At 40.3% G+C, this 144,179-nt stretch overlaps 1 protein-coding gene, 1 non-coding gene and 1 pseudogene across 2 annotated transcripts; 2 read left to right on the top strand and 1 right to left on the bottom strand.

The window, feature by feature from the left end:
• Window positions 1-33,464: 33,464 nt before the first annotated feature.
• Armc2 (armadillo repeat containing 2) lies at window positions 33,465-143,612 on the top strand. The gene is made up of 18 exons (XM_026389622.2): window positions 33,465-33,579; window positions 39,447-39,707; window positions 41,975-42,047; window positions 51,619-51,787; window positions 58,365-58,572; window positions 72,245-72,321; window positions 77,612-77,710; window positions 82,868-83,043; window positions 87,694-87,796; window positions 89,865-90,088; window positions 103,913-104,058; window positions 108,587-108,686; window positions 123,164-123,482; window positions 132,620-132,742; window positions 133,179-133,292; window positions 135,289-135,421; window positions 135,895-136,055; window positions 143,455-143,612. The coding sequence occupies exons 2-18, from the start codon at window positions 39,490-39,492 to the stop codon at window positions 143,610-143,612; spliced, it is 2,601 nt and encodes an 866-aa protein (XP_026245407.2). The 5' UTR covers window positions 33,465-33,579; window positions 39,447-39,489.
• On the bottom strand, window positions 103,070-103,440 carry LOC113183339 (transcription initiation factor TFIID subunit 13 pseudogene; annotated as a pseudogene).
• Trnaa-agc (transfer RNA alanine (anticodon AGC)) lies at window positions 112,346-112,417 on the top strand. Its single transcript has one exon. It is a non-coding gene; the product is annotated as a tRNA-Ala (tRNA).
• Window positions 143,613-144,179: the final 567 nt, after the last annotated feature.

Here is a 144,179-nt window from a genome sequence, read left to right as displayed (position 1 = left end):
AGAGCCACCATTTGCTCCTTCCATGTTCTCTTTTCCCTGTTTTATGATGATTAGCAAAGTCCAAGATGCAGGGTGCCCTTTCAGCTTCTGCCTGGGCACTGGAACAAAGACAACTTGGTGTAGAGCCAGCGCTGACTCACAGTCCACATGGCTCATTAGCATAAGCAAGCACTAAACCTTTGTTGTAAGCCACTGAGATTTCTAAGATGCTTGTTCTCATAGCACAACTCAGGTGAAGTGGACAGACATATGCCTTACAACCCGTGACTTAACCATGTTAAACCTCAGTTTCCTTGCCTATAAAATGGGGATAATAATAGTACTTACTTCACAGGATCCATGTGAGGTTAAAATGAGTTAATTTCAAAGCACGTAGCATAAAGGATGTAGTCCACACTAAGAACTCAATGATAGAACTGTCTTTAAATAGGCATAGGATGGGGCTGGGGTTGTGGCTCAGCAGTAGTGTGCTTGCCTCACATGTGTGAGGCTCTGGGTTCGATCCTCAGCACCATATAAAAATAAATAAACAAAATAAAGGTATTGTGTCCATTTACAACTGAAAAAAATTTTTGAAAAAATATGCATGGGAAAATGTCTAGAGGAATGTTTGCCAACCTATTAACAACAGATCTCCCTTGAATGTGAGATTATAGGTGACTCACTTTCTATTTTACAATTTCTTTAATTGAGTTATTTATAAAGAGCATATGCTCTTTTAATAATCATAAAAAGTAGATATTTCCACTTTGGAAAAACAAACAATAGCTCATTTTGCCATCACAGTGCCCATCACACCAAACTTGGCTCCTTGAAGGAAAGGACTGTGTGTTGCCCCAGGATGCTCACATCTGGCCCACCAAATGGGATAGCATCCGCCTTATTTATCTGGTTATTCTGGATCACTGTTTTGAGGTTTTCAGTTCATGGGGGTTGATTGATCTGGATGACTGGGTGAATGGTTGGTAATGACCTAGTATTTCTAAGATGAGAAATACAAAAAGACTGCTATATGAGGCACTCACATATTTTAAGTGGGTAGCTAGAAATGTGAATTTGGAGATCAGAAACAGAGACATGAATATCATCCAAACAGAGGTGATTGGCCAAAACTGTGGGTATAGAATGGATAGTGAACTTAACCTTTTCAAGGAATTTTGCTGCTAAGGAGAGGAGGAAAGTGGTAGCTAAAGAGAGAGGTAGGAGGTCAAGAAAGTATCTTTTCTTTGTTCAAGATGAGATAAATTTCAGTGGTCTGTATACGGATGGAAAGAATCCATTTGAAAGGGGCAAGTGGGTGATGCAGGAGAATAAAGAGGATGTTCTGGTGCTACAGACTTGGACAGGTGAAAGGAAAGAGGATCTATTGCACAAAACAAGAGAGTGAACTTACGGGAGGTTCCAGCTTACAGTTCAGAGAAACAGAAGAGGGAGACGGGGTGACTGGACACAGATGCAGCGGGGGGAGTGTGTGGGAGGCGAGGGTGCCTGTTGTCTACTGACCACTGCTTTTTCCTCTGGGAAATAGGAAGCAAGGAAGGTCAGCGGCTGAAAAGGTAGGATGAGGAAAGGGGTATTGGAGATTTGAGCAGGGAGGAAAAGGCATGAACTAGTGACCCCAGGAAAGGGAGAGGGGGATGGTCTAGCTCAGGGCTTGAGGTGAGGCAGAAAGGTGGGGCAGAGGAAAGCAGCTCAGGACAGGAGAGAAAGCTCTGCTCACCAGGTACAAAACATAAACCCGCAAAGTCATGCTTCTCGTGACCTCCTTCTCCAGTCACACCCTCTCAGTCTATAGTTAATGCCCAGTTAATCCTTACCTGTGAATCAATTCACTGATGAGGTTAAAAACTTTCATAATCTAATCTTTTCACCTCTGAACATTCTTGCGTGGTTCACATGAAGTGTCGGGGGACACCTCCCATCTAAACCATAACAGGTAGGTCGTTTCATCAAAGGAGCAAAGAAGAGAATCAATAGTCTTCTAATAAAAAGGGAACCCCACTTTTATGTAACATAATTGCAGGGATAGCATGTGTTAGTCAGTCTTCCATTATTGTAACAAATATCTGAGATAAATCAACTTGTAAAGAGAAAAAAAGTTTATTCTGGATCACTGTTTTGAGGTTTCAGTTCATGGTTGGTTGGTCCCCACACAACACACAGAGTGGAGGAGGTTCCACCGAGGTGCAAAAACCAGGAGGCAGGGATCGTTGGGGGCCATTTTGGAGTCTGTCCCAAGGAGAGATTGATGAAATAACAGATTTTGAGGAGGAAAGGAAACTGAGGGGAAAAAAAAAAAACACAGCACATGGTCCCCTTGCCTGAAGACACAGGAGAGTGGGTCACTCACCCACTGGAGGGGTGGAGGGGGAGCCTGATGAGGAGTCCACCGGAGAGGTCGGAGATTTCTGCACTGAGGGCCCTCACGGGTTAGGAGGGGTGGGTTTGCTGTGGAGCCAACTGGCAGGGAAGTAATTTTCTCCAGCAATAGATGGTGGCCCGATGTTAGTCGGAAAACAAAACCAAAAGCTCAAGTGACTCTGAGTCATTTTTCTACTTCCGACGTCCACAGTCCTACCTCACCAAATGGTGTGGAGAAGTCCGAGCCTAGGTCATCCTGGCTCTGTGAAGGACAGCAGTCGGTCGTGATGCTGACAGGTTCTGGAGGAGTTTTTGGACGCCCTCCTCTGGGAACATTACAAAACAGAAGCTCCTTCTGTGGAGCCAGAAGCCCCTTGGAGCCTCAGGGTCTCCCTCCTGCCTCCCCAGTGTTTCCTGGTGTTTCCTTGGGCCCTGGTCAGGCAGCTCTCTGGTACTGAGGCCTACTCCACCTAGGCCTCACCACCCTCATCCTCTTCTTCAGCCACAGTGTCCCGCAGGCCCTTTCTAGACACGGTTTAGGGAGAGTTTTTGTTTTGTTTTGGTACTGGAAATTTAACCTGGGGCCCTTTACCACTGAGCTGCATACTCCCCCCACCCCCATCCTTTTTGTTTTTTTTATTTTGAGGCAGAGTCTCACTAAGTTGCTAAGTTACTGAGACTGACCCCAAATTTGTGATCCTCCTGCCTCAGCCTCACTGGGATGACAGGTGTGAGCCAACACGCCAGGCTCTTAGGGTGAGTTCTTGACCCAGTCCATTCACTGACCTTGAATTCACAACTCATCAAGGAAGTTAAAATGCTCAAGTAAGTAGAAGATATACCAGACTTCATTTGTTACGAAATTTGATTCTCCTGTTTGTAGGATTCACCTTTGACTTTTTCTTGACCATGCTGCCGTTTGGGTCTGGTTCTTGGGCTGTTGAATAGCACTAGGCCAACAGAAGAGAACTGTCCAGTGGCCTTTGAAGGTCAGTCTCTTGGGCCTCCTTCCTTTGAGCGAGGATGGTACTTATAATAATAATCCTATGTGGGAAGATTTCAGAGGAGGAGATAAGCCTGTGGCTGCAAGTAACTCTGATGAGTGAGAAGTATTTTATTTAAAGCTTAGCATAAAAATAAATGTTTCTTGCTTTAGAAAATTCATAGAGAAAGCATCAGTAATTCCCACACGGATAGAGCTATGTTGTATTCCATTCATCTTGGTACACCCTGAGCTCCATCCCATAGTGTGCAAACAATATTATATTCGTTCAATGAGCATTTGTTGAACTGAAATGAGCTGATCTAAGGGTGGGACATTAGCAAATCTGAGTCATCCCTGAATAATGTCAACGGAAAATGAGAAGAATTCCAGGTGCTTCTAATAAGAAACCAAATATTAACACACAGGAGCCTGGCTCCTAGGTGGATTTCTTTACAGTATTTCTATATAAGAAATCGCTTTTTGAAAACACATCAGGAGCTATTTTTAAGACCACACTTTGGATTGAAATGTTTTAAATGTATACAAATATAGAGAAGAAAATAGATATTACCCATATTCCCATCATGTATCATTAACTTCTATTAACATTTTGGCACGTTTGCTTCCAGCTTTTTTTATTCCATATTCTGTTTTTAAAGCCTATTACAGTGTAGTTATGGGCTGAAAAATATAAAGCATATCAGTGCTTGTGCATACACATGTATTAACTGTGAACTCACAAATACATGCTCCCCCATCTATGGCTTCCTGTTTACCCTTCACGAGGGTTTCTGTGCTGCTTGAAGTTACTACATTACAAACTGCTGTGGTAATAATGGAATCATGAAGCCGTGATTTTACACGCCAATGCACAGATGTGCTAATCAAAGAATATACTTTTAAAGCATAAAAACTGTAAGTAATGCATAGACACAATAAAAAAAAATTCTAACATGACCCTCTGGCCTTCAGTCTTTCGGTTTTTCTCTCTAGAGACAACTAGCATTGCTAATTCCCACAAATGTTTCCAGAAATATTATTTGCATATACAAACACATATTTTCTATCTTCCTACACAGATGGTAGCATATGATATATATGGTTTTGTCCTTATAGGATTTCAAACATTTTCAAAGTGCTTCTGAACAGCAAGCTTTCTGAATGTACAGATTCATAATCAAGGCCTTTCTTTTGTCCACGGTCTCAGATAATTAACTCAGGGTGGTCAGACAATGTCCTCCTCTGGCTGAACAAGTCCCTTCAAATCACAGATTCCCATGTCAATGCTAGACAGTTAGTTCTCGCTCACTATGGTTGAACTTGCTTGTTTAAAAATCTACCAGATAACTCTTTTATATTTTTTTGGTAGCTAAAGCAAAAATCCTGCAGAACACCACAAAACCAGAGGGAAATTTGGGGCTCTGCTTAAAATACAACTGGGCAGGCCCACACTCAGTTTCTGGAATAACAACCAGTTGGGAGGGCTAAATTTAGCCTGGAGCCTTAAATCCGGTCAATTCTGAGGTCTGCAACCTCCACGTGAAGAACTCTGCCCCAGTTCCCAAGTTGGAAGACAAGAGGAATGACAATATTTGCTTGGAACACTGGTTTTGTGAAAACAGTCTAGTCAATCTTATGGGATTTAATAGGCTGTAAAAGGTGTGATTTACAGCCGATCGATAGGCAAACATTATGATTTGTTGTTCAGGGAATGCAGAACTGAGGGACTAGTTTAAGGAGAATAGTAATGTTGAGTCTTCATTTTGATTTTTAAAAAGAGGATGGAATAAATTGAATGTAGAGGTGGGTTCTGTCCTAAACAAACAAACAAACAAACAAACAAAAAAAACAAACACAGACAGAAATGGTCTCTTACTAGGTGACCTACTGAGAACCCTCTTCCCCAGGGAAGGGCTGCCAAGGACATGGAGTCCCCAAACACGAGCTCAAGTCTTGATTGAATGATTTGGTCAGCCTCAGTTTCCTGGTTTTTTGAAGGGATGGGGTTGCATCAGATGCTCTCTGGTCCCCAGGCTCCAGATCTGCTATCCTTGCTACTCTGTGTCTCCTGCAACTACCTGTAACCTGCAGTTCTCCACATGCCCACTCTAGCCCTCTCCCACCCAGGGGCTATGAGTGCCTCCAGGAGAGACCATGGTTAAAAATATAATTTGGTAAGGGAGGGACATGAGAAACCTGAGTCTGGCATCTTCCCTGATCCCAAAGACAACACCAGGGACAACCTGACAACCCACGCATCATGTCAGGTGTAACCTGGGCTTCTCCCAGAGAACCATGCCTTGTCGTTTATGGGGAATAAACAGGACGAGGATGCCATATTTAGCTTAAGTGGTACCCAGGGAATAGCAGGACTTCTAATTCACTACACTCACACATGCAAAGAAAGTGCCTGTCATGGTCCTCATGAGCCCCCATGCCCTGGGTAGTAATAATGAGAAACTAAACTGAGTCCAACCAGTTGAAGACTTAATTGTGTGCCATGTTGGAATGCCATGTCTTTAGCATTACTTCAGCATCTGTGGTTGAACTGCTCAGTCTCACACACAGTTTCCTCTCCTCCTTCCTCTGCACCTCTCTGAGAAGGTGCTTGGAGGAGGGCAGAGGCTTTACAGGATGTCATGGTGGCTGAGTGGGGAAGGGCCTCCTTGCCTTATGCCTGTGACTGTGTATGAGTGCGCTTGGTGACCCCAGGCTGTGGTGGGGCTGGTTTGCTGTTCTGTCTGTGGGCTCCTGATGTGGTCTTTCTCAGTCTATTTGGGGGCCCACTGGGCCTCCCTGTGGTCTGACTTCCCCTTGCCTCTGTCATCACAGGGACATCTGAGTCTCTGTCTCACTGTCCCTCTGGGTCCTGAGCCAGGCTGCCCCGGAACAGGGGTATTTGACTCCCAGCCACATTATGGCTTCTGGCTCATGAACACAGAAGGATGCTCTAGAGTTCACAGTAGACCTCTTCCTACCCTCCTGAGAGTAAAGGGCTGCCTTACTTTGACCTTCCCAGCAGCTTCTCCGAAGGCCCAGATGGGGATTAGGGCATAGCCCTGCCACCCTCCATGATTCTTTCCTTCTGATTGATAGCAGAGAGTGGTGAGTGGAACCCACAGGGACAGCCCTTCCACCTCCAGCCTTTTCCTCAGGGGCAGAGGGATGAGATTTTCTTAAAATCCCCATTCCTGTCTACTGTAATTTCTATTATGTGAGAGTTCATAACTGAATGCTCAACACACATTGCCCTCAATATGTTAAACAGGAGTTAACTTTTTAGAAAAATCTCTTTCTTTCTTTCTTTTTAAAAGTCTGACTTTCAAGCCTGTTGTTTGGTTTCAAATCTTATTTTGGATACCAGAAGCTAGATATTAACTTTTTTTTCCCCCTGTTTGTATTCTTTCTAAAAATTCTTAACCCCCTACTCCAGACTAGGAAGGTGTTTTCTTTTTTTTTCATTAAAAGAAAAAAAGAAACTTATAAAGCACACTAATAACTTTTGAAATATTATTCTGCATAGAATTTTTATGTGTTTATTTAACCAACATCTGCCCTGTTAAAAAGCACGTTACTGAGATGGGAATGGAGAGGCAAAACTTTAGTAAATCGGCCTAAAATATTGGAATCCTAAGGAATGTGGGGAAGGTAAGTCTGACAAGGGGAAATTCCAGGCTATAGCAGTTGGTTGGGAGACGGTGGAGCTGGTAGCTGATGATATACTTAGGTTTATCTCTGAAGGAGTCCCAATCATTAAAACTTTGGCAGAGGCTATGACTCCACCCGGGTAAGGGTGTAAGTAGAACACTGGTTAGCTTGTCATTTATCAGCTCCTGAGGCAGGACTTCTCAGTCTTACCTGGGCCAAAGTCACCCCGAGGTCTTGCAGAGATGCACATTCTTTGGCTCTACCCCAAGTTTCTGATTCAGCAAGTCAGAGATGGGATCCCAAGACTGTGTTTGTAACAAACTCCCAGGTAAAGAGGAGGGTGATGGCCCCTGCCCTCCCATTTGGGTGGCCCTGTCCTAACGAAAATAGAATGGAGACCAAGACAGAGACGACAGGTAGCCACAAGGGTTAGTGGGAGCTGCCAGAGTTACTTTAAGATTCCATTCTGACAAGGAAGGGCAGTCACTTGCCTTACACATACTGAAAAGAGAATAAGACAGTGCTGGGACTTGGATCTGGAGTGTCCCCCAAAGGTTCATGTGTGGAAGGATGGCCCCCCAGCCCATGGTGCTATTGGAACCTTTAGAAGTGGGGCCTAGTGGAGGGAAGCTAGGTCTTAGGGGCCAAGCCCTTGAAGGGGATATTAGCTCCTCCTCCTCCTCCTCTTCCTCTTCCTTTTTTTTTTTTTTTCCACTTCCTGGCCACCATGAGGTAAACAGTCTCTTTCATGCACTCTGCCATGATTTACTATGCTACAATTCCAAACCCACAGGGTCAAGTGACCTAGGACTGAAACCTGTGAAACCATGAGCCAAAATAAAACTTTCTTCCTTCAGGATGATGATCTCCAGTATTTTGTCATAGTGACAGAAAGCTGACTAATACAGAGTCAAGGAAGTGGTCCCTGTATCTCTGGAAGAAGGATAAAAATCATTAAGCCAGATGCTCTGAGTAAAGCCCTCTGTCAGGAGGATTTTCTCCTGACACAGTCTTTCCAATCTGAGGCAATATGGGTGGGTACAAGGCAGGGCAGGCAGCCCCTTTCTTCATTCTAATGAGTCTCCGATGACCTAAGAACCCTTTTCAGAAATATTAGCCCAAAGTCCATGATTTTGAAGGGTTTTGCCTGGGTCCTGGTTATTTTGGGAATGAGATTCATAGAGCAGACTTTCCCCAGAAAAAGACATCCTCCTTCAGCCTTGAATGAACAGGGGAGGCCGCAGAGGGGCCCTTAGACTGTGCTTCGGGGTGTGAGTCCACAGTATCACAGACCTGGCTTCTACCCCAGCTTTGGGTGTGGCTTCAAGCAAGGACCTTAACTGTTGCCTAAGAAGGAGAATAATCCACATCTCGTAGCAGGAGATGTAGTGGTAGTAAATGAGATATTTCTGCAAAGCTCAGAGCTTCTGTTCTGAGGCAGAAAACTGGTGTGTAAAAGAAAGCAATGTCTTTTGCTAGCTAAGCAGGGGGCTGTGGGATTGCTCCCTAAGAATTCCTGTCTCAGGCTGGGGATGTCGTTTAGTGGTAGAGCACTTGCCTCACGTGTACAAGGGCCTGGGCTCTATTCCCAGCACCACACACACACACACACACACAAAAGAATTATCATCTTGACCTTTACCCACCTCTATGCAGCACCCTGCACTTGGGGCGTGTCCCAGTTTTGACTTTTCTGAGTCCTTTATTAATGTTTCCATGCTTGAAATACCACTCTCTGATTTGATCAGTATGTCATTTTAAATAGAGCACCTTTATGTTACTTCAATTAACAACTTTTTCTGGAGATGAAGTAGATTTATACAGTGATTGATCAGCATTAAAATAAAGAGGGTGCCCTCCTCCTGGGATCCGAGGTAGTATACAGAGACGAGCTATGTGCACCAAGAAGATTGGAATCGTCACTAAATTCCCTCTCAGGAAACTGGGGAAGACAATGAAAATCAACCTGCAGCCCAGGACCCTTGCTCCTTCTGTGGCCATACCAGATGGAAGGTGATTGGCACAGTGGCTCCCATGTGGACCCTGGACTGGTGGACCCTGGACCTACACCAGCAGAGCACAGTGTGCCAGAGAGTCTGGAGTAAACTAAAGGAACGTTTGAAACATTGGCCTATAGGAAGTGGGTTAGTTTATATACCAAAGAACCTGGGGAGGGGCTGCCAGTGACCTAACTCTGTCTTCCTTGGGCCAAAGGCCCCAGGGCATACCTATTTGCCTCAGTCTGGCTGGGCACAATTCAGGAGCCACTTGTCAAAAGAAATGAACTTTATTTTTAGAACCACACATGCCAAACAAAACAGCTCCTCAGGAAAAACCCTCAGAGCCCAACTGCCACCACCGGCTTCCCACAAGCCTCTCACACCAAAACACAAGCCTCTCCTACTCCCACAATCCTCCTGCTCTTGAGGCCGATTGGCTGGGTCGCGTGGGCAGAGCCAAAGAAGTCCCCCAATGAGCAGCTCCATGGTCTGAAAGGGCAGGGAAACAGCCCAATGAGGAGCCAATCAACTAGATGTTGCTGGGGCCGCTGTGAGCCAATCATCAGCTGGCAGTCTGAAAGGGCGGGGAAACAGCTCAATGAGCATCTCCAATGAGCATCACTGCAGAGGAGCCAATCAGCTAGATGTTGCTGGGGCCGCTGTGAGCCAATCATTAGCCAGCAGTTGGAAGTTTGCTGGCAGCTAGAAGTTTGCTGGGGCCCCTTTGGCTGTGGCTCTCAACATGTTCTGTCCTCAGTCCTCTGAAAGTGGACCTGGTAGCTCCCTATCTGTGATGTCTTCTAGGTCCCTCCTCTATCACAAACTCATCCCCCCCCCCTTTTTTTTTTTTTTTTGTACTGGGGATTGAATCAGGGGCACTCAACCACTAAGTCACACCCCCAGCCCTTTCTTATATTTAATTTGGAGACAGAGTCTCACTGAATGGCTCTCTTTGAACTCATGATCCTCCTGCCTCAGCCTCCTGAGCCACTGGGGATTACAGGCATGTGCCACCAGGCCTGGCTAAACTCTCCACTTTCCAACCCCTTTAATTTCTCTCGACTACCCCAGGTGAGCTCTCGACCCTTTAGCCATGTTATATTCAAGTAGGGGGATAAGGTAACCAGTTTATTCCCTGGTTATTTTGCTTCCTGGATATCCCGAGGTGAACTGGCCTCCTTCTCCGTGCATTGTGCTGTGATTTACTGTGCTGCCATAAGATAACCACCTCATTCCCCAAAGTGCCACTCTGCCATGCTTGTGTATTTTATCATTAACTAGAATGAAAGGATTTTTCTCTCTTCAAAAGAGTCCGATGACTCAGTAGGAAGAGGTGGATGTGTTCCATGGTTGGGGCAATGGCTCTGGGTCTGTAAGTGTTCCTAGAGGTGTTCCAGGCCCAGGTGCTGACCTTGTGGCCCTCAGGGAACCTTGGACTGGGGTGTTAGAAGCCTGATGGTCCCACTCCGAGTGTGACCCAGCAAGAAGGGGACCTTGTACCAAAAGAGCTAGTGCAAGGAGACTCCTGACTCATTATGTCTCTTCCCCACCTAAAGATGCAGCCATCTCCTTCACTGGTCCTTGCCCTGTCTCTGTCTAACTCAAGACCCCAAGATGCATATATAATATACGTAACATTTGTTTAGATCATTCTTTCCTGGTAGCAAACATCCTGGCTTTATTTCCTATCCCATGTTTCCTCTCCACCCCTATGTTATTTTCACCTTGTCTAATAAAAATGTCTGAAAAGAAAAGGTGTCATTTAAAAATCACCTCCTTTTTTTAAAAAAATTATTAACAGAGGTGTTATTTTACAGGAAGTCACAGCAGGCATTTGGGGTACCTAAAGTGTAGTATTGATAATATAATCAGGGCAAACTGTTTGGCTTGAGAATAGGCATTCAAAAGAGAATTAGAAACATTTGTTTCCTTAACTTCAGACTCTGAAGAAGTCAAGGAAACAATTTAATTGAAGGGCTATTCCTGATGGGGAATCTGGTCATGTCAGAAAAGCTACAAGTCAGAGGGGAAATTCAATAAAATAAAAGGAAGCTTGTTGTGTAACAATACTATTAAAATGTCAGCACCCTTCTTGGAGGTGGACCCAGGCAATCAAACGAAGGCAGGGAGGTTAAGATGTCACATAGCTGAGCTAAGGGGACTGCCCTCCCAAGCATGCTATTTGACTTCTGGTTACTTCTCTCTAGGATTCAAGTTATTTATGTGCCTTGTAGAATCAAAACAAGGCCATGATGGCTCAAGAATAGACTGGCTCATTCTCAGTTTGCTGCAGTGGAAGTTGGGATTTGTACTTTTTTTATGGTTTTGTCATAAACCATCTCAAATTCTAATTGGGAATACATGGTGTCTAAATAAAAAAAAAATCAAGCTAAAGCCAAACCAAGTCACCTCCTCTTCACAGTGCTTGACTGATTTCATGGCATCCCTCTCACTTTGACTTGAAACATTTGTATTTTCTTACTTTTCTGTTCACCTCTCCACATCCACCATCTTCCACCTCCCATATTGTAGGCTGTTGAAGGGCAAGAACTGGGGTTACATATCTTTTCAATCCTTCAGAGTGCTTAGAATAGTCCATTCTACACAGTTTACACTTGATAAATACTTGATAAATATGTGTTGATTGATGTGAGGTTAAGAAAGTAACTTTTGTAGTGACGTGGGAGTCTAAGGCAAGATGATCACAAGTTCAAAGTCAGCCTCAGCAATTTAGTGAGGCCCTAAGCAATTTATCAATAATCTGTCTCAAAAATAAAAAGGGCCAAGTATGTGACTCATTGGTAAAGCGCCCCTTGGTTAAATCCCTGGTACCCCAAAATAATTAATAATAATAATAATTTTTATGAGAATATCAAGAAACGTGAGCCAAAACCATTTATAGAAGTTGTCTATAAACACTCTTTAAGATCTCCAGTTCTTCTTGCCAAATAAATATGTGTACTCGGGGTATTAAAAGACTATCTAAAGAGAATTTATTTATTTCCCCCACCTTATGCCCCAAAGGACTTGAGTTTGCTTTATATAAATACACATGATGTATCAAACTGAATACAGACAAAGAAAGAGGGCAAATGGAAAGTAAGGGTGGAATAGTGAAGACAAGACAAAGTTAGTATACAGAAATACATGTAAGCAATTTTTTTTTTTTTTGATGCCGAGGATTGAACCCAGGGGTACTTAACCACTGAGTCACGTCCCCAGCCCTTTTTATATTTCATTTAAAGACAAGGTCTCACTAAGTTGCTTAGGGCCTCTCTAAGTTGGTGAGGCTGGCTTTAAACTCACCATTCTCCCGCCTCAGGCCCCTGAGCCACTGGGATTACAGGTGTGCATCACCACCTGGCATGTGAGCAATTCTTGAACTCCTAAGTTCAGTGCCGAGTTTCCAAGGCAAAGAAGAAATCATGATTGGAAGAGAAAGAAAGAAAGAAAGAAAGAAAGAAAGAAAGAAAGAAAGAAAGAAAGAAAGAAAGAAAGGAAGGAAGGAAGGAAGGAAGGAAGGAAGGAAGGAAGGAAGGAAGGAAGGAAGGAAGGAAGGAAGAGAAATTCCACTACAAATTCCACAGTGTGTTGAGATTAAAGCCTAGTTCCTCCATGCCCGTGTGCCACAGGCTGGACCATCAGTGATTCCCTTGTCAAAGGGTTAGTGAATCTGGTGTCCTGTGGCAGGGGAACCCTCATTCCACCTGAGGTCCAGCTCTCTGTAAGCACAATGCCTGTTCTCTGCCTGAGTCACCACACAAGGCTAGCTTTGTTAGAAGACCAGAAGAAGGACCATTGTGCATGGCCGCACCACCAGCCAGCTTTCCAGCAGTGGTCATGACAGTGAGGGTTGCCACCACAAAGACCCCAGAGAAGTCCAAAGTGGCAAAATAGTCCCTAGCACCTTCTTCACGGTCGATATCTTCCCTTTGTGCCCTCCAGAAACCAAACTATTCTCCAGTGCCTAAAGCCCCCTTCTGCTTCCTCCAGGGTCTTTTACCAAATGGCCCTGGATCCGCAGCCGCCGCCTCCTTCCCTCCCAAGACAACACAATTCCCCCTGGCTGGGCTGTTAGAGGAAAGCCATATAAGCAAAATCCTCACGACCCTGATGTGCATGACTGATGATAACCCTCCCAGGAATAGATTTTATTTTTTAAGAGTGGCTTTTTAACTCACTTAAAACTCTAATTAACTGACTAGAGGATTGATTGATTAATAGATTGAGTGTGTATAGAACAGAGTTAGAGATCTTTAAACCATGGCACTTTGTCTCTTGAAAGCCTTTAGTGACCCCTTTGCCATCCATCAGAGGCAAAAGACTTAGCAATTTGACCTCTAACTTCGAAAAATGTACAACCATGGCCCTGTTAAGATGTGAAACATACTGGAGTCACTTAGGCCAGGTACCTCTCTGAGGCTCAATATCAGTTGATAAAGAGAAATAATGATAGGAGTTATGTTAGGACATTTGGATGTGAAGGTAGTTAGTTGACATATAGAAAAAAATTTCTCTTTCTTCCTTTTTTCTGTCATTCACCACTTCTCTTCCAACCTTCTGTCAAGTGTAACAACTTGTTCTATGCTTGGGATCATATGCTTTGTTTTAAACCTTTATTTTATTTATTTGTGTATTTAATGTGGTGCTGAAGATCAAACTTAGTGCCTCAAAAGTGCTAGGTGAGTGCTAGACCACTGAGCCACAACTCTAAGCCCCAAGGGCCTAGGTTTTTAAAAGGACTTTTCTTCTCCCCCTGCCTGTGGTTGCTCTGTTTTTCCAGACAGTGTATCTGCCCCTGGGTCCTTCCACTGTCCACCTTCCACACAAATATTTTCTATTGATTCTGTCTCATAATTAAGGCTATCCACCTGCTGATAGACTGGTTATGACAAGAAGTAGAGTACTCACTCTTGGTCATCACTGGAGTAAATGGCAGGGCTGGGGCTGTAGCTCAGTGGTAGAGTGTTTGCCTAGCACATGTGAGGCACTGGGTTCTATCCTCAGCACTACATATAAATAAACAAAATAAAGTTTTGTGTCTTCAATGGAATACAATTTGGCAGTTCCTCAAAAAGTTGAATATAGAATTACCATGTGATCTAGGAATTCAACTCCTTAGTTTATACCCCAAATCACTGAAAACAGATGCTCACAGAAATACTTGTTCACACCTATTCATCGCAAAACAACCAAAATGCCCCATTAACTGAGGAATGGATAAATAAACTTCGGTATATTCATACCATTGAATATTATCCAGTCATCGAAAGTAATGAAATACTGATATGTGCTACAACTTGGATGAACCTTGAAACATTGTGCTAATGGATTAGAAACTAAATACAAAAGATCACACCTTGTATTATTTCATTTATGTAAAATTCCCAGAGCAGATAAATTCTAAGAGATAAAAAGCAGATTGGTGGTTGCCAGAGGCCGGAGGGAACACAAAACTCACAGAAAGTGGGTTTTATTTTAGAGTAATATAAATGTTTTGGAAGTAGATAAAGGTGATGGTTGAATAACATTGGGAAGGTAACAAATGCCACTGAATTGTTCACTTTTAAATGGTTTTTTTTTATGTCATGTAAATTTCATTTAAATAATTTTTTAAAAATTAAAAAAGCATTGTGTCTGTCTACAACTAAAATTATTATTTTTTTTTTAAAGAGAGAGTAAATGGCACATGCCACCTAACCCAGTCTGCTTTGACCTATCACCATCCCATGGGCCACTAATTTGTTAGCAGCAACCCTTGAGAGAAAGCATGTCTGCATGCTTTTGTACTGTTGCCCAAATTATGCTCTACTTTGTCTTATATACAGGTGGATTCCAGATGTAAACATCTGGGTAACTTTGAGCTTTTCAATAAGAAATTCTCCAATATTGAAAAACATACTTTGGGGCTGGGGTGATAGCTCAGAGTGCTCGCCTAGCACATGCGAGGCACTGGGTTCGATCCTCAGCACCACATAAAATAAATAAATAAAATAAAGGTATTGTGTCCAAATACAACTAAAAACAACAACAACAACAACCATACTTTGGGTTGGGGCTGTAGCTTAGTGGTAGAGCACTTGCCTAGCATATGTGAGGTCCTGGGTTCAATCCTCAGCACCACATAAAAATAAATAAATAAATAGAATAAAAGTATAAAGAAAAAAAATACTTTAACATAATAGATGGTAGCAGTAGACTACTGTGTTAGACAAATCTTTCCAAATAATAGTTATGATATCTGAAAAGAATATATAGGTCTGGGATTGTGGCTCAGTGGTAGAATGCTCGCCTAGCATGCATGAGGCACTGGGTTTGATCCTCAGCACACATAAATGTAAACTAAAGATATTGTGTCCACCTAAAACTTAAGAATAAATTTTTTTTAAAAAAATAATATATAGAGATGATTATTACAAACCTATAAACAAAACCCCCAAATCTGAAGAAAAACGAGGTAGGAATCTACCTCAACGAGATTCAATAGTTTGCAGGGGGTTTTTGCTTTAGATAACTTCACTTTGTGTGAGCAGTAGAAACCCAGGGCCTTGCTGAGATGAGGAGTCAGATGCCAGAATTTGTGAGGAGCCAAGATTTAGCAAGGGAAGGAGACCCAGAGGTGGCACCTAAGGGAGATCCCATGGCCCTGGTGACAAAAACAGCAGCTGAAAGCTGAAATTTAGGTTATTTCTTCTCTCTCTCTCTCTCTCTCTCTCTCTCTCTCTTTAGACAGCTTGAATTTCCGTGGCTGCCACTGCAGGAAAAATAAAGTTTGAAATTTGAGTCCAGTTATGTTAACTATCTCCTTTCAAAAAAGCCACTCTTCAGAGTAGCATAACAGAATCCAGAGGCTCCACAATGAATCATTTGCAATGTTCCATATTCAATTAAAACATCACTAAATATGAAAGAAACAGAAAAATGTGACCCATACCTAAGAAGAAAAAGTTAATCTGTTCCGATACTAAGAAGAGCCCAATGTTGCAATAGCAGCCAAAGACTTTAAAGCAATTATTTTAAGTATGTTCAAAGTATTTTTATTTATTTATATATTATTTTTATCTGTATGTTCAAATATTGAAAGGAAAAAATGTATATATACAAAAGAACAGATGGGAAAACTCATCAGGGAAATAAACTATAAAAACAAAACAAGTGAAAATTTGTATGTAGAAAATTCTAGCAACTGAAATAAAAATTCATTATTATTAAATTAATAGTAGATTGAAGTCATCAGAAAAAGGGCCAATAACTTGAAGCTAATTCAATAGAAATCCAATCTGAAGAACAGAGAGAAAACATTGGGAAAAAAATAGTCCCAATCAGAGACTTAAGGAATAATATCAATATCTAACATATATGTAATTGAAGTTACAGAAGAAAGAGAGAGAGAGTGTGGAACATAAAAAATATTTGAAGACATAAAGGTTAAATACTTCCCAATTTAGTTAGGGACGTCATTTCACAGATCCAGGAAGTTGAAAAAACTTGAAGCGTCATAGAAAACCATAGCCATGCACTAGTTATGGTTTGGGTTGAAAATACTCCCACAGAGCTCGTGTGTCAAAGTCTTTATCCTCAGTGCAGCAGTGTTCCTAGGTGGGGCCTGTGGGAGCTGATGGGATCACAGGGCTCTGACCTTATCAATGGGTGAATCCATTTATGGATTTTTATCTTAATGGACTATTTATTGGGAAGTGGTGGACACTTTAGGAGGTGGGGCCTAGTTGGAAGAAGTAGGTGATTGGGGGGGGGTACAACCTTGAAGGGTGTATTTTGTCCCCTGCCTACTTCCTGGCCACTTGGCTGAGCATCTTTGTTTCAACATGCACTCCCTTCCATGTTGTTCTGCCTCACACAGTTCCATAAACAACAGAGTCATAGGCTGAAATCTCTGAAACCATGAGCTAAAATAAATATTTCCTCTTTTTAAGTTGTTTATGTCAGGTATTTTGTCACAGTGACAGAAAGCTTACACAGTGTATAATACCAAAGCTCTACAGTCCAAAGAGAACGAAAAAGATTTCAAAAGCTTCCAGAGTAAAACAACATGTATCACAGAGAGAAACAATTATACAGATGAAATCTTCAAACAAGAAGCAACAGAGGCCAGAAGACAATAGAATAACATATTTAAAGGAATAAAAAAAAAAATTCGCTGAAGTCCATCAAACATTGAATGAAGTAATAGTATCTTCTTTATGCAAAATTCTTCAATAGAAGGAAAGAGGAAACAGGAAGAAGAAATACCACACATTTATGAGGCCAACATAACCCTGATACCAAAATCTGACAAAGGCACGAAAAGAAATTAATCAATATACATCATGAATTTGATATAAAAATTCTTAAAATTATCATGACAAGGGAGGTTATAACCCAATTATGCAAGGTTGGTTTAACATTCAAAAATTCAACAAATATATTCCACTAGAGTAATGGAATAACCACACAGATTATCACAGTAGATGCAGAAAAAAACATTTAACTCATTCATGGTTGAAATCAACCAACCAACCAACCAACCAACTCAAAGCTCTAAAAATTGAAATAGAAGAGAACTTCCTCAATCTGGTAAAGTGCACCTCTGGAAAACCCAATTAATACCACATCTATTATTGTAAAGATGAATATTTCCTCTAAGGAATATCTGTTCTCCACTTCTACCTAACATTATGCTGATGTTCTTCACTATTGTTATCAGGCAGAAATTGTTATAAGGCAATAAAAAACTGTAGAAAAAGACATGAAGGAACTTTCTGGAGAGATAGAAATGTTCTATACCATGGGAGAAGTGTTGGTTACATGATAGTATTCAATTGCCAAAATTGTACAGTTAAGAATCATACATCTTGGGGCTGGGGTTGTGGCTCATTGGTAGAGCACTTGCCTCGAATGTGTGAGGTACTGGGTTTGATTCTCAGCACCACATATAAATTTAAAAAAAAAAGAATTATATACATCCTAAAGGGTAGAAATTTTACCTAAAAGAAATAACAATTTAAAAAATGAGAAGTGTACATAGCTATAGATGAAACAAAAATGGCAGAATATTTATAATTGCTGAAGCTGAAGATTCTGTCCAGGGGTGCTCATTGTACTATTTTTTTGTATGCATGAATAATTTTCCATAATAAATGCCGTAAAATATAATAGTCAACATATAATTCCTTTTGAATACAAGACCCATTGAACATTACTTAATATTTTAATTGGCTGGAAGTTAAAAATGAAAAGCTAAGTGACTTGCACCATGGATGGGTCTCTATTTATTGAATAACTTTCATTTGTTTCAATGTTCAAAACAGAAGAGAGGATCCCATTCCTGTAAGGCAGTTTTAGCTTTGAGCTTCATAAACATTTCCTCAAAGAACAGACCAAAGACTTGGGTTTTATTTGAAAATTCACAAATTCTCATGTTAGCAAATGATACAAGAATATGTTTGATAAATTCAAAATATTAAACTGCCTAATTAAAAAAAATCCACTACACTGTTCATTTAGAAATGAATAAGATGGTACATTTTATGTTATGTATGTTTTTTACCACAATTTTTAATAATTATGTAAGTGAAAAAAAATCCTGATAAAGGGATGAAATAGCTTTTGTTTTTCTTCCACATCCTCAATATTTATTTTTCTTGCCCTTGGATGTCACATGGTATTCATTAGTACACTTCCTGGGAATAAAAGACTTTAAAAAAATATTTCAAATAATTGTCCTCAAGTTCCCAACAAGCAGCAATCTGGAATATCAATATTCCCTGAAATTTATAAATATAAATGTTTCATGAACAGTTGGTTCCTCTGTACACTTCTTGGTTTGTTTCATTTGAGCAGCTTGTTTTATATCAGCCTCTTTTACAATTTAAACACCCCAATAAAAATGGGGGGGGGTGTCCAAGAAGAAGAAATAGGATGGAGTTCACATATAAGGAACACTTCAATATAAATATTCACTGAAACAATCCTTAGAGAAAGAGATGGAATTGTAAAGCAGAGTTTTCATAAGGTTCTAATTTGGATTTTCTTCAAGTGTGTAAGCTTCCACACTGGAATGTCTCTGGCGGGGCTACTGGAAAAGGTTTTGAAATCTCTATCTCCTGAGAACATAGTGGTTTTAGGAATAGCAGATATCCCTCCAGGGCAGCTTTGGGCAACCAGGCAGCTGGAACAACTCAGCAGTCTCAGTCAGGTATTAAGGCACAAAGGGAACGTTCTGGAATGAATGGACATCCACAACTATTTTTTTCTTTGTTTTGGAAGGGGGGGTGCATCCAGGGTCCTAGGGACCCAGGACCTCACGCATACTAAGTAGGTGCTGTAGCCACGCCCCCCAGTTCCCCACCACTATTTGCTCTCCTTTTTTCTATCCTTGAATCACTTGGCTAGAGTTGTAAAGTTTTGAAAGAAAGTCTGGCCAATTGACCTCAGGTCTTGAGCCTGCTCTTGGCTGCTCGGAGTTGACGGGAAGTATCTGCCAGAAGAACTTCCAGGAGCTCCTCAGCCTTGTCAGTGGTAGGGCACTTTGTTTTCAACTGCTCAATACAATGTAGGAAAGGGAATCCCACATAAAGAAACAGGGTGCTGTTGTAGAGGGAGAACAGATGTTGGGTTCACTTCTGAGAGGGAAAGCTGTTTAGAAGGGACTTTGTGACTACGGTCCATTTTATTTTCACCGATAATAAATAAGACTGCTTAGGCCCAAGGAGAGGTCCATACATTATGTTCCTGTCTGTCACAATTGTCTTTGCAATTCTGAACCCAGTGTGAGTAGATCAGTAACCAGAAAAACTCAAATTTGGCTTGCTTGAACAATACACGAATGTATGATTTCACATAAGAAGTAATGCCAAGACAGGATGGGCACAGATTGGTTGATTCAGTGGCCAAGTAAAATCATTAAGGATTCTGATTAATTCCATCTCTTTGCCTTGCCACATTCCAAGTGTGCTCGTCACTGAAGGGCTGCCCCAGCTCCAGGCTTCAAGTCCCCGTATACCACCATCCGGAGACAGAACAAAGGAGTTATTATGTCTTTATGTCTCTTTTTAAGGACAAAGAAACTTTTTGGGGGGGAAATCCCTCCATGATGTGTCTTCATGAGTCATTGATCACAATTGGGTCACATGCCTCTTTGGTGAGTTACCATCAAGGCAAAGGGAATTTCCACAATTGGTTTCATCAAGATAGCTGGGAGTGGGGCCAGCTTTCCCAAATAGTAAATTGGACAACTGGACAAAGTTTGGTGAGGTTTTGTTAGCAAATGGTGGACATTTGTGGCTCCCCATATTTAAGGAATTTCCCACATTGAGTCCAAAGATAGAAGCAGAACCCACATTCCCAGTTGGCAGGTGTTTTGGGGTGCAGGTGATCTACACTCCCTCAATCAGACACACCTGTATAAGACTTGAGTTCAGAACCGAGCAAGTGAGCAATTAGATGCTAGGCAGAACTCACTTCCTGGTGAAGGTGAAACAATGGAGAGTTTCCAGAGACAGCTGAGAGGTCACATTGTGTGTATTACCTCTCCATTGAAAGTGGTAGTGGTCCTAGGTGTCCCCTGGAGTACTTGAGGTATTATTCCAGGTTCTGTGGCCATCAATCTTTATTTTCCAGCCTTCCAGGGAATTTTAAGCTCATTATGTCCCTGAATAAATCCCTTTCAGGCTTAAACTAGCCTGAATGTGTCCTGTTATTCATTACCAGGAATTCTGCAAAGAAGAAGTGAAGAATTGCAGTCTCCTATAGTAGATGATCAGTAGATGTTTTGTCACAGCAAATGTGACATGTTGTCTATGGTACATCTCAATGACCCTCTTACAGGGAACAAAATATGAAATTTACCCCAGAAGTTGTTCCCCGCTGTCAGACTCAGTTTCCTCTCAGCCTCTACCTTCCTTGTGGTGGCTCAAGGAACTTTCTCTGGAAGTCTGCTCTTCCTGTCTCTCTTAAGTTATTTCCACTGAAGAGCTTGGCAGCCTTCAACCACCCCATGGGTAAAGTATCATTTAATAATGTGTGGAAGCAATCACAGACCAGTGTAGCCAAGTCAAGCCTAAATGTTAAAAGTTTCAAAAGTGAGATGCTATAGATGTGTGATTTCATATCCTCTTACATGTCACTAAAAGGGAATGGATCTTCCCTGCAACTGATTTAACATTGTTATTAAACAAAAAATATTATGGAAACATTAATGATACTTTAAACAATGGAAGAAAAAACTATCTTTACAATTCAGCTCTCCTGCCTCTGCACAGCTACTTGTGCTGTGCCTCTTAACACGGTATTATTTGTATATCTCAATGTCTCTGCTTGCCTTTATCTTATTTAAATGGGCACAATGTTTTGCCTAACTACCACCCTTGCTAGATACTTAGGAGGCTTCTGGCTTACAAATATTTTTATATAAATTTTATATTAAACAAGCATATCCTTTTTTTTTTGGATAATTTAGATCACTAAATCACATAAGTATTTCCAATGTCTTTGCCTGGCTGTTTTGCACTGCTATGTGCAATGTACATGTGGACAAGTTTCACTATGGCACAGAAGGCAATGGGTATGTTGATTTAGTGGAAGGAAAATGAGCCTTATTGCTGGTTCATTTTGCAGATTTTAATTATTACCGAGGTTTTCCAGTGACTTTGACTGTGAAGACTCCTGAGTACAGGATTGTCAGTCTTCCTCTGCTTTCAGAGTCAGCACCAGGCTCATGGGTTGTAAATATAATAAAGACGTGCACGTTATCAAGAATGTTTCAGAAAGCGCCATGTGGTTTTCTTCGGGAGCTGGTTTTAGGCAGAATTAATCCTGTTAGAGGGTTATTATATTGGATTGTCCTAGTTATGTCAAAGGAGGGCCTGGGGGAGGGGATTTCTTCATTTGTCTGAACATTGCTGAACATTTAATTTCAAATTTTCTACTTAGTGCACAATGAAAAATGTCCACCAAATTTGCGGTAGTAAATGTAAACCGTAGTCTTGACACTTGAAAAATTTTAAATAGATTAATATTACAAAACTACATCAGTTCTTTGTGACATCTCTTTGCTAAAATAAAATGGCTATTTTTCAAATAAATTACTTTTCCTTTTTCCCCTCTTATTTCCTCTGCTACAAATATAAGCATCACTTTTTGGAAAAAAAAAAAGTCACTGAAAAATTTACATTTTGGCAATCGTGGCTTAATTTTAAATGCTGGTATAGAATTTTCAACAGAAAGCTGTGGACCTGGAAACAGAATGTTCTTTTTTCAACTGCATTTTGAAAAGGGAAATTAAGTGTAACTCTTGCCTTTCCAGGCTGTGTGATCCTGGAGGAGGACAAGAAAAAAGTAGCAAAAAAATTTAGGGCTCCAAGCACCACCCATGGAAAAGCTGACACCCAAGACCTCTTAGTCCTTTTCTTCTAGCAAAGAAGTGACTCCTCTAGTTTCAGCCTGTACCCAAGTGGCCAGTTAACATACTCCCACTTGGTACACATCTCTGCTCTGCCCCCTGGTGGCCATACGCCACTATTGCTGCTGCCTCAGCGTAGTCTGACCCTGATACTGTCACTTCTCTGGTCACTCTCCCACCCTTGTGCTTTGCCTCAGGTATCTGCTGAAACTGCTCTGCTGAAGAGAAGAGGGCTTTCCTCCTCACCCCATTACAGAACCACTGTGCAGCTACTTTGTAAGAAGCCCACACCCTTCGGATCTTCTGACCCCTTTTCCTGAACAATTCTATGCCAGTTTCCCTGGTACTGGTACTGCTTTAGAGGATTTTTTTTTTCTTTTTGTATTGTTGCCTCAAAAAAGCTTCTCCCCTTTTCAACAGCTGGGACAACTGGATCATCCCAAGCAAAATAATGAAGTTTAACCATTACCTACACCATGTATATGAACTTTAAATCAAAGTGGATCCAAGACTTAAATTTAAGAGTTAAAGTTATAAAACTTTAGAAGAAATCAGGAGAAAATCTTCATGACCTTGGATCGACAGTGAATTCCTTAATATGAAAGCACAAGCACATGTATTCCTGGGAGAAAAAAATGAGGCTTCCTCCAAATTCAAAATTCTTGTTACATACATCAAAGGACACTACTAATAAAATGAAATTAATGACTACAGAATGGGAGAAAATGTTTACAAATCATATGAAAGTGGTCTAATGTTCCAGAATACATAAAGAAGTTTTATGACTTAACAACAAAAAAAGACAAACATCCCAACTTAAAAATGGCCAAAGAACTTGAGTTGACATTTCTCCAAAGAAACTACACAAATGGGCAACACACATGAAAAGATGCTCAGTTATCATTAGTCACTAGGGAAATGCAAACTAAAACCACATTGAGATATCACTTCCCACTCACTAGGATGACTATAATCAAAACCACAGAAAACAAGTATTAGTAGGATCTAGAGAAATTGGACCCCTCACACATTGCTGATGGCAATGTAAAACATGCAGCCACTGTGGAAAACAATTTGATATTCTTCAAAATGTTAAGCAAAGAATTATCAGAGAAAGAAATTTCTCTGACCTTCTCCCTCCTCCTTTCACCTGCTCCTTTTCTCCCTCAGGAAGATCACAGAAACTAAAAATATATTCTAATCTTCCCCTGCCTCAGAGCTGGCTGTAAAGAAATTCTGGACCTATCCTGTCTGATAATAGATCTCAGGCCTCTGTTGCAAAAGGGGTCCCATCCATACCTTCAAGGGGTAGGGCCAAACACAAAAGGTCACAGAGAGACCAAGAACACTCTGAACAGAGATTTCTCTGGGTTTTCCCACTTGCTCTCTTATCCTTGGATCAGACCCTTTCTGTCCAGTTACATTTCTACACAGTGGTCCATGCTTCAGTTGTGTTTATGAATGGCACCTCCATAAAACTCCCAAAGGATGGGGTTTGATGAGCTTCTGGATAATTGAGCACATGGAAGCTTGCAGGAAGGTGAATAAGATCCCATCTACACACCAGAAGCACATAGGAGGAGAAACTGAATTTGTTTTTTTTCTCTTTATTCTCAGACCTGATCCCAGCCCAACACTGATGCATCTTTCCCAGAACACAGCCCATCCAGTGTCTGGTCTCCCAAAGCCTGAACATCAGCCCCAGAGGCCATCCTTCATGTTCTTTCACAAGTCTCACTGGGTGAATGGAACTTGGAAGTGGGAGGGAAAATGCCCCGTGGGTCACTCAGGTCTCACCACATAATGGAAGAAATGATTCCCAAATTAGCCAAAATGGAGAATTTATGTAACCAGGGAAAAGAGTAAGAATGAATGGTCAAAACAGACAGTCAATGGTTTGGGGTTTGTCCTGTTAATTGAGGAGGAGAGGAAAGCAAGAGAGGGAGGGCAAAAGAGAAAGAAAGAAACAGACAGGGGAGGGAGGGAGAGAAGGAAGAAAAGAAATGATGCAATGAAGGAAAGATTTGAAAAAGAGGAGAGGAGGGGAAGGAAAAGAGAAGAAGCAAGAATTCAAGTCTTCCTTTCAAACCCCAAGGCTGAACAGTCCGGTCTACTTCCTCTGTCTCGCAGTGCGGGGGTCATCCCCCACCTAGTTTTCTCTTCCACCCCATGCAAATGCAGCCCATTCCAATTCTAGGTTAAAGTTTGAAGACAATGCAGAAACTTCTGCATTAACATTGTGGAGACTAAAGAGTACTGTCTTTAGAATCGGCTGCAGTGTGGCCAGCCCTGCCTAAAAGATGTTCTTGGGCCCTGCGCTGGCTGCTCAGTCCCTGTGGCTGGGGTTGGAGGCCGTTGGTTTCCTCCGTGCGCAGAGCTATGTGCCCTTGCTGCCTCTCCTGGCTGATCATTGATCTCGCCACCCCTGCTTCCTTCCGTGCTTCTTGCCTTCGCTTTTTTTCTTTCAAATATCTCTCCATTCCACAGATCCGCCTCTGAGCCCCGGGAGCTCTCAGGGGTTGTCCATGTCACCGTGGCTAAGCGCAGAGATGAGGAGCTCCCCTGCCCTCCAGGCCTGCTGTGGCCCCTGGCCAACTTAATTCACTCTGGGCTTGCAGCCTTTACATCTGGGAGGCTGGGGACCCCTGCAGGTGCCTGTTTGCAGGAGAGATTTTGGTTACAGCTGAGAGAAAAGGAAGGAGTTTATTGGGGGCTATGAGGAAGAAATGGAGAGAAAAGAAAATGCAAGGGGTGGAGGAAGGTCTGTCTGTCCTTAGTCTGGGGGGTGGGGCACGATGCTGAGGGCTCCGCTTGTGGATGGCTTTGTAAGACTGGGCAGAAGCAGAGCGGCCTCAGGCGGGGAGAGGTTGTGTGCACACACTCAGGACAGCCCCCAACCACTCCTAGCGCTGGGCAGACAGGGAAGGACAGTAGAGATGTTCTGACGTAAAGGAAGGGCACCAGCAGTGGGGGCACTGAAGGGCCCTTGAGATGGGAGTAGGAGTTGGGAGCGGACTGGCTCCTGAGCACAGGTATGCACCTGTGGGGTTCACAGCCATGGGCACACCCAGAAATAACTATTACTATGGGAGCAGGAAAGGTTAGCCGGTGGGTGAGATGGTGGAACTGGATCCCTGCACACAGAGTTACACATTATGAGTCTGGCTCGGAATATCATACTCTTGAGGACACACTCCCTTGTTCCTTTATTCAACAAACTTTTATTGAGCATCCGGGTATTCCAGCCATTCTCCTATTTAGGATACTGAAGGAGAACAAGGAGGACAAGAATCTCTGCTCTCAGGTGTCCTCCTTCCACTGAGTTTTGCATTTCCATTCTCTTCTTGAACTCTCTCTCCTCTCTGTGATCCCTATGAACAAGAAGTATAACATGGAGTGAAAAAAAAACAATGACCTAAAAGAGATGGTGTGGGGGCAGTTTTGGAAGCTTCCTGCAGAGACATGACACTTTCTTTGGGACGAGGATCTTGAAAGCAAGGTCTGTATCTCTGTAAGGGCCTTCCTATACTCTGTGAAGGCCTTCCCACATTGAGTGCTTAGTGAACAGGGAAGGATGCTGTCCTGTTCAGGAGGAGCTTGCCTCACTGCTGACCGTGACCTTAGGGTGGTTTCTGGCAGGCGACCTGCAGTGTGCGTCTATCTGGAGCTGCTATAGGAGACCAGCTGGCTCACAATACAATCACACAGCTTTCTAAGAACATTAAGCCACCCAGTCTGGCAAGCTCCTACATTGGGGGATGGACTGCAATGGGAGGGAGGGCACATTACATGTTGGGCAAGCAGATCACTAGGAACTTGGTCCCTACCACTTAATTAAAGGGCAGGGGAAGGCAGGACCCATGGAGGGGGGTGTCTGAGGCAACTGCAGCCAGTGGACAGAGAGTGGTGTGATTCCAGATGAACCAGGGATCTGCGTTCTGGAGAGAAAATGAGCTACTCTAGACACTGCAATGCCAAGAATTCTTTTTCTAAATTTGAATTTGAGCCCTCAAAACCAAAATGAAAACAGAAAAATTTGCTTCCTTCCATGCCCTAATAAAAACAGTGATTGAACTAGTAGAAAAAGCCCAGAAAGAATAATTTCACAGAATGACTGTCTGCACTGAAATTCAGTTTTCCTGGGCAGTTAAGGCCAGGTATTGTTTTATCCACACTGCATCATGGATAATCATTCTCTTTGTTTCTGAGGTAACATTTCCTCTGTGTTTGCATTGCAACTTTTCACCCACAAGCCTTGCAGATGTGACAAGAGGAAGTGAGAGAGCAAGTGGTTTGTTTTAAACTTTTTCTTTTGATATCATTATAGATTCACGTGCAGTTGTATAGAAAAATGATATATAGAAATCGCAAGAGGCCCTGGGTAAGTCTGCCTAGTTCCCCCACTAGCAAAATCTCTCAGGGCTATAGTGCAGTGTCACAACCAGAATGTTGGTGGATGCCATCCATTATCATGTGTGGATGGTCCCTGTTTCACATGTATCATGCATGTTGTTTAGTTCTATGAGATCTGAAGTGTTTTGAGCTCTGGTGAAGAAAACTGCCTTGCAAGTGTACAGTGATTAGCAGGAAGTTTTAATTTTTTTGTGGCTATTCTGCATTCTTGGCAGATAATTTTGTATACCCTATTTTTGTAATAACCTTTATCCAAATAATACAAAGAATTGTATGACTATTCTCATATCAATGAACATGTGAGCTTAGCTCTTTTTCTCATCTTGCTAATAGAGGCCCAGATATCTTCAGCCAGATCTGGGACCTGAAAGGATTCTTTCTGTCTGAGTATTTAAACCTGAAGCTGGACTCTTCCCTGAGTGTACATTTAAATTAAAACTTTATTTTCTCTGTTTAAATTTTCCTCCTTTTTTTTTTTTCATCATATTGCCAAGGTACTGTATTCTTGGAGCTAGAAACTCAAGAACATAAGTACAATTTTTTTTTTTTGAGAAAAAAACTAAGGTGTGATGATGCATGCATACAATCCCAGGTACTCAGGAGGCTAAAGCACAAAAGAAGAAAGAAGAAGGAAGACGAGGAGAAAGGAAAGAAAAAAAAAAAAGAAACCCTGAATTTGAGAATGCCAAGATGGTCCAAAGTAAGTGTCCTGGATGACCTTGGGAAATTCAATGCTCTCATCACCCGAGGGAATGGGGAGACACAATTTTCCTTTAAGGCCTTAAGCCCTAGGGGCTGCATCTTTCTCTGTGGCTGCCGATTCTGGGAGGTGGCACACATAGATCACTCTGTACACAGGGGTTATTTGCACAGCACAAGGATCTTGAGGCACAATGTACTAACAGGTCAGGCTTTCCTACCCTCTGTCCCCTCCTCCTCAGTGCCTCCTCTGGCCACCTTGGACCTCCAACCACCCTGACTTTCTCCAAGAGAGGAACCAGCCCAACTACACTTTGAACTTCATTATCTGGCTCTCACATCTGAGCCACCTTCCAAACCCAGGATCCTCAGCCTCTTCTCCGACTATGACCTCCTCCCAAGGGCCTTCCAGAGCTCAGTGTAACTTGAGGGTCATTTAATTCAACTTCATGATTCAGAGGAGAGTCACAGCTATTCAGTGCCCACAGATACACGATGGAAGGTAAAAGAAGCAACATTTAAATTAAGATCTCCTGAATTCCAAATCAGGGCTCTTTCCAACTAAGCACACTTCCCACTTCCCTTTACCACTGTGCCTTGTCTGTCCTTATACCTTCACGTGACCTGTCTCCTCCAACTTCCCCATAATGCTTCAGGCCATCACTTCCTCTCCCCTTCCTTCCCTAACCAGCACAGCCCTGTAGCCTTCCCCTTCAGACCCCCTGCTTGGGCTGTTCCCAGTTCTGGTCAGCCCCTCCCACCACTCCTCCTCCTGGGTCATGGGGCATTCATTGCTAAGGAAGCCACAAAAGGTAGATGGCACCTGGATCCACCACAAACAGGAGATATGAAGGAATAGCAGATACAATTGTTTCTCTGTTTCTTCTGTGGACTACATGGGGATAAGTGCCTCTTCTGAGCAGATACCCTTGCTGAGTGTCTGGGGAGAGGGACCATTCAAAGCCACAGGACAAAGGTAGGAAGATACAGGAGTGTTTGAGGGATGGCAGTGGTCTGGTTTGGCTGAGCCTATGGTGTCTATAGGACTATGCCTCCAACAAGCTGAGTTTGAATCCTAGATCTCCTGCTTTTACCACCTGTGTGGCCTGGGTAAGCAAAGAAACTAAACTTCAATTTCCATGCCTGTAAAGTAGAGATAATATTAGTTTAAGGTTAGAAGAGTCACTGATTTAAAATAAGTAAAGCACTTAGCACAGGGTCTATCACATATAACCCCAACAAAATCCATGTTATTACGATAAAATAGAAATGCAGGCTGTCCTGCAGATGGTGCAGGATCTGAGATTTAATTTGGTGGTCAATGGGCTGACATCGAGAGCTCCTGAGCAGAGTGCATTCCAGACCATGGTTTATGGCACTCACTTTGGTTGAGTATAGGGTAGTCTTGGGGCCAGTGGGTAAAATGTGCCCCTAACGGGGGGATGGGACAGGAGGTGACATGTCCAGTTGTGAAGGTGGCAAGAAGAAGCCCCTGAAACAGCTCAAGAAACAGGCCAAGGAGATGGAACAGGAAGATAAGGCTTTCAAGCAGAAACAAACAAAAAGAAAAAGGAACAGAAGAAACTTGAGGAGCTAAAAGCCAGGGCTTCCTGGCCATCGGTGGAATTAAGAAATCTGGAAAAAAAAATTATTGTTAAAACAATAAATGTCCTTAGTATTTAAGTTTCTTTTGATGAAATCTTCTGTAATTTGCAGCTAAAAGCTTTCAAAAGATACAGGCATGTTCAGTAACATGTCATATATGAGCTAGTCAAATAGGAGGTTTTTGATTCTTGGTCTCTTTTAATCAAATCAGGTATTGCAGCAGATATTTAGTGTGAAAAGATTCACAGTTAAGAGTCCTACTGACTCACTCCCTGAAGACTGGAACTCCTTCCCCTTCAATGAAAGGCTAAGTAGTTAGAACTCTTTATAGTCAATTGGTAATTAAATGGAACCTTATTCATTAGTATCCTTGTCAACAGCTTGAGTTCTGTGTTGCACAGTGGCCTGTGATGGTGGAGAAGATGTGGTAGGGAGAAAGCACTTGAAGGTAAAGTCCTTCTTAAGGTGAGCAGGTACTAGCTGAGCCACATTAAGTAAATGATTTTCATGTAGCTTTTCAGCTGATAAATTTTAGTTCAATTCTGCATTCCTATGTCTAGCTCCATGAAGTTAGTTAATTTTCACTACATTGTTAATTTCCACTGAGTTGCATTTTAATGTACTTGTCCTTTAAAATTTTATGCACAGATCACATCGGCTATCAATCTGATCAACTCCTCACAGGGATTACATAATAAATATCACTGAATCGCTGAAATTCCACATTGACACAAACAGAATGTCTTAAGGTGAATATTAGAATTCTAAATTGGTGAGTTTATTATTCTATCACAGAACAGTCTTTCCTGTAAGTCACATCTCTTGTTATGGCCATAAAAATCAAGGGGAGATTGTGAGCATTAATGAGGTGTTTATTTGACTTGTGTCTTTTAAAGAATACATCTAATATATAAATTAAGATAAGCTATAGATATGAGATGTGGGGTATGTGTGATATAAACAATATAAGCTACAAAATCTACTAAGAGAGACTACAGATAAAAAAGCATCATGAGCTTATCATTTGGTTGCATTTTTGCACCAGATAGTGTATAAGATCATATTATTACCCAGTCTACCATCCATATCTAATTCTCTTCTTAAAACCCCAAAGCCAGAAGACATTTTCAAAAGAATGTACAGAAAGTTCCTCTTGATCCCTGAAACTCCACTCAGCCTAGGAAGTACCTCTTATTATGGCAGATGAGAGGCCTTGGCCTGAAAAATTATATTTATTCATGGACAATGGCAAGACAGCACACTGGATTTGGGCATTAAGAATATCAGGTCTTGGGGGATGTGGCTTAAGCAGTAGCAAGCTTGCCTGGCATGCGTGGGGCACTGGGTTCGATCCTTGGCACCACATAAAAATAAAATAAAGATGTTGTGTCCACCGAAAACTAAAAAATAAATAAATATTTTTTAAAAAAGAATATCATGTCTCAGAGACTTTTTAGCAAAAACTGTATGCTTCTGGGCAGATCACTTAACCTCTCTGAACCTCCACATTTTCCACTCTCAAAATGGGATAATAATCTTTGGAATTAACTTTTCTGGCTTATCATATAGACTCCAAATAAGACAACAGAAATAGTGTCCAACCAGAGATATGAAAAATTATGCTCTATATGTGTAGTATGAATTGTAATGCATTATACTGTTATATATAACAAATTAAAAATTTAAAAAAACAATAAAAAAAGACAACAGAAATAAAATGTTCTAGGTTGGACATATAGCTTAGGATAGAGTGTTTATCTGAGGCCCTGAGTTTGAGCCCCAGCACCAGGGGGAAAAAAAATTCCAAATGAAAGCAATTTGGAAACTATAAAGTACTTTATAAGTGTCAGATACATATAATTAATATTTTGTCTTCTTTGATCTTAGGTGTATGAAACATGCTGACAGTCTTGTCTCTGAAGTAAGTGTGTTTACAAAGCTGATATGTAAAATTCTGTTAGGAACAGCCAGCTCAGTGTATCAGGCTACTGCAGTAACAGCCTAAGTAAATTCCCAAACAGTGGCCTTTGAAGAGATAAAATCCATGACTTTATTGCTTCAAATAATTATTTCCTATAATTTACTTTGTCATTCTTTTTAATTGTTCAACTTGTCATTCTTTTCTAACTTGCCTGGCAGTCATCTCCTGGCCTGCTGTGCTGGCTAGCTTCAGATTTCAATAGTGTGTTCATGAGGTCTATTTTAGACTAAGATCCCAGTTGCAAGGCCATAGCTAGTCATTAACCGTATAGCACATTTTTCAGCTGATGTTTCAACCAAGACGTACATGTATAATCATCAGTTCCAAGTGAAGGCTAGACAGAGTCCAGAGGGCAGGGTACAATAAAAGCATATCAACCCCATCTTAATTCGGGACCCTTTGCCCAGGCTGAGGCTGAAAATAAGAAATCAGAGAGTGGAGGCGGGTGATGTGTAAGGAAATTTCTTTGGAGAAAGGAATGTGGAGAGCTACCTCTTTGATTTCAAACCAGTGAGAGGGTTTTCCCAGGTGGGCCTGTTATCCTGTAGCAGCAAGGAGCATGGGTGGCTTTGAGATAAGCTTGCATGCTCAGAGTCCCTGGGGCAAGAGATATGTGGGTTTCTCTTAGGATTCATCTAAAGGGACAGAGGAAACTGAAGTGAACAATGGATTGCTGGGTGCAGGAAAAGGGTCAAAAACAACCAATTGAATAGTACTGCATCCACCTGAGTCAGGAGTCTCAGAACAGGGGTCCCCATGAGAAACTCCAAAAAGCCTAGGCAAGACCCTTATGAGTCAACTTAACCATAGGCCCTTACAGCAAGCTCAGTCATCCAAGGGAGAAGTTCTTACTTCTCCCCTTACTCCACTTCTTTCCTCTCCTACCCTACAGGACCTCTAGGCAACAGAGGAGGAGCCAACAAAGCCAATTGCATCTTTTCCGAGAAGGCCAACAATAGACCTTAAGCCTGGGATGGGGACAGGGCCATGAAGACAATTTCATCTGAAGTTTGATACATTTATGTCTTGCACCCAACATAATCTGAAACAAAGCTGAGGTTGAAACTTAAGATCAGACTGCCCTTAATCTAAGAATGCGCAGAAAATTCAAGGTCTCTGCTAACTTTCTATTCAGGGACAGAAGATAAACAGCATAGAATACATTCTAAAATGATAATGAGAGACCAAAATAAAATTGCATTTTATCACACAAGTTGTGCGTTTAAAACTAGTTATGGTTTTATATAAAACAGGAAAAGCTTCCTTTGCACAATGAAGTCCAGTGACTAGTAAATGGGACTTGATATGATAATTTATGCTGAGTCAATGGAAAAGATTTCAACCTTGAAGAACACAAATATTTTGTTTCAGGTGCTAAAATGAATCGACAAGGACATATTTATTGTCTGTTACGTGAGAAATCTTAATGGACACTTGAAGAGTATTTACATTCTTTTAGTTCAGGTTGGAATAATTTCTCACCAAGCACATAGTATGTGTTCAAATATGTTTTCAATTTAATTATTCTTTACAAGGTACTTAGCACTAAGGCATGTGGTGTATTTTTCCCAATGTTGACAACAACACTTCAGCTGAAAAGTCCCTATATTTATAAAATGTGGTGCAAACCTGAATGGAAAGTGATTATGGTCTCACTTGTATTTAACACTGTAAAGTGTTACTGAATGATCTAATAGGAGAGAACAGAATTTAAACAAATGGGGTTCTTTTTACTATTCAACTGTGTTGATGCAGTAGGGGGCAAAAAGGGGCAAAAAATGACTCGCCACGGGGAACCTAGGCTCAAATCTCACTCTGCCATTCGCCAGGCCTGGGGCCCCCAGTTCCTCTTCTATGAATGGGGTCACCAGGCTACCAGCCCAAGAGTCTCAAAGACTCTCAAAAGAGATATATGAATACCCTTTGTAAACCCGGACGATAGCCAAGTTTATGTTCATTAATTGCCGTGTGCATCCCACTTTATATTTATTTACTCATCCAATCTGTCTAACAGCCCGATCTGCCTATTACCCTTCACTTTACATAGGAGGAAAGGAGAGATTAGGGAGCTGGTTCCAGGACACATAAAGCCGCAATCGGAACCAGTAAATCCTCTTACCCTAAACACAAAGCTGCCGTCCTACCTAGTTGTTTAACAGAGGTGAGAGATCTGGTAGGGGCTCGATAAATGTGGTTCAGTAAATTGCTAACTTAAAAGAAGTCTCCTCCCCCCGATGCGCTCCAGGTGGGAGCCCAGCTCCTACTGGGCCGTTCCGCTCCAGCCCTCTGGCTCCCGCACCTGCAGCGGCAGCGCCTCGGCATTTCTACGCATGCGTTGGCGGGACCGGCGCAGGCCCAGTGGCTGAGCGGCGCCGGGGGCCGCCCCGCTCCGCCTCCACCTGCCGGCTCCGACCTGGCGGTGGCTGCTGTAGAAAACCCAGGATGCGCTAAACTCCGCCGGGCTCACTGTCTCCAGCGCTCATCACAGGTGCTTTGGGTCAGGCCGAGAGCCACCTTCCCTCTGCCTCCTCCTAGCTCATTCCCCGGCCCTCTCGGCTCGCCCAGCAGCGGCCTGGCTCTGCAGGCTGGCGGCCCCCGCGGCGGCGGGAGGTGGTTTGTGTACGGTTACCATGGAGACATTGGCTTGCCGGGCAGAGCCGCGGTGCTGGGGGGTGGCTGGCGGGATGAGGATGCTGTTGCAGTGTGTCCTGGCTTGGGCTGATGGGGGAGCGGGCATTGCCCGAAATGGGGGAGCCGGTGCCTGCGCTGGAGGTGAGGCGTCCAACCCCGGTTCACTGGGGATTCCGCCTGCAGTCGTCTGCCTTTCTCTCCTCTGATGGAGGGAGAAGAACTATGAGCGTGCTGTCTGGGGTCGGTTGCAGCTATTTCTATACACGGAGCATTTACCAATTGCCTGGTACTTAATAGAAGCTCAGTAATATTTGTTGAATGACAGGGTGGGAGAAAGAGGGCCTGTGTCTAAGCAGGTGACCTAGCTAAGGTCAGACAGATTGTACCTGGGCTAGTCTAGGCTGCAGGCAGGGCCTTAACAAATAGATAACATGTATATGTAACAGTATTTACCATCCATTAAAATAATTCATGCTTTTTATGATCCATTACAATGGAGTATCAGCAGGTCTTCCGTCCCACCCAGACTTAGGAATTCTTTTTTTTTTTTTAACTTGGTAGAAAAGCAAGCTACACTCTTAATTTGTATCCTATTTTGGGAATCTGTAAGATTCTGATTAGTTGATTTTGCATAGCTGATATTCAATAAATAATATCAGTTCTTTGCTTTCATAAAGGAAAGCACCTCCATTTAGAATTTAAAGCTTATAAAATACATGAAAATGCTGAGCAAATGTCATTCTATTTCTTTTGCAGTTTTTTTTTGTCATTCTATTTCTTTTGTAGTTTTACATTTATGGGAGAATTTTTTTCTATATCCCTTTATCACCTAGCAGCAGGACAATTGTTGTTAAATTGTTGTTTTTTAAAGGCCAGGCACCTGCTAAAGTACTTGACATAGATCACTTAATTTAATTCTTAAAACAATCCTGTAAGACAATTATTATCCATATTTTACATAAGAGGAAGCAGTCTTAGAGATGTTTAAGGCCTTGCCCAAAGTCACATAACACTGAATTTTTAGAGGATTTAAGCCCTTATTTCAACACCTAAGCTCTACTATTGCCTCTTTGGATGCTCATATTAACCCCAAAGTAATTTAAAGTCAGGAAAAGAGTCTGGAGTATTTGATTTGCAGGGAAAAGAGTGTGCAGATCAATGGGCGGGGTTATGCATGCCTGTAATCCTAGAGGCTTGGGAAGTTGAGGCAGGAGGATTCAAGTTCAAAGGTAGCCTCAGCAACTTAGCGAGGCCCTAACCAACTCAGCCAGATCCTGTCTCTAAATAAAACATAAAAAGGGCTGGGGATGTGGCTCAGTGGTTAAGCACCCTTAGATTCAATCCCTGGTACAAAAAAAGAAAAGAGTGTGCAGATGACCGGCCTTTCCCCTGTTATAGATCCCCTGATTTCATTTAGCAAGGAGGCTCTGACTCAGGTAGCTATTAGCAAAGCTAAAGGGAAAGTTTTATACTTAGGTGTAAACTTCTATAAATGATGACTCAACTTTCTCCAAAAACAGTAAGAAATAGTTTGTTTAAAAAAAGTTCTGGGCTGGGAATATAGTTCAATGACAGAGTACTTGCCTAGCATGTGTGAGACTCTGGGTTCAATCCCTGGTACTACAAAAAAAAAAAAAAAAAGTTTGTGATACTGGAAATGCTGGGAATGTAGTCAGTAGTGGGGCCTTGCTTAGCAGATGTGAGGCCCTGGGTTCCATCCCCAGGAGCACAAACAAAAAAACAACAGAGAGCAGCTGAGGACCTTGTGGAGTTGAGATGAGGGACAGAAAACTCAGGTGAGGAGGATGAAAAGTTCCTTGAGGAAGTGCCCCCTAAGAGTAGAGTTAGGTAAGAACTAAGTCTATATAACTTATATAAGAATTGCCTGATTTCACCACTTCTAGTCTTTCCTTCCTGCCTGCCTATCCTTGCCAGATCTCATTATCTCTTTAAAAATTTTATTTGGTCATCAGCTTTAATTTCTTTTTTTAAAAAATATGTATTTTAATTGTAGATGAACATATAACCTTTATTTTGTTGGTATCTGTAGGTGCTGAGGATTGAACCTAGTGCTTCATTCATTCGAGGTGGACACTCTTACAAATGAGCTACAACCCCAGCCCAGCTTTAAATTTTTTTTACCTGCCATTTAGTGCTTTCTGTGGTCAGCTCCAGTCATTGTTTTTGCAGTTCACTCTTGTCCATACATGAACATGTATTCTTGATGTTCGTCATGTGCTCACCTCACTCATTGACTTTGCTGGAACTTCTTTCTCTACTCCAGCCCCAATGCCAGCCCTGCCACTTGCTCCAATTCAATCCATTTTTCAGAACCTAACTCAAGTACTACCTCTACCAGATGCTTTTGCAAGATCAGAAATCTCTCCCTTCTTTATAATCACATGATACTTCATCTTTATTTTTATTGCCAAATCAATTTCTTCCATGTATTAAAATCATTTGAGTACAAGTAGGGCTAAAATTCAGCTTGTACCCACCAGCTCTTGTAAAAATATTGGGGTGTGTCTATGTTGATGGGGAAATCATTGTAGCCCATGGTTTCCAAATGCCCTGCCTCCTACCACCCCATCTAGTGGGTAGTAGTTTGAATATCACCTCTGGACTCATGTCATGGCTTTTCTTTTATTATTGCTTAAGACTCTGTATAAAAGAATTGTTATGGGGATTAATTGAGATGCTATGCTCAAGAGTACTTAGCACAGTGTGTGGCCTTAAAGTAAATGTTTAATTAGCATTAGAGTGCATTGCTGAGAGTGAATACCATGCTTTATTCTTCTCTGTGTCCCCAGAGAGCCAGGAAAAGAACTTGTACATGGGAAACAGTTGATTAATCTTAGTGGAATGGATTTGTTCCCATCGTCAGGAAAATTTTATAATGTTAAAATTTTCGTGGTACTATTGTGCTATGGTTTGAGGATGCTTTACAATATAAGTAGACAAGCTTTCCAACTGAGTGATTATTTTTCAACTTGGCAAAAGCCATCTACAATAATTTGTAACTTAACCAACATAAAGAAAAAAAATCCAACCCCTCAAAAAGCACCACTTCTAACCAGTTCACTGGCATTAGTAAACATTTCCAGATTTGAGCTAATAATAATATTATAATAATAGAATAATGAGTGCAGATCTTACATCATTGTAAGTGAAAGTGAGATTTGGGAAGAAGAGGAAAGAAGAGGGATAAAGTGCTAGAATTTGTGACAGACTTTTACAGACAAAAAGATTTTCAAGTCCATTGTTTACATTTTTTTCACCAGCATTTGGTCAGTCTAACCCCTATATGTCCAAATAATTTACAGAATCCTTCATGTTGACCTGAGTAAATGTTCCTGCTTTATTACTCTATGAAAGACTGTCCTTTTCAATGCAAACTAAAAGATAGTGGGGGAGAGCCTTGGGTCAGGACTCATACATTCTTCCTCTCTAAAATGCTTTCTCTAATTTTTATTAGGTTTGCCAGATTACCTTTGGACAGTTTAGACTTATTAGTGCCATGTGAGGCCAAAGGAATAGAAAACCTGATTTAGACTCTGGAAGAAAGCTCTTAGTTGTTTAGAAACTTCTTAGTATATGGCATGATCTTACTGCAATGGGTCTGTTGTTGTTGTGTTTGTTGCTGGGGATCAAACCCAGGGCCATGGACATGCTAAGCACTTGCTCTTCCTCTAAGCTACACCCCCAACCCTGCAATAGATCTTGTGAAAACAAACCAAAAAGCCTGTCATGGCCATTTAAATTATATGTTGTGGTGCTGAATTTATATTATGCATTCAAAAATAGTATATGTAAATGTACAAGGACATATGTAAAAAGTTTTATGTATATTTTAAATGATGAGCCAGTGTGGCAGATAAGTTAGAAATAAAATGCACTAGCCTGCCATAGTTTTTTGTAGTTGTGTCTATGTATATAATTCTATAGACCTTACTTAAATTCAAAATCCTATATCAAAAATTCTTAAAAGTATTGCTTATCCAGTAGCTTTTTACTGTTTCAAGTAACACCTGGCCTTTTCATATGAAAAGAATGACATATTGTTTGTAGTTTTCATCTCAGTTTTTTCCTGAGAAACTCTTGGGGTGGGGCGTGGGTAGAACTAAACAAATGTTATTGTTGTCTGTTGTTATGTAAAAACTTAACATATAGAGTCATAATATAGTAACTCTTCATTTGTCTAAAGAATCACTTGTTTGTCCTGATTATAGAAATGGAATCTTTTTAGTTTATTTGAGCATATGTCACAAAAACATTTTCTTTTTTGCAGAAGTCATTCTAAAACTGAGCAGCTGAAATATGTGAATAATTACGTAAATTATGTGAACAGTACGTAAATAGTGTGGCCTGTCACTCTAGAGCTGCACTAGGCAAGTGCCGAAGAGATGTGACATTTTAATAGGGTTAGAGGTTGCTAAATTCTTTTTTTGGGTTAAAGATTTTTTTAAAGAAATAAATACCTAATACCATATACTAATTAGGATTAAATTTTGAACAGTCTGTACTATTTTAAAGTTAGATCAGTCTTCATGGGACAGACACCCCAGCATTTGAGAAGGATCTGCATTCTCATGGCCCTTGTGTGTGACTTTATTTTGTTACCTGAGTAATATGAGCTGGGAAAGGAACATTTGATATAGATATTTGGTATTTGTTCATCTGGGGAACTATCTCAAATTGAAGGTGATTTGAATCAGTTCATTCAAAAATATTATGGACAAATATGAGACCAAACTTTTCTCAGATTTGTTACAAAAGCAATAGGCTGGGAATGGTGCTGCATGTTTGGGAGATTGGGGCAGGAGGATTGCTGGTTTGAGGCTAGCCTCAGCAATTTAGCAAGAGCCTGTCTCAAAATAAAAATTTTATAAAAGGAGTGGGATGTAGTTCATTGGTAAAGCACCCCTGGATTAAGCCCCCAGTACATAAAGGCACTATCTGTTTAATATTTAATCTTTTATTAGCATTTTATGTTAACAGCAACTTGGATGAAAAGGGGACTTTAGTGAAAATTTTTAACTGAACCCCATTGTTTTCTTGTAGGTTGAAAAATGCAAGATGAGAGCTGGGTGTGTAGCTCAGTGGTAAAGCACTTGCCTAACATGTGGGAGGGCCTGGGTTTGATCCCCCACACTGATGGTCAGGGGGAGAACATGAGGTGATTGTCTCTTCCCTGCATCTTTCCATTGATGATTGCATTTTGGCACAACTATACAGCATTTGTGTGTGTGTGTGTGTGTGTGTGTGTGTGTTGCTGGGGATCCAAACCAGGGCCTCCTGAACAGTAGGCAGGTGGCATACATTGAGCTATATCTCAAACTCATATGGAACCCATATTTTTTGAGAGCTGGTCTCCTGTCTTTAATCTCTACACCACTTTTTCCCCCTGTGGATTAAACCCAGGATCTCACACATGCCAGGCAAATGGTCTCCCACTGCTCTATCTCCAGCCCTTTTTAATTTTTATTTTGAGACAGCGTCTCACTAAATTCTCCAGGCTGGCCTCAAACTTCCAGAGTAACTTGGATTATAGGCATGCATACCATGCCCAACTTGCTTGGATTTTTAAATTGGAAATTGTTTGTGATTTTTTTCAAACCTAATATATAGGAATGATTTAATATATGGATGGGCTTGTAGTAAGCACTGCTTTCTCTAAAGTACTGGATGAAAGTACTTGATGTTTATTGTACTGTATATTTGCAGGGTGTCGTGTCTATCTGAAGAACACTGTATTTTAAAAGAAACGATGCTGTCTTCAAATGATAAAAAGTTAGGAAAACTGGATCCATTTTATCCATCTTTGGTATCCAAGCCGAAGACCAGTGCAGAAATCATAAGTGAAGCACGAAATGCATTAAGAACAGTTAGAACCCAAAGACCATTTACACCTCGGGAAGACCAAAGGAAGCTATTTGGACCTGCATCGTCAAGAACACCAGAAAACAGGCCTCCTTCCTCCTTCAGGTATATGACATTTTACTTTTGTGTACACTCAGCTAGTTAGGCCACCAGATTATATTTCCCCTTAGTTGTGCTCTGCTTATTTATCTCTCCCTTCCCCCAACCACTGATGGTTTTACTATACCCATAGTTTTGCCTTTTTCAGAATGTCATATAATAGGAATCATACAGTGGAAAGCCTCTTCAAACTGGCTTCTTTCACTCACTGATTGACATTTAAATTTCCTTCCTGGCTTTTCATGGTATTATAGCAAATTCCTTCTTGATACCTTCTCATATTCCATTGTCTGGAAGTACCTCAGTTTACCATTCACCTACTGAAGGACATTTCAGTTGCTTCGGTGTTTTGGCAATTACAAATAAAGCTGCTATAAACATTCAGGTGCAAGTTTTTATGTGGACATAAGTTTTCAGTTCCTTTGGGTAAATACTAAGGAGCACAGTTGCTGGATCATATGGTAAGAATATGTTGGGTTCTGTAAGAAACTGCCAAACTGTCTTCCATAGTGACTATACCATGTTGATTTTCTATCAACAATGAATGAGAGTTTCTGTTCCTCCATATCCCCTCACCAGCATTTGGTGTTGTCAATGGATTTTGGCCATTTTAAAAGAGTTATAGTGGTATTTCTCTTTCTAATTTACTATTGGGCTTCAATAATTCTTTGAGTATTTTGGATAACAATCTTTCATCCTATATGTCTTTCACAAATATTTTCTACCAGTCTGTGTCTTGTCTTCTTACTTACTTGACTATCTTTTGCAGAGCAGACATTTTTAATATTACTAGAGTAGTTTTTTTTCATGGATCATGCCCCTGGTGTTATATAAATATAAGTCCTCACCTTGGAATGGGGCTGTAGCTCAGTGGTAGAGCATTTGCCTAGCATGTGTAAGGCCCTGAGTTCAATCCCCAGTACTGAAAAAAAAAAAAAAAAAGTCATCTTATCCATGGTCATCTAGACATTCTCCAGTTATCCTGTTATCTTTTAGAAGTTGTATAGTCTTGTGTCTCATATTTAGGTCCATGATTGAATTTGAGTTAATTTTCATGACAGGTATAAAGTCTGTATCTGGTTTCGTGTGTGTGTGTGTGTGTGTATGTGTGTGTATGTGTGTGTATGTGTGTGTGTGTGTGTGTGTGTAGATATCTAATTATCTCAGCACCATCTGTTGAAAATGTTATCTTTCTGCATTGCACAGGCCCTGATTTATGTTGGTTCTACCTGAGATTTTTTTTTTCACTCTACAATGATGCAAAGTGACATGCATTCACAGCAACTGGACTTTGAATTTTGATCTTTTTTTGGGCTAACCATATGCAGTTGGATGCTCACTGTGATGCTGGGCAACATCAGTGAGTTGTAGCTCCCAGTCAGCCACAGGATCCCACAGGTAGACATGAATACTCTAGAATGTAGAGTGGGTTGCTAAGCTGTGATACTGGTAGGTTAGTGCATTAAATAAGCTGTCATCCCTTATTTTTTCCAGGAGTTTTTTGTTAGTTCTTTAGGATTTGCTACATAGATGATCTTGTCATCTGCAAAAACAAAAAAATTTTATTTCTTCACTCCCTATCCATCTGCCTTTCATTTCCTTTTCTTGTCTAGCTAGGACTTCCAGTATGATCTTGAAAAGCAGTGGTGAAAGGGGACATCTTTGCCTTGTTCCTGATCTCAGTGGAAAAGCTTCTAGTTTTCATCAGTTAGATGTTAGCTATAGGTTTTTGTAGATATTCTTTGTCAAGTTGAGGAAGTTGCTTTTATACCTACTTTTACTGAGAGATTTTATCCTAAGTGGGGTTAGGTTTTATCACATGCTTTTCTGCATCTATTCACATGATCATATGACTTTTCTTCTTTAGCTTCTGCATACTCTGGGTTATGCTAACTGATTTTCAAAGTAGTTTTTTTTTAAGTTTGACTTTGTTCAAGATCTTAAAGGTAATTCTAGACTTTGGGTTCAGGAAGTTACTTTGGAATGGAGTGGTTCATAGTGATTGTCCTACCAACTTTAAAAAGTGATGTGAACAAAGCTTTTTTAAAATCACTACATACATTTATTCTTTTTGTTACTTAATCCTCCTGAAAGTAGCGAAAGACTTGCTAATAAAATGTTTTAAGTACTATGACATTTTTTAAATGCCTTTTTCTCATGGTTTATGCATTGACTGCTTTTACTTGTTTTTCAGCTAGACTTAACTAACAAATACTAAAAATAGAAGCAATAATTATCTATAGACTAAAACTCTCCACCGTCTCTTATGTTAGCCTCCATGCGTCCAGTTTTGAGTTATCTGACTCCAGGCCTATATCTGGCACTCGTCTCAGTCCACTAGAACTGGTGAGTACTTACTTGGCCAAAACCACTTGGAATCGTCACTTATATGTGCTAAGGAAATTATCACAGAGACCTAAATGTACACTAATCTAATGTGAAAGCAAATTCCTTTATATTTTTCCAAACATAATGATCAAAACCCAATGAAACTCTTCTATAATTTACCTATAGTTTGATAATGAAGAACATTTTAAATGCACAGTAATTTCAGCAAACATGTTTTATATTTTTGTTTCCTAAAAATAGTTATAGATATTGTGTTCTTTTTAACAGTTTTTAAATAAAAATTGTATATGAAATTCATGTTTAAAAATTATGCATGCTCTTTATATATTCAGAGAGAGACAAAGATTTGTTACTAAAAACAACAGCAGCAGCAAAAACATAGTGGTCTCCTATTCTCTTACTCCTCATTATTCCTTCCCCAGACCTCCCTGTAACACATTCTTTTGGTATTTATATCCATGTTTCTAAACACACACATTGCCTTGTTGCTGTCTGACTCAGGAAGCTTGAGGAATCAGCTAATGACTTCTCACTAAGGACAGTGAAAATTCAGGTCTGTCCCTTCACCTCCAAGTCACAGCATGTCCCACGCTTTCTGTTCTCACTGCTGTTCCTATACAGCTGTCTCATAACTTCGATTATATTCTAATCAAAGTTAGTTTTCTTAGATTGTGATTGTGTAAACCCTGTTCATAGCTGGGCCTTGGATTAGTGGGGACCAATGATGACAACTTTGCCTTGCATGCACCACTGTTTGTCTTCTCTGGTGTTAATAATGCCTTGCCTCTCAGTTTTACTGTTTCAACCCCAAACTGCCTCACAAATCTAAATTGCCTTTGTATGATCAGGCACATGAGGTGTCCTATCAGTGCACCTCGTTAGGGAGCTCTTCAGATGCCTGGCCAGCCACTTCCCTGAGTGCCTTGTGCATAGATTTCTTCAAGCACCATTCGCTATTATCCTGAGAGGCAGCTCCTCCCTCTATGTGGGCTTTTACCTGTTTCCTGAATCCCATGACTTTCTCTTTTTTATTCACTCTGATTTTAGTGAAGCCTTCCTCCTATAGCTTCTTCAGAAAGTGTGCCTAGGAAATAAATTGAGACCTTGATTCCTGTTTGACCTCTCTGAAGTTCGAAGGATTTTTTCTCTTTGCTTCTAGTGTTCTGAAATTTCATAATAGCCCTTTGGTGGCTTCTTTTCATCCATTATGCTGGCACTTGAAATGCCCTTTTAACATGAAATTTCACGTCCTTAAGCTCTGGGAAGTATCCTTGAATAGTTTTAATTGTATCTTTCCCACTTAAAAGTTTTTTTAATCAACATATTAATTGTACATACTAATGGAATTCAGTGTACATGCATATAGTACGCACTGATCGATTTATTCAGATGTAGGATCTGTTGGACCAGTCTTTTCATTTTCTTATTTTCTCTTTTGTTGTACATCTTATTGAAGAACTCAGGTTCTTATCCCTTTCTTGAGTTCTTTTCATTTCTGTTATGCTATATTTAATATTCCAAAGTTTTCTTTTCCCTCTAAATTGTATTTTGAGTAGTATTCTGTTCTTGTTTCATGGTTGCAGCATCTTATCTGAAAATATTAGTGATAGTTTTCATATTTTTAAACTAAGTTTTCTTCTCCCTGCATAGCCTCTGTAGCATTTCTATGTTTTGGTCTCTGTTTTGCATACCGTGAGCACACTTTTGATGCCTCATGCTGCTTGTTAGCTTGTGGATGGGGTTGACCAACCTATCAGTGATCTGTACCACACACTTGCAGTTAGGGGATCTGGCCTGGCAGAGTTGTTGCCAGCACCCCCAATGGCTTATCCTAGGCCTTCCCTTATCGATTTCAGATTTCCTGTAGAAGAGGTGCTTCCCAGCTGTTTCTTGAGGGACAAAGTCTAGGTGCTAGCTTTCAGGAGCCATGTGAGGAAAGAAAGCAGGAGTACCTGGCATTCAGTACGTAAATATTCAACTAATAGTCATAACTACCCTGAAACTCAACAATAAATACAGTTATTATAAGGTACCTTACTTATTGACCCCCAATTAGAGATATTCTGTTTTACCCTCTCTGAAGAATCTCATCTTTTACCCTCATCTTCTCCTGGGTTCAGGAGCCTAACTACATAGAACTGAGAGGGAAGAGTTACAGAAAATCTCAGCCAGCCCTCCTTATTCCAGCCACACTCCCCTTAGTCCTCTGCTATCAAAAGTACTTGGGCCAGGCATGGTGGCGCATACCTGTAATCCCAGCTACTCAGGAGGTTGAGGCAGGAGGATCACATGTTCAAAGCAGGCCTGGGAAATTTAGTGAGACCCTGCCTCAAAATAAAAACTAAAATGGGCTGGGGATGTAGTAAATTTGGCGAAGTACCCCTGGGTTCTATCCCTAGGACCACAAAAATTAAAATTAAAAAAAAGTACTTCTTGGGCTTGGGGTTGTGGCACAGTGGTAGAGCACTTGCCTCACATGTGTGGGGCATTGGGTTCCATCCTCAGCACCACATAAATAAATAAAATAAAGGTATTGTGTCCATTTACAACTAAGATTTTTATTTTTTTTAGAAAAGGTACTTCTTGTTACCAGTTTCTTAAATGTTCATGGAGATGGTATCTTAGCCATGCTGCTTCTCAGCTTATATTACCATGTATTTATGTGTGTGTGTTTGTTTTTGATGAACTATTTGGGAGTTATAGACATTATGATACTGCATCTATGAAGATTCATGAGAGTGCATCTCATATGAACAAGGACAGTTTCCTGCATAACCACAATAGTATCATCACAGTTCAGATAATCAGCATTTCTTAGTAATATCCTTAGTAATGTATAGTCAAATGACCCCACTTGTCTCAAAATGGATCTTATATTTTTAAAATACTTATCATAATGCCTCTGTGGAAAATTGCACTTGTCCTTATATTGCAAATGATAAAAATAAGATCCCCAAAATATTAAGAATAAACTAATATGCAAGAAGTAATTTGCCAGCTGTTATTGATATATGGCTTTTTGCATCTGCAACCTTGGAAACCACTTGGGTTTTGAGGAAGCTGTGGCATATTACTGTTGATTTGGGGAACTCACTCAATGTTCCTAAACATCTGTATTTCTAGAGTTCATGTGGTTCTTGTCAAACACGAGAAATTCTTAGATTGTAGGATTAGGTGTTAGACAGTATTGGCATTTACCTCTGTTTGGGACCATGAGTAATAAATTTCTTTACTGCAGAATGATTGGGTGCTGTGTTCAAAGAAAAAATAGTCTAAAAAATTATATGTTAACACCAGGTGTGGTAGCACACTCATGTAATCCCAGTGGCTTAGGAGGCTGAGACAGGAGGATCACAAGTTCAAAGCCAGCAACTTAGTGAGGCCCTAAGCAACTTAGTAAGACTCTGTCTCTAAATAAAATATAAAAAGGACTGGGGATATGGCTCAGTAATTAAGTGACTCTGGGTTCAGTCCCTGGTACAAAAAAAAATTGTGTTAAGTAAAATAACTGCTGTAGTTTGAAATTCTTTTGTTTCAGTAGATTACTTAAGGATCTTAAGTATATTTCCTTTTTGTGTGGGGAGTACGGGGGACTGAACTCAGGGGCACTCAACCGCTGAGCCACATCCCCAGCCCTATTTTGTATTTTATTTAGAGACGGGCCTCACTGAGTTGCTTAGCACCTCATAGTTGCTGAGGCTGGCTTTGATCCTCCTGTCATAGCCTCCTGAGCCAGAGGGATTATAGGTGTGCGCCACCGCCACCGCACCCAACTAAGTATATTATTCATTTTAATTTTTTTTTCTGTTTTGGGGATTGAACCTAGGGCCTCTTGCCTGCTAGGCAAATGCTTTACTACTGGGGTATATTCCTAGTCCCATATATTTCATTTCAGTAACGAAAATCTGAGGTTCTCAATGAAAGTATTTTGAATATGGCCTCTGCTATCTGCCCTTCTGCCTTCTTTTCCCCTTTTCACTACACTTTTAAAGAACCCTTTGACTCTGGTACCCACTGAATTGACAAAGGCAGGGAATAAGGAGGAATTGGAGTGGAGGAAGGAGAAGTGGAGAAAAGGAGACAACTGAAGAGAGACAGAAAAGAAAGAAGGAGAAGGAGGAGGGCAGAAGGGAGGGGAGCATCTCATAGTTAAAGGACACATTTGCTGAAAGAGTTTGTGAAGACCTAACCAATCACTTTTTGGATCTAGGACCCTTTCTTAGATGACTTTGCCTTTTAATAATTCCTCAACCAACAGTCAGTCAGGAAAGAGAAACCCAGACACAGCCCATTTCAGCTCCTGCATTAAACAAACGACCCAAACTCTTTGTTCCCAGATATTTACCTTCTTTCTATTGCTCCCCTGCCTATCCTCCCATCTCCTCCAGCAGACTGTGGGCTGCCCACACTCAGGAATGCCCAGGGCTTCTGAGAACCATGGAAAAGCTGATGTTCCTGCTTCCTGGTTGCTCAGGCCTTGGCTGCTGGCCTGATTGGCTCATAGGGTTCCCGTTGGCACCTGTGACCTTGTAAGACAGAAGAAAAGCACTGTAATTTGTAGCCTTCCATGAATGTTTACATCTACCTGCTGTGTAGGTACATCTTTTTTCTTTCTTAGCTGCTCCCTGCCATCTCACAACAGTCCTGAGACATAGGGCAGTTGGGTGGTAGTTATTCCTATTTCTATTCTGCTACTCTATTAACTGGCATTCAAATTTGTAAACACAGGTTACTTTCAGCCAGGCACAGTGGTTCACACCTGTAATTCCAGTGACTTGGGAGACTCAGGGAGAAAGATTGTGAGTTTGAGGTCAGCCTCAACAATTTAGCAAGACTCTGTCTCAAAATAAAAAGGAAAAAAGACTGGGAATGTAGTTCATTCCCAGTCTTTTTGGTAAAGTACCCCTGGGTTTGACCCCCAGTACCAAAAAAGAAAAACAACAACTGCTCTTTAACTTTAAACTTAATAAAGTCAAAAGAAATGTAAACGTGACTAAACAGGAAATTTTGACTCCTAACATTATTATTGTCAAAACAGCATTCTCCTTCAGTTTCCTAACCTTACAAAGCACATTTATTTATAGTCCCAAATATTTTTATGCAACTTTTTATTGCCATACAGAAAAGACACGGATCACACAGAATGCAACTTGATACATTTGCACAAACTAAACTTAGCAGTGTTCAAAAAGAAAAAGTGACATCATCACAATCTCAGAGAGATCTTTTGTGGGGTCAGGAATGCCCACCTCTTGGTCACTGCCTCCCCAGGGCAGCAACTATGTTGACCTCCAACAGCATAGAGAATTTGGAGCCATTTTCAGTATTCTACATGATCCAAGCTTCTAATATTTGACATGTGAAACAAAATGTAATATGTTTTAAAATGAAAGGGACTTTGGAACTCATATATAACTTGGGGCAGGGTGATCCAGGGTTAGAAAAAGAAGAGTGAGAAGTCAAAGCAGTTTTTTCTTTATATCTGAAGTGCATGGTAACATTACAGCAGCAGGTCACACACTGTGAGTGACAAAGTAGTCTGGAGGACCTGTGGATAAGATTGTAGTAATAGAAATGCACTCAGAGCAGCCATGTCTCAAAGGTCTAGGGCTTGGGAGAATTTTTGATATTTGCTCTCTGCCTTCCTAGAGTTCTTGCATCAGGCATGATTTTGAGAACATGCATGTATTCATGTGTGAGTTGCTTTACAAGTTGTTATATCTTGAGAAGCTTTCTGATGTGGGATGTCACTGCCCCCTTCCAGGGCTAAGAGAGACCCTGCCCGCTCTCTGGGGCTCTGAAGAGTCAAGGGCAGTAAATGGCCAAGGTCCATAGTGTTGGGTGAGCCTTGGCCACCTGGATTGCGTCTTCCTGGACTGGGTTGCTCTGTGAGAACAGTCTGTTTTCAGTGAACTCTTGCAGTTTCATCAGCTGGAACAAATCATAAACTCGGGCTTCTCTGGTGTCCTTGATTATGTTCAAGTCCCCAGTTAGCGTCATGAAACAAAGCCTGAGGGAGGGAAGGTTCTCAGGCAAAGATTTAAACTTGCACCATTCTGTGCTTTCTAAAATTATTTGAATTTTATAAGAAAAAGTTTTTTTTAAAAAAAAAAAAACTGATTTTCTTCATAAAAATCATTTTGCTCCACAAATGGAAGAATGTTTTACAGAACCCAGCATGAAAGAAATTGCTAGGCTGAAGATGTATCTCAGTGGTAGTGTTTGCCTGGTGTTTGTGAGACCATGGCTTCAATACCCAGCACTGCAAAAGAAAGAAAGAAAGAATTTTGGACTCATGTAGTAGTTTTCTCTTGAAGAATTAAAAATGCTTTACTTGTATTTCTTTATTTTCTAAACAGTCTAGTAAGATGTGTGTTTAAATGAGATAAACAATTTTTAAAGGTCAGTAGTAACCTCGCACAGTGCCACACATCTGTAATCCCAGCGGCTTGGGAGACTGAGGCAGGAGGATTGGAAGTTTGAGGCCAGCCTCAGCAACTTGGTGAGATCCTATCACAAAATAAAAAGGAATTGGAGTTGTAGCTTGGAGAGTATCCCTGGGTTCAAACCCCAGTATAAGAAAAAAGGGGTGGGACAGGAGGAAAATGGAACTAAATTTTTATTATACAACTGTTACTAATTTTATACTAGGAAAATAGTGCCTTCTATCAAAGAGCAGTTATGGCACTTTATCTTGCTGCCAGAGATAATTTGGTTACTCTCTTTGGGGGAAAAATTGGCTTTCCAGACTATTTTTTCCATTTTTTTAAAAAATATTTATTTATTTATTTGTTATTGGCGGACACAACATCTTTGTTTGTATGTGGTGCTGGAGGAGCGAACCCGGGCCGCACGCATGCCAGGCGAGCGCACTACCGCTTGAGCCACATCCCCAGCCCCCTATTTTTTCCATTTGTAATAAGCTCTTGTATTTAGTATCCAAAATGTTTATAACAGGGGTAGAGGGTCTGTAAAAGGGGCCATTTATTTGATCTGTATCATTATTATTTGGCCAACTTCTTGATCTTTATTTCAGTTTCAAGGTACCTATAGAAAATAGACATACTGAGATAAGGAAACCTTATATCAACCTTCAGTATTGAGGTTATCCTTATGTATTTTGTCTTTCCTCATTATGTATAATGCACTTATTTTCCCCTATTATATTCTTTGCTTTTCTGTTACTATTTAGTTTCATAGCCTAAGTCACATTCTTATGATTATTTTGCAACAAACTGGGGAGACTAAAAGGTAAAGCAACTATGTATTGAACAAGTATAGCACAATTTATGCAGACAAATAAGTGTTACCTCCTTCAGAACAGACCCCTGAAGCATCTGTGTCTTCGGTCTGAGTGTGGTGGCACACAACTGTAATTCCAGTGACTTAGAAGGCTGGGACAGGAAGATCTCAAGTTTAAGGTCAGCCTCAGCAACTTTGGCGCAGCCCTAAGCAATTTAGCAAGATCTTGTCTCAAACTAAAAAATGAAAAGAACTGGGGATGTAACCCCTGGGCTCAATCCCCAGTACCAAATGGGAAAAAAAAAAAAAAGAATCTGAGATTTAATTCCAGCTTGATTGTATCAGGCTGTAATTGTATTGTGTCAAGGCTATAACCTTGACTTTTAGGAAGAGTTCAAATTAACCGGGAACCCTCCCTGTCCCTGCCACACACACACACACACACACACACACACACACACACACAAATCAGGTTAACCATATCTACTGAGACTTTGGGTGATTAGAAATGTAGCTCAGTGGTAGAGCACTTGGCTAGTATGTGTGAGGAACTGGGTTCAGTCCCCAGCACTTCAAAATAAACAAACAAATGGGAACCAAATTTTATAAATAAGGAATATGCAGTGTGTACAGGGAAGGGAGCTAGGATTTATGGAGCTTTCGTAACAGGAAATGTATTTATGTCAGCATCCTTATAAAATGGGTTTCTTCTTTCCATATCGTAGCTGACCAAGTTCAAGAAGCAAATGGCAGGTTCACATAACCAGTAAATGGATTCCAATCGGGTTCTGTTGGATCCCAAAGTGATTTACTCTTTCTTCTATGTTCTGCTGATTATATTATTAACCTTTTTCTAACTGTCTCTAAAATGTATCTCTAAAATCATAAAACTAATTTTGGGAGTCTGCTTTGTAAACCAGATGCAAATAAGAGGAAATAAAAAATATTGTTATAGAATGGCATCATTATTGAAGTAAGCAAATTCTTGGCGGGAAAACTCTAATGTCTATGTCTATGTTCTAGTAGTATATCTGAGAAAACCAAGTATTTTGAGAGGATGCATCATACATAGTAGATGATTTTTCCAAATTATCTGACATGATTTTCACACTGGATTTTTCAAAGATGTGTTAATTAACTTATTGGACAGTGAGTCGTATCATGTTATGTAAGTGACTTGAGGAACTTTAACTTAATTATTCCTGGTTAGAGCACTAGAAGCGCTTGCTGCCATATGGCTTCTCTTTCATAGACAAATACTTATGCTAAAGTTAGAGGTAAGAAGGACAGGACCACCTGGTAATATTGAAACTGGAAGCTTAGTCTCCTGTGAGGCCCTGACATGGAGCTGGAGGCCATCTGGAGGTTAGACCAGCAGGAGCTCTGGCTGTCACAGAGTTTGGTGCAGGTTTTTTTTAAAAAAAAAAATTTTAAGGAGCTAGGCATGGTTTTGTGAACCTGTAATCCTAGCTCCTCAGGAGTCTGAGGCAGGAGGATCACAGGTTCATGGTTAACCTGGGTAACTTAGTGAGAACTTGTCTCAAAATAAAAATATAAAAAGGGTTGGGGTTGTAGCTTAGGAGTAAAGCACCACTGGGTTCAATCCCCAGTACCACATACATACACACACAAAAATGTTGTTAAGCGATTAGAAATTTGTCAGTACTGTTCCTTTCCAAAGGATCATCCATACAAAATTCTTGAGATGTAAAAAATAAAACATTTCTATATCTTATGTCCAAGCTAGCTTCCTGCTTTTGTGTTTTGTGACTTTTTAATCCAAATCATTTTAAAATTTTGGCATTATTTAAAAAATACTTTTGTCCAGGATATGTAAAGGTAGCATTTATAGACCACATAAGTCTTGGCAAATAAAGGGTCCAATAAGTGTTTTCTGAGCTAAATTGAACACAAAACTTTGCAAGGCATGTTGAATGTATTATACATAATTTTACATACAAGTAATATCTGTTTGCCAGCATGGGTAACTTGTTTTTTCAAATATGCTAAGCAGTACAGCAGAATGGTTAATACAATTGACAAAAACAGTTAAAACACTATACACACACACACATACCCACATATACATGTAAATATATCATGTTATATATTTAACCCATTTTAATTAGTGTGTACACACACACACACACATATCTCATGTTGAGTAAAGTGGGCCAATGAGACAGTAGAATTAGGGGGCCAAGATGAATGAAGTCAAGCAGAAAGCCCTGGTTTTCTTCTGGAAGGGTTGGGGCCAGCTCCAGGGTAGTGAGCCTTATTTGAGACACAGAAACTCATACCAATCATTTAAAAAATCTCTTTCCAGAAACCGAAAGCTCCGGCATCTCCCAGCGCAGAGGAGGATCCTTGCTTTTCCTTTCCTAAACCCCCCGTGGACCCTGTGAAGATTAGAAGAATAAGCAGTGCCCGGGCGCGCTTATTCAGGGCAGCCTCCCAGGGGGCTCTTCTGCCGGACAGATCCTTTCCCGCCGAGTGTAAGGCTATATAACCTCCTTTAAACCCTGGGACAGGCATGCTTCTTGAAAGTGTGCACAAAAAATATTTTTATATAATTTTTCCTGACCCCCCAGGTGATTTTTATCTAAACTGAGAATACTGGGCAAAAGCTGGCTAAGAAACATACATTTTTCTAGATATTTATAAAGAATTTCTAAAAATATCACAGTTCTTAAAAAATATCACTTGGTAGGAAAAGAATGTTAGGATAAGGGTTTCCAAATGGATGGTTCACAGTGGTGAAAAGAAATAATTTTAAAGTTAGAGTTCAAAAAGTTGTTAATTTCATTCAAAATTAATGAAAAATTTAAGAATTTTACAAAGTGTACTAAGCTTAGGTTTTAATATCATTCTGATTCCCTGTGAATATAAGCAAAGCTTGAATGAGACTCTTGTTCCTGTCACAGAAGTGCTGGCAGGTAACTAGACCTGGAGCAAAGAGGCAAGGACCTCACATTCTCAGGAAATCACCCCCGCTCTAGGGCACACTGAGGGTTTTCCAAACTACAAGGAAGAATCCATCAGTAGGACAATAATCAGTGTGGTAGATCACACTTTTAAAAAGGAAGTAGAATAGAAATAATAGGCAGCATTCTACAGTAGGGTAGGTATTGCTTCAGGAGACTTCTCTTCAGTGGTGAGTGTGTGCTCAGGGTCATATTATAAACTGGCTCTCACTATGGAAAACTACCAGGAGCTGGCAGAACCAGGCCTCCCTGCATCATCAAGCATTGCTGAAGAGCGGCAGGTACAGTCACAGACAGTCTGAAGATGGACCTGGTGGGCACAATCCTCCACCTGAGCTTCGTGCTTATTAGACATATAAGCATTTTCTCTTTTTCAGTTGCCAACATATAAAAAGTAGGAGACTCTCATAGAAGAATCCAGATTCATGACCTCTTATGAAAAATCAAGATCTGGAGAAACTGGGTCCCCATTCCAATGAAGAATGATTGGAGCGGAGTAGTGCCCATCCTGTCGCCTAGAATATGGCCTGCAGTTCACATGTGCCCCAGTCTGCTTCATTTACTTGCCTGTGTGATCCCTGACATAGAGGAAGAGGTAGAATCAAGGAGCAAGGAAAAACAAAGGGAGGTGCAGGTGCGCGCATCACACCATGGCACTATGACCAAGCGAACCATCAGGCAGCTTCTTTACCTCAGTGTCCCAGTTTGACATCTCAATCAGTCTGATATTTATTGGGCCTCTACTAAGTGCCAGTACCATCCTAGGCCCTGAAAGTCCCACCGCCAGGAAGCCTTCTGTCTAGGGAGGGGAGAGGGATGGTAACCAGAGAACAAATAGGACAGTTGAAGAAGATAAAGGAGATGACTACATAGGGAGCACTGTGGCAGGGGTGATAGTTTGCTGTTGCTGAGGGGACTCTGTAAGGTCTGTTAGAGGAGGTGACATCTGAGTTGACCTGTGAATGATAGGAGGAAGCAGCCATGGAAACATCTGTGGTTAAAGTGCCCAGGTTGAACCAAGTACCAAGGCCCTGGTGGGCACCATCTCTGGTGGAGGTTGCAATGGCTAGCATGGCAGGAGGCAGCTAGACAAGAAAAGGTGAAAGGAACTGGGACCAGAGGGCTACATAAGGCCTTGGGACATGGACCACGGACTGGGCTTTATTCTTTATTCCAGTGAAAAGCCAGGGTTTGAGTGAGGCAGAGACAACACAATTTCTGCTTCTAGTTCAGTAGGGCTTCTCATCTGTAGCTGCAGTCACCTGAGGAGATTTCCCAATGTTCTAGCACTGGAGTCCCATCCAGACCATTTAGATCAGAGAGAACTGATAGTGCTTGCCAAGACGAGAGGGGACAAGCTCTGAGCCCCCGGTCACTTCTGGTGAGCAAAATGTTTTTTTTTTTTTTGGTTCTGAGCGTAAATATTGCTATGAGGCATTGAACTCCCAGTTGCTCACTTTTGAAACCCCTGCTGCTTGCTGACCTGTCCACCTTGACGTGAAGATGACTTCGGGATGCAAAGCGTGCCTGGTGCACCGTCCTCATCCTCAGGGCCCTGCCCTTGTTTGTGTGACCACAGCACCTTCATTTCCCAGCAGGACGCCGCACCTCCCAGATGCTCTGAAGCCAGTCTTTGTTACAGTTCTTTTATCCACCCTGTTGGCAGTGGATTGCATCCCTGCGGCCTGTGTCAGCACTCAGGAAATAATGGCAGTAAAAAGTCACGGTCATTTTAAAAGCACACATCAATTAAAAAAAAAAAAAAAAGATACTCGGGCTCTCCTGTCTCAGAGTGCCTGTCATTTGTATCAGAGCTGCCTAAGTTTTATTTTGGAGGCTGTCTACTTTTTAGAAAAGTTAGGCTTTGTTGGGTAACAGGCCAGAGAGACAACTGTGCCTGGAGATAGAGCGTGAGGCCTCTCCCTGGTGTGAAGTCATTTGTAGCTGACACAATCTGGCAGTCAGGGCTGGGGTGTGGTGGCAGGTTTGGAGTTCCTAATTTAAGAAAATGAAAGGGGACGAAGTGTAGGTAGGCATCCCCATAGGGCCAGTAGTTTAATTGCTTTGTGTTCAGAGAGGGTTTTAGGCAGGACCTGATGCTGTGGCTAATGCCTCCCCAGTTACTCAGACCAGAGACTTCGTGCAGACACCACCTTCCTACCAGCGCCTGTCCCTCTTTCCTTCATGAAGCCTTCATGAAGCCTTCATGACTTCCTAAAGACTGCTCAGTCCGTGCTCCTTTTCTGCCACTGCCCTGCCAACTTCATCACCTCTTGCCTCCTCCCTGTCTTTCCCCCTTATCTGCCCTCAGCCCACCAGGGTTCTGCAGTTAGGATGCAGGAGGGTGGACACAATGACCCTTAGCCTTTGGAACTGCCAGCAGAGCCTGGGGAAGCCAAGCTCCCAGCAGGATGTGACTGCGAGCAGCAGCAGCCTTATCCTTTTATCCCCATGACCCACGGAAAATGATGGCATTCTATGTCTTCCATAAAGCACAGAGGTCAGAAAGCAAAGGAATCCGATTGCATCATCCCCAGGCTGAAATCTATTCAGAGCCCCCCTGTGCCTCCATGAGGATTGGCCAAACTGAGTTCCAGGAATTCCAGGGAACATTTCTAGAAAAATGTTTATAGCTTTTCCTTGGAAAAGGAGCCTAGTATTCAAGTAAGTCAGGGAAGTGCTACCTAATCCTTGCCTGTTGGATGGACTGGGAAAAGCCATCCAGTAAAGACATCTGTTTGATTTTAATTCAACCCAAACCTGCCTGACTTTGAAATCTCTCTCTTGGGAACACGGTTTGGGAAATGCCAGCCTTCCACAGAAGTGAGCAAACTTCTTCTGTCAAGGGCTGGATAGTAAATATCTTCAACCCTGTTGTCCATGTGGTCTCTGCACAACCTATTCAGTTCTGCCATTAGAGTGTGGAAGCAGCCATGGCCTGATTTATAACCACTGAAATTTGAAATTCATATAATTTTCACCTCTCATAAAGTATTCTTCCTTTGATCCCCCCCACCACTTAGCCATTCAAAATTATAAAGACCATTCTTGGTTCACAGGTTATACAAGAACCAGAGGCAGACCACATTTGGTGGAATTGTAATTTGGTCTAGCAGATAAAGTCCCAGCTCCTTTGCATGCACAGCTCTGTTGTGATCTGGCCCCAACCTAATGTTCTAGGCCCTTTTCTCTCCTCTCCTTATGCCCTTTAGAAGTCAGTGCACCAGAAACACAGACCCCCCCCCCACCCCCTTACATTTCCTACATCTGTCCAGCTATTTCAAGCCTTGGGCAGGACCCACTATTTAATTTTTTTGGCTTAGTGCAAAATGAAAATGGGAGACTCTTTTTTTATAAAATAAAGAATTTCAAGATGGTAACAGCAGAGCATTAAGCCAGGGTGCCCCTACTCCCTGCTTATATGGGTTGTACACACATGAAACTGCCTTTGACTCCAATGTTTTGCTTCTTTTTCTTCTGTTTGCCTCCTCCTCATCTTTCCAGATACTTCATCACCTCTAGAATTTTGCCCTGACCAATTTCCCACCCCTCAAATCCTCTCCATTCTCTGTGCCTCCTCATTACCTGGCTGGTGCCACACACTGTACTACACTGATCTCCTTACAGATCCGCCTCTCTGTCTCCTCTACTATATGGAGCAACTGCAATAAGAAAAGCAGTCTTCTCCATTTGTAGCCCAAGAACCTAACAGGTTGTGGTGTGTAGCAGGTATGCAAGAAACGTCTGTGAAGGGAGCTTTGCCTTCATAGTGATGCTGCAGGTGACTTTTTGTTTGTTTGTTTAAGCTTGCCCATGGCCTGTTAGAGAATTAGAACAATATGATACAATATTTGCCAGGGAGACACTAAGTGTCCTACAATGCTCAGTTTGATGGTGGACCTCCATCAGGAGTCAGTGTGAGCCCCAGGGCAGCTCTCCACTACACATTGTAGTAACAACTGACAAGCTCACCCTGGTAGACTGTGAAGATAGAGGGTGCAGCTTCTCTACTTGTAAGTACAGTTGGGTACCTCCCCGCTTCTAGAAACTCTGTGATGCCTAGGACTTCTTTGTCACCACAGGCTCACTTGTGCATGGAACCCTAGCACATAGTAGTTTTAATAAACATTTGTGGAGTGAATGGATGCAGGAAAGAAATGCTAAAATATAACAATAGGCTGAAAATCCCTTGCAATCTAAAACAGGATGTGTGCTTTATAATTTACTAGTAAAGTTATTTAAAGTGGCATGGTGCCAAGCAGAGAGCCATGGACTAGAAGTCAGGATGCTTAGGTTCTAAGAATAATGATGACAATAAATCCTAAGTTTTGAGTTTTGCTAGCATTATGTAAGTCACATCATTGAATTCTTACCACATCCCCAAGATATGGCATCCACTGAAGAGGTGAGAGAGCAGTCCCCTCCCCATGGCAGAGCTGGTTCTTGGGTGCCTTCACTTGAACCCTGGTCTGGTGGAATCCAATAGCCTGTGCTCAGCCCACCTCCACCCCTTCTGGCCTTCTTGGTGCCCTTAAAGTTCATTTAACCTTTTGGGTTTTCAGTTTTCTCATCTGAAAAACAAAGGTTAGAATGGCCAGTTTCTCAGGTTCCTTTCAAGCTTTTCAAGTTCTGAGTTTTGAAATCAGGGAGCTTGGTCAGAGTGGTAGAATAGGTGGTTTTGTTATGATTAATTTTTATTGGTTTACTGGTTACTAATTAGGTGCAAAAGAAGAACCTTGAGTTACTTTGGAAAAACTTGTTAAACACTATTTTTTTTCCTATGCAAAGCTCATTTTACTGCCACCTCCCTCTGTGCTGTGGGAGACTTGCTTTTCTTCCTCTTTGACAAATGTTTTCTCACAGGCTCAAGTCTAGTAGCAGCATAGACAATAAGCAATCCCTAGGGACAGTTTGCTGATAGGAAGTGTGTCTGAAGTCTAACACCTGCATCCAAAAACACAGTATGTGTTTCGCTTCAGAGTCAGGATGCCTTCTTGCACCAGGCTCATTCCTTTCTGAAGCCCTGTGGACATGTGGCTGCCTCCCCTTTCTGTGGCATGACAGCACCCTGCTGGGCCTCCATTCCTGGGCCCTGTCCAGGCCTCACCCTCTGCTGGCTCCCTCCTCCTCTGCCCTCAACACTCCATTCCCAGACAGGATCCTGCTCTCAGGCCTCCACACTGGCTGTGGAAACACTGTGCCTCCTCCTCTGATGGCCCTGAGGATCTTGCCGTCCCCACTCTACCAGACCCTCAAACAAAAGTGCTCTCTGCTTCCACCACACCCTCACTTCCCTTTATCTTTCTTCACTTCTCCACTTTAGCTTCTTTTTCTTGGGGGGGGGGCAGGTGTGTGTACTTATCTTATTGTGGTGTATTGCTTATTGTCTGTTTATACTTACTAGGATGTAAGCCTTGTGAGGTCAGGGGTCTTGTTTTTGTCACGGATGCACCCAAGTATCTAAAACAGTGCTTGATAGCAGGGAAGCACTCAATAAGTATTTTGTAAATGAAAAAATACAAGCCAAATTCAGGAAGAAGAGTTATTTTTATGGCATATGGAAGTACATCAATGGATCAGGTAGTTCCTAAATCTAAACTGTAGTGTTTACCTTCAGGTAGACCCTAAGCCAACAGAGTTAGCATCCTATTCATTTTTACCTGCAGAATTGATGTCAAACCTAAAATCATGGTGAAGTCTTATGTATGTTCAGAAAGGCGTTGACCATAAAAGTCTAGATTTGGTCAAGTAATGTATAACTTTAAAATTCTATAAATTCTTCAACTGAAAAACAATGTTGAGCCAGGTGCCGTGGCACACGGTAATCCCAGCAGCTTTTGATGCTGAGGCAGGAGGATCAAAGTTAGCCTCAGCCATGGCAAGGTGCCAAGCCACTCAGTGAGACCCAGTCTCTAAATAAAATACAAAAATAGGGCTGGAGATGTGACTCAGTTGTTGAGTGTCCCTGAGTTCAATCCCTGGTACCAACCAACAAACAAACAAATGACGACCAAAAAACCCCAATGTTGAAAGGGAGTGACTCCTGGAAAAGGGAATACTTAACAAAACATTTCCTTGGTTATTGCAGCAAAGAAGACCGTGGTCTCCAAAGAAATGGTCATGATGGGGAACTCTATGGTGGAAATAAATGGGACTTATTTAAGAGACTCAAACACCATTGGCCATTTGAAGAGCCACCCTTTTCAACTAACTTATGATGGAGGCTTCAGAGAAATCAAACAGCAAGAAGGGTTCAAAGGAACAACATCCTTACCATCTCGTCTCGGAAGTGGAGGGTCAGTATTCTCTTTTAATTTAATTTTCAGATCAAGATAACTAAATACCAATTTGTTCTCTATCTTATATAGATGATTAATTTGATCTTTTCCTCTTATATAAACACATTGTAAGTTAATGTGTGCGTAGGAGAGATTTCTTCTCAAACCTGAATGGAACTGGTTGCAGATCATTCCCTTTTTAATCCTTAGGAACCCTTTTATTCATCAGTGCCACGAATCTACTTCCATGGGTTTTCAGAATAAGGTTTGGTTGGACGGTTCCAGCCAGCCCCTGAGTGACAGCTGGCATTCTCTTTGTGAATAATCTGGGATTTTTGACTGGCCTAGAATGCCCCGTTACTTCCCTTTGGATTAGTCTGCGGTTTTTAACGCCACAGACATGAACACTTACTTTATTCTCCAGTAGAAACTTGGACTAAATATTTAGTGGTTAAAGCAGGAAAGTCCTGTGATGTGCTATCCCTCTGTTAGCCTCTCATAATCGAATGATTAGAAATTACTTCATTTCATACCACATTCCTAGATAGAGCATCCATGAGAAATGCTTTCCCTATCATATTTAGGACTCATGGAGAAACTGGTGTTCTCTGTATAGACCGTGTATTTTTACCCTGGTGTGTTACTAAAAAAGGCTGAATTATTGGAGGCTGGAGAGGGAGAGCAGGCTGTTTCCCAGTCCCAGGCAGAGTGATGCTAAGATAGGCAGAAGGTCTTGGGCTGGGCAGGGTCACTCAGTTAAAGATATTTTCTTCTAGGACATTCCATTGGGTCATCATGGACAATTGCCCAGTGCAAATTTGCTTAACAAGATAAAATTCCACGGGCCATTTTAAGAACCAAGCGTATGTTGCTCTCACTTTAGATTTTGGGTCTGACTTTGGCTCACACACTTGTACGACTAAAAACTGTTCCCCAAAGTGGCTGCTTGTCAGCTTGTTAGTTGAGCTGAGCTGACCTTGTCTGCTAACACAGCCTAAAGAGTGTCACACACACGGGATTTATATTAGGCAACCTAGTAGTCCTCGTGATGTCGCTCTGCATTCAGAACATTTTTTTAAATTAAGGGAAAAATGAAATGTCTCCTTAAGTGGAAGAGAACAAGTTCAAATTGGGACTCTGGGAGTTGGAGCACAAAACATCAAACTGGCCATTGCAGACCAATCTTTTCCAGTTGGTGAATAAGAATAGACTGTGGACCTCAGCGCTTCAACATAAAAGGCAGTGGGAGAACTTGTGTTCCTTTCAGTATTGAAGTAAAAAGGAAACGTTTATCTGGCTGCATCCATCCTTACAGTAATGAAAGCTGACGAGAAAAACCAGACAAGAGCCGTCTGATTTGTTTATTTATTTTTGCAAACCTTCAGATGTTGCAGAACAATCTGGCAAGCCAGAGTTCATTATGTCTTCCTCAGTCTGGGACAGCAAGGGCATTTTCAGTTACATATTTTATCCCACAAACAGCAAAGGACAAATCCATTAGGAACTGGAAGCACTTCTTCCTGACTGTCCAAAATTATGAGGCGGTGGCAGCAACGCTAATTGTTTTTCTTTTTTTTTTGTTTTGTGAGGACAGCCCTTGGGTCAGATAATGAGTGTGTCTGGCTTTGCAGTACACCCTGGCAAGTTCAACTTCCAATAACATTTCTACTCTATGAATCTTTACCTCCTTTCATCCTGGGGTGGAATTTTGTTGAAGTAGTGCCAACAAAAAAAAAAGTTTATACAGTAGGATTAAAACAAACCAGAAAATGGAAACTCTTAGCAATTCTCTCATTAATTACATTTATGAATCAGTCTGGGACACTTGATAATTGTTTCTTGTAAACATTTAAGTGAATAATTCCAAGAAATGATCTTCGCTATGCAACGGAGTATTCCCAGTTTTGATGTGCAAACCCTACCCTCAATTAACATTTTTTCATCTTGAGACCATAAAGTGGGAAATGAAGAGTCGTCTCAGTGAGCTGGGCTGGCAGAAAGGAGGGAAGAGAATGGAGATTACAGTGGGTTAAAAGGACCGTGAACAGCTAGATGGTGCAGAGGGGACAGAGCAAGTGAGGACATGCTTGCTCCCAGCATGGGGTCCTTCTGGGCTTGTTTGTCCTTTGTGTTGAGTGGTTTTCTCACTCAGGAGAGGGCGGAACAGTTTATTTCAGTGAAACTACACTGATCTGTACACCCTTAATTTACAGTATGGGATAATTTAGACACGGGATGGCCTGGATTTTGACTTCATGCTCATTATGATGAAAAATGGATTTGCCAAAGCCAGGTATTGCTGGAAACAAGATATTGGAGGTGATGTAACTTTCCAAAAGAGAAGACACTCAAACACTTATGGAACTGTCATCCTCAATCTATGCACCAGTTAATGACAATTTCCTTGTATCCATTTAGGGATTCATTTAAGGCATGGACGGCCTGCTCCACAGCGATACTCCATTACCTCTTACTTTGTATTTCCATATGAATTACAAATAATAAAGCTGCCATTAAGAAAAAAGTATGTGTGTACATCTCCATCCTCCGTCCATCCATTTCTCCGTCCATCCTGTAGTCTGATCTGATGAGCTCCTTTATATATCTGCTTAAGTGCCTCTTCAGACTTTCTGTATAAATGCTGTTCAAACTGTCATGATGTGACCCATTGGGAGAGCCCAAAGGCAGCCAGTTGTTGTGGAGAGTGTGGAAGTCTTCTCTAGGAGCCAGGATCTCTGAAGTTAGGTTTGGTTCCCTCTCAACCTCTTGATATAGCTGAATAGTGTCAGTTTCCTAACACTTGGAGGGGCTCAATTTTTAGTCTATTAAATGAAAATAATTGCTCCTCCATTCCCATCCCCTCCTAGCCCTCACTGTAGATTGAGGAATGATTGCTAGGACTTGAAAGTCTTCTTTAAAACTACCAAATGCCCTTAGTATTGTTGGAATAAAAAATAAAGTGGGCTTCAGGTTAAATATGGTAAAGCAAAAGCATTCTGCAGAAACCCAATGAAAGTAGCAAAGAATGAAAAACAGAGAAATAAATGTCAGCAAAAAAGAAACAAAAAAAGGTATAAAACAGGGAACAAACTTTACAATGCAGTACAGGCTTGAAATTTTTGTCTGCCCTGGCAAGCTTCCCTCTGGGAGCAAGCCCTCTGACATTATACAGTAAATCCTGCTCTGTCCGCGTTTGGATGAGGACGCACAACGGCCTTCCCTAACTCCCTTCCCAGGGGTAGCTGTGTCACCCAGGGCTGGCTATCAGGGTGCTGCAGCTTCTCCCAGCTATGGCAGTTGGTTCAGAGATGGGCACACAATCCAAGCCAGACCCACAATATTTCTCCCTGGGCTTTTATTCCTCTCTGATCTCTTCTGTTCTCCAGCGGTTATTGTGAATATTAAATGAATCAATACACATAAATCACTCAGAGGCCTTAGAGGAAAGTGGTCTTTCTCCAGATTCACAAACTTGTAAAGATGATATGGCCTTGAGGCCAACACTGTCATTTTCACTGCCTTTTGGAGAGAGACTCTGAGAGGGAAATGGAATGTAAACAAGCAGAACCAAAGAATGGAGATAGTGATCAAGCTCAAGGATGATATATTTAAATTCCTAGATCCAGCTGTTCCTGAAGCCACCACATCCACATTATAGAGTGCTCTGTTTGTTTTGTGTTTCATTTTTTGGACAAGGACAGTGTGTGGCAAATCTTAATTAGATTTTTATACTTAGAACATTGCAACCAAGAAATCTAGCTGATCATCCACATTCTATGAAATCTAGATGGACACAGGGGGTAATTTGAGGGTAAAGATGACTCCTCAGATCTTGAGCAAAAACCAGGTTTCTCTTGTAAGGATGTGGGCAGGCCGCAGGAAGAGAGAGAGCACCCCCCTAGGGATGCCATTCAAGATAGAGATCATGAAGTTACTGGGACAGAGGTGACATTCTCTCCTCAGTGTCTGTGAGCTGGGGGGTTGGTGTGTGTTTGAGGGAAGAGGTTTGGATTAGAACTGAAGGGGCCTGTCATGTAAAGGGGCTTTTCTGTGAGTCACGTCAGTCTGTTCCACACACACGGAGGGACACACAGTCCCAAGTCAACCAAAAGAATAGATTGGTGATTGGATGTTCAAGAAAACAAAGTACTGAGTACCCTAGTTTGGTGGATTCTATTTGGCTTCAACAAATAAAGACAGATTATTTTAGGATAAGAACCAACCTTGGACAAGAACTCAGATATGTAAAGGACATAATGAGAGGCTGAAGAAAACACATCACAAAAGGTAGTATCCTCCCCAAACATGGAAAGTGTTCAGAGAGTTTCCCATTATCTCACAGAAATTACAGATAAGCAACCATTCTCTTTTTTAAAAAAAGAAAGAAGAGCTCTTCTGTGGGTTACAAGATATCGATTACATGCCCACATGAGGAGATTTCTGTGTATTAATTCATTTAATACTCACAATGACCTTTGAAGAATGAAGAACAAATCAACAAAAATTAAGACAAAACACAACTTTCTAGAATACAGACTTAAAGATCTGAAGCTCAAATGGATATATGGTGTCCCAACAAAATTTGGTACTGAATGATTCACAGAAAGCCATTTCCAACAATGCTCAACCCTAAAAGCACTACCCAGTATATAGTACATACTCGGTTGTTAATTGGGTAAGAGTATGGAAGAAGGTATCCTATGGTTCTGTGAACAAGCAAGCCACATGAAAGAATAAAAAGGCAAGCTGGTCTTTGGCTTTATTAGAGCATCACCCCGTGCCAGAAGATAGTGGAGAAATGTCCAAGAAATGTCTAAGAGTTAACCCAACAATTGTGTCACAAGCCAAGTTTCCTTCAGGAAAAAGATAGCTGTCTAGTGAGACACTTTCAAATATGAATGAACTTGGGAAATATACTACTCATGCACTTTCTAGAAAAATCTTAGAAACAAAATGATGAGTCAGAATTCAGAACTCAGAAATGAAGAAGCTATGGTGAAAGCATTTGTGGTGAGTATTCAGTTTATTTCCATATTTAGACTGAACAACTCCGAAAATGATGGAGCCGAAACCTTGATGGCGTAGTGGTAATATAATTAGCCAAAACCAGTGCTGGAGAGGAAGTGTGAATGCTAATCCCTTCACTTTCATAATATGGAATGGATTGTTAAAGTAATTATAGTCTGGAATTGAAAATTAGTTTTTAAATGATGATTTTAGCATCCTAATTCTTTCATTATTTTTTTCTTAACTTTAGAGAGATCTTTTAGAATCTAATATCTCTTGTGAAGACCCATTCATCTGAAGCTCTTCAATTCCTTCAGTCTCACCTCAATTTCTGTTTCTTTGTTAAATTCAAACAAACTTTATACTTAATACTTTTTCATTAAATAATATGTATGGTCTGATTTCATCTATATGTATCCATTCACCTACCCTCCCTCCCACCCTTCTTTCAGTCTGTCTTTTTATCTGGATATATGCAAAAGTATGTTTGAAATTATGTTTATTGCATATTAATAATGTTTATTCTGGGTGATGGGATCCAGGATGACTTTTTAAAATCTTTGTACTTTCTTATATTGCCTGGCCTTTAAAAAATAATAAATATGTCATTTTTCTCATAAACAATGAAGTCATGATTCCTTTAAGAAATTAATGGTGACGTAGGTGCAAAACATTCCATTTGAGAAAGACAGGCATTGGCTAGAGTGATTTTTGCAGCCCACTTTACTGGACAGTTTCTGTTCAAGTCTTCCTGATGAGCAAAGCCCTGTGCTGGGGGGTAGGGAGATACAGGAATGGACTCTGTTCCCAGGGAGCTTACAGTGTATCAGTCCTTGCTACACATGTGTGGTCCCTAGACTAGTAGCATCAGCATCCTCTGGGCACTTGCTGGAGATGCAGAACGTCAGGCCCCAGACCTGCTGAATTAGAATCTGAATTTTTATGAGATCTCCAGGTGATCTGAATGCACACAAGAGGTTTGGAAGTACTGTTCAGTGATTAGCTCTAATGCTACAGGAATGAAAAGAGACCTGGAAGAAAATGTTTGGGGAGTTTAGAGGTCTGAGACCAAATTCTGAGGGTATTGCCTCTCAAAGGATGGTTTTTATCAGGAGCAGAATAAACTAGAGGTGGGAATTGACATGGTGGTGGCAGGAGGCAACCTGAGGCGATAGCCATAGAATTGAACAGAGGGAACTTACAGATATGTGATTGATGGCCTCTTACGCCACTCCCAGGCACATGAGTCCATTTTTAAAATAAGGATCACCACTGAGAGGTTTTCAGCAGGACAGCTGCAATGTAAAGGACAACTAGGGAGCCAGGAGCCTGGGCAGGGAGACCACTGGTGGCAGAGGGTCATGTGTGGGGAGCACATGCTCGGCCACTGAGGTTGGAAAGCTGAGATGGAAGTTGCTAACGCCTCAGTCTCCACAGTGACTATTCCCTGTACTGAAGTCCTCATGGCTCCCCTTTTCACACGGGATGCCCGGAAAATATAGAGCCTTAAACGTTCAGGGAAGCATAAACTGTGCCTTTACTCTAAGTAAGGAAATTTACAGTTAACTGAGTTAGCATGGTTAACTATATTTAATCAAGTTTATATAAATAACCTTGAGTGATAGCTAGTAATTATTATCGAAAAAGGCACTAGCATGTATGTATGTTTTATCTTAGGCCATAGGCCAATGCTATGGGTACCTTGGAGGCCTTTCTTAAATTTTTGTGAAAATCCCTTTAAAATCACATTCTTTGACATTGTGTTTGTGTTGAAGTAGAATTCTGCTTTTAAGGTTAGTTATTAAGAAAGGGGGCTGGGGCTGGGGCTGTAGCTCAGTGGTAAAGTGCTTGCCTCAAAAGTGTGAGGCACTAGGTTTGATCCTCAGCACCACATAAAAATAAATAAAGATACTGTATGTTCATCTACAACTAAATAAATATTTTTAAAAAAAGAAAAGAAAGAGTGCTAATCTTGTCTGGAAAATGTATCTGGCTCTTTGAGCCGGGAAGACATGATGAAGGAATGACCACCCCCTGGTGGTAACATTTCCAAATTGCAGTCAAAATGTATCAAAGAGACAGCAAACTAAGTCCCTGGGCTAGATCCAACCCATTACTTGCTTTTGTAAATTAAGTAGCTTGGGAGTTGAGTCATTGTAATAGAGATTATGTGGCTTCAAAGCCTGATATATTCACTACCTGCTGCTGCCCCCGACCAGCGTGGGCAGCTAAACTTAAGGTCTCTTGTGTGAATTTCCAGGGACATCAAATAAAACACAGACACACACTTTACCTTTAAACAAACTTTAAACTTTACCTTCTCCACTCTTGGCCTCAGGCTCCCCAAATGGGAGAGCAAGAGAAAGTCACGAGAGGCAGGTGAGAGAGAGCTAGCATGTTCAGAAGTGAGCTTTTATTGTGGGGGGGGGACCCTATTTCTTAGAAAGTCATCCACAAAAGGTCAGAAGGGTCAGGGTTACAAAGGACAGGTGAGTGTAATTTAACCCCAGGAGCTATAGGGCGACACACATACGTCTGAAGACACGTCCTTAAACTTCTGGGACTGGGGCAATGTCTGTTCACTACAAGATGTAGAGAGCCTCTCTGCTCCAGGATGGAAGACGTAAATCATTCATAGTGGCTCCCCTCAACCTGCCTTGAGTCTACAAAACTTAAGCCAATTCTAAAACTGCATTGTCTTGGGGCTGGGGTTTGTGGCTCAGTGGTAGAGTGCTTGCCTAGCATGTGTGAGGCACAGGGTTCGATTCTCAGCACCACTTATAAACAAAAAAATAAATAAAGGTCCATCAATAACTAATAAAAACATTTTAAAAATGCAGTGTCTTTTCTTAGGGCAAAGAAAAATTCATCTTAAAATTTGCTAAATTTTATCATAAGCATTCTTTAAACTTTCCTTTTCTTTTAAAAATATTTTTTTCTTAATTCTAAATCTTTCTTTTTATCTACACTTTTTTTTTTAATGTACTGGGGATCTAACCCAAGGGCACTTTACCAGTAAGCTATATCCCCAGCCCTTTTTTATTTTGAGACAGGGTATCACTAAATTGCTGAGAGTCTTCCTAAGTTGCTGAGGTTGGCCTCAAACTTGTGTCTTTTTTTTTTTTTTTTTTGCCTCAAACTTGTGATCCTCCTGTCTCAGGCTCCTAAGTCACTTATCTGCTTTTTATTATTGTTATATTTTTAGCTATTTCTTTAAAGCAGAAGTCAATAAACTATAACCCAGCAGCCAAATCTGGCTATCTCTGTTTTTTGTTGTTGTTTTTTACAGCTTTCAAGTTAGCTATGGTTTAAACATTTTAAAATTATTACTTTTTAGGTGGTTACAAAAAGTATCTAATGGGGCTGGGGTTGTGGCTCAGCAGTAGATCTCTAGCCTAGCACGCGGGAGGCCCTGGATTGAATCTTCAGCACCACATAAAAACAAATAAATAAAGGTATTATATCCAACTAAACTAAAAAATAAATATTGAAAAAAACGTACCTAATAGCCTAACATTTGCTACTTGGTTCACAAATTATAAAATATGTTATCTGATCCTTTGAGAAAAAATTTGCTGATTCCTAACTAAAGAATTATATTCATAATAATTGGAAGAACTATATATGAATTATAGCAAAATCTGAATTTTTAAATATTTTTAAAGATACTTTAAAGACAAGTTTTATTTCTGGTGTGTATATGTGGTCTAGGAGCTGATGTTGCCCGACATGATTGATTGACGGTTGGGCAGTAGTAACTCTGTGGCCCCATGCATAGCATTGTTTTGGCTACAGAGCTTTGTTCTGGTTGTTCAAAACAAAACATGTCAGACTCTTGTTAACGACCAGGGGGAGAAGACCTTGCTTGTGCCTTGAAATGTAAGGGAAGCAGAGGAGAGGCCTGAGAACGTCATATAAAATCCACATGTTGCTTCCATTAGAACTCCAACCTGATTATGGACTGAACTAAGGGAGTGGCAGAACTAACAGAATTGCAGAGGCCCTGATCAAAGCCCTGATCACATCATGCCTAAAACCCACCCCACCTGTCCATTTTTGTGTTACGTGAACCAGTAAATTTCACTTACTTTTGAAGTCAGTTGAATTAGGTTTTTGTTATATGTAGATGAAGATATCCTAACTAATGAAATAGTGTTGTTTTGCCTCTAAGAAGAATTGCACAGAAGAACTTTAAGGACTAATTTCTGGAATTGTTATATTTTGGGTACATCAAAAAATCATTGTACAATCTAATTATGATCTTTAATAACATGGAGCAGGAAGCTGGGAAGAACAATTATACTGGATGACTGAATCAAGATCTAAAAACATCTGATAGGCAGGAACCCATTGCCAAGTACAACACTGTGGAATTTAATAAGAATGAGTAAAGATCCAACACGGATGGGGAACATCTGCCTTCGCTGCACAAAAGATAAGAATTGACCGATACTGCAATGGGACCACCAAAACTGCTAATGGGATGTTAAGCTGCACTATTTCAAATATCTCCTTTTTTCCCCCTTATGCCTTATCATTAGCTCAGCTGGGTTCCAGACATTTAAAAAGATAGAGACAGACTGACACTCAAGCACAGTAAGACACTCAAGAACAGGCTGGCAGAGATTCGTCATCAGATCCTATAGGGGACAGCTGAAGGGCTGGAGGAGTCTGTTAACAGTGATGACAATAATGAGAATAGTAAACATTTCCTGGGTACTTTCCATGTGCTAAGGAATTGCATATTATATCATTGAATCCTCATAAGGAGTTTGAGTTGGAGGGGACCGTTATTTACTACCCCTTCATCCACAGATGAGGAAACCAAGCTTAGCTCAAAATCTTACCCAAGGTCACTGAGCTATACATGGTGGAACCATGGGGTGTAAACCACAGGAGATGGCTTTAAATGTTGAGTGCAACATTCTAAATATTTGAAGGATTGTCAGGAGAAAACAGGGGAAAGATTTGTTTCCCATTAGTAGTACCAAGAGGGAGATAGATTTCTGTGAGGGGACTTAAGGCCATCTGTCTTTCTTCAGGGAAGGAGGGTTTCCTTTTCTTGATGCCTCTCTTCCTTACTCACTCACTGTAGGTCTGCAGCCGTGGTGCTCCATGGAAACCTTGGAAGGCCTACCATGGCCAGACTGGACCTTGTCTCCTAGTTCTAAGATTCTGTGACCTGTCAATTATTTCTCCTTCTCACAGGCTTAGACCACATGAGGACATGTGGTCTAGGGCCTCATGCTTGCTAAGCAAGCTCTTTACCACTGAGCCACATCCCCAGCTCTTTTTATTTTATTTTCAGACAGGATCCTTCCAAATTGCCAACTTGTGATCCTCTTGCCTTAGCCTCCTGAGTAGTTGGGATTACAAGTGGGTGCCACCACACCCAGCCATTTCCCTCCTTCTGGACTCCCCCCCCCCCCCCGTTTCTGACCTTTAATTCATGAGTGTCTGATGAGGTCTTATCCCCAGTCTCTGGTCTTTGAACCACTCTTGTGATGACTCTGGTCCCTTTATGCCATTTTGAACTTTATTGGAGCCCTCCTTCTAATTTCCACCTTCCCTTTGCAGATGTTCCATGTATCATTAGAAACTCAACAAGGTAAAACCCAGACTTGCCTGATCCTCAAACCATTCTACTCCCTAATCTCCTTTTCTGTTGACGGTAGCCCTGCCATCCTGTTCTGCTAGATCTCTATTCTATTCTTCCAGTGCCTGAAATCATCCCATCTATCAACTCTTCATTTATGGGATCTCTTACCTATGTTCCTTCTTTTTCAGGCCCACTGTCAAAAGAATAGACCTTGTTACCTCTCTCCAAGCCTCTCAGTACTCTTGCCATGCCTAACCAAGGTCCCATCACTTCCTTGTCTATAGAGAGGGATGAAGTTCTCTCCCAGCTCCCAAAGCTTTTGAACTAAGCCACCAGAGTTCTTTCTTATTTTAACAGTGTTTCTTATTTTAACGGTTCTATATTGCCCATTAAATTAGGTCCATTACCCAAGACAAAGTTTCAGGAAGCTGTTTTCAATTCGTCCAGCAGATGGAAAATTGGAAACCTCTGTAGCCACCATGCTCTCTCTGTGTAGTTGTCCCCTACCCTGAGTATGGGTTCCCCTGCCCCTCTTCATATTTACTCATGCTTTTCTCCTCTTTTGAGAGTAGTGTTGTCATTTGCTAGTTTGATTTTTTTTTTTTTTTTTTTTTTTTGTGGTGCTGGGGATTGAACCCAGGGCCTTGTGCATTCGAGGCAGACACTCTACCAACTGAGCTATATCCCTAGCCCCTGATTTTTTTTTTTTCCACCACTGGGAATTGAATCCAGGACCTCATGCATACCAGGCAAGTGGTCTACCACAAAGCTATATTTCAAGCCCTTTATATGTTATTCTGAGACAGGATTTTGCTAAATGGCCCAGACTGGCCTCAAATTTTGAATCTTCCTGCCTCAGCCTCCTAAATGGGTGAGATTACAAGTATATATTGTATCTGGCCAGTTTTAATTCTTTTAAGGCCCACCTTATATTCTACTTCTCCCAATTACTAATCATTTTTCTCTCAGCATACCTCTGTGTTAAAATGTATTCCTTAGTTTCTCAAAGTAGATTTTAAACTTCCTCAGGGAAATATCTTGTGTGTTTTTATCCAGCACTGGACTATTCAGACAGGTTATTAACTCTGAGGGAAAAAGAAAAATAATATCGACAATTTATTAAGTTCTTCCAGCATGCTAGTCACTGTACCACATGGAGACATTGCCCTTGTTTTCAGATGAAAAAAACTTTCTCTAAATTTCCCTAGGTCACAATGCTGATAAAGTTGGACCTACCTGTAATCCCAGCAATTTGAGAGGCTGAAACAGGAGGATTGCAAATCTGAGACTAGCCTCAGCAATTTAGCGAGGCCCTAAGCAATTTAGAGAGATCCTGTCTCAAAATAAAAAATAAAAAGGGTTGGGGATGTGGCTAAGTGGTAAAGTGCCCCAGGGTTCAATCCCCAGTTAAAAAAAAAAAAATTAGACCAAGGATTTAAAACCAGACAGAATACTCCACCATGGTAATCAGACAGTTCATCCCAATTCTGTGTTCTTCTTGAGAACTGATAGGACACCGTGCTGCCAAGTTCTCGTACATAATAAGGACCCTTCTTTATTTTGCCTTTTCTAGAAATGAGGATACACAGATGTGATACTTAATGGAAGCACCTTACCACTGGCCATGACCTCAGGGAGAGTGGACCGGTGACTTTGAAAGTCCATTAGTAGAAAATGATCTTGGTTGACTTCAAAAATTGTTTAAGGCAGGCATACATTTTAAAAAGAAGAAGGAGGCAGCCTTGCCTTTATTCTCCAACTTTCTTATTATTTCTAGGAGTGATAAACAGGGATGCTTTCTTGACATTACACACTGTTGAACTCTCATTTATTTTACCTTTTCATTGGATTGCATTCCTTTATTTCTGCGTTCTTTGAAAGTACTCCATTCATTCCCCAGGTTATTTGATTGGCTAGGACCATCTTGCTACTAGATCTGTTTTTATGGTGTACAAAAATAACTATTGCAGTGTATGGATTAATTAGGGTTTTTTTTTAAATTAGCTTGATTTTTTTCCATTTTATGATAAAAGAAAGTGTTATATAATTTTAAAAGGACATGTTTAAGGAAAAAAATGATATTTGGAGAACAATCTTCAGGACAGTAATAAAGGTTAAGGGCCACGACATGTCTTGAGTGTTCCCTGGGATCTCACTACACAGGAAGCAGGAGCATCAGACACACACACACAGGTGTTCACAGGTGACCATGGCCATATGTAGATGCATTTTTTTGGAGAAAATATCATACTGAGTCACCCAAAAGAAATTTTGTTATAAAATCTGAACTCAGTCTATCGGTGTGTTTTACCTTGGACTTTTATGCAGATATTAAAAAGTACATTTAGCTATCAGCTGTCAAGGGAAGTTGTATCTTTCAGAGACAGTACATACATTAAATATAACTTTTAAAAACATGAGCTTATTGTCCCATTGACCAGCCACCACTCGTATTTGAAACCTCAAATATCTGTCATCTGGGGACTGCCTGGACATACCTTCAGTTTTTTAACATTTAAAATATTTCTAAGAAAACATTTTTAGACAACATTAATTATTTTTAAAAAAGGAAACAGGACATACTGTGATGTAGTGGAAAGAAGAGTGAATAGGAAATTATGAGACCCACATTCCAGAACTGACCCTGTTTGAAACTGACCTTGGGCATTGGGCTGGTTTGAGACACAGTCTCCTTGTCTATAGAGAGGGACAAGTTCTCTCCTGGCTCCCAAAGCCTAGCTAGGCTTTTGAACCAAGCCACCAGGAGTTCTTTCTTATTGTAACAGTGACCTCTTGTGGTCCATATCCTTAATCAATTCTTTTTCATTTGCAAAGTAAACTCTGGATTTATTTTTTGGTTCTTTCTAGTAACTGAATTTCATAGTGTTAAGCAAATTGACTTGTTTTTCCAAGGTAAATCTTAGTTGGGAATCAAAGGTCAAAGTAAACAGGTCATGAAGCATGAAGACCTATCTTATAAACAAATCTCTGTGGTTTCTTTAGAAACTGTGCAAAGCCAGTTTACAAAAATAGAAATGCCTTGCTGTTTGAGCTGAGTGTTTTGTGTGCTCTGCTTCCTCCTAGGGACCAGGGGAAGAGGCGCGCCAGGGCTTCCTCTTGCCCCAGCAGCTCCGACCTGAGCAGGCTGGAAACCAAAGCAGGTGAGGTGCTTCTGTGGCTAGGGGTCATCGGCACCCTGTATTCTGCGGCATCTCCATTGGAAGGGAAAATGTGGGCACCGAAGATGTCCGAGCTGGTCCACTGGATGAGGCTTGGTCACAGAGCAACATTTATAAGGCTTCATTGTTTTCATGACAGCCTTACCATTTCATGGTCCTAAGAATTTTACAAAAATGTAAATAGCTAACATATTATTGGCTTCATTTGTCCTGAGAATCAAGTTGATAATCATGCTTTCTGATAACATGATTGTAAAACTTTAAACCCAACATAGTTCTTGGGTTTAAAACTTGAATTTGAAATCACTGCTCATTTAAAGGAAATATTAGCTGTGCTAAGACAGTCCTTGAGGACTTTTAAACCGTTTAATTGAGAAAATATATAACCATATAAGCTAAATAGTAAAAATACAAATGATATAAAATGTATTCAGGTAATGGAATATAACAGTTAGAAAAAAGTATGTTTATAGCATCAAGTGAAATGAATACAAGCATAATATTAGATGAAAAATTAAAGTACAAAAACAAGGGCATACATTGTGGGTTGCAGATCTGTGTGGTAGACCTGACAAGCCTATCATGATAACGTAGCCACCAATTTAGAACGGTGGGGGGACCCCAGAGGGGAGGGGGGGCGTGGTCTAGGGGAGGCATACAGAGGGATTCAACTATGCCCAAAATGTGTCACTTCTTTAAAATAAGAGGAAAGATGAAAATTTGCCACAATGCTAATATCCAGCCAAACAAGTTGTGTGTACTCGGGTATTTTTAAAAAATATTTATTTTTTAGTTTTAAGTGAACACAGTATCTTTATTTTACATTTATATGGTGCTGAGGATCGAACTCAGTGCCTCAAGTATGCCAGGCAAGCACTCTACCACTGAGCCACAACCCCAGCCCTCAGATATTTTTTAATATTTTTTTGTATACATGAATATGACATAAAACTAATATAGGGTTAAAAATTATCTTCAAAACCAATTTATCAATACAGTGACTTTTGTGGCCATTGGGAATTTATTTCTCTAGTACTCAGGAAGATCTTAAATCATCTGATTGCTGAGACAACATTGTTGCTAAGGATTTTACATTTACATGCTAAAAAAATCAGCCAATCCTAGCTTTGTGTCAGGTTATTGTGCCCAGAGCTCAAAGTGGTGGTTAACAACTCTAACCACTGAGACAGCAAAATCTTTGAACACATGCTGCAATTTTTGCTTGACTTACCCAATTTCCTGTTGAATCATAATTTTTATATTTAGCAAACTGTGAACCTAGATAAAAGTACATTCTAAAATATGAAGTTGTTCCCCAAGACTGAGACAAACTTTATGTGTGTGTGTTTCTGTATATGTGTGTCTTAGAAAGCAATCATGATTCTCTGCTTCAGTTTCTAGAGTGGCTCGGGGATAGTGTGCAGAGTGGAGGTGCATGGGATGAAGAGGTGAAAAGACCCCAGCCAGACACAGCTATACACAAGGGATTCTTAGGAAAGGGGGAAAGGAATCTTTATACCAGAGTATCTGCTAAAATGTTACCAGGTTCATCTGTTCTGAGAATCAAGTTGATGATCATGGTTTCTGATGGCACTGTTGTACTAAGAAACTTATTGCAGTGGCACATGCCTGTAATCCTAGTGACTTGGGAGGCTGAAGTAGGAGGATCACAAATTCGAGGCCAGACCAGGAACTTCATTGAAAAAAGCTAGGGATGTAGTTCAAAAAGCTGGTAAAGCACCTGTGGGTTCAGTCCCCAATACCACAAAAACAAACAAAACAACAAAAATAAAAGGCATACTGTATAGCAGGTAAAAATGGGGATTTGAATTTATTGGGCTTTAAGACTATATATTTCTAATAAACTTAAGTGTGTCATGAATTTGTATTAAATTAATTATTATCGATTTGTCTTCTGCCTTTTCTCTTGCCTTGATAAATGTTGGTTTTATTGATGTACTTTGGATTTCAAATAAGTTAGTTACCTGGGACTATGAGTGACTATATTTTTTATACTCTTTGAATATTCATATTTACTTTAAGAATCCATATGCATAACTTATTAAAGTTAAGACAGACTCGTAGAAATAATGATCCAAAAGATTGGTCTATTATACTTTATCTGAAGCTGGAAGGCCTTCCAAGTAGCTGGGATAACAGGCCTGTGCTACCATGCCCAGTTAATTTCCCTCTCTCTCTTCTCTTCTTTTCTTCCCTTCCCTTTTCTTCCTTCCTTCCTTTTCTCTCCTTCCTTTCTGCTCTCCCTCCTTTCCTTTTCTTTTTTTCTTTTTAGTACTGAACATTGAACCCATTGACACTCTACCAATAAACTACATCTCCAGCCATTTTTATTTATTTATTTTTTTTTAAGAGTTAAGTTTCACGGGCTGGGATTGTGGCTCAGAGGTAGCACGCTCACCTAGCATATGTGAGACACTGGGTTCGATCCTCAGCACCACATAAAAATTAAAAGGTATTGTGTCCACCTATAACTAAAATAAATAAATAAATATTTTTAAAGACTGGTTTTCACTAAATTGCTGAGGTTGGCCTTGAACTTGTGATCCTCCTGCCTCAGTCTCCCACATTTCTGGGATTACAGGCATGTGCCACCGTACACAGCTAGTACTGCCTTTCTAAAATCCAAACACTTCTGATTCTCAAACCACACCTGGTCCCAAAGGTCTTGGATAAAGGACTCTGAACCTGTACTGATGTGGACTGATTTTTGTCCTAAAGACAATTCAACTTTGTATTTTATGGTGAAGTCTTGCTTATGATTTAGATAGACCATTCACAGGACCTTAACTGTGTAATTACAGCTTTGTTGAGAGGCCCTTTCTATTTACTTTTGCTCCCAGTGCTCCTTAGGGCCCAGTGTGTATGGGCCTCTCTTGGTACTGGGAAGGTCTATAAAAAGCAAGTTGGACTTGTAACAGGGAACGGTTACTTCTGTCACACAGTGCAGGAGGGGAGTGTACAGCTTCTCTGCTTCTCCTGGGATATATCAGTGTTATATGCTTGGAAAATTTCTCATGTGATGGTTTGATTCATTTTAGACATCTCTGAATTCAAATAACTTTTTAAATACATGCCATCATGGGTTATCCATGCATTTTTCTACTGTTTATATAGATAATTGAGAAAGGACTTTATTTTTGGATTTCTTATTTCAGAAAATTTCATTTTAACTCTTAAGAAAATCACAATACAGATATTTACTATGTCATATACATGTATATTTACTATGTGTTGTTTATTTGTCTCTCTCTAAGAGTGATACAAGGGCAGTAGAGGTTTTAGAAAATACAGAAGAGCACATATAAAGAAATTAATAATCCATAATCCCAATGCTTAGAGGTGACCATCATTACCCCATCTTAAAGAGGAAAGGTGAAGCAACTTGCCTAAAGTCAACCAGCGAGTAGGTGGGAGAGCTAGGATTCCAACGCAGACATTGGCTTTAAACCTGTGTTCTTACGTCTACATTGGTCCACTTTTCTTTTTTAAAAATTAAAACAACCTGAAACCAGGAGTAGAGGTATAAACATGTAATCCCAGTGACTTGGAAGGCTGAGGCAGGAGGATTGCAAGTTCAAAGCCAGCTTCAGCAACTTTAGTGAGACCCTAAGCAACTTAGCAAAAACCTGTCTCAAAATAAAAAAAAACAAAACAAAAAGGTCTGAGAATGTGGCTCAGTGCTTAAGAGCCCTTGGGTTCAATCTCTAGTACAAACTAACCAACAAACAAATAACGTGTGTGTGTGTGTGTGTGTGTGTGTGTGTGTGTGAACCTTCTTATTGCTCCTCTGATTTCTAACATTGCATGTGATATTTTTAGGGTTCAGGCATTCATTGTGTGGACTGGACACCTAATTGCTGCCAGGTCCACTCTGAGGGTGTATGGGCTCCCTGACCCCAATATAAACTGGATGCCACATAATGGGCTTAGTGGGTAGCCTTCAGGGAAGAGGCTGAGTAATGTTCTCCAGCCCTGCTCAGGAAGGCCTCTGGGCAGCTGTGCCCCTTCCAGCTCTATAGTTAGTGTTTCAGATCTTGAGATTAACGCTGTGTGAAATGTAATCATGACTTGCAGTTTTTAACGTGGTTTACACCCCTTCCCCCGCCACTTTAGTCTGTTGGGTTGCAGTCTAGTTTAATCTGCTATGGGGCAGAATATCTTAGAGATCAAGTGCAAGGACCTTATGACCTTAGGCTGATAACGTAATACCCCTGGGTTCTACTTTCTTCATCTGCATGATAGAGAAAAATTGGGGCCTCTTCATGGTGTGGTTACAAAAATGAAACAGAGGCCAAGTGCACAGTCAAGGGTAGCATCATTCTCCAGAGCCTATATGCAAGTCAGCATCTATTCTTGAGGACATACCCGTGACACATTCAGATAGCAATTCCTGTTTATTTAATCAAGGAAATTAAATTCTTAGATATTGAGTGTGGATACATGATATTGGGCCGAGAGCTTTACCTATTATCATGTCTTTTAGTTTTCATAACCCTGAACTTAAATATTCTAACCTCTGTTTTGCTGAAGAGGAAACTGGGGCTCAGACTAGACCCCATTCACCCTATGCATGAATGATGGAGTTAGGGTAGGGGGAAGTCCATAATGCTGATGACCCCATACCATTTCTTAGAAGGTAACCAGCATACAATTTCTACAGAAAAGAAAGTCCTTCCAGATCTTCCTTTTAGAAATTTTTTCATTGAGCATTTTTGGAGACTTTATTCAGTTTTGTTGTTATTTTTCAATAGAGCTCTACCACTCAGCAACATCCCAGCTTTTTTTTTTTTTTCTTTTTAGAAACAAGGTCTCACTAAGTTACCCAGGCTTGCCTCAAACTTGCAATCCTCCTGCCTTAGCCTCCTGAATTGCTGGAATTTTAGGCATGTGAAGAAATATGCTTGAAATTGTGTTCTTTACATATTTATCCTTGTCTATTCTGTATTGCAGAGGGGTATGTCTAAACAGCAACAACAACAAAAACTCAAAATAGTTTGCCTTACCAGTCACTATCATTCACAAAATTTAATGCTTTATGAATTATCCCAATCATATTTTCACATTCTTTTTTATATTATCTGAGTTTAATTTGAGGTGATTTGATTGAAGACTTTACAGTTCTAATTAGAATTAATTGGGTTGGGGGCAAAGTTAAAAAGCTAATTCTGTAGCTTTTTAACTGGAGTGATAAATAGGAAAGGCTTTTGACTCCATTACAACTCCTTTCTCACGCTCTGCATTTCTTTTGCAGTCTCAAAAGCCAACTTGCAAGAAAAGGATACCGAAATAGAAGTAGATGAAGTCTTTTGGAATACAAGGATCGTACCAATTTTGCATGAATTAGAAAAGGGTAAAAAAATTCTTGTTTTAAATAAAAATTATCTGTGGTTATGTGTATGTTCCCTGTTACCCTGATTTTTTAGTGTACTCTGACCATCTTCTGTGAACCTGTTCAAAAACAAATGAAGTGCCGGGTGCAGTAGCGCATGCCTGTAATCCCAGCAGCTCAGGTGGTTGAGGGAGAAGGATCCAAGTTCAAAGCCAGCCTCAGGGAAAGCGAGGCGCTAAGCAACTCAGTGAGACCCTGTCCCTAATAAAATACAAAATAGGGCTAGAGAAGTGGCTTAGGGGTTGAGTGCCCCTGAGTTCAATTCCTGGTACCTAAAACAAACAAACAACTCCCCTCCCCAAAAAGGTAGTCATCCTCAGTAATGTGGGTATTAAATACTCCATGTAAACCAAATTGTTAGTGAGCAAATTATACTTTAAATGCACCAAGAGAATTGACTTCAAAATTCCTCTCATAATACAAATTTAGGATCACTTCTGCTCAAGGAAATGCTGGCTTAATCTCTCTAGGGATACTGTTCATATTCTAGAAAGTGAAAGATTAAAACAGATTTCAGGCCTCTGAAACTGATTTGAGTCTCAGACTGGCATCCTGCAAGTGGTGCCCATGGTTTTCTTGGCTGTGCACACATCCTCTCTCCTGAGGTTAAGTACATACGTCAGAGATGCCATTCATGGCACAGGAAGTAACCTGGGATGCCCCCAGCCCTGGCATTCTGGAGTGAAGGCCCTCACTTGATGGGTCCCTGAAAAGGCGATGAGAAGCTTGTCAGGGCTTGGCTTCCCATTGCCTCCCTCTTGCAGCTCCTCAGGGATTCCATTTCTGATGGTGAACAAGATTCCTGTGGAGCTGTGGTCATAGCCTACAGCCAGCCAAGCCCAGTGTTTGGCTCCTAGTAGGAATTGTTGGCTGAAAGCTCCTTGGATGCCAGCATTGGCAGCCACAGGAAGATGCTCTAGAAGCAGGGTGTATGATCCCCCTGCAGACAGACACGGAAGGCCTGCAAAGGCCTGCTGCCTACACATTCAAATGACTCGCCCCTCCCTGGCTCCCTTTGGGTGCTAGGCTGTGTTCACAGCAATAGGAGAGCCCTGCACAGGTTCCTGTCCTTGGTGTTGCTACTAACTAGGTTACCACTGCAGGGACTCATCTCAACTCCAGATGCAGTAATGTCTTCAAGTGCTCTGCAGCCCCAAGTCCTAAACTTATGAATGTGACAACTTTTTCTGTTCTAGACTTATTAACTTTCACCATCCTATTACTGCACATGTGAACTTTGGGCCCTTTTTGAGAGATTGCAAAACCTAGTGAGAAGATCAGTAGGTCTGGGTAAGGATTAAAAAAGAAACACTCAGTTGGGGAAAGAGCACCACTAAGACCTGGCTTGGAGGAGGTTGTCAGCCTGCAGGATTTTAAAAGGATGCCAAGGGATCTGTTTACCACTGCCACCAACAGAGATAATTTAGCATGCCAACTGAGGAGTTGGGACTTGGACATGTTGACAAGTCTCCCTTCTCAGATGGATCATTAAACACTGAAATATGTCATCTCTCTCCCTAGACAACTTTTTAAGTTCTTTTTGGATATATATGACAGTATATTTTGACATATTATATATACATGGAGTATAACTTATTCTAGTAGGATTCCATTCTTGCAGTTGTACGTGATGTGGAGTTTCATTGGTTGTGTATTCATATGTGAACATAGGAAAGTTCTGTCCAATTCATTCTACTGTCTTTCCTATTCCCATCCCTACCTCCCTTCCCTTCATCCCCTTTTGTCTAAACCAAAGTACTTCTATTCTTCCTGACCACCCCCATTGTGTGTTAGCATCCACATACCAGAGAAAACATTCAACCTTTGGTTTTGGGGGAGTGGCTTATTTCACTTAGCATTATAGTATCCAGTTCTATCCACTTACTGGCAAATTTAATTGTTATAATTTCATTCTTCTTTATAGCTGAGTTATATTCCATTGTGTATACATACCACATTTTCTTAATCCATTCATCTGTTGAAGGCACCTAAATTGGTTCCATAGCTTAGAAATTTTTAATTGAGCTGCTATAAACATTTATGTGACTGTGTCACTACAGTCTGCTGATATAAGTCCTTTGGGTATATTCCAAGGAGTGGGATAACTACTTCAAATGGTGGTTCTATGCCAAGCTTTTTGAGGAATCGCCATATTGCTTTCCAGAGTGGTTGCACTAGTTTGCAGTCCCACCAGCAATGTGTGAGTGAACCTTTTCCCACACATCCTAGCCAATATTTTGTTAATAAACAAATTTATTGTTACTTGTATTTTTGATAATTAGACAATTCTTAATAACACCGAATGATGACAAAGCTGGATTACTTGACCCCTTGGGTTTTTTAAAACTTTTTTTGGCATAATTTCAGTCATAAAGAAAAATTGCAAGAGTAGTAGGGGGAAAAAATGGCCAGGTACGGTGGCACCCACTTGTAATCCCAGCTACCTGGGAGAATGAGGCAAGAGGATCACAAGTGCAAGGTCAGCCTCATCAAATTCAGTGATACCCTGTCTCAAAATAAAAAAAAATTAAAAAATGGATGGAGAAGTATTTCTGTGGTAAAGTACCTCTGGGTTTAATCCCCAGTATCAAAAAGAAAAAATTCTATGTGTTCTTCACTTAGATTCCCCCAATATTAATATTTTATCACATTTACTTTATCACTCTCTCCTTCCTTCCCTTTCTCTTTCTATACCCCTTCCACACACACATCAATTTTTTCTTTTGAGAACAAGCTGTCAACCTGGTGTCCTGTGTCCCTCAGTACTTTGACGTGTGTTTTTAGACATAAGGGTGTTCTCTTACATAACTGAAAATTACCATGTAATACTGTACAAATCTTACTAGATTTTGTCATTTGTCTTGCTAATTTCCTTTATAGAAGAAGAAAATCTTGGATCACAAGTTCCAATCATTTGTTGTGTCTCTTTCATCATCTTGACATACTTGAGGAATAGAGGCCATTTATTTTATAGACAGTCCCATAAATTGGGTTTGACTGGTGTTTTCTCACAGTGAGATCCAGGTTGGGCTTTGTTGGCAGGCTTATTGCACAGGAAGGTGCTGCATCCTTTTCAAGACTGATTTGCTCCTGTTCTGGAGATAAGAATTTTGATCACCTGAGTCAGGTGGGGACTGCCAGGTTGATCCTCAGTAAGTTGCTCTTTTCCCCTTGGTAGTTAATAAGTATCTTGTAGGGAGAAGTAACTCAGATCATTTTCCCCTCTATTGTGTGTCCAGCTCTCACCCTCTACCTTTAGCCCATTGAAAGTCTCAGCTCTCAGTTTCAAGTTGTCTTTGGCAGCTGCATGACATTTGTGACTGTTATAACTAATTGGTAACAGAGTTTATTTGATCAGTGGTTTAAATTTTGGCCCTCGGGCCTTCCTTTTTAATTTCTTTTTAAATAAACGAAAACAAGTCACCTTGACTAGAACCCAGCAGACTGAAGCATTTAAGGGGAAGTGCTAGATAAATACATTGAGGACCCCTCATTGCCCCTAAGTGACCCAGCACTGGACTTGGGGCTTATGAAGAAACTGCCAGGCACAGAACAATAAAACAACTCGACAAAAGTATTCACACAATGGAGTTCAGATTTTCCCCTTTATTTAAAGTCTGTCTCAGTCATTTCCCATCAATTCATTTATTTAAGTGCATAACTGAAAGGCATTGAAGGTTACTTAGCTATTGAGGTTTAAAATTTTTTCTTAGATGTTATTGTTGAAAAGAGCTAAAAATGGCCTGAGTCATTTCCTTCTGCAGGCACACACTTCCTCTATGTGGGCTTCTAAGAGCACATTATGGTATTTATTTAAGATTGGTTTCTCACTTTTAAATTTTGTGATGGAATCTATCAGAGAGAATATTTTTCAATTGACATACTAGTCTTGCAATCTTTTATTTTTCCTTATGTTCCCTTTTGTATGATACTTTTCTTCCTCATATGCCTCTTTTACGGCTGCCACTTTCAAAAATTACTTTCCTCAGAATCATAATTATAAAATAAAATAAAATGTTCCTTTGCTGTTCAACCCAGCAATGGACATGAGGATCAGACCCACAGTAATGAGTGTGTGTTTGACCAAAGGGGGTAAATCTGCAGAGACAGGGTTAAAAACAAACAAACAAACAGGATTTGATACCAGGCAGTAAAGCAGATATTCCATCTGAAATTCTCAGATCCGTGTTTTCTTGGGACAACATTAATCTACTTTCACTGAAGGTCTAAAATAAAACCATCTGTTCTGCTTTAAAAAATAAAATAAAATGTTCCTAGGTCTCCCTGTTTTCTAACCAAAATCTTTTTATTCTCTTCAAATAATGGTAAATTTGGTGACATTTTGAAGTTTTGTTCTATAAGAGCCTCTCTTTCTCAAATGACAATTTTCTTACAGGAAAATATTGATCATTGTTTTTTTTTTATCAATGATATATTATCAAATGAATATGTATGAAATTGTTGCAGATTGTACAGTATTCTCATGGTACCAAGTGCTCTTGATACAGAGATACGTAAGATAATGTTCCTACTTACTTGGTATGACATCTGTTTGAGGACATTAGGTACATAACATGACCCTCCCCCCAACATAAGTAAAAAAATCAATAAAAGCCTCAGGTAATGTTGGTTGAATGTAGAATTGGGCACTGTTTCTGGAGGAGCTGAAACACAAAGACTTGAAGGACAAAATGGATAAGAACAAGGATAAGAAGAATATTCTAGGCCAGTGAAGCTATGCCAGAAAGGGTTGAAGATAGAGGCGCAAGTGACATGCCTCTGTGGGACTAAACAGAGCACAGGTCCAATGGAGGGCATTTGGAATAAAGGAGACTAATTAAAATAGGTGGCAATCCCATTCTTTAATACCCTCTTTGAAAGATTGTGTATTCTAGATAAGTTAATTGACTGATTAGTGAGTCAGCAAGGTAGGAGCTAGATCAAAGAGATGGAAAAAAATCAAGGAAATGGAGGTGAGGCAAGAAAGGAGAAATAGAGCTCATGAACTTGAAGATGTCGGGGAAATAACTGAGGGGTTTTCACTTATGCTGTGTGTGATGTACCTGAAAACTTGATCTTAATTAGTAAGTGTTGCTTTACTCTCTTTTGCTCTGACAGAAGAGAACATTGAAACAGTTTGTGCTGCTTGCACACAACTTCATCACGCTTTAGAAGAAGGAAACATGCTTGGAAATAAATTTAAGAGAAGAAGTATTCTCCTGAAGACTCTGTATAAACTAGTTGATGTTGGTTCAGACTTGCTCAGCCTTAAACTTGCAAAAATTATCCTTGCAGTAAGTTGTTCTTTCTTCTGGTCTACTAGACTGTAGCACATGTAAACTTTATGAAATGATTTTTATTTGGTAAATATTACAAAGAATATTAGAAATGCCGTGTATTTGTTTAGAGTCTTAAAAAAATAAAAGTGATAAACTGGCATCCCAGAATTTGACTAGGAAGTATTATCTAAGGAACTAAGGCTGAGTACATAGAAAATGTTCAAACGAAGATCTCTTATATTTAGAATGTGACTAGATATATATATATTTTTTTTAAAAAAAGAAAGAAATCAAAAGGAAAATTGAGAAAGAAAAGAAAAAAGCAACAATAGGCAAATATATTCAAAACAGTTGCTCAAGTAACGACTGGAGATCAGTATCAAGCCATGTAGGCTATGGCCTCTGTCCTGTGGTTTCAACTGACTGCCCGATTCTGTCACATGATTAGGAAATAAAGTAATTTGGGTCACAGACATAATGGCCAGGTGCTGTATGAACCGTGTGAAAGAGGAAAACAGCTGCGTGTGGTCACAGGAAGGTCCTTCAGTGGTCATCGAAGGCTCCTGTAAAGTGTTAGAAGAAAAGGCCAGACACCAAATAAAAGTCTGTAGAAGTCTGTCTAGAACAAAATGCTATCATTGTTTGAGGGGAGTGCTTTGTTGTCACAGCCATAAACAGTTGGAACCAAAAGATAAGCCACAATTATTATAGAATGTTCTAAGAGAGCCGCAAAAACAAATGAATGAAGCTTTGTTAACCTGGTTTCATAAAAGTAAAAACTTTCTGTTAATGCTGGGTTATTCACATAATGTGAAATTATGAAGGACCCAGGCTGCCAGTGCCCAAGAATTCGCCTTTCCTTTTTCATCTGGTTCCTAGATATCTTGTTCCACACCAGGTCAAAAAAGAAAAGAAATAGGCATTAATGCTTTGGAGAAAATTGATCTTGGTTATTAATGAGTCATTCAAATTGATTACATACAGGACACAATTTAACTCTCTAAGGGCAAAAGGCTAAATGATCTGACAGGCAGAGAACACATTCTGAACTGGGCATATGATTAGGTAAGGTCCTCCTGGTGACAGTGGCCACCTTGCTGGTTGAAGGCAAGACTCTGTATTTCAAACTCCAGAGTTGGGTGGCTTTTGCCTCCGTTTAACTACAGAATTACCAGGTGAGAAGGGACCTGTGAAGCCATCCAGTCCGACTTCTATCCAGCCCATCCACTTTCTGATTCCCTTATGACATTACAGGCAAGATCCTGTTCTGATTAGACTTAGTGATGGAGGTCTACGTAAATTTTTAAAGGACCACATCATAAGAAATGTCAAAAGATAAATCAGCAAAGACTAAAGATACATGAAACATGAAGTTTTCACTGCTTCTTTTCTTCCTGCCAATATTTATTCCCTCTACTAGTTTAGTATTATAATTCAGACATTTAAAGTTATTTATAGTTAAAAACACTGAGCAAGCATAATGTTAGTTCTGTTTTCTTGCATTCTTTGGTTCAATGGAGATTTGCCAGACAGCCATTTTAATTTTAACCTTTATATCAAAACAGCTTACAAAAATATGTCAGTCTATATTAAGATTGCTTTAAAGTATACAAATATATACACAGTATGAATGCAGCTCTATTCTGGGGGTAGAATCTAGCACCTTAGGCAAACAAAAAAGAAATACCAGTGTGTCAACTGTGATTACATATAGTGGTAGTATGATGATTTTAAACTTCTCTTACTTTTGTTTAGTTTGCCAACTTTTGCTTTAAATAGAATAAAATTACTATTTTTAACTTAAAAAGAAAATTACCCTACCACTAGAACCTATATTGTCAGGAATTCTTCCTAAAACTTGGAGTATTTGAATAAAATAGCCTTCCCCACTCCTGTGGGCACTGTAGCAGGGGAAATAGCAGAAGCATCAAGTGCAAAGGGCACAGCAAGTACTGTGGGGAGAAAACACCCCAAAGCACAGGGAGTAAGGGGAATGGAAAGTGGTGATTGTTATGGGGCAGCCTATAATTCTTGCATATAATGACATATTTTATTACCTTTTCATGTCTTAAAGTCATAATTTTACAGTTATCAATAGAGGAGTTATAAGAATTTGCTTTGCATCTAAATTGACCTAAGCTATATACTAGGCCTGGAAATTATGTGTATCTTTCTTTCCTTTCCTTTCTTTCTTTTTTTTTTTTTTTTTTTTTTGGCACTTGGGATTGAACCCAGGGGTGCTTAATCACTGAGCAACACCTGCAGCCCTTTTCTTGTCTTTTTTTTTTTTTTTTTAGAGACAGAGTCTCACTGAGTTGTTTAGGGCCTCAATAAGTTGCTGAGGCTGGCTTTGAACTCTGGATCCTCCTGCCTTACCCTCCCAGGCCACTGGGATTACAGGCAAGCACCACCGCACTGGCTTTATCTTTTCTTTTCTCCTCCCTCTCCCCTTCCCTCTCCTCCGTCTCCTTCCTCTTCTTCCTCTTCTCCTTCTTCTTCTTCCTGTTGTTATTTTGATGAAAACCCTGAAACCAGTTTTTTTTTTTCCCTTGTCACTTTTCGCTAAAAATGTAAGACTCACAGTGGATAGGGGGTGATTATATTCATTAAACAAGTTTTGTTAAGCATGGAATTCATGCTACATACCATACTTAGGAAATAAATCATAGTTTTGTCCTTAAGGACACACAATTTAGTAGAAGATAGTCAACCGATATAAATATATTCCCAAATCTTATATATACTATTTTTCCATTAATATAGAAACATTTTTCTGTTTTCTTAAGTCAGCTTATTTTCTAAGTTTTTAAATAATGTTGTTCTAAACACCTACCTACTCAATAACTCTTCCCCCTGTGCCAGGCATTGAGCCCAGGACTTTACAAAGGCTAGGCAAACACTTAACCCCTGAGCTATATCCCCAGCTCTAATAGATACTTTTTAAAGTTTCCATTTCCTTTTCTGCCTGAGAGCAGAAAGCTCTATGTGTTGGAGTTTCTAAGGCTTCCTAAATGGTGTCTCTCAGACTTTAAGGCACATGTGAATACCTTGAGAATGCAGATTCTGACTCAGTAGGGCTGGTGGGACCTGAGAGCCTATCTTCCTAGTGCATGCCCAGGTCCTGTGGTCTATCCAAGCGCACACTCTTCAGCTGAAAAATGGGAATGGCAACACCTCCCATGCAGAATATCTGTGAGGTAACTTTTGAAAAGAGCCTAGGGTTGGAGGGGCAGGGGCCAGTGACAGGTGGGCCATGCTCCACTCCCTTTGCTCCTCTGGCCTGAGACTGACAGCATGCTTTTTGCCTTCTCCATTAGCAAACAGTACAGCACCTGGCACACAGAAAGCACTCAGGAGACACTTGGTGGCCAAACAGAACAAATCCTTAACAAATATTTCTGGAAAATTCTATTATTTAAAAAAACTAACTGGAACTTATTAACAATATTAAAGATAGCTTTTAATAGTAAAATAATGACCTTTATGTATCCTTTTCACATAGAAAAAAATTTTTTAGATGACCTGGTTCCTACATTTTTACTTTGTTGCAATGAGGGTACATGATATTCCCATCTAATAGTGGGTTCTAGATGCTTTTCTTTTTTAAGCATAACATTCGTGGTTACACTGTTTTGCAACTGCCTAATAAGAATAATATTATAGTTCCACAGTTCATCAGACTCTTCCCTAATATTGAACATTTAGGATTTTAATATTAATATTAATAATTATAACAATTATAATATTATATAATTATAATATATTATAAAATTATATTATATATGTATAAAGTAATACATTATATTATATTTATATTTATAATCTATGAATATTTATAATTCATAATATATAGAAATATAATAATTATAATATTAATAATTATTGATAATGTTAATGATTTTAATATTTGATATTTACTATTTCTTACTACTTAAGATAAATACACAGATGATTTAGACCATTTGGTTCAGCAAGTCACCCTATTGTGTGTATGTTTTTAAAAAGGAAATATATTTTTGTATTGCCTTGTGTTTCATTTACATATTTTTGTTTTATTTAGAAATAATCTTTAAACTCATTTATCAGTAATTATTTCAAAGCATTCCAGAAATAGCGTCAAAATTAAATATATATATACAATCTAATCAAATACTACTCGTTTTTAAATTTTCTTTTATGCAATTTATGGAGAGGACATATTTTTCCCTTTATTTTTTTCCTTCACTTCCACTATAGATTCTTTTCAAAAATAATTGAATCTGAAATTTTGGCATTCATCATCCTTTGTTTTGTGTTTTAAATTAATTATGCCATTTAATTAAATTTGTTAAATTATCATGCCTGCTTCCTTTTTCCTATATTCTTTTAAAAGTAAGTAATAACTTTAGATATAAATTTGACATTATAAGGTAAGAAAGAAATGCTTGTTATTAAAATGTTCTTACTCAAAAGATCATTTGTATTGTATTTAGTATAACTGAGTTAATTAGATACCATAGCTGGCAAATATTTAGACTAAACTTTTTAAAGTTTGATTTCTTCAGAATGTTTATGTTTAAAAATAATCTTGCTAGGCTTTTAATAGAGAAGTTTGTGTTTTTAAGAATATGCCAGATCTTTATTTCTCTCCATAATAGAAACAGAAGTGTTTTTATTTCTCTGCAGCTAAAAGTGAGTAGAAAGAATCTACTTAATGTCTGCAAACTTATATTTAAAATTAGCAGGAATGAGAAGAACGATTCACTGATTCAAAATGACAACATCCTAGGTGAGTATCATTCAGTGCCACAGTTAAGCAAATGAACAGCACAAAGGTTATAATTAATGGTGGCAAGAATATTGTGTCTTCTTGTAACATGCAGAAGTTATATAATGTTTATTTTTGCTCCTCCTTCTCTGGGTTTTCCACATTCTGTTTAATGTATCATTTGGAGTCTAGTATGACAGACTGGTTTTTGTTTTTGTTTTATAAATGCTTATAGTAATACAATGTGAGTTTACAAAGAAGCATTTGAAAATCCATCTCTGGGACATGGATTCACTATTAGAGAAAACACAATAGTTTTTGGCATAATTAAAAATTTTAATTTTTTTCAAAATTGAAAATTTTAGTCTTTTGATCTAGTAGAAATGACTAAAATTAAAAGACACATCTGTAAGTGTTATAGAAATCTGGCACCAAAATGTTTCAAATGTGAGCCAGGTGTGATGGTGCACACCTGTAATCCCAGTAATTTGGGAGGCTGAGGTAGGAGGATTGCAAGTTTAAGACCAGCCTCAACAATTTAATGAGACCCTGTGTCAAAATTAAAAATAAAAAGAGTTGGGGATGTAGCTCAGTGATAGAGTTGCTTCTGGATTCAATCCCCGGTATTGAAAAAAAAAATCAAATATGTAGGTGGAGTTTTATTACATTCTAACTACCAAACTAATAATGCCTAATTCTTGACACGCCTCTAAATAATTAAGATGTTTAGTAATATAAATGGAAATATTTTATGAATTAATGTTGCTGGTATAGGAGAAGGCAGTAACATGGAAAACACTCTCAGTCCTCTTTTGGTAACACAGGATAAATGATCTTAATATCTTTTTTAGCCCAAGAGGACTGGGACATAACCAGTGCGGAAAGAAACGTCTAGCACTGAATCAGCTAACTGAGAAGTGTCAGATGAAAATAAATATGACAAATGATCACACAGACATTGAGAAATGTAATTATGAGGAGGACTGCAAGTTCATGACCAGCCTTAGCAATTTAAATATGAGATATGCATAATTACCCTTACTAGAGTTCCTGGATTTCTCATAAAACCCATAGTTGTATGTCATTTGGATGAAGGTTCTTTAATTGTTTTAGGAAAGCGTGGATGTTATATTCAACTTATCCCTTTCTAGTGTGATTGAGTTTAAGCTCCTCTCTTGACTTATTTTCCCTTAATACAGCAAAAAAAAAAAAAAAAAAAAAAAAAGATCCTTCAAGGTTTGTTGATATCTAACTCTTGGTAATGGGAATTAAACCCAGGGGTGCATCCCCAGCTCTTTCTATTTCTTATTTTGAGACAGGGTCTCATTAAGTTGCTGAGGCTGGCCTTGAACTTGCAATCCTCCTGACTCAGCTTCCCAAGTCACTGGGATTACACTGTACCCAACACAGTCAAACTCTTAAAATGCTGGGTGTGATGGCACTGGCGTATAATCCCAACAATTTCTGAGTCTGAGGCTGGATGATCACAAGTTTGAGACCAGCCTCAGAAATTTATCAAGACCCTGTCTCAAAATTTAAAAGTTTTTTTAAAAGGGTTGGGGATATAGCTCAGTGGTAAAGCCTCCCACCTCCTGTTTCAATCTCTAGTACCCAAGTAAATAAATAAAATACTTTGATTATTAGTATTCTATAATAACTTGAAATTTTTGTAACTAAAAATTAAGACTGGTAAATACTAGTAAGCGGTAAGGAGTGGCATTTGATTAAAAGAATAGCTTTTTAAAAAAAATGTCCTTATTTATTTTTTTTATGTGGTACTGAGGATTGAACCCAGGGCCTTATATGTGCAAGGCAAGCGCTCTAACACTGAGCCACAACTCCAGCCCCAAAGAATAGCTTCTTATTTATGTTTTAGTAAATCTACCCTTTTGCTATCATTACTATTACAGAGATCTGTTGTAGCTAAAAGTAAGCTCTTCTTACTTGAGTGACTCTTAACAAGCATTTACATGTACCTTTGGACAAATATAGCTCACAAATTGTATTTGATGTTCACAAACAAGTGCTTTAATGTATTTCTCTCAAGCAGTTATACTCAGACATTTATAATAATTCATCTTTTTGGCAGAATCATTATTAGAGGTACTGAGAAGTGAAGATCTGCAAACTAACAGTGAAGCTTTTTTATACTGTATGGGGACTATTAAATTTATTTCCGGGAATCCAAGATTTCTTAATGAAATGATCAGCAAAGGTGCTGTGGAAATATTGACAAATTTGGTAAAGCAAATAAAGGAGAACACCAAGAAATGTGAGACATGTTTGCCTAATGCAGGCCACTTGTTAGTCCAGGTAAGTATTTTACTTGAAAAGATTAGATGTATAAAATTAGTTTTGTGCTGCCTAATAGTACTTGCCATTTCACAGAATGGCAGATGAGAAGTTCCTACACCAGGTGGGGGGTCCCAGGCCTCAAGGATCAAGGGCAGTAGCCCCTGCTCCACCTCTGCCCTGGGTGATCTTGGTGCCAAATTGCCCTGTTGAGGGTCCTCCGTAGCTTTTCACAAGGCAGCTCTCCAATCAGCTGGGGGACATCCATTTCTACTGCCCTGCAAAGAGAGCAGCCCTAGAAGAATGAAAAGCTGCACTTTTCTGCAAGACAGTTGCATCTTATAGTCAGAACTGTAACGGCAGTTTAGTGTTTTGAAGATGGGCCTGGCCTAGAAATTGTTTATGATTGTTTATGCTTGGTAGCTAATGTCATAACTCTCATATCCACAATAATAAGCAGAAATTAGTGGTATTCAGTTGTCATGGTGTATGTAAATAACATACAGCCCTGAGACTACAGAAACACAGGTAACAAAGCCGAAAACTACATATTTCTTTTTCTTTTTCCATTTTTTTTTTATAGTGCTAGGGATTGAACCCAGGGGTACTTTACCACTGAGCTACATCCCCAGCTATTTTTATGTTTTATTTTGAGACAGTCTGGCCAAGTTGCCAAGGTTGGTCTTGAACTTGCAATCCTTCTTCCTCAACCTCCCAAGTTGCGCTGATTACAAATGTGCACCACTGCACCCAGCTAGGTGCGTTTAACATAACCAGAGCAGGAGGAAAAAAAATGTTATGTGTTAGTTTTATTATTGTTTTGTGACAGATTAAATTTCATATTTGAGTTATTTTCATCAAACCTGCTCTGGCTCTCATATTATTTTTTAGATGAGATTTTACTCTTAATAGCATTTGTGTATCAAATAATAACATCTTTGATATAATAATTCATGTGATTTGACATGTGCTTGTCAATTAACGAGAATTGATTGAGCACTGTGTATGTGCTAAGCTGTTGGAAAAGCATTAAAAATTAGATTTTAGACCCTAATTTCAAGATGCTTAAAATACATATGACCATTATTAATTTTGAACTTCAGTTTTTCTGCATTTTGAAGATGATTGCAAAAACCTCTTTTGGTCATGAATGTTGCAAAATTCTACTAGTGGATTGTGTTTTGACCAGGAAGACTTAAGAAACATTTTTATGCTGTCAATGTTTTAATCACTTACATTTTTTCCTTACTAAAAATAATTCTGATTACATAATGTTTATAATCACATTAAAATGTAGGCAAGTATAAGAAAAAGTATAAAAATACGTGAAATATTTACCCTGAGATGCACTAACACACCTCTAATTTGGATTTTAAATATGTTCATATATATATAACTTTATATAATTATTGTTTTTATTGGAGAGCCTGTTATTTTTAATTGTTTTTGTTTTGTTTTATTTCCTGTCACCCTCTTCCTCTCCTGTTTCTCTTTCTGGTCCATTCAGTTTCTAATGTTGATTACACTGATGTGTTTGTTTGCTTTTAATATACACATAGGTTTTAAAAAATGGATTTTTAAAAATTTTTGGTTTTGTGCCAGGGATTGAACCCAGAGCACTTAATCACTGAGCCACATCCCCAAAACTTTTTTATTTTTTTAAATTTTATTTTGATGCAGGATCTTGCTAAGTTGCTGAGTCTGGCCTCGAACTGGGGATCCTCCTGCCTTAGCCTCCTATGTCACTGGGATTACAGGCATGTGCCACCACATCCAGGGCATTCCTCATTTTTCATATAATAATACTTGGTAAAAATCTCTTGCCTCAATTCTATAAACTTATATTATTTTTTTATGACTACATAACATTCTGTGATAAGGATATATCTCAAATTGTCCATTATCTCCATATTGAGATGTTATGCCATTTTAAATTTTTATGCAAGAGCTTGTGGAATTCTTGTCTAGTTGAAAAACGACTTTCCAACCCATTATATGTATGATATCATTTTATATCACATATATATGTGTGTGTCTCTCTCTCTCTCTCTCTCTCTCTCTCTCTCTCTCTCTCTCTCTATATATATATATATATATATATATATATATATATCATTGAGTGCTCTTGCAATCAGAAATATATCAAATCAAGAAACAGGGCTCTAGTGTGCCAGTAAGTTCAGAGTGTATTCCCTCTGTTCCTCTTTGCTTTTCTTTCCCTTTTCCCTGGATTTGGCATCCTGAGGTGCCAATTGGCTCAGCAATTCAGCTCCCCCTTTCCTTTCCCTCTAGGGGATACTATAGAACCTTCTTGCTGCCTGCTACATCCAAACCTTTCCTTTGAGCCCAGTGAAGATCTGGCATGGGTGAGGCCTCTGCCTGGACCACAGTCAGCACCCCACAGCCTGTCTCATAGGAGAAAGCGGAGCCTGTTTTTGCTACCACCTGAGAACATGCTTCTGCTGTGATTGCCAAATGACGTTTGGGTCTACTGTATCCCAGTGTCTTTACAGATTTGGAGAGGAAGGAAACATTGTTTTAGGCTTTGTCATTTGCAGAATCCCCTACAATGGACATTTCCTTATATTTAGTTAAAACCAAGAAGAGCCCTGGATGTGGTGGCACATGCCTGTAATCCCAGTGACACAGGAGGCTAAGGCAGGAGGATCCCCAGTTCGAGACCAGCCTCAGCAATTTAGCAAGACCCTGCATCAAAATAAAATTAAAAAAAATAAAAATGTTTTGGGGATGTGGCTCAGTGGTTAAGTGCTCTGGGTTCAATCTCTGGCACAAAAACAAATAAATAAGCAACACTGTTTTGTATCCTATGAATGATAAAATGTGTAACATGACTTCATTAGGAAAATGGATGAAACACTCTGCTCCAGTCAATGTGTGACACTGGCTTTTCACCAGCCAGATCATGTGCAGATTCAGCCCTGGGCAGATTTAGCCACCAGTGGAAGTATTTGTTATACCAGATTTCATGGCTCCAGATCGTGAGACATTTTTAAAAGCAAATATGTTCAATTGGGATATAAATAAATTACCCGAGGTTGTAATATTAATCAAATAATGTCTGTCAGCCAGAGAGAATGAGAACATGACAAGAGCTGCCGTGTGACTGCCTGTCCTTTGCAGCTGGCCGCTGGGAGGCCTTGATAGTTTTCCCACTTTCTGGGAGCCTTGTGTTTTCAAAGTTTTCATATCTTAGCATCTGGCACAGGGCTAGAGTCATCCTGTTTCTCTAAAGCCACAGTGTTGGAGCCCACCAAACGGATGGAAAACATCTCCTGCAGCTGAACCCTGACAGTTGTGTGGAAACTGGAACAAAGGGGAAAGGATGATGAATATGCAGGCAGATGTGTTTGGGGGATGCCAAGGAGGCAAAGCTGTACAGAACAGGGAGTCGGTGGGGTGAGTCACAGAAGGCAAGATTCACAGGGTACAGCCATGGGTCTCAAGTGCCAGACTGCAAAATGGCCCTGGAATAGCAGGAACAGGTAAAGATCTGTGCATGGGGAAGGCCAGATGAGATCAGAGTAGCAGAAAGATGAACGTGAATCATAAGCTGTCAAGCCAATGAACATCAAAAATGCTGGAAATAATGGCAGAAGAATATGTCCAGGTGACAGATTGGAGGGTTAAGATCTTAAATGCAGGAGCACCAATTAAGAGGTGCTGCTGTAGTTATATTTTAAACTGATTATAACGGATATGAAAGAACCAGTGTCAAAGGCTCCTTTAGAGGGAAAAATACACTGAAGTGTCGATTCTGAAGGCTTTCTTTGTGCTATTTCTTATGTATATGCGTGTATATGTATACACATGCTTATATGTCACCATGAAGCTGAAACCAAGAGACATTCACTTCACAATTGTTTGTGAATGGCTGCTGTGTGCCAGGTGTGCTCTGGTGGCAAGTTCTACAGCGGTCAACAAGATAGCCACCTGAAGGGGACTACTTTTTGAAACCAGATAATAGTATTCCTATGTCTCATTCTTCTGTAAAACCATGGCACTTCCACATGATCAGTGTGCACCCAGTTCTGTACAGGGGACAGGTAATAACATTTTGAGAACAAGAGATGCCCAGGGGAACTCCGGGTCCTCTACCCGAGCACCAAGTCAAAGCATTAGTACTCCCAGCTGGCAAAATGGGAGACCCAAGCTTGCATATAAAATCCTAGGAGTAAAGCCGGTTAAACTGTGCATGCTGGCTAATTTCAAATACTAGAATTTAAGGAGAACTTGCTGAAAATTGAAAGAAGGGAAATATAGGGCAGTTAGCAGACAGGCTCCTAAAGGTCATCAGGAAATTATAACACCCAGGGAGGTGACACAGACAGAAATAGGCATTTGTCAATGTTGAGCTAGAATGGATTATCAAGAGGTATAGGGTTCTTCTTTGACCTTTAAAGGCCAACAGTGAAGAAGGCCTAACACAAGAGCTGGACTTATCTGCCTCAGGGAGCCTGACCTCCATCCCGCCTCCTTCCTGGGATATCATAATCACAGCCCAGCCCTGGTGTCTCATTTGTCCTCCATTGAGAACAACGTGTGCAAAGTTGCTTTGCTGTAATCAAAAATCCCAACATACTTGCATTTACAGCTAGGCAATTTTGGGTTTACAATGTAACTACTAAAACTAGACTGATGCTGGGCCGGTGGCAGTGGGGGCATAATCCCATCGACTCAAGAGCCTGAGGCAGGAGGATCACAAGTTCAAGGCCAGTCTCTGCAATTTAGTAGAGACCCTTTCGCAAAATAAAAAAATTAAAAAGGGCTGGAGATGTTGCTCAGTGGTTAAGCACCCCTAGGTTCAACCCTGGTACCTAACAAATAATAATAATACCAGACTGACTTGAATTTATATTCCTATTTTTTTAGTTCATTAGTATTTTTAGCCCCCCCTCCCACCATATACCCCTTCATAGATGACTCATTTGATTTGGTGAAATTGTTTTTGTTTTTTTTTCTTTGCAGTGCTGGAAATGGAATCCAGGGCCCATGCACGATAGGCAAATGCTCTACCACTGAGCCATACCCTTAGCTCAGCTCATTGGAATGTAATCTGTAGAGAAAGGTGTACTTCTGCTGCTTTGAACATTAGACCTGTTCTGTAGCACCCCAGGTTGCATGGTTTGCTTTGTCTTCCCTCCACCACCTGTTCTGTGTCTTTGGCCTGTAAGCCTGAGGGCTCCTCCCAAGACTCCCCCAATTCAGATTCTTTCCCTCCCTCACCTGCTACCCCCATGGTATCATGTCCTTCCTTTTTCTAAAGGGAATCTCCAGAACTCCATTGTTGTCTGGACTCCTTTTTAACTTTTATTTTGAACTAAGTATAAATTCACAAGAAGCCCTAAAACAGCACAGTGAGGTCCTATGTACCCACCACCCGCTTCTCCCAGTGGCAACATCTTACATAACTTCAGAATGTTGTAATCAGGAAATTGGGATGAATATAATACAGTTAACAAGAGTACTGTGTCTGGCTTATTTTGCTTAGCATAATGTTGCTGAAATTAGGTGAAATTTTTCTTTTTGGCTATAGCCTATAATAATTAAGTTAATAAAATACTTTCATATGCATATATCATTTTTATGTAAATTTTTTATTTATATATGACAACAGAATGCATTACAATTATTACACATATAGAATACAATTTTTCATATCTCTGGTTGTATACATAGTAAATTCACACCAATTTGTGTCTTTATACATGTACTTTGGATAGTAATGATCCTCACATTTCACCATCATTTCTAACCCCATGCCCCCTCCCTACCCCTCCAACCCCTCTGTCCTACCTAGAGTTTGTCTATTTCTCCCACATATGCATATATCTTAACAAGCTCTAACAAATGCTTAGAAACTGTCGGTACCCATGGTTTCACGTGTAGAGCAGCATCTCATCATTGGTTTCTTTTATCTCAGTTGGAACTGTACTAATCATATGTGAGACAATATGAAACTTCTTGGGTTACCACATAGGCTCTGATTTGGGCATATATGTGGTCTCAGTTGGGCACAAATCCAAAAACTGAATGTGCTTTTATTAATAGAGGGAGATGGTTTAGCTGAGGTTGGAAAATGGTGTGGCTTTGGTTTTAAATCATTTGACACTGTTTGTGGTCTCTGGCGGCTGTATTTATTCTTTCACATCATCAGTGGGAAGTGAACCATTTTGCAGTTGGCAGCTGAGATAAAGCTCCAGGGATTTGGGTTATGGATATTCCAGACCATTGAGAAATAAAATAAATGTGTTTCGAGACAAATGCCAGATAGAGCAGGGGAGGCAGTGGACAAGGAGAAGCCCAGGCCACCAGCCTGCCTGGAAAGGGGTAGAATTTCTGAGCCCCAGTTTCCTCATCTCGAAAATAGGACACGTTACAGCTCAGGGGATTGTTTTAAAGAGCACGTGAAGTGAAGCTCATGAGATAGGCCAGGAAGTAGCTGCTCAGATCCTTTGCATAAATATCATTTGATATATAAAACTGAATAAAACTGAATCTTGATCCTAAATTAGGTTGAGGAAGCATGGTAACTTCCAGACAATGAATGGTACAATTTCCAAGTGTTTTATGTCCCAAAGATTTCTTTGAAAACTTTTTTTAAAATGGGGAAACTTCTGATGCACCTAAAATGAGAGTTTCATGGTGGGTTCTTGGAGAAGGAGCTGATCACCTTCTGGCGGGGGGGATCCAGTGAGTTCCCAGGGGACGGAGGACTCTGGGGGAGGACAAGGACTACAAGCAGCCTTCTCCACCTTACACCCTCCCCCACTGCAGCAGAGAATACAGGAGTGTTATGACCTAGTCAGGGTCTCCATAGTTTAAGACAAAGTTTACTGGTGTTTGCTAAGGTTATTCAAGGCCCTGGGTTAGATCCCCAGCTAATAGTTGGAAACATATTTTGAAGTTGGTAAGTACTGACAATTAACTTGGAAAAATAGAAGCTAAATCTTTCGGGTTCAATTTTACTGTATTGAAATGCTGGGGTTTTTTGTTTGTTTGTTTGGTACCAGGGATTGAATCTAGGGGTGCTTAACCACTGAGCTAGGTCCCCAGCCCTTTTTATTTTTTATTTTGAGATAAGATCTCACTAAGATTCTTAGGGCCTCACTAAGTTGCTAAAGCTGACCTTGAATTTATGATCCTCCTGCCTCAGCCATTCCAGGTAGCTGGGATTACAGATATGCACCATCAGGTCTAGTTTCCTCTTTTTTTCTTCTTCCCACTGGTTGCCTTCCAATTCCATATGTCTTTCCCACACAGTTGCAGATTACAAGATGGGAAAAATAAGAATGAAAGCTTTTATTTTGTAATTTGCTATTTTCATACTTTCTTAGTGAAATGACACTGTTAAGGTTGACAGTTGTCCCAGTAAGTCCTTAAAAAGTTAAACAAGTATCTATGTATACGTGTAACTTGTGCTATTTTTTTTAAGAAAGGATTTTGAGATGATTTTTAAAAATATATGCAATTGTTGGTGGGACTACAAACTAGTACAGCACTCTGGAGAGCAGTTTGGAGAGTTCTCAAAAAACTGGGAATGAAACCACCACATGGCCCAGATAACCCATTCCTTGGTATTTTCCCAAAAGATCAAAAATCAGAATACTGTAACAATACAGCCACCTCAAAATTTATAGCAGCACAATTCACAATAGCTAGATTATGGAATCAACCTAGGTGCCTATCAATAGATGAATGGATTAAGAAACTGTGATGTGTCTTAGCACATCTTGTATATACATATATTAAAATTTCAATACAAATGTATATATACATATATACATAATATATGCCATAATTTTATTTTTTAGAGCTGAGTAGATATCTATATATGATGTATAATGTATATATTATGTATCTATGTATATAATATATATGTGTACATATATATTATATATGCACATACATGTACATTACATATTTATATATAAATATATACATTGAGAGAGAGAGAGAGAGAGAGCTACTCATCTATTAAAAAAATAATGAAATCATGGCATTTGCCAGTAAGTGGTTGGAAATGGAGAATATCATGCTAAGTGCAAAAAGCTAGACTCAGAAACTCAAAGGTTGAACAGTCCCTCTCATATGCAGAAGCTAGAGTAAAATAAAGGAAAGGGGAGGGAAGGGTAGGATAACATATAGGGAAGATCAGTAATGTAGAAAAGGGAATCAAGCAGCAGAGTGGAAGGATGAATAAGAAAGAATTCTTAAAAAATCATGTTATGTGCGTATATAAATGTACAATAAGGGAGTTCACCTTTATGCATAGGTAGAAAGAAACAATCAAATATAAAATGAAAGGAAGTCTAATAGTGGAAGGAGAATGGGAGAGGGGAGGAGAAAAGGGGGGAAGGGGGGCGGGAAAGGGGGGATTGTGGACTGAAATCGATTTCTATGCAGGTATGAGTTTATCAGGATGAACTCAACCACCATGTATATCTAATATATCTAAGCTCTAATTTAAAAAAAAAGATTATGTACAATAAAAAGATAAATATATATCAAAGTGCAATTTGAAGCAATATAAATTAGGATAGAAACTCGCCTTCACCATACCATGCTATTTAACTAGGCTCTCTTCCCACCCAGCCTTCTCCATTTCCCCCAGAAAAAAGCCTCTGGGTCTGAACAATCAACACCTTCCCCCCCACCCCACCCCTCCACCCCCACCCCCGTATTGAGAGTAGCGGCTCACAGAGATCGAGGCAGTTCTCACAGTGGGGACCTGCATTGCTGCATATGTCTGGTGGCCTCTTCTGGGACCTTCTACCTCAGGGATTTTAGCTCTGTGCCACCCAGGCCTTTGATCATCCTCTGCACTTTCTTGCCAGAGGCTTCTTAAAGGGAAAAACCTCCCGATCCCTCTCCTTTCTGGCTTCCCCCTCTGTTTCTCTCCTCCTTCCCCTTCTCCTTCTATGTTTCAACCAGCCAGGCAACACCTAAACAGAAAGAGCTTTTCATGGGCACATTTTATTGTCCTGAGTAGGAAGAGATGGTTTATACACTGGAGGAGTTCACCATGGGAGAGAGGTGCAGGGACAAGTGATTATGACTCTGTGGTGGGGCATGAAGAGGCATTGACAGAACCACTGGACAGTCTTCATGGAGGACAAGTGAGCCTGAGCTGGGTCCTGGGAAATGAGCAGGAGATTGCCCGTGGGAGGAGCAGGGAAGGGTTAGTCTAGGAGGGCGTTCCAAGTGGAAGAAGGGGTCTATTCAGAGGTGTGGAATCATGATGTTTTATGGTGCAGAGTCTGAAAAATGGCTGCGTGATGAGGAAGAGAGGTGCAAGAAGTGAGCTCCAAGGACATCTCAGAGGAGTGGACTGTGCTTTATAAAGTGAATCTGGATGTTGCCCACTAGACCCTGGACATCTTCCCAAAAGGGAAGGTTGGGTTTTGAGAAGTCCCCTCAGGCTTCAGTGAACACTATGGGAAGATGAGCCAGATGGGGAGAGGCTGTGGAAGGACCTGGTTCAGGGGACTATGGAGTGTGGGTAAGAGATGAAGCTATGGTGACCTGGTGAGGGGGAGAAGAGGTAGAACAGGTGACCAGTCATGTGTGGGAAGGGAAAGGAGCAGGGGAGTTTCAGAGCCTATTTGATTGAGATGAAGAGGGAATAAATCCATAGGGAACCACTCCCCCTCCACAAAATCCATTTTCTTTCATCCAATATTTTTTAATTATTCTACTCCTTTAAAATCGTCTTACAATCAGTCTGTCTCAGAGATACTGTCTGCTTCATTGTGGTTTCCTCATATCCTAACCTTGCTATTTGTACCCAGTCTTTCCTTTGTAGATAGATGTTCATGACAGGCACTAGTCTAGTCTCCAACCTGGGGGCACAGTAATGGGAAGAGAAAGAAGGTATATGCCCCCACAAAAGCCTCTAATCCACAGGAGTAGACAGACAGAAAGACATAACCTTAAATAGAGTTTGCCGGGGAGTTTATGGTATGAGATAAAGTTTGAGGGGTTGGTAAGAACCAGATCATGTATGTCCTTATAGACCATGGGCAGGGCACTGAACCTTATCCTAGGAGCAGTGGCGAAAAGCCAGCAGGGCCTATGGTGACTAAAGCAACAAGACAGGATTATGGGACTTTGGAGATTTTAGCAGCTAAGTTGATGGTGGTGTTGTAGATTGAGGTATTACGAGGTAATGTGTGGTACAAGTTTCACACATATATTTTCTACTAGCCCCATACGGACAAATTTGGAGATATTCAGTGTCTCAATTATGTGTTATGCACATAACATGATTGATATGTGTAGCAAATGGGTAGGGATTTGAGCCAAGATGATATATGACATATTGATCTGAGCCATTTATAAAAGGTAGTACATTGGGGCCCAAGAACCTTGAGCTGTCTTAACTTTTTCTAATGAGGTGAGAAGGATTGAGAGGGGAAAAAAAATTTAGGTTGAAACAAGAAAATAAAAGTTCCTAGGAAAACTGTGATTCCTTCTGCTAACAACATCCCTTGCCAGAGGTTAGATGAGGGGGGCAAGAAGATGACTGTGGATCCGAGTGCCCAATCTTCTAAGCCCTGGGAACCAGGGAAAAGAAACTTCATGTGCACATGAGTGGAACGGGTTCCCCATGGTCTCTGCAAGTACCAGTTCAGGTCTGGATTCACTTGGGCATCTGTGTTCTTTGGTCTCTGTTGAGGAAAGTGTGAGTCATTCTTTGGATTGAGATAAACCAGTAGTGCCCAAAGGCCTGGGCTGCCTCAGAACAGGTAGAGTCTAGTCAGATGATGGGAATTTTCCATTTTATGGCAGCAATGGCCTGAGATTCCTAGAACAGTTTATTAGTCTTCACAAAAGACCTAATCCTTAGCTTAGAAGACTGTATTATAGATTCCTGGTCAGATCAAATACTTGTATGGTTTAGTTTCCTGCCAATGTTGGTGATCCTGTACCTTTCAAGGAAGAATTGACTAAGTCATGTATAATTGAATCACTACATTGAGATATTTTTAAATCATTTTCAAGATAGTTATATTTTAACTTTCAAAATCTTTTTGTTATGATTATAATGATGCTTTATATTTACCTAATGTATATTATATATGTGACAATGTATTTGTATACTAGAAATATTTAGGTAAATATTTCTAGTATACAAATATATTGTCACATCTTTTCTATTTGCTACATACAACCACTCTGCAAGTGAACAGAATAGTAACCCTGTTTTTATAGATATGGAAATGGGGAAGTGGAAAAATGAGTGGCTGCCCCACATAACTTGAAGGAGATTTGGAATTGAATCCTGTTAGTTGACTCTAAGGCCAGTGTTCTCCTGCATCCTGAGTGAGAAGTTCCTCAATTAAGGTGGAGATGAGTCTATGACATTTGAACACCATTAGGTAATGGGCTCTAGCAGTGCCATGACACATCTCATCTCATTGAATCCTCACAACTACAGGGCAGTTATCACCATGTCCACTTTATTGATGAGAAAAATTTGCTCTGAGAGGTTAAGTAACCAACCCAGGCTTGAAAATCTGACTTTCTTCACTAATAGCTTTCCTTCACCGTCTCACAAGGAAAGATCACACCACGTATGAAAATTATTAGATAACAGCAACACCAATTTTCAGATTTACTAAATTGTTCTCTACTCTTAGACAAAGGAAAACACAGTTTTTCTTAAATTGTTCTACAAAATAAGACCAATTTGCAAAAAAATCTCAATACTTAGAAGAGAATAAGTCTGATAGTCTTAAATATTCTTTGGTCACATCATTTTTGACGGTATTTATAAGAACAATAGGGCAAGAAATTTCTAATCTGTGGAACTGATATGGCTGTCACAGGATCAATTGAAGATCTTGTGACTATTAACCCAGATAATGATTTGCTTCACCCTGATTTTTGTTATGTTAATTCCCTATTCCATTCTCTTTTTTCTGTTTAATTTTTTAGACTTTATTCCTTATATCAATAGGTTAAGAAAGTGAAATTTTCCCAAGTACTGATTTATAGATACTATTTATAAGTAGAATCAAAAAGTTCAGTTTCACAAACAGTAGCATTCAGTGATCTCTTTAAATGCAATTTTAATCCTTATTTTAAGCTAAGGGCAATAATTTAATGCAATAAGCTAAATTCACACAAAACCTCTTAACTCTGAACTACAAAAGTGGTTTTTGTAGCTACATGTGGTTTTAGTCAACTACATATTTCCACAAGTACTTAAATATATGTTAAAAAAATACTACCCCAAATGCTTATCCTACCATTAGCTCATTAAACATTGTCATTCCTGCTACTGAAAGTAAATGATCAGGAAAATGAGTTCTAAAACTTAAAAAGTAACCTAAGTCCCAAAAGGTTTTAAATCAAAAAAGTCTTTCAACATGGAAGCATCAACATGAAACTTTAAGTTTCTAGAAAAATAAAAATAAAAAATCACTATTTAGAAAATATTAAAACAAATTATCATTTAACACACATAAACATTCTTACAAAAACTTGTAGTTTCAAATATCATCTCCTTAAAAGAAAAACCAGTTCACTATCTTTAATAACATCTCAGACCACTGTTGTCTAAAAACTTCAGAATATGTATGTAAGGCATATGTCTCAGCAGTCATAGTCAAAATGACATTTAGGTTTCATATATTAAACAGCTATAGTATAGCTTATAATGGCACAAATATATGTAACAAATACTACTTCATCCTTTAGATAGTCAAAAGTCAGAAGGAACCGCATAATTTGTAAGGTACTTTAACTTACATGTAGTCATTAAAACTCAGTAAGTAATTCAAGTATGGTCATGTAAAGGCAGGCAATTAAAGGCTCAAGGATCACTCTAAAATCAAAGACATGAAATTAAAGGCTGAAAACTTTGTTTCTCCATCTTTCATTTACATGCCTAGATATTAGGATATTACTGTACAAAATACACAATTATTATATATGATTTCCACGAAGATAATGAAATTCCATGAAGTACAAAAATTATCAAGATCTGTAATTTGCTTCATCAAATGCTTTTCTAGCTTGTTTCAACGCTTCATTCATGGTAAGCAAGTCTTTAACCCTAGCAAACTTCCTTGGGTCCTTCTGAATCAAGAAGACGATATCTTCAACTTGTACTTTACCTTGTCTTCCAATTGACATTGCCTTGTGAGTCATTTCAGTGATGAACTCTATAACAAGGTCTTCAAGAATATCCACTGACTCAGTGTAAGGATTCTGGTCATCCCCAAACCCATACATCACACATCATAATTCTTTAGAAAAAAATATCTTTTAGTCTGTATACCTTCTGCACCTCCCCCAATTTCTTCATTTTCCTCCTCAAACATCCGGTCTTCTTCCTCATCGACCATCCCTTTAGCCCACCAGCCCACAGCCTATTACTCCATTCTTTACCTTTGAACCCAATTAGGCTTGCTTTGTTTTCATTTCATGCTATTGTGCCTAGACCCATATTCTCTAATGGGAGAATCATAACAGAGACTTGGTTTACCTACTGATTGATATAATGAAATTTATGGAGTGGATTGTGCCTTGTTAGATAATTAGCATGGCTATATTTTCCAGTTTTAAAAAATGGCACAGCCACCTGGCACACGTCTGTAATCCCAGTAACTCAGGAGGTTGAGGCAGGAGGATCTCAACTTAAAGGCCAGCCTCACAAAGTTTCAAGAGGCCCTAAACAACTCAAAGAGATCCTGTTTCAAAATAAACTAAAAAATAAAAAAGGACTGGGGATGTGGCTCAGTGCTAAGTGTTCTTGGGTTCAATCCCCACTACAAAAAATAAAAAATAAAAAATAGTGCAAACATGCTTTTATCCTAGGCAACTGCTACATTGAGAAACTTGGTTGATTCACCGCTAGCAAGAAGTAAGTTCTTGAGCATCAGCACCCTTCCCCAGCTCTGCTCAGTGATGGAGCAGTACATGGAAGACAAGGACGTCTGTACCAATATTGCCAGAATATTCAGGTAGGTAGACTAAGAGAATGAAGTAGCCTTACAAAAATGCTAATGCTTGGGTTTCGGATTATTTGCAATGTTTGAGTGTGTGACTGTCAGGGAATTCTTTTTTGTCTTTTTTTGCTTTTTATTTCCCCTAGCAGAAAAAGTAAATCTGGTGGGTCCAAATTTAGAATACATGATTTATGGATTCTGTTTCCTGTGTGATTGTCTTGCCACTCTGTATTCGCTAAATGTAGGTCATTTTAGATCTTTGGTGAATTGTGAGCTATCCCTAATGTTCTTGTTTATTTCTGTGTACCACGATAGATGGCGAACTTCCTAGTATACCTGGAAATAATATTTCACAGTTCATCTGTTACAAGTGTGATCTGATTTTGTGTTTTATTCCAATGGTTTGAACTTTGGTTCACACATCCAATAATCATGTCTGTACTTTACTCCAGACAGGATGGTCATTTATATCCAGGTTGTCTCAAAACAAGATGTTGTTGAATTTCAGAGCTGTCTTTAAATTACAAATTTGTATTTTTTCCCTTACTTTTATTTGCCAGCATTTTAATATAATGATTTTTCTCAAGAAATCTGGTACTATCTTTAACTATTAAATTTCCTGAAGACCAGATTGGTAATTGACCCAAAGTATGAGGCTATTGAGTCCAGATTTTATTTCTTTCCTGAACTTTGTTCTGGATCTTTAATTACTCCCATGTTGAAGCATTGTAAAATCGCAAAGAGTTTATGTTTTGTGGATGGTGGTATATAGGGAGTCCAAGTTAATTTTTTTTTCCATGTGGATGGATGGTCCGTTGTCCAGCATCTTTTTGAATATGCTGTCCTTTTCTCATGGACTTTCAGTCATTTATATGTTTCCAAATTACTGCAGGTCTGTTTCTGGGCATTCTATTTGGTCCATCCTCAGACCAGTAAGTGCTACATTGCTTTTACTATTATAGATTTAATTTTAATCTTGCTAAAAGATGAATCTCTCACTTTTTTTCTTTTAAGATCCAGACTCGTTCTTTTTTCTTCCTTACGAACTGAGAAATCAGTAAGTCTATGATAAGAACTTTAGGATATTTTTTCTTTTATTTGAACCCAGGGATTCTCTACCACTGAGCTACATCTCCAGCCCTTTTTATTATTTTTATTTTAAGACAGGGTCTCTTATTTTAAGACAGTTGCTGAGGCTGGGAGACTTATAATCCTCCTGCCTCAGTTTCTTTGATAGTGGGGTAATAGGCCTGAGCCACCACAGCAGGTTTTCCTGACTTTAAATGAATTATTTTTATGGTCTCACCAGTGAAAAATGATGTTTCTTGTAGATTTTTATAGATATTTTTTAGAAAGTTCTGAAAAGATTCTTTCTCATTAAGCAAGGTTTTTTCAAATGCTTGCCCTGATTCTATTTTGGATACATAGATTTACTTTTTTCAATCTATTAATCTAGTAAATTACATTAAGATTTTCTCATATTAGTAGGCCATTATATATTGATGGGTCTGGTTAACTAATGTTTTAACCAGAGATTTTTCATCTCTGGTCATGAGTCAAGTTGATCTTTTCTTTTCCTTTCCTACATTATTGTTTGTTTTTAGTGTCAAGTTTATACCTGCCTCATAATGGGAAGTATTCCAATTTCTCTTTTCTAGAAGAATTTATGAAAATTAAACTTATTTATGTATTTGTACCAGGGATTGAACCAGAGGTGCTTAACCACTGAGCTATATCCCCATCCAGGCCTTGCTAAATTGTGAGGCTGGCTTTGAATTTATAATCCTTCTGCCTCAGTCTCCCAAGCCATTGGGATTATAGGCATGCACCACCATGCCCCTTTAAATATATCTATTTTTTGAAAAGCACGTACAGACTAAAGGCATGCGCCACTACAGCTGGCTAATTCAGTTTTTGCATATCTAGTGATATTTTTATTTCTCCTTGGCTCAGTTTAAAAAGTCATATTTTTTAGCATGGCATGGTAGCACATGCCTGTAATCCCAGCAACTCAGGAGGCTGAGACAGGAGAATTATAGTTCAAGGACAGCCTGGACAACTTAGCAAGACTCTGTCTCAAAATAAATAGGGATGGGGATGTAGTTCAATGGCAGAGTGCCCATGGGTCCAATCCTTAGTATCAAAATAAATAAATAGTTAAAATTTTATAGGATTTTGTACAATTTTCTAAGTTTTCAATCAATATAGAGTTCAAAATATACTCTACTTATCATCATTTTAGTATCTGTTGCATCTTTCATTTACTTTACATATTTGATACTTGGATACTTAGTACATGATAGGCAATACTTTAAAAGAATTTCCCAAATACTAATTCATTTTATCCTTACATCAACTTGGTTTTTTGTTTGTTTGTTTCTATTTTTTGGTACTAAGAATTGAACCTAGGGTCACTTTAGCACTGAGCTACATCTTCAATCCTTTAATATTTTTTTAAAATTTTGAGACAGGGTCTTCCTAAATTGTTAAGGATTTTGCTAAATTTCTTTTTTTTTAAATTTACTTTATTATTTTTAGTAGCTTCCATTCAAATAACAAATATATATCCTATTTTTAAAATTTTTAAATTGATTTAAAAAAATAAATAACAGCAGAATGCATTACAATTCTCATTACACATATACAGCACAATTTTCATATCTCTGGTTGTATATAAAGTATGTTGAGTTCAATTCGTGTCTTCATGCATGTACTTTGGATAATGATGTCCATCACATTCCACCATCATTGCTAACCCCCTGCCCACTCCCTTCCCCTCCCACCCTTCTGCCCTACCTAGAGTTCGTCTATTCCTCCCATGCTCCCCCTCTCTACCCCACTACGAATCAGCCTCATATCAGAGAAAACATTTAGCATTTGGTTTGTTGGGAATGGCTAACTTAATTTAGCATTATCTTCTCCAATGCTATCCATTTACCTGAAAGTACCATGATTTTATTCTCTTTTATTGCTGAGTAATATTCCATTGTGTATATATGTCACATTTTTTTTTATCCACTCATCCACTGAAGGGCATCTAGGTTGGTTCCACAGTGGATCTTGCTAAATTTCTAAATTTCCTATGATTCTTCTGTCTCAGCCTCCACAGTCACTGGAATGACAGGCATTGCCTCTGCACCTGGCCTTATATCAACTTTTTAAGATAGGTTCTATTATAAGCAGGTGTGTTGGGGTAGGCCTGTAATTCTGGCAGTTGGGGAGACTGCAGCAGGAGGATTTCAAGTTTGAGGCCCGGCTGTGCAAACTAGTGCATCTCTGTCTCAGAACAAACTAAAAAAGATCTGGGGGTGCAGCTGAAACTTGCCTAGCATGCGTGAGGGCCTGGTTCAATTCCAGAACTGGAGGGAGGGATAGATAAGATATTGTCATCTTCATTTGACAGATTAGGAAACTGAGAAAAGATCAGTAGTTTTCCTAAAATCACACAGTGAGTTGTAGGTCAACAAATCAAACAGGTTATTCTGGCTCTAGAATTCATAGTTTTAACAAATATGTTATACTGCCTCTTCATTATTAATATTGATTTTATTTCTAATTTTGATTAATATTTATCTTTTTTCTTGATAAGTCTTGCCAAAAGTTTGTCAGTTTTATTAGTTTTTACAGAGAATCAGTAGATTTATTGATCCATTTATTGTATGTCTGTTTTCTCTCTTATCCTTATTAATCCCTTTCTTCTAACTTCTATGGGTATATTTTTCTTCGGTAGTAAAAACTCATCTTTCTTTTTAGACTTCTTAAGACTATATATTATCCTTTGAGCACTGCTTTAGCTACATTATACAAATTTTGACTTGTAATATTTTTGTTATTATTCAGATATATTTTTAGGTATTCTTATTTCTTTGACCCATTAGTTATATGTTTCTAAAAATATTTTTAAAATATATTTTGAAAATTGCTTTGTAACTTAAGTGTACTCTGACCAGAAAGTATCTTTAAGATATTGGTTCTCTGAAAATTTACTGAGATTTGTTTATAGCCTGCTACATGGTCAAATTTTGAAAGTATGACTGACATTGTTCTATTGATCTATCAATTAGTAAGAAATTTGTGAACATCTCCCAATTTTATGTGGGTTTGTTGGTATTGCCTTGTGGATTTTGTTTGCTCACTTGCTTGCTGTAGAAATTTTAAAGCCATTTTAAAGATCTTTTACCTTAAGGTCTACTTTTCCTGATAGCAGAGCACTACTAGCTTGGTATATTAGAGCAGTTGTACATTGCTCATGTAGATGTGTTATAGTCTTCAGTCTTCTTCTGTTTTTCAATTTGTTTGTTTATTTGTTTGATTATTTATTTTTTAATTTTTTAAATTTTTAATTTCCTTGCTCCATATCCCCAGAATATAGAGTGGACATCAAGTCTCTTTACAGCTTCTCTAGGCTGGTGCGTGGAGTATTTGTAGACTCCTTTTAATGAACTGGGCAACTGTGAAGGGCTAAGGTTAATGTGATATTATATCTTCCTGAATTTTATAGGAAAACATTTAACTTTTATTTTCCCATTTGGCATTTCTGCAGCAAACTAACTACTTATCGTGATGGCTGTGCAGCCTTGGCCAACTATTCCAGATGTTATGCCTTATTTTTGAATCTGATAAACAAATACCAGAATAAGCAGGTCAGTTCTTCATGCATTTGATTTTTCAGTGTCTTCTGTGTTTTTGTACTGTCGTATTTGTGTATGCCCATGTTGAATGACTTTGTGTTTTGAATATATAGATTCCTATTAGAAGCTTCCATTAGATGTATAATGTACTGCCCTAGGAGGCAGTGAGTTACCTCCAGGCATTAAAGAAGGAATAATTTGAGGCAGAAAATGTCTCAATGGGATATAGTTCAAGGGGACTCCTGGCTTATGGAGGAGGTGGGGTGGACTACAGGAGCGTTGGTCCTCCCAATGACCTATAGACGACCTACATGACAGTCATCTTGCACTAGCTATTTCAGTAGGAAGCTCAGTAGGCTCCATCCCAGGCCTGTGGAGTCAGAGGGGTGGAATTAGACCTATCCACCTGCATTTTAACAAAGATCATGACAACTTCTGATGCAAATTAAAGTTTGGGATCCCTCCATACTGGCTGTCCCTGAAAGATTCTTATAGTTCTTAAATTCTCTAATTTTTTGACTGTGTTGTATTTAGAAGATGGAATTTCTAGGTAAAGGATATAAATGGGATAATTTAGGGTGTTGTTTTTGTTTGGGGTTATTTATTTATTTATTTATTTATTTTTGTAGTACTGGGGATTGAACCTAGGGGATGTGGCTTAGTGGTTAAACACCCTGTGTTTAATCTCCAGTACCCAAAATAAATAAATAAAGAAAGAAAGAAATTAAAGGTGATAAAATCTTGGTTAAAGTGCCAGTAAGTTTTTTAAAAAAAACTGATTTACAATTATGCACTTGAATTTGAATTCTGGATATTTGGCTTACAAATGCCTATACTTATATATTTTTTATTTTCTATAAATTACATACTTTGAAAGATTTCAAGGTATAGTAATTCACCATGTCAAGTGAAGAATGAATTTGATTAATCTACCTTAACATATTCATTTAAGTGTCCATTAAACATTTAATTTAGATTTAGGGCAATATATCATTAGAACTGTAATCTTTGGACAAACGAATTAACCCAATGAAAAGCTTCGGTACTCTTCTTCCTGAATTTCTTTTTGAAGGGAAAAATGTTAAATGACAGAAAAGAGAATATATTATAGTCGGAAAAGAAATCTTTTAGCTGTTAAAAGATATTTATTTATATACTATAATTTCATGGATTTGAGATAATTTTACTTTACCATCATTGTTTTTTCTACTTTGGTAATTTGGTCTTGAGTAAATTAGATTACTTTTAACTAGAGGAGACCACTTTGTGCCTTACTCTACAATTTTCAAATGAGGTGAAAGAAAATATTTCTGTTTAATGTTTGATTTCAAGCTATGTCAAAAATTAGTTTATTTTTTTTAAAGGAAGAGTATAGGCAAAGAGCCCTGTTGTTTTGTGGCATTGCTAGTAGATACTGTTTCGTCTATGATCATAGCTTATCTGATAGCCATCGTTAATAAGCTAACAAAAATCCTAGTATCTTGCCAACCTGACAGACTGTATTGGTCAGGGGATGCTTTTTCTGGCTTAAGGGACTAAGTAGCCTAATAATTGACATAAAGTTTTGTCACCCTTCTCACTAAACTGCTTTCCGCTTTGGTTTAAAAGTCACATGTCTCTATTAATTTATAATTTTGTTTTCCTATTAAAATTAATTTCCAAAGAAGAATGAAGAGCATATTTCATATAGACCCACCAAAGAAAAGCATAACTTATTATTTTAATCACCAAACTTATTTTAATCACTTTGGTGAAAATCACATTAAAATGTATTACATATTTCCTTTCCATCTTAGAAGATATTAAAAATAATTTAACCTCAGCTGGATATGCTGGGGCACAGCTGTATTCTGAGCAACTCCAGAAGCTGAGGCAGGAGGATGGAAAGTTCCAGGCTAGCCTCACCAACTAAGCACCCCTGAGTTTAATCCCCAGTGCTGGGGGTGGAAGGGAAGAGTCCTTTGGGTACTCTCACCAAGAGCCTGTTATGATGTTCCTAATTGCCAGCAAATAAGAGCAAAGCAGAAATTATAACCAAAGGCAGAGGTAAGCAAGCAGTAGAAAAGAGAGAGAGAAAAGCTATAGAAGGAAGACACAGACACTTAAGGAAACTCATCAGTAGACTTGGGCACTGGGAGTGGGGGACTAAGAGCCTCTAGAGCAATAACTGGACCTTAGAATAATGACTTTTGAACTATCATTATTATTTTTTCGAGGTACTGGGGATTGAACCCAGGGTGCCTTACCACTGAGCTATACATCCCCAGGCCTTTTCATGTTTTTATTTTGAGACATTATTCTCAGGGCCTCACTAAATTGCTGAGGCTGGCTTTGAACTTGTACTCCTCCTGCCTCAGCCTCCTGGGCTGATGGGATTACAGGTGTGCTCCACCATGCCCAGCCCAAATGATTCTTTGATCAGATTTCTCTAATGACCTCTCATCTTTAAAAAACAATTCATATTTAAAGATGTAGCTCTCTGATCCTCTGCTCCGTGAAGCTTCCCAAGATCATTCAATCCCTCCCTCACCAGTACATCATTTTAAAGACTTCAGTGTAGCTAGTACATCCGGCTCCTAGGCCCAGAACCAGGAACCTAACCAGTATGTCTAGGGTCATAATCATGCCACTGTGATTAAAAACAAAAACAAAAAACAAAAAGAAAGGAAAATCCAAAACTTAGAAATAAGGTGTCATGGGGGAGGAGACATGTCCTGACAAAGTCATGCTGGGCCTTTGTTCAGTGGCCGGCCCATGATTTCAGTCTCAGGACAATCTACAGGTGTTTGAATTGGCTATCTACTGTGTGATTAGAATCCGGATAGTATGAAGTTATACATTAATTTGTAGATTTCTGTCTGGTAGACAGAATCACCACAACAGTTATGTTTTTACAATACTTTGTAGGCTATTAGCCAGGTGTATGGCTAAGCTAGATATCTTTTTTTATGGTTGTTCTGTTTAGATATACATGACAGTAGAATGCATTTTGATACATTATATCACATGGAGTGTAACTTTTTCTAATTAGATCCCATCCCTGTGGTTGTACCTGGTGTGGAGTTTCACTGGTCATGTATTCGTATATGAGTATAGGAAAGTTATGTCCAATTCATTCTACTGTCTTTCCCATTCCCATCCTTTCTCCCTTCCTTTCATTCCCCTTTGTCTAATCTAGTGAACTTCTGCTCTTCCCTCCCTCCAAGCTAGAAATCTTATTCTAATGTTCCTTATTTTTAAAAATTTCTGGCAATTAAAAAACCTCAGAGCCTTGCACACATTAGGAAAGTTCTGTGCCACTGCACTACATGCTGAGCCCTTACTTTGATATTCCTCTACATCTTGTAAACTCCCCATTCTTTAATTGTTCTTGAGATCAACTTTGTCATTATATGGAATCTCTCCTGTAGGACACAAATATTTAAATGTGTTGATTTTATCTTTATTTATATAATATTCTTTTTTTTCTAAATATGTATTTTTTTTAGTTGTAGGTGGATACAATACCTTTATTTTATTTTTATGTGGTGCTGAGGATTGAACCCAGTGCCTCATGAACCCAGTGCCTCACACATGCCAGGCAAGTGCACTACCACTGAGCCCCAGCCCCAGCCCCTGAGTCATATTCTTAATGCCTCTATTTCCCTTTACTTAAAGATTGAAATGGGGGCTGGGGTGTGGCTCAGTGGTAGAGCACTCACCTAGCACGTGCGAGGCCCTGGGTTCAATCCTCAGCACCATATAAAAATAAATAAATAAAGTTATTATGTCCAACTACAACTAAAAAATAAATATTAAAAAAAAAGATTGAAATGTTACACTTTTGAGCCATGTCTTTGGTTTTTATCTAGTAAGAGAAATACTTAATTTATATTTTCCTCAAAACCAAAATATTTTGGAAGCACAGGGAAAGAGGTCAGGTTACAAGGAAGTGATTATGTGTCCCAACTACTTCCAAAAATCATTAACCAAAAGCTCCTATAAATCTTTGTAAAAATATTTCTCTTGTGGTTCTTCAAATGGTTTTCATTAGTGTAGCTGCCTCACCCAAGAGAGAGTTCCCAAGAGAAGCAGACTTCTCTTGATAAACCTGGAATGTTGCCGTTAGAGTAGGCTCATGATAAGTGCTGAAAGAATGATTTTGACTATGTGGAACATTTTGGAATCTGTAAAGTGCTATAAAATATTTTTTCTAATACTCAATTACTTCTTCCTTAAATATTTACTTTTTTCTTCCTAGTTTGGAGGAGGAAATAATAAGAATTTTTTTCCCATACTTTTCCTATTGGTGGCCTTCAACAAACAAGAGCAGAAAGGAAATGATGAATTTTAAATGACTTCAAACCAGCAAAGCAACTTAGGTTCATGTTCCTCTTGGCTCAGGTGGCCAATTGAATCTGATTTGTTTTCACTCTTTTTCTAGAAATAAAAATAATTTCCAGAAACCCCACACCATAGTCTGATGTGAGTGTATTGATTTGAAGTGGTTAAAACTTTGCTACACCTGAGGTTTGCTGGGATGTGAGGTTTAGAGCTGATCTTTGAAAAGTAATTTGGCCCTCCAGCAACTTAAATAGAATTACTACTTCCTATAATTATTTTTGTTTCAACCCTAGGAAATGTTTCTGAAGAGTAACTTGGGTTGTAGAAATATACTTTGGGAGATTTGTAGCTTGTACAGAGATTTGTACACAGCTATCACTGAGTGCTTAAACAATCAGTAAGAGCTCCCATACTTTACCTTTGTGCTGAGAGGTTAGGCGCGCCTCTGTTTTAAAAGCCTAATGTTTAGAATCAGCATAGGTTTCATGTTTCTAAGACCTTTATTTTTGCTTTTGTGTGTGTGTGGTTTCTAAGGAACTTATTTAATCAACTTCCAGAGTGCTCTAGAAACCTGCATTTTTAACAAGGACCCCAGATGATTCTGGATCTTACATTAAAGTGTGGTTTAGAGGAGCGTTTTGAAACTTCATTATGTCAGATTACGTAGATAGTAAAATTAAATTTAAAGTCATGTAATTGAATGAGAGAATTTCTTTATAAAGTAATATAATGTGGTTGTGAAAATGAAATTGTCTATATAGTTACAATCCTAAAATAAGAATGCTAAATCAAAATCTATTCAACAATAAGAAACATTAACAGGGAAAATTCAAGTACAAATGAAGACATTCTCTGAATTCCTATGTTTCATGGAACATGAAAAATCACCAATCTTTTATTCCATTTCTTGTACATTGTTCTGTATCTGCATTCTCTGTGTCGGACTGGTTCCCTGGATTTATTTCATTTTCTGTGTGAACTCTCCACAAGTGGATATCATTGGCTACTGTTTTAGGAGTGACGGTCCTTCTGGGTGTCCATTGTTAGTCCTCATGCTTACTTCATACCCCTGCTGTCAAACAGAACCTGGCTCTTCCTCACAGAGCCCTGCTTGTCACTAAGACTCATTTCAAAATTATATCACTTTTATGGCTGTGTTTTAAAGAACATAGAAACAGAAATAGAAAGAAAGAAAGAAGAAAGGGAGGAAGGAAGGGAGAAAGAAAGACCTATACGTTGATAAGTGTCATAAATGTCACTCACACCTCTGAATGTGATCTCATCAGGCTGATGAGCTCCACAGGAAGCTGTGATTAGGGCTTCCACAGCCCATCCAGGGAAAATCTGCTAGTAATCCAGGTAGTACCAGGGCCAACTGCTGTTGGGACAAGTAAAATACTTCCTCCTCGCCTGTTGTTGTTTTCTATTTTAAAGGAGGAGGATGGAAATTATGTTAGAAACCATTATCAAAAGTAAAAAAAAAAAAAAAAAGTTACATTATTTTTAATTTCCCACTATTCTTTATCTTTCTTTATCTCTTGTCAAGGTCAAGTCTGATTTCTGTATACAAGAACAGGTCTTTATGAATATACTTCATCTGTCTGTTATGAAGTCCATCGATAATAAGGGGGGGGCAGGTTTCACTTTTGTTTTCTACACATCTGTGTTGTGAAAATTATTTGCGAGAAACATAGATTTATTATTTTTTTAAAAAGCAGTTTTATAGAAACAGACTGTGGTGAGTTCTTTCCTGTCTTAAATCAGTGGCTCCCAAACTTTCCTTATCATCAGAGTCACCAGCACCAGAAGAGCTTTAAAAATACAGGTTCCCAGGCCCCACCCTGGGAGAGTCTGATTCAGGCCTGGGGTGGGACCCAAGAAACTAATTTTGAGAGACTCCAGCAAGGAATTCTGATGAGCAGCAGGTTTGGGAACCTATACATTTTTAAGGTGGTTCCTTAAAATGCTTTTCTCCAATATTGACAGCATCGAGTTGCCCCCCAAAATGCAAGAGATTTTAAAGTGATTAATCAAATCAGCCACAAAGGGTCAGTCTTTCTCTACTGTTGCTTGGCTGACAGCAGACCTTCCTGACAGTAGAAACCAAATTGGCAATAGCCTCCAGGCACTGATGTAAGTAAGCGTCCCCTGGAAGTGGTGACACCCATTTGCCTTTTACCCCTTACAACAACAGCTGAGGGACAGTTTCTTAGAGAAAACAGGATGGTACATAAGACTCTTCCCTAAGCGTGCTCTGCCAGACTCGTGTCGAAACAAGTTGTCCTGGGACCAAAGCTAGTTTGACAAGGTGGCCATTGTGTGGATAAAGCCTCAGGCATAGGGTCAAAGTAGACCATTCAGGACGGATGAGAACAGGACCCTCAGACTCTCAGAACTGCCTACCCAAGAGATACATTGACTGCAGTTAGCTAGATAAGCTAGAGTTGTTGGTTCATTTGTTTTGTGAAAAAGCCACCAAGATTTTTTTATTAAAACAATCACCAAGTGTTCCTGCAGATGTCCTGTTTGAGAGTTCAGTAAATACCCATATCTAAACTTATGTTAAGTTTGCAACAGATAAATTTGAGAGTGATTGGTCCATTAGTCCAGATTTTACCACCATAGTAGCCCTCTGTGAACGGGCCTCAGTCTGCATGAGATGGTTGTGTTATATAGCCAGGGAGTTCTGCTTCATCAACTGTCTCAATGAAAAGGAATCCACTCCTCCCAGCTCTCATGACAGACTTCTGCAGGGACAACAGGGGAAACTTTGTTGGCTCATATCTATTCAGTTAATTTGTCCAAGATCCATGACCCAACTAATAACTCTAGTTCCCATAGACACAAAAACAGCATTTTAGTCAGCTTGATGCAGTTTGAAAGCTAAACTTTAGAGTTAGGTAAAAATGCTGACCAAAATTCAATTAAATGACAAATCTCGTTTAAGAAATATGCACATATTGTCTGCTTTATGGTGTAAACTACATTTGGTACAAACCAAATGTGCAAACAGATGGGCTTAATAACGAAGGAAGAAGCAGGGCTGCTCTCAGCTTTGTGAAGCAGAGCCTGCCTTAGGAGGTGCCTCTGACGTCAGTGTTGCTACATTTAGCAGCTCAGCAAAATACATGTGGGTTTGTTTTTTGGAAGAACATGAAGGGATTTTCCCCCATTTCTTCTGTAAATATCTACAGGGAAAGAGATCTGGTAAAATGCCTCAAATCAGACAAGATGCAATATTTTGCAAAGGTCACTCACTGTCCAAAGAGAACAACCTTTATCTGCATTCTCATGACTTGTGCCTATCAATCCACTGTCTATTTTTTTTTTTTTAAAGAGAGAGTGAGAGAGGAGGGAGAGAGAGGAAGAGAGAGAATTTTTAATATTTATTTTTTAGTTCTTGGCGGACACAACATCTTTGTTGGTATGTGGTGCTGAGGATCGAACCCGGGCCGCACGCATGCCAGGCGAGCGCGCTACCGCTTGAGCCACATCCCCAGCCCCAATCCACTGTCTATTTAACATTCTGCACTTGTAGATATGATGAGTTCCTTGGTTTTTTTTAAAAAAACAGAACTTCCAGATGCTGGGTAGTCATTGTTAGAGTCTTTGCAAACACTGTCTGGGAGTTGCCAGGCTCGTCCTTGCTTGTGCAAGAAGTCAGACTTCTTTTAGGGTAAGTGGTTGTTTGCAGCCACGCTGTGCAGTGGACAGTGATTTGCAATTCTTAGGCATTGTGGTGTCAGAAATGAGACCTGGAATGTCTGGACAGTGTGGGCTGAAAACAAAACCTCCCCCACTTTTGTAGCTCCTTATTTCTAACGGAATCCTATCCCATTGGCAGCCCAGAGATAACCAGTGACCTCTCTTTCGCCTCCATTCTCTTTGGGGCCGCAGAGGATTGGTTCTGAAGACTCCTCCACCCCTTCCCCTGGCGCCTTTGTATGGCAACTTGGCTCCACAGGCCCTCTGCCTCCTCCCTGGCAGTAGGTGCCCTGTGGCTGTCTTCCCAGCCCCGCTGCCGGCACATTCCCAGTGGGTGCCCAGAGCACTTGGCTGAGCTGCTCCTTTTTTCAGCCTTGGCCTTGGCCTGCACCCCTGACGGGGCAGGCGGCACAATAAGCCCTGAGCTTGTTCATTTTTTCCAGTCCTGCTGTTTTGCCCTTGTGGAACTGGCTCTTCCCCCACTCAGCATGGAACCAAATGCCTGATTTATGTCTGCTGGCTTAAAAAAGAACCGAACACAGTGAAATTCTAGCATTGCCCTGATACTTCTGAATGATAGCCACATTTAGAGGCATGTAGTGGGGGAATGAGTAGATGGATGGAGAAATCAAGTATTATCTCTTGTTGTTTTAAATTGTTTTCTATTAAGATTGTAGGGTTTGAGCCTCCAACATCTCAGATTCTTCCATTTTATATAGTTAAACACTCAGGCAAACTGTTAACCTGCCTTCCGTGCCCTGGGATTAATTATCATTTTTTTTATAGCAGTGCACAATCTGTCTTACAATTTGGTAACATTTTTCTGTTCTTCAAGCCACCTATCAGCTCAAGTACCATTTGTTTAAGGGTGAGGAAGTTGGATTAAATGATGCAAATTGCAAATCTTGATTCAACCCTCAGGTGTGAGAAGTTTCCAACCAGAGTTTAAGAGGGCATTTAAGTAATTTAATTTTCTGGTTTAGAGAGAATACAGAGTTTAAGGCCATTTGCACTCCCTTCAGTTTTAACCTATTCTTGAAAATCTTTTAAAAATGTTTTCCTTTGCTCAGTAGAAATAGTCCTCGCCTAAATAAGTGGAGTCTGCTGAACATAGTTCATCCTTTCTGTGACAGCTTGATGTTGGTCCTTTCCCATGGCCAATATTATGCACATGAGCTATTTTAAGGTACTGTAGGAAGGGTGCGGGAATTGGGGAGGACTGTGTTCACTTTGGGGAGCAAGGTGAAGTAATGCAGAAGTGGTCTCACCAGATCAGATGGAGCATTAGATGCCAGGCAGGGGGATGATGTAATAGTTGTACTTCAAGAAGTGGTGTTTTGGGGGCTGGGGTAGAGCACTTGCTTAGCACGTGTGAGGCCCTGGGTTTGATCCTCAGCACCATATAAAATTAAATAAATAAAATAAAGATATTGTGTCCAACCACAACTAAAAAGTAAATAAATATTAAAAACAAACAAACAAAAAAAGAAGTGGTGTTTTGGACAGGCACAGTAGTTGATGCCTGGAACCCAGCTACTGAGAGGCTGAGGCAGGAGGATAGAAAGTTCAAGACTAGCCTCAGCAACTTAGTGAAACCCTGCCTCAAGATAAAGTAAAATGAAATAAAACAAAGGGCTATCATTGGAACTGGACATAGGCCATTCTGTTCAGCACAGTTTTGCCCCTTATTTTGTTCCAGTTAAAGTAATTTTATCTACTGGCCTAGAGGGCCCCTTTAGTCCAAGTAACATGCTTGCTCGTTAGGGCACAACATAAGCTGAACTAGGGAAAGATCCTGGGCTATAACTGGAATGCTCAGTGGAGGCCAGGCCTCCTACAGTAGGTGGACCCATGTGTCTAAGCTCTAGTTGGCTGAAGCAGTTGCTGGGCTGATTCCATTTTAAGCAAAATTAGAAAGTCAATGTGAACTGGTTATACTAGACTGCCTTCTTTAGGAAAAAAACATTCTCTCTCCTGATTCATCTTCAGTGTGCTGTTTCAAAAACACATAGTTATGGTGTAAAAATGCAGCTTTGTGTTAAATTTAATAAAAATGTAATAAAAGAGGAGTGTTGATTTATGGATGGTTCTCAGATATTGCATAAGAATAAAGGAATGGAAGATGTACACAGAGGAATTACAAATCAATGATTGGGGCCTTAGTTTAATTTCTACAAATCTTTGCAGGCTATTTAATCAAGTGATACTTTATAGATTTGAGGTGGATTGGGCTGCTGAGCAACACATAATCTCTCCATAGTACTGCTCAGGGCAGACTCAGTTCAGTGGGAGAGACTTCTGGAGTGGAGCTGAGGCCACTCGTGATCCTGGCGGGGTACAGGCTGTGCAGAGCCCTCTTGCTCAGCCTGCTGCTTCAGGATTGCAGGTTAGCCAAGGCAAGCCCTGGTGTGGGAGCAAGCGAACACTAGCTCTGCCAACCTGTCGTGAGACTGAGTCTCTTTTGGCCTATTCCCTGCTCCCTAGATTCGAGGAGAACGTTTGAAAAGGTGAAAAGAAAAGATTCCTTAGCCAACCCTGAGGAAGAGGACAGAAGCGGCGAGCACAGCAGTTTCTGGAAGTTGGGTGCTGTGAACGGCACAATCTGCCATCCCCATTTGTTGATCTTGCATGCCATCCTCCAGTTGGCACGGCTGCTGCCAGGAGCCGCCCCCTCCTTCTTCCATCTGAGGCAGGGAAAGAGATAGCGTGGCAGTATTAACTCCTCCTGCCCTGCAGCCTAGACTTTCTTTTTCCCCACATCGGGCTTAACCCACATCATGTTAGGACCCACAGAGATGTTAGAGTCAGAGAATTTTAAAAGTGGAAAGGGCCCAGGGGAATTTCCAGAAAAAGAAAAGCAGCATCTAACTTACCCAGATTAGGTCATGTGACAGTGGGTAGAAGTAATTTGAATTTTGAAGAAGGATGGTCACTAAGAAAACCTGCTTTATCTACAGCCAGGATCGGTTCTAAATACTCTGCACAGATCAGCAGTGATAGGTGGAGGTGATTCAAGGCAGAGTAGCCTGCTGGATTAGGTTAAGAGAAAAACAAGCCCATTACATGGAGGTGAAGCAGCAAGTTCTAAGAAGAGGGAAAGGGGGCAGGGGGTGCAGTACATCTAAGCATCCTTCAGAATATGGCGGTGACATTTTGGGGGTAAACTGATTAGTCCTAGTAATGATTTATAGCAATCAGAATGAACTGGCTATTAATTCCTTAAAAAGCATTTATTATCACTCATCATGTCCTCTCGGTTTTATTTAATATACATTTGTGGAAATGAGAGAAGAGCACAATCCAGGGAACATGGCTAAGTCCAAATGGTTAATGTCACTGTCACTGCCATCAAATGTGTGAGGGAGATTGCTGTCCTGCTGTGAGAGTCTCTGAATAGCTTTGTTCAGATGACAGAAGTGGGTCATCACTTTTAGTGGATTAGTTAATTTGTGTATGTAAAGCCTCACATCAGGGCCTGGCACATCATAAATTCTGTGTTAGTTGCTGTTACTATTGCTATTATTATTATTATTAATTATGATGATTTTTTGGAAGTAGGACTATAGAGTGTCTCATCAGAAAACAGTGAAGCACTCACAAAAATTTTGCTCACGGTGCTCAGCTTAGAAAATATAAAACAGAAATTTTCCACCAAGGAGCTCAATTCTTGAGAATGCTCTCTGTTTCTTGTGGGAAAGCTACTTTTTCTGTTGGGTCTGGCCCTAGGAGAAGCTTCCACCTTGGTACTCTCCTTCCAGAGCACAGGAGGCATTCAGGAATTACTTGAAAGGATTGTTGGGTTTATGGGAAGTGGGATTCCAGGATAACAATCAGATTGTGTGTGCTTGTTCTAGGTTCAAGTCCCACAGGCTCCAGCTTCTTTGGGGAATGGCTAGGTGATCAAAGAATGACATGGGGATGCAGGCCTATAATTTCAGTAACTGGGGAGGCCAAGACAAAAGGGTCACAAGTTCAAGGCCAGCCTGAACAACTTAGCAAGAAGCTATCTCAAAAAAATAAAAAGGGCTGAGGATCTACTACTACCTCAGTAGTAGATCTCCCCTGAGTTCAATCCCCAATACTGTGGTGGGACCTATTTATTTATTTATTTTTGTTACAGTGGATTGAACTCAGGGTCACTTAACCCCTGAGCCATGACCCCAGCTCTTTTTTTTGTATTGTGTTTAGAGGCTGGGCTTTGCTAAATTGCTGAGGCTGGCTTTGTGATCCTCCTGCTCCAGCCTCCAGAGCTGCTGGATTACAGGTGTGCACACAGTGCCCGGCCCCCATCTATACCTTCTTAAGACTCCTTTTGCCCACCCTGCCCCTCCTACGCATACTATCACGCTCTTTTGCCTTTTCAAGGTTGAGCTCAAGTTCTTTCTTGATAACTCTGCTGATCCCTCCATAATGTCCTCTTTTGTAAACTCTTCTAAGAATATTGGGTCTGTCCCACAGTTTATAGCCATTAACTAACATTTTACTGATAAGACAGTGAGAAGGTTTCCATGTAATACCTGAATTGTTACTCAATTTAACTTGTGCTTTGCCTATTTTATCTCGTTTACTATCACAATGCAATATTTTCCCCATTTTGCAAATGAGTTCCCAGGGACTCTGAGGTTGAGTCAAGTTCCTGTGTGAACCTAGACCCCCTGGCTGTAGGGCTGGAATTCATAATCCCCTTTGCTGTCCGGCTCCTCGCTTGGCCATTTTGGCCTTAGCTGTTTCCCCATACAGGTTAGCCTTACCTTCTCAAATAGATGATAAATTCTTCAGAGCGCTGTATCTCATCCTTGTTTATGATGTTGTGTGTTCCTCTAGGCCCCGCCCCATAGCGACATTATCTAAGAACTGACACTCTCTTTCCCAGGGTGGAGCAAACAGCAGATCCTCCTAATTGGATGGTGGCTGTGATTGGTTGAATGCTGTGAGTTGAACCATTTCCAAAAATGAATGCTGTCCTGGATCAGCTCCAGTTCTTGCCATAGTGTTAGGCCCTGTCCTGTCTGAATGTTGGCAAATGGCTCCCAGCTGCACAGCAGAGCCTTGCTGATTCTCTGCCAGTGAGTGTCAGGGGAAACTTTTTTTTTTCTTTTTCTTTTTTCCTTTTTATCTTTCAAGAACAAGAAGGAACAAGTTAGTATTGGCAGAGTAGTCGTAGGCAAATCTAAAAGTTGTCCTCTGCCCTTAGTCCTCCCAGTCTCTTTGCCCTACCCAATACCCTGCGCTGGGCCCCTGGAGTCCCACAAGGTTCTGTGAGCTTTGATGAAAATGGACCCGGCTGGTCATATTTGTCTGCTTCAATCAGCTGATAAGTACCAGTCTGATCCACAAAGTCAGGTTTATGGTAATCCCTTCTGGCCACGCATTTGCATTTTAAAAAGAGATAATCCCATAACTGTCAGCAGGCTGGCAACGCCAAAGAAGAGATAACTAAATGACACCCTAAGTGGGAGGCAGGGAGCAGACAGAGAAAGGACTCCAAGTCTGGGTAATCCTGGGTTCAAATCCTTCTCCACCCCTCACGGGTCATGTGACCTGCAGTTTCTTGCCTATAAAAGGGCACGATGCAGTGCATAATAATAAAAGTTGTCACCCAGGCCAGTGGTAGCCCTCAATAAGCATTACTTTAATGTGGAGAACTTGCCTAGCCTGTGGGAGGCCCTGGGTTTGAGCCCCAGCCCCACAAAAAATGAAATAAGAGTCTCATCCTCCCAGATGATCTACTGGTGGGTAAGACTTTTACTCTGAGCATAAAGAAGTGCTCAGTGTCTGAGGGGCCCTTCATTTCGGTCTGTTTTAGTACTGCTTCAGTGCCATTCATGCAATGGCTCTCAAATGGGGATGATGTTGCTCTGGGAGACAATTAGACATTTTGGTGGTCACTTCTGGAGAGGTGCTACTGGCATCTAGCAAGAAGATAGATGCTTTTAAACACCCTACAATGCACAGGACCCCCTCACCCCAATAACAAGTAATTATCCAGTCCCAAATATCAATAATGCCGAAATTAAGAATCCTGTTTTGACAGTCCACTTTTGGGAAATGCCTGACTTTTGGAAATGGAGTGCTTCAGCAGGAGGTTAATTCTTAGAAAAAGATTTGGATGCTCAAGAAGTCTGTTAGTGTCAAAACTTAGAATTCCATGACACATTGTCCCACTCAACTTATTGTTCTCTAGGGAGAAAAAGGCCACCCAGAATTGAAATTCCGAAGGATGAAGGATGTGAAGTTAATAGGCCTCACTGATCACATCAATCAGCTTGTATTCTTTTGTTGCCACCAAATCCTTTTACTCTCCTGTCAATTTGCACTCATCTTGGGAATCAAATACCGCATAAGTTAGTAACAGCCAGACGTGTTACATTTTACTATTAATTAAATTAAGAGTAAATTAAATATGACTTTTCTTTCTAATCACTTTGTTCTTATAACTCTTTGTCCTTCATTTATTTCAGGATCTAGTTATTCGTATTGTTTTTATTCTTGGCAACCTGACAGCAAAGAATAACCAGGCTCGGGAACACTTTTACAAAGAGAAAGGGAGCATGGAGACACTGCTCTCATTATTCCAGACCTTCTACCAACTCGATCTGCATTCGCAGAGGCAGGCACCTCCAGGAGCCGATCAGCCTGTCGCTCAGAGGCCACCATCAGAGGTGGAGGACGTACTCATCAAGCTGACCCGTGTGCTGGCTAACATAGCCATTCACCCGTGCATTGGCCCAGCTCTGGCCACCAATCCACAAGTCGTGGGCCTGCTGCTGACCACACTGGGTAAGAGCCAAGACCCTAAGATGCTTCTGTGGCCTGGGTGTGGTGACGGCTTGGCTCAGTTTAACAAACCCTCTTAGCTGTGTGAAGGAAAAATTCATTTTCTGGTCAGAACTGCCTTAAATATAATCCAGATTTTAAGAAATAGTAATGTAGATCATGGCTGAAATCCACCGAATCGTGAACTTTTAAAAGTTTAAAGGGTGAATTTTATGGTTGGTGAATTATATCACAATTTAAAGCAATTGTATCAATCAAATGAACAAAAATTGGCCAAACTAACCAGAGTTTACTTTCGCCCTGGTATACATTGAGGGTAGGGCTTCAGCATATGACTTTTAGGGGAACACAATTCAGTCCATAAGCATCCCATTTCCACTTACAAAACAAAAAAAATTTTTGTGGTCCTGAATATCAAACTCAGGGCCTTGTGCATGCTAGGCACCATTTTATCTCTCTATCTCTCTATCTATCTGTTTATTGATACTGGGGATTGAACCCTGGGCCTCATACTTACATGCTAGGAAAGTGCTCTATCACTGTGCTACACGCCCCGCCCCCCCCCCCCCAGCCCTTTTTAAATTTTAAGACTGAGTCTCACTAGGTTTGCCCAGGCTGGGCTTCAACTTGTGCAACTTGTGATTCTCCTACCTCAGCCTTCCAAGTAGCTGAGATTTTAGGCATGTAATCAGGCCCATCTTCTGTTTCCACTAGGGAAATTAACTGCAATCCTGGGTAATCAGTTTAACCAATACTAACCAGACTCATGAAAGATTTTGTTGCTGTGGAAAAAGTTTAATGTTTGACAGATATGATGTTTTAGGGTAACATATGAACACAACCCCACCCCAGCTGTTCAACTTATTATCCGTTTATTGAGTCCTTGCTGTATAAGCAGTCCTATGCTATGTGTTGCAGGTTTGGTTTAGTCTTCTCAGGCTGCTGTAACAAAGCACCATAGACTGGGTAGCCACTGAAACAACAGAAATGTATTTTCTCAGAGTTCTGAAGACTAGAAATCCAGGATCAAGTTGCCAGCAGAGTTGGTATTTTGGAAAGCTCTTCTGGTTTACACTTGGCTGCCTTCTTGCTGAGTCTTCACAGAATGCAGAGAACATGCTCTGGAGTCTCTTCCTTTTCTAATTAGGGCACCAACTCTATGTGATGGGGGTCCATCCTTATGACCTCAGTTCCACCTCCTCACGGGACCTATCTCCAAGTAAAGTTCCATTAGAGATTAGGACTTCAACATAGGAATTTGGGGAGGGGGAGAAGACAGACATTCAGTCCATAACAAGCCTTAAAAAATGTAGGCTGGTGGGGCAGGGGTTGTGGCTTAGCGGTAAAGCACTTGCCTAGCATGCGTGAAACACTGGGTTCAATACCCAGCACCACGTGAAAAAAAATAATAAAATGAAGATATTGTGCTCAAATATTTAAAAAAATTATATATGTAGGCTGGCATCTGCTTTCCTGGGACTCGGCGTCTATAGTGGAGGAATGTCAGCTGTGTGGGCGGCACCACACCACTAATGAAAAGTTCCAGCAGCAAGGCGCAGATGAGGGCAGGTCGGCTGAGGGGCTGAGCCCTGAGCACAATGATGGGTGTGTAGTTTACACCTTGTGTAAGTGACAATGCCTTACTTTATAATAGAGCTTTATGGTTTATAAAGCACTTTTGTACCTACTACCTCCCAACACTGTGAGGATATGTTTTTATTATTGTCATTGAACAGATGAGGAAATTGGGCCTGTGAATATAATGACTTCATGGGTCACAAAATTGCTAAGTGTGAGTCACTGAGTCCTAAATGTTACCTGTCTCAAAAAATAAAAAAAAGGAAAATACGCACATACACACACACACACACACACACATACACACACACATACACACATACACACACATATTTTTGTTGTTCTTGTTGTTGTTATTACTGGGGTTTGAACCTAGAGGTGCTTTTCCACTGAGCTTTTATTTTTTATTTTGAGACAGGGTCTTTTTTTTTTTTACATTTTTAATACCTTTTTATTTCTTTTTTAATTTTTATTTTTATTTATTTATTTTTTATTGTTGGTTGTTCAAAACATTACATAGTTCTTGACATATCATATTTCACACTTTGATTCAAGTGGGTTATGAACTCCCATTTTTACCCCGTATACAGATTGCAGAATCACATCAGTTACACTTCCATTGATTTACATATTGCCATACTAGTGTCTGTTGTATTCTGCTGCCTTTCCTATCCTCTACTATCCCCCCTCCCCTCCCCTCCCCTCTTCTCTCTCTACCCCCACTACTGTAATTCATTCCTCCCCCTTGTATTATTTTTCTCTTTCCCCTCACTTCCTCTTGTATATAATTTTGTGTAACCCTGAGGGTCTCCTTCCACTTCCATGCAATTTCCCTTCTCTCTCGCTTTCCCTCCCACCTCTCATCCCTGTTTAATGTTAATCTTCTTCTCATGCTCTTCGTCCCTACTCTGTTCTTAGTTACTCTCCTTATATCAAAGAAGACATTTGGCATTTGTTTTTTAGGGATTGGCTGGCTTCACTTAGCATAATCTGCTCTAATGCCATCCATTTCCCTCCAAATTCTATGATTTTGTCATTTTTTAATGCAGAGTAATACTCCATTGTGTATAAATGCCACATTTTTTTTTAATCCATTCGTCTATTGAAGGGCATCTAGGTTGGTTCCACAGTCTTGCTATTGTGAATTGTGCTGCTATGAGACAGGGTCTTAAGTTGCTCAGGGTGGCCTCCAACTTGCAGTCCCCCTGAGTTGCTGGGCTTGTAGGTGTGCACCACTGAGCCTAGCTCAAGAAAGGATTCTTAAATTCTGTCAGAGATCTGCCCCCGTGCCTTACCACTTCCATGTAATAATTTAAAAATCTACATATTTAGTCTTGAACTCTCTTCCAAGCTGCTGACTACACATAAAGCCGTCTGGGAGAAGATGCATCTAGCTGTTACAGAAATTCAGTTTCTGTTACAACCTCAAGCCTTTCAGCATTTGGATGAAACTTGTCCCTGTCTGCTGACACTCCTTCATCTTCCAGAGGATCAATCACCCTGGGGGTGTGTCTCATCTCAGGATGAGAGATACGCTGCTTCAGAGTCAGTTGTGGGACTATTAAAATACCCTTTCCCAATTTTATACCAGAACTGACTCTAAACCAGGCATGGTGGCGCATGCCTATAATCTGAGCAAATCAGGAGGCTGAGGTAGGAGGATCACAAGTTCAAAGCCAGCCTCAGCAATTTAGCGAGGTCCTAAGTAACTTAGTGAAACCCTGTCTCAAAATAAAAAATAAAAAGGGATGGGGATGTCGCTCAGGGGCTAAGTGCCTGTGTGTTTAATCCTTGGTACCAAAACAAACAAACAAACAAACAACAGCACTACCACCACCACCACCAACAACAACAACAACAAAAACAAAAAAACAACAAAACAGAAACTGACTCTAGGATGCTCACTAAATGTTTTTTTTTTTTTTTTTTTGATAGAGGGGCACTCTACCACTGCTCCCCACCTCCCCCTTTTTTTTCCTTTTGAGACAGGGTCTTGCCAAGTTGCTTCAGGGAATTATTACCATTAGCCCGTCTGGCTCCTGACTAACTAGCAGAAGCCCACAACCCACCCGGTGAGTTCTCCTCTGTTGCAGACCCAACCCTTTTCCCAGACTGTAGTTTGGCCAGGTAAAGAAGCTGAACCTGCAACACAGGAAAACTCATCCAGTAGTTCCCATCTCCCTGGTCCAGACCTCAGACACTTGGACTGGGTGATATGTGCTGTGAGTAGCCAAGTTAAGGAGTAGAGTTAGGCATGATTCACTGTCCCACAATTGTTAATCTTCACATATAATGTGGAGGAATTGCTGGCATCATATATTTTATGATGGTTACATTTCTAATTTCTGCCTATAAGCTAAAGGTAGAGTGAATAACTTGCTTTTTTTTTTTTTTTGGTAGAGGGGAACTCTATCACTGAGCTACATCTACATTCCCAGCACCCTCTGCTCCCCACCTCCCTTTTTTTTTCTTTTGAGACAGGGTCTTGCCAAGTTGCTGAGACTAAATTGCCCTCCTCCTGCCTCAGCCTCCTGGGTTGCTGGCATGTACCACCATACTCAGCTAATAACTTGCTTTTGACTCAAAAGAAGATTATGCTTTGGGACAGAAAAAAGAGTCCAGGAAGCAGATTTGACCCAAGAAAAAGGGTTGACCCAGGGGGCTGAGCATGTGTCCCCTGGCTGCATCCTTAGTTGGGCCTGTTTACTCCATGCTTCCATCACAAGTTTCTCTGGGAGTGGGGTGGTCTGCCTTGGTCATTTAGGGCATCCCCAGTGAGGTCTCTCCATTGTACCCCCTTGTGGTATGGAGCTCATGAATGGCCTACTTGTCTTCTTAAGTGACCAATGGAACTCTTATTCGATGGTTTTCAAAATTCTATACACATGAGACTCATCTGGCGAGTTTATTAAAGAGACAGATTCTTGGCCTCACCCTCAGAGGTTGTGATTCACCTCCTTAGTTGTGGGGCCGAGGAATTTGCATTTTCAAAAGCTCCCTGGCTGGTCCTGATGCAGGTGGCGGAAGACCTTCCTTGAGAAATGCTTCGGTCTGCAGTGTCTGCTCCCATGCGAGTTTGGGCAGACTCTCGGGATTAGTTGGGGTTCTCCAACAAGTTGGGGCAATTGGCAAGCAGGTGAACCCTTGTCTAGTCTATCTCCTGAAAGATTTTTGTTTCCCAAAAACCTTATAAGAGGGCAGAAGTCACACTTGCCTGGATCACCCACCTCCACTTTCGCTGTGCCTGGCCCAAAGACTAAATTACTTTCTGAGTCCCCATCCTAAACCATCTTAGAAGGAAGGTCTCTGCTGGTTTCCAACCTGAATTATCCATATCAATATGGAACGGTGATCAGATTCCCAGAGAAGGAAGCCAGCTTCAAAGTTCCTGTCCTCTCTGATGGGTAATTTAGGGCAACCCCACGTTAGCACCAGATTGTGACCATGGAAAGGGACTGCCCATGTACCCAGAGTTGGGGCAGTTGCTGCTCTGCTTAAACCCAGGATAGGTACTCCTTCTACCTCACCCCAGCCCTGCTCCCCTCCCAGAGGAGTTGCTTATACCCCAAGACTCATCTCTAGCAGCCAATCTCACCACAGAGGGTCTTTCTTTTTTCCTCAATACTGGGATGGAACCCAGGGGTGCTTTACCATTGAGCTACATCCCCAGCACTTTTTCCTTCTTTCTTCCTTTTCTTTTTTGAGATAGGATCTTGCTAAATTACTGAGGCTGACCTCAGAAACTTAAGCAAGGCCCCAAGCAACTTAGCTAGATGCTGCCTCAATGTAAAAAATAAAAAGAGCCTGGGGTGAAGTGGGAGGAGCTCCCCTGGGTCCAATTCCCAGTGCCAAGAGAAAAAAAAATCAAATGTTTCTTTAATAAAAAAAAAATCAAATATTTCTAGTAGGAACCATCTCTCTCAAGAGGCACCTAGACTCAGAGATTTGCTGCCTTAGGTATAAACTCCAAATTCCAGATCCCCTTACATTCATGAATCAGTGACAGAGGTAGCCTGGTACTCTCTGGCTTATGGGAAGCAGAGTATTACCCCGGCCAGCTTTAATAGGTCCTTAGCCTCAGTAGGGTGCTATGGAGAGTGTCGGACAGTCAGAGAGACCTGGATTCAGATATCTGCTCTGTGAATTCTGGCAAGGCATGTGACTTCTCTAAGCTTGGTGTTCTTATCTATAAAGTAGGGTATTAGGATGCTGCTATGGACTTTATTATGTTCTTCCATCACCACCATCAAATTCATGTGTTGAAGACCTAATCCCTAATGTAGTGATGTTTGGAGACGGGGCTTTTGAGAGATAACTAGTTTAGATGAGGTTATGAGGTGGGGCCCTCATGATGGGATTCGTGCCCTCATGAGAAGAGATACCAGAGGGCCCCATTTCCAAGTCTGAAAGAGACCCTCACTAGAACCTGACCACACTGGAACCCTGATCTTGGATTCCAGACTGTGAGAAAATTAAATTCGGTTGGCTTAAGCCATGTATATTTCATTATGGCATCTCAAAATGACTGAGACGTGTGAATCATGGTAAAAATAAGCAGGGGGTTCTGTGCACCTTCTTTTACCTCTCTTTGCTCAAAAAACCATTGAGATTCTTGTTTAGGTCTCCTAAAATCCTGGAGCCACTAGGATATTTCTATAAGCCAGGAAAAGAGCCCTCACAAGAACCTAACCATGCTGGTACCTTGATCTTGGACTTCCAACTTGCAAGTTCAGGAATCCATTCGGAAGCCCAAAATAATTTGTTTTTGGTTTATTTGCTTCCAAGTATTTAATCCCAAAAGAAGGCAGTTAGGGCCTTATTTTTTAAAATTTTTTCTAGTATTTATGAAGTGTCTCCTGTGTACTTGCCCTGTGCTGGCTGCTCTGGGTGGAGGGAGCGCTGGCTGAAGGCGAGGATGCACCTCCTGTAGTGTAACAGATGACTGCATTTTGCTTTGAATGTAGTAAGTTATTAAAAGGCTGTTCTCTTTAATGAAAAGGAGGAGAAGGCCAAAGGGCAACCATTAAATCAGAAAGTTTAAGGGCTAGCAGAGTCCTCTGACTCAGCTCACCGTCCCCCTCCTTGTTCCCTGAGGAACATTGGTTTCATCCAAGAGGTAAAAATCACTTCCTATCCAATAAAACATTGAGGGCTGGTTATGGCCAAAGGTGTGCTCAGGTGCTGAGGTGGCTTCCTCTGGCTGGGCAGGGCTTCTGGAGGAGGTGGTGGCAAGTTAGAGAGGGCATCCAGGCCCTAGGTGGACATGTGTGGGGTGGGAGGTAGAGGGCTGTTCAAGTTGCTATAACTAGCTTAGTATTACCAGGCTCAGACACTTCCTGTGACTTCCAACCCTTACAGCCAACTGCCTGTCCCTCTTCTCTTGGACAGTGCTTCAAGAGGTCCTTAAGATATTTCAAAACTGAGCTGGGCAAAGTGGTGCACACCTTTAATCCCAGTGATTCAGGAGGCTGAGGCAGGAGGATCACAAGTTCAAGGCCAGCATCAGCAACTTAGTGAGGCCCTAAGCAACTTAGTGAGACTCTGTCTCAAAATAAAAAAATAAAAAGGTCTGGGGATGTGGCTCAGTGGTAATGTGCCTCTGGGTTTAATCTCCAGTACAAAAAAAGAAAAGAAAAGAAAAAAGATCTGAAGCTAAACTCATGACCTGTCCCACAAATTGGTTCCCTTTTCTTGCACATTATTTCACTTAATTCAGAGAATGTGTTTGACATCTGTATTAGTCAGTTTTATATCACTGAATACCTGAGATAATTGGCTTAATAAGAGAAAAGGTGTATTTAGTTAGCTACTTAGTTTTGGCACTGGGAATTGAAGCCAGGGGTTAGGGTTGGTTTGAGGTCAGCCTCTGCAATCCAGTGACCCCATGGAAACTAGCAAGACCCTGTCCAAAATAAAACTATAAAAATGTCTGGGGATGTGATTCAGTGGTGAAGGGGCAAAATCATCTCAGGACTTGAGTATTGAAGTTTCGTTCACTGATTTGTTCCTTCATTCTCACATTCGGCAACTTATTGAGCACCCACTGTGTGCCAGACACTATTCTAGGTGCTGGGAATGCAACAGTGAATAAGATAAATAAATATCTAGCTCTCTTGGACCCAGTAATTTAGGGCAGGAAGACAAACATTTAGCACACCTAATGACAGGTAGTCAAACATGCTGTGGAGAAAATTAAAGCAGTTTGAGGGGAAGAGAATAGTAGATGCTGTTTCATAGAGGATGCTAACACCTGGAAGGAGAGTGTTCCCAACAGAAGGGTCAGTGGTGCGAAGGTTCTCAGGCAGGGTCTTGATAATGAGCTCAAAAGAGCAAAGAGACTGGTGTGGTTGGCCCTGGAGCCCTGGGAGGTGAGGAAAGGGCAGCCCAGGGGGGCCTGGGCCAAGTGAAATGGCATCATTAGTGGGTTGTGAGATGGGTAACATCAGTTAATTTATTTATTCATTTGTTTTTGTGGTTCTGAGGATTGAACCCAGGTCCCTGCTCATGCCAGACAAGTGCTCTACCACTCAGCTACATCTCCAGCCCCTAGCTGACTTTCTTTATTTTTTATTTTTTATTTTTTTGGTTTAGTACTAGGGGATTGAACTCAGGGGCACTCAACCACTAAGCCACATTCCCAGCCTTTTTTTTTTTTTTTTTTTTTTTTGTATTTGATTTAGAGTCAGGGTATCGCTGAGTTACTTTTAAAGGATCATTGCACCTAGCAGGGTCTTGCTGCACCCAGCCCCTAACTTACTTTCAAAAGATCACTGAGTGAAGAATAGATTCCGAGCCAGGCGCAGTGGCACATGCCTGTAATCTCAGCAGCTTGGGAGTCCCAGGCAGGAGCATTGCAAGTTCATAAGCCATTCTCAGCAATTTCGCAAGGCCCTAAGCAACTTAGTGACACCCTGTCTCAAAATTTAAAAGGGGGTGTGGGTGGTGGGTATGTAGCTCAGTGGTCAAGAGCTTCTGAGTTGAATCCCTGGTACCAAAAAAAGATTTAGATGCAAAAGTGGAAGAAGAGAAGCTAGTGGAGGTGGAAGATGGATGGCCTGGGGTGATAGTGGAGAGGGGATGTGATTGATTTTGTGTGTTTAGAAGCAGCATGATGGTTATGGGTGGATCATGACCTAAGGACTATTTTGTAGGGAAGTGGGGGCATGGGGAACAGTGTAGATTCCCTGGTGGAGTCCCTGAAGGACCTGAGGCCAGGGGCACACTGCTGGCATCGGAGACAGTTCAGCTGAGGTTTCTTTTCCTGTGCTTTACTTCAGACACAGGGTTTAGACTGGCTGACCCTCCCAGATACCCTGGATGCAGGATGGAGCTGAGTGCCCTGCCCGCCATGACCAGGAGTGGCCCCTTGCATTTGGTGCCTTTCCCTGCAGGAAGAGTCACGGGAAATAAAGTGTCAAATAGTGTTTCCTGTGCACAGACCTTGCCCGGGCTACAGTCTGTCCCCAGCTCTGCTGCTGCTGCGGTTCTGTGGCATTGCCTCTACCCACGCACAGCGCACAGAGCACAGTGTCTCTGACTCCTCTCTCCCCACATTGTTTCAGAATACAAGTCCCTTGACGAGTGTGAGGAGCTGGTGATCAATACTACAGCAACAATCAACAATTTGTCTTTCTACCAAGTGAAGAATTCCATAATCCAAGACAAAAAGCTATCTATTGCTCAATGTAAGGTTCAGAGTTGTTTTTTGGATGGTTTTGATTTTATTAACTAAACACAAAACTGGAGGCAGTACTATTTTCTGACGTCTAAATATCTTAGAGCTTGATTTGACTCTTAAAAAATTAAAATGTGGGGGGAAATTAGTTTCTTAGTTCTTGCTGAAATCTCTTAAAGTTTGTATTTTATTATCATTTTTTTAAAGAGAGAGAGAATTTTTCAGTTTTTGGTGGACATAACATCTTTATTTTTATTTTATGTGGTGCTGAGGATTGAACCCAGTGCCCCGCGCATGCCAGGCGAGCGCGTTACCGCTTGAGCCACATCCCCAGCCCCTTTTATTATCATTTTAAGTTCTCAGTATTTAGTATGAGATTGGTCTCCATTAGCCTTTACATTAAAACTTAAATGAATTGATTTTATTTTTCTGGTCACCAAATCCAGTGCTCTTAAAGCTTCTTGTGAGTAACAACATGGATGGAATCCTGGAAGCTGTGCGTGTTTTTGGAAATCTCTCCCAAGACCACGACATCTGTGATTTCATTGTGCAGAACAATGGTAAGTTAATGACACGTCAATTCATAAGCACACACTTCTGCCAATTAGCAGCTAAATGGTTTCAATGGGATACATGTTTCTGCTTTGAGACATGTAAAGCTCTATATCCTGTCCGGCATGTGAGGTGCTCAGCTCAGGAAGCTGGGATGGACCTAGGCAGTGTTCCCCTCTCTCTTGTGAGTGGCCTTCAAGTGCTGACATGGGAAGGGCAATGTGTTTAATGGAAATAAGTCAGCTACACTCACCATTTCTTCCCATAGGGACAGGTTCAAGAGACATTTTCCTTAATGCACTGGAATATCTATTACATTTTGCTTATAATTGAAAAAAAAATGGAAACAACCCAAATGTCCACCAGCAGCCAAGAGGATAAATACAATATAGATCACTTAAACACTTAAACAGGAGCAAAAAGCTAGTGATAATAGGATATACAGAGAACAATGCCACCGATATAAGTTTTAAACTCTCTTGGGTATTGCTTATGTATATGTATTCATGTAATAATGGTATAAAGCATAAATGGTGTTTGGAAATGACAAATTCCATATTTAAGACAGAATTTACCTTTGGAGAGGGGATGAGATGTCCAAAGACATAAAGCTGGATCTGTAATGTTTTATTTATTTATTTTAGTTGACAAATAAGAGTTGTATATATTTATGGTGTACAACATGTTTCGAATGTAATGTTCTATTTCTTAAACTAGGTGGGTGGCATGTACCCAAGTGTTTATACTAACCGTCCTCTTTGTATATCTCACATACTCCATGCAAGAATAATTTAAAAAATCTAATTATCCATATTCATGATAGAAAATTTAGATAATGCAAATTTTATAAAAAGCATCAGCAGCAGCCGCCTCAAACTGTCACCCATCGCCATATATCTGCTAACATTTTGGTGTGCGTTCTTTGGGACCCTCGTGTATGTGATGTAGCCTTTGACAAGCTCATTGCCCCACCCAGTCAGTAGGGCTGAGGCCAGAACAAAGCAGAACCTCACAGGTGTACTGTAAAGTAGGAGCAGGTGGAGCACACTACGTATCCACTCCCCCTGTAATCTTTGCTAATCCCCACAGGGGACCAGAACGCAGGACAAGCAGTTCCCAGTTTCATTTCCTAGGAAGACGGGAACACAAATCCACCAGGTCCAGAGCCTGTCCTGCCCTAACATGTCCCTACAGTGAAAGCCCTGCCTTGTCGTAGGTGGGTTTCCAGTAGTCGAAGCATCTTTTCTTATACGTGGCCCTGGGGACGCATCAGGGAACTTCTGGTCAAAAACTGACTCTGTTTAAAGAGTTGCTCCTGGAGGTTCAAAATTCTCTTCAGGCTGGGTGCATGCCTGTAATCCCAGCGGCTTGGGAGGCCAAGGCAGGAAGATTGTGAGTTCAAATCCAGCGCAACTTATGGAGGCCTTAAGCAGCTCAGAGACACCCTGTCTCTAAGTAAAATACAAAAAGGCTGGGGATGTGGCTTAGTGCATAAGCGCCCCTGGGTTCAATCCCCGGTATTAAAAAAAAAAAAAAAGTATCTTCAGAATAACCCAAAGTAGAAATGATGTCACAGGTTCCCTCTTTTACACCAGAAGGGAACCTATCACAACTGGGACAGGGAGCTGCTACCTGGGTCGGTTCTAGTGGTTTGGGTCCAGGGAAGCTGGGGAGCAGGCTTCAGGGTGGTGAGTGTTGGGGAACCCACTGCTGGAAGATGAATACAGACTTAGGAAGAATGAGGGGATCTGGCTCAGTGGTAGGGCACTTGCCCAGCATGCATGCACAAGGCCTGACTTTGATCCCCAGCATCATTAAAAAAAAAAAAAAGAAGACTAAAAGACCAACAGGAAGAATGGGTTAAGCCCATAAGCCCACTCACAGGGGTTCTGGTTTCTTAAGCCATCCCACTGCGCTCCATGCCCGCCCTGTGCTGTGCTAAAACAAGATACAGCTGGGACCCCTGAGCTCTCTCCCATCTGCGTTTGTTCTCTGCCTTCCCAGTACATAAATTCATGATTGCGCTGCTGGATGCTAAGCATCAGGACATTTGCTTTTCTGCCTGTGGTGTTCTCCTCAATCTCACTGTGGATAAAGACAAGCGGGTCATCCTCAAAGAGGGAGGCGGCATTAAAAAGTAAGTTTTAAGGCATGGAATCCTGACTCAGATTCCGAAGACATAGTTTTCCTAGAGGCGTAGGTACCTCCTGTCATTCATTTGGGGCAAAGGTATTTCACATTTGGAAGCCCCAAGCTGGAGCTAACGAGAGATTTTGGTTCCATTGGACACTTGAAATAATTCCAAAGTGGGTTATCGTCAGACACAGTGGTGCACACCTGTAATCTCAGTACCCTGGGGAGTTGAGGCATGAGGGTTTCAAATTCAAGGTTAGCCTAGGCAATTTGGTGAGACCCTGTGTCAAAATTAAAAATAAAAAGCACTGGGGATATAGCTCAGTTTTTTCCTAGTATGTGTGAGGCCCTGGATTCCATCACCCCTGCTAAAAAAGGAAAAAAAAAAAAAAAGAGGATATTGTTACTTTGTGGCTACTTAAATATGTAATAACTTCTGACTTATTAACTTCTCAATTTGACTTTTCATTAATTCAGGTTGGTGGATTGTTTAAGAGATTTTGGTCCTACTGATTGGCAGCTGGCCTGCTTGGTTTGCAAAACTTTATGGAACTTCAGTGAGAATATCACAAAGGCTTCATCGTGCTTTGGAGATGAAGACACCAACACACTCCTAGTCCTGTTGTCATCATTTTTAAGTAAGTGAGTATGTGAGTTTTATCAACGTGAGATAAGAAAAATGTTTTCTGTGACCTTTACGGGCAAAGATTGGTCTGCATTTGGGTGGCTGTTTTTCTATAAACAACTGGAGAATGTTAAAGATTATTATAATTTGGAAATACCTGGAAGAGGCTGTTATTTACAGAAGGATTTTAACTCCTTGGATCCTGCCATGATTTATTCTATGGACTTAAATTTTTTTTTCTATAGGCTGCATAAATATTAGATCTCAGCATAATCCTGGCATGGTGGTGCATACCTATTATCCCAGCAGCTTTCAAGGCTGAGGCAGGAGAATTGAAAGTTCAAGGCCAGCCTCAGCAACATAGTGAGGCCCTATCTCAAAAAATTAAAAGGGCTAGGGATGTGGCTCAATGGTAAAGCACTTCTGGGTCCATTCCCCAGCATCCTTCCCCCCAATATATATTATATATATTTATGATCTCAGCCTAAATGTATCTGTTGTTTAAAAGTATGCAAACAATGTTGTAATTGAGAAAATGTGATTAAAAAGCTACTCTGAATTGTCATGCTTTTAAATGAATCTATACATTTTAATTAGAAACTATGCTAAAAATGTCATGTGGAGAAGGGTCTGTGAAACTATTTGGGGATACAGTGGGGTCCAGGGCCATAAAAGGTAGATACTGAAATTTGTCAAATCAAAGAGGTTCATTTCTTATATTTAAACCTTTTTTTATTTTTAGGATAATTTTTTTTTCAACCTGAGTTTGATCTGGAATAAATGATTTGGGTCAGTAAATGAGTGATCCTTTTCCCCACTTGCAGGAACCATGCCCATTCTTGCCCAGCCTCTCTGCTGGATCTGTGAGGCTGTGTGGAATGAGTCGGAGCAACAGGTTCAAATCCTCCTGTCTGGTTTTGGGATGACTGGACAAGAGGACCTCCCCTGGCCTGTCTTTATATCCCTAAAATGGGGGAGATGATAATACCTGCCTGCCCCAGGGAGTGAGTTGTGAGACTCAAACAAGTATCCTGAGAGTACAGTGAAGGCCTGTAGTCAGACAATTCTGAGTTTAGGTCCTTGTCCTCACAAATTTTTAAACCTTGGTTTTGCCTTTCTGAATTTATATTTTATCACCAACCACTAACATGGGGGTGACCCATGGAGGGTCATTAGGGTTGTAAATGAGCAGATGTGTACCAAGAGCCTAATACCATGTCTGACACCTAGCAAGTTTTCAAAAGATGGCTAAAGTGCTTTATAAATTCTAAGTGTTGTAACGATATATTACTGAACAGGAACCAAGACCTAGGTGTTGTTCAAATAAACAGTTTTGCTAGGCTGTTGTGAAGTTTGCTTTTCCAGGTAAATACAATTTTGCATGTTTTTAAAATACTGAATAAGACCAATATAAGATTTTAAATGATTGAGATTCACAGTCAGCTTTGTGAAGGGTGCAGGAAGTAGAAGTGCATGCTCAGGTTGCCTTAATTCAGTTCTCAATAAGGACAGAATATTGAAATCAGCTGTGGAGTTAAAGAAAAGACCCGCTGGGCCCATGCATGGCAATTCTGCTTCAGGAACTCTGGGGGGAGGCTGAGAATCTGTGGTTTATGAAGTTCCACAGGTGAGCCAATGTGGTGGTGCTCCCGGGGAATCCCAGGCACTCGGGAGGCTGAAGCAAGGATCACAAGTTGGAAGCCAGCCTCAGCAATTTAGCTAGGCCCCAAACAATTCAGTAAGACCCTGTCTCAAAATAAAAATAAATAAATAAAAAGGGCTGGGGCCGTGTCTCAGTGGTTCATTGCCCCTAGGTTCAATCCCCAGTACAAAAATAAAATAAAATAAAATTCCACAGGTGAGTCTGATATGCAGCCAGGTTAGTGAGGAGGTTAAGGAAAGGATGCACAGGGAGAAGGAAGCAGGAAACCAATACTGTCTAAGCCTCCAGGAGAAGCTCTCGGGAGCCAGAGTCCCCAGAGGCCCTGCAGTGGCAGTGCCCCCTTTCTAGAGACCCAGCTCTGCTCTCTCCCTGCCGTGATGGAAAAGGCTCCCTTCCCCACCTCTCGATCCCTCCAGACTCCTGCTTGGTCACTGCTCGAACCTCAGGCTTCCCCCGGCTGTACTTGTATGCATCTCCCGTGTCTCCCCTGTGGTTTGCATGCTTTTCTGTCTCCCACTCCGGGAGATGTGACTGGCTCAGTGAGTCATTCTCCTGTGGTGTAAAGGCTGCTGCCTCTGTGACAGGCTATTGTGACTTCCTTTGTTACTTCAGTCTGGGTGATCAGCTATGAAAAGCAGAGGATGAGACCACAGGGCATGAAGACCCATCAGAAGAGGGCGTGGGTGTGGCCAGCTCCTCAGGAGGAGGCAGTAACCTGGAGGCTTCCCAGTAGCTGGCCTGCTGCCTCCCATCCCTTCTCAACTTTGCCTTGCGGCCACATTGGGCTTGAACGCGTTTCTCCAGCCTCTGGCCTCTGTGCATGCCCTACACCCTGCATGGCTGTGCAGACGCTGCTGCCCTTGCAGGCCCTAATAGCTTATGAGGCCCAGGGCCATAGTCTCCCCATGGGAATCTGCATTCCTTTCAGAGCAGTTAATGAGCCCTGTGGTTTCTCCTGTATTCTCCTGTTTTTGTGTTTATTTCCTCATTCCAACTGAACCACTTTGGGAAAGGATAGTCCCTCCTTTGAAGTAGGTGCTTGGTACATGCTTGTGGACTGGCTAGCGGTAGTGGTATATCTTTGTTGTAACAGTGATCTTGGCTTTCGGGTTTGGTGGGGAGGGTTGGGGTTCTATTTGATGTACTGGGGATGGAACCCAGGACCTTGTGCACACTAGGCAAGAGCTCCACCTCTGGGCTGTGCCCCCAGCACTCAGAGTGCTGTATACTTTTAAAAGCATGCTCATTTGTCCTCACAAGATGTTTCTGAGGTTTACTAAGTGACAGATGAGGGAAGTCGGTCTAGAAGGCTTAGGTGACTTACCTAAGATTATACTGGAGTGAAGCTAGGACTTTTCCTGAGACATTAAACATGTAGCCTGTGTTTTTCTGCCGTCCCATTATATAGTACACCCCGACTCCACCCCATCCCATGGAAGGAGACTGCGTATGGATAACAAAAATAAACACAGTTTGATCAGGGAACCAAGTCACTGGACAAAGCATGACAGTTCTCAGGGTGACCAAGAGCTCTTCTTATGAATTATGAGGCCTGAGCCCTGGGGGCTATGTAGTCTATGCTGCTTCTTGGCTTTTTTTTGTAAGCCATTACTTCTGACAGGGTCATGGCTGTGTCTGGCTAGTTGGGCATCAGCAAGTGAAATGTGATGGGGTGAAAGCATACTTGAATTCAATTCTTTTGCAAAGGTAGCTTCAAAAACAGGCTATTTTGGGGCTGGGTTTGTGACTCAGTGTAGAGCACTTGCCTAGCACGCCTGAAGCACTGGGTTCAATTCTCAGCACCACATAAAATAAAGGTTATCGTGTCCACCTACAACTAAAAATCAAATATTAAAAAAAAAGCTATTTTGAAAACAGGATGAACTGTTAAATCACAAAAGCCATGTTGAGGTAAAAGTGCTGTTTTTGAAAAGAATGGCCAGGCAACTGACACAGTCATCAAAGTTACCTAACTTTCTTGCTGTGGGACTAGGAAAAAGAGTAATAGTCTTCCACAGCAATTGAAATGTTGATAGCAGTTCTGAAAAGAAGCTTAAAAATATATCATCTAAAAATTCCTGGTAAACCACAGTCACTTCTTCTAAACTCATTGTTGGTGTGTTTATCTGGGCCTTCTCAATGATAGGCCCTGGCTCTCTAGAACATAACAAACTCCTCAGGAAGTTGACAGGTGAAGATGGGTTTATTGTTGCAAATGTACAGAACACTGGGTCATTGTGTGCTCCTTATAAGGTGCATGGAACCTGGCACCCAGGTTTTGTGACAATCGTGGAATTGGACCCAACCTTCCAATTGGAGGATCATATTGCTGGGCCTATGCCAAAGATCCAGTAGGTGCTTCTAGAATGGTGAGGACTGTGCCTTAAGAGAGATTGAGCAGGGCAGTGACAGATCCCGCAAACAACTAGCTGTGCTAAAAAGCAGACGAGGAGTAGGGGAATTTCATTTATGCTATAGGACACTTGAACTGTAATGATACTTGTGTTATGATTACTAGCAGCTTTATTGTTTTGAGTACTGGGGATTGAATCCAGGGGTGCTTTATCACTGAACTACATCCTCAACTCTTTTCAATTAAAAAAAAAATTATTTTTTTTTTTTTGAGACAGGCTGTCCCTAAGTTGTTTAGGGTCTCACTAAGTTGCTGGTGTCGAACTTGCAATCCTCTTGCCTCAGCTTCCCAAGTTGCTGGGATTACATATGTGCACCACTGAGCATAGCTTCTTTGAGTCTTTTGATACTTTCTCATACCTTTACCCAAATTTTAATATTTTGAAATGTGCAGTACACAAAGAAAGCTTAAGAATGATTGTCTATCTGAATCGGTGCTTCTTCACATTGTGAGTTATGAAATTAACTTAGTTGGTTGTAACCAACCTAAACAATGAAGTAGCAAAGAAAGAAAATATTAGAATATATTCTATGTAGTAAGGGTAAGTAGTCTTATCATTTGTTTATTTATATGTGAATGTCCAAATGTATATATATAGTCATGATGTAAAATGTTATTTCTTAACTGTGAATCACAGTAAGTTTGAAAATCATAGATGTACATTTTAATCATCACTTTGCTGCTCTTTATAGTACAAGTTCAAAATTTTAATACCCAGGATAATATGATACTTTTTAATATATTTGCTAGTTTTTGAAACTTCAGACTGTGTTTCTCTTGCTTGTAGCTATTGGCTAAATGTATTATCTTGTCTAACCCAAATTGTAATAAAGATGATCTGAGTATGGAGTAACTGATTTCTGTATAGGCTGGACCTCAAGGAAAGTAACGGTCTTAACATTAGATTAAAAGGGAAAAAAAAAGGGGGTTGGGTTGTGGTTCAGCGGTAGAGCGCTTGCCTAGCACATGTGAAGCACTGTGTTCGATTCTCAGCACAGCATATAAATAAATTAATTAAAAGTCCATCTACAGCTAAAAAAAATTTAAAAAAAGAAAGAAAAGAAACTGCTAGATGCACACACACACACACACACACACACACACACACACACACACACACCTGTGATCCAGCTTCAGGAATCGAAGACAGAAGGATTCCAGCCTGGGCAATTTAGTGAAAGCCTGTCTTAAATTAAGGAATAAAAAGGGCTGAGGGGTGTCACTCAGTGGTAGAGAACCCCTGGGTTCATCCCTAGCACTGCAAAACAAATAAAAAACGAAACAAACAACAACAACAATCCAAAAATTAACAGATTTCACCAAAACTATCAAATCCAAGCAAAGCCTTGGGCAGAGGAAGGGACTACTAAATTCTTGGGCCACAGTGCTCACCCCTAAGCAGCCTGGGAAAGAAGGGCACAAAACAAGAGTATTATTTTCTTAACAAATATTTAGTGCTCAGAAAATCTAGAAAAGAATGCACAGAAGCTGATCTAGATACCCAAAGTCACGTTGCATCTAGCAGGCTCTTCTCACTGGGAAAGAGCAGAACAGGAAGGGCTTTGAAGACATCACTGTTTTTTCTTCCCATCAAGGCCCTAGTTATCTCATGGGTGGGGAGAGTCAGGTTTGCTTATAGGGTCTCCATGGAGTGCCTTGCTGAAGTGTTTATGCCTGCTCGGAGCTTATCTCAGAGCTGCATAGCTGTCCACTTGGTAGCAGGGGAGGAGGGGAAGGTACATACTGGGATTCTACAGTCCCTATCTTATGCTGGGTGGTGGCAATAATGCCCTTAGTGCCAAAGTACACATTGAGCGTACACAAATATCCAGTGTAGAAAATCTGATGTAAATAGGATTTTTAAAAGGATTTTTTAAAATACAGTTTTAATTGGCCCTATGGAAAAAAATGTTTGCAAACTGTGCAACTAGCAACATTTATGGTTTTTTTTTGAACTTGTGGTTGCTATTTAAGAAGTCTGCCCATCTTCTGACTGGCAAGCCAGCATAGAATCTTGAATGGTCATTCACTTTCCTCCTTGGGTTGGATATACTTATGGTGTTCACCGAATTCAGGGTGCCTTTGCATTAAGAATAAAGTTGTAATTTTGCATTTTATTTTTACTTGTGCTTTTCCACATTATCCATGGTTTTGCTTGGGACTATGATATTCTTTCTTAAAGTACCCCAGTTTTCAGTTATTGGGGAGTGTGAGGATGGATTGTTTTTTCAAAGAAATATATCCCAGCTGCTTTGAAGTCAGCAAAGTTCTAATTTTCTGTAAAGTTTATTTTTGCTGTGACCTGGGTCTCACAGATGGCTAGGCAAATGCTCTATTACTGACTTCCATTTCAAACCCTTCAGGAAAGTTGTTGTTGTTGTTGTTGTTATTTTATACCAGCGATTGAACCCAGGGGCACTTTTACTACTGAGCTATACCCCCAATCCTTTTTATTTTTTTTATTTTTTTGAGACAGAGTCTTGCTAAGTTGCCAAGGCTGGCCTTGTTGAACTTGTGATCCTCCTGCATCAGCCTCCTGAGTCATTTTGATTATGGATGTGCTCCATGGCCCTTCATAAAAATTTAAAGTGTCAATTTCAACTGGCCTACTTTCCTAACATTTCCTGACTCATTTTATATCTATCAATTATTGAAATAATTAACTTGTGCATGTAAGGAAGAAATCTTACTTTGTTTATTCTGATAAATTGTGATCTGACTTTCGGATGCAAATTTATGTAAAAAAAATTTAGTTGAGAAAAGAGCTCAGTTTAATCGTTTTTTTTTCTTTTTAGAAAATTGTTGCCCATTTAAATTAAAAGACTAAAATATACTTATTTTTAAATATTTGTAAAGAACAAAGGAGAGTAAAGAACTTTTCCCATTTAAAAAAAAAAAAAAAAAAAAAAGCCTTTTCCGCTGAGTGCAGTGGTACATACCTGTGGTTCTAGCTGCTCTACAGGCTAAGATGGGAGAGCACTTGAGCCCAGAAGTGCCATACCAGCTTGGGCAACAGAACAAGACCCTGTCTTAAAAAAGAGACAAACAGGGCTGAAGTTGTGGCTCAGCAGTAAAGTGCTTGCCTAGCATGTGCGAGGCACTGGATTCAACCCTCAGCACCACATAAAAATAAACAAATAAAATAAAGGTATATCGTGCCCAACTATAACTAAAAAAAAAATCGAAAAAAAAGTACAAACAAAAAATCTTATGTAGTGTCATGTTGTTATTAATGGTGACCCAAGATGAGTTTAATTCATGTCATCAAAAATTCAACTCTTTTCAAGAGGATTACATTTTCAAATAATTGCTTTAATTCTCATTTTTCTGATACAGATGAAGAACTAGCACTGGATGGCAGTTTTGACCAAGACCTAAAAAACTATCACAAACTCCATTGGGAAACAGAATTCAAACCCGTGGCACAGCAGCTTCTAAACCGAATTCAGAGTCACCACACCTTCCTGGAGCCCTTGCCTGTTCCCTCTTTCTAACACGACACAGATTAACAAGAGAAAAACAGGAAGTCAGGTCTCCCTCATTCTTAAGAAGTGGTAACAACTGTGAACATTTTTCAGTATTAACAAATATCGAATGTTTTTTCAAATACCAATTTTAGTGAGTAGCCTGAACATTTTAGAAAGAAATAAGCATTTCCTCTTGTTAGGTATTATAAAAAAAATTCATATACATGTTATATTTTCTGCTATGAGAAATGTGAGATGAAAAATATATGCATTTTTAAGTAAATAATTTTTTCTTCTCTATTAAAAAATTTAGTGCTAGTCTTAAGATCCCAATTTAACAATTTTGGAATTCCAGTGCTCACCAGTTCATTAAGTTAAATCGACTAGGCAATAGAGACTGTTAAATTTTGTCTATGAAAAGAATAGTGGTCAACATGAATGGAAAAAGTTATCATAGAAAGCATCTGTACCAATTTTTAGTATGTCTAAAAATAAATTTTCTGATTAGGTACCAGTATTTTTCTGTCCTCATATTAAGAGAAGGAATAAATAGGAAAAGCAGAGAATATTGCTTTGAACCATCTACTCTTTAGT

This window comes from Urocitellus parryii, chromosome 8 (assembly GCF_045843805.1).
Source record: "Urocitellus parryii isolate mUroPar1 chromosome 8, mUroPar1.hap1, whole genome shotgun sequence".
Lineage (NCBI taxonomy): Eukaryota > Metazoa > Chordata > Mammalia > Rodentia > Sciuridae > Urocitellus > Urocitellus parryii.
This window is presented reverse-complemented; position numbering and strand designations above follow the sequence as displayed.

Bases quoted from the DNA above. Each gene is read 5' to 3' on its own strand.
- Armc2 (XM_026389622.2), top strand. From the start codon at position 39,490: ATGCTGTCTTCAAATGATAAAAAGTTAGGAAAACTGGATCCATTTTAT. The intron at 132,743-133,178 runs GTAAGGTTCAGA...CACCAAATCCAG, and splicing joins AAAGCTATCTATTGCTCAAT to TGCTCTTAAAGCTTCTTGTG. The intron at 136,056-143,454 runs GTAAGTGAGTAT...TTTCTGATACAG, and splicing joins CCTGTTGTCATCATTTTTAA to ATGAAGAACTAGCACTGGAT.